Genomic DNA, 107,675 nt, shown 5'->3' with positions numbered 1-107,675 from the left:
CAATGGAATTTATGACCCATCAGAGTGTTTTTTTTAATGTCAAATCATGTCTCCCTGGTGAAATTTGAAATATAAGCCTTAGCTTGTTGCCCCAATCAATACCTCTATTTCCCAGTAATCCTGCTTTCACGTCCCTCTGTAAAATACTCATACCTTTAATAATCCATACAAATCAATGTCTCACACATTCAGCCTGAACCACTTGAGCTCATGGTCACAGAAATCAATTGAGACCACAGTTATTTCTCTAATGATCTACGCCATCACTGTAAACAGCATCCTCTGCGTAGCCTCAAACATACACGTGCTGCTTGAATCAACCGCGACAGTTACCGTTCATTCATTCATTCATCATGCTCGCATTCATTTATCTGTGTACTAATCACCGTGTGTCTTCGTAGCTATAATGCACGTAGTTTAATAAACCAGCTCATAAACTCTTCACTTTGTGATGCAAGCCCTCTACTTGTATTTTCTTCTCTCAGTCCTGTTATTGTAAGCCACTTAGTTCTCTGTCTTCTCTGATGCATGGCTGCCCTTTACACCCTTAGGCCAATTACGGCATAGATGACAGTGGCCAGAGCTCAGTGCCAGGTCTCATTATCGCTTCAGAGCTCTCATGAAGAAGAGAAACGGCGAAACATTTCCTTTTTTACGTAGCAGTAACCGAAGTGATTCATTTCAGTAAGAAAACAAATCTAGTTACTTTATGTAAAATAGTTCTCAACGGCTTTCAACAAAACCGTTATGGATGCAGATTAATACAAATGTTTTGACAAAGTTTGTGGGCACGGACTGATTATGAAACAGCAAAGGGAAAGTTAACTAACGGAAACCCTGTAGAGAAATGTAACTTAAAAAACAAACTCAAACATGTCAAGTTCTCTTATTTGTCAAGGTAACTTAAATTATTGACTGAATCATATTATTCAAGTATTGATTTTCTTTGGACTGAAAACAGCAGGCAGTTTGCCCACTAGGAGATGCTATAAGGCCCAAGGCAAAGCAAACTGAATCCTCACCAGCAGACTTCAGTTAAAAACAGACTTCAGAGTGGTTTAGTGGATGCAGATTATATGTAGGTTATATTATGTAAAACAAATCAACAGCATTTGATGTAAATGGATGTAGATATGTATGGTAAATAAGATGGATTGCGGCCTACATAATTCAAAGAAAGTTACGTTGTAGTTAAAGATGATGCCTGTCGTAGCTCAATATACCCACCCACCTTTGAGCATTGCTCTTTTTGACCTTCATCACATCGTCCGCAGTATCTTTTTGCTCACCTACCGTCCTCCATGTCATGCTTCTGAAGAGAACACTGTTTGAATAACAAGACGATCTCTGTGCGTCAACTCTCCTCTCCTCCGTGCACTGTGGGCAGCAGGGCTACTCTAATAGACACACATGGTAATTACAGCAGTGGGAGGTAGCAGACAGTGGTGGTCCAGGGACAGCACAAAACTATAAATCACAACCCCTGGTTCCGCCCTCCTGAGCATAGCCGATCACGCTCGACCAAAAAAGCAATTCTGCCAACATGTGTTTGCACATTTGTCTTCATCAGCCACCGGCTTGTTTTGAGCCCAAGCCGCAGAATTTCCCTTCAAACGTGGACTGCTCCTCAAGTGTTGCAGTCAAAGTCAGTTTTATCAGGGTCAACAATTAGCTACACTTTCTATGTAAGGAAAAAAAACATCACCACGGAAGAGTTTACTCTGTGTTTACTTTGATCATTGCAATGCAAAATACAACCGTAGTCACCTTCACTTAAGGTAATGCTTTTTGTTTCTAGTGTAGCGTGAGATGCCTTAAGGGGGAGTATCCAAATCATAGAGTTTGCAATGGCAAAGGTGTTAGAAAGGTAGGCAGTGATGGTGATTCAGAGTACAGTGTGTGTCCTCCACCGGCTTTATCCATACGGACAGCTGCCCGTCAGCCAGCCAGGCCCATGCAGGGAGGAGGTGTCTGCGGAGGAGCTGGTGTCACCAAGGTGAGAGCAGAGCCCAGCTGCGCTGAACTGAGCTGAAATGGATGCGGAGGAGAGAGCGTCTCGTTGCCTCTGAGGGACACCGATTTTTCGGCGAGGAAACAGGCGGCCGGAGCAGGAGGCTCAGCCGGACAGAACATGAAAGGCCAGAGCGGCCGTGACACGTGATGGACACAAACGCAGGGAGAGAAGCTGCCTCCTTGCCACCCCCCCCACGACGCGATTCCTTCTCTATGTCAGCGTTGCTGCAACGAAACAGGACCCCTGAAGAAAAGGGGACAGAGGAAAGGAGAGACCATGCTTGAAACACATTGCTTCTCAGCCCGCTTTAATGCGTGGTCTTTAATGTTGCCCAGGATGTTTAGAGAGATGCAGGGATGCTTCAGAGAGAGCTAAAGGCCAATCATCGAATTGTGGCATGAAAGAAAACACGGCAAGCTGCCAGAAAATCCACAGGCACCCTTCAAGGGAGACAGGGGGTCAGGCAAGAAGACAGCTGAAAACAATAGCGAGAAATGAAAGGTGACATGAATTGAGAGGTAGATAAATAGCTGCAGGGGAGGAAGGAGGTTTGTTGTTGGCATAAAAGGATGCGATGTAGGCTTTGGTCTCGGAAAAAGCTGCCTGTTGGTTTAACAAGGCTTGGCAGGCCAGTCAATAGAATGACAGCCATTAACTTCCACATTTCAGTGACATGGGTGCCCAGCATATACGTCTCATTTATTCATCCAGCGATGCTGAGAACCCTTAAAGACAGACGTGCTGCACACCTGGCCGATCAAGAGAGCTAATAAAAGCAAAACAGATGCATGTTTGTCACGTCGATGGCACTAACACAGAATATGTATATGCAAATCACATATCGTTTGCCTCAAAGAATAAAGGGAAACAATATAGAAGTGTTCAAAGGTAAAGGGTTTATCTGAAAAAACATGGAACATCTCAACTTTCTAAGAAGGACCTCTCCTATAATTTCTCCAGACTGTGGTGGGGGAAAGGGCCTTTTAAAAAAGGTAAAGGGGCTTTTCCTTAATTGGATGGTGACGAGACACGGCAATCTAATCGATGTCTCCCCCGTTTCTCCGTCTGCAGAGATTCCCACGTTGTGGCAGTTTGTTATCCAGCTGCCCGAGCAACAAGCAGCATCTGCAGGCACGATGGGTTTTGTCTCGAGGGGCCTCCTTCTCCCGATGCCATTGTGACTCGGCTTCCTAAGTTTCGGCATTTACTACAATCTGACTTGGCAGCTGGGTGGTGTGTCACCATGGACCGGCCCCGGGGCCCTTTCACAAACACAGACCTGAAACAATCGTATACTCGAGGCGCAGATGCTATAGGGTACACGCAGCCTGGCTGAATAACAGATAACCATCTTCAGTAGACAAGGGGAACATGGGAAGGGTGCTTTTTCTCTCTTTGAGACCAGAAGTGGCTTGCAGTGAATGAGATGTAAACAGACCGGATCTGAGGCACAACTGGACATCCCGCAGCTTCACGAATCAATGGAGCCCCACGTTCTCCCTTTAATCTCGACACACATGTGTTTCACAATTGTTCTCGGGCCTGAAAAGAAAGCGGGGAAGTAGAAGGAGATGTAAAGGAGACAGGCACAGTGAAAAAAGGACGACACGTGTGGATTGAGCAAGTCTCCCGTGTGGTAAATGAGCATTTTTCAAATCAGATTAAGGGGCTGAATTTAAGGGATTATTTTACCCCAAAAATAACAAACACATTTTTTCACATTCCTTAATGTTCAGGAGTTTTGTCTCCTTCCAAAAAGTTGAACAATTTATTTGTTTTGTGGTGCTTATACAGTTGGAAAATTACATTGCTAAATTAAATTGATAACTTGTTTTCACCAAGACCTTTTAACATTGTTAAATTCATGATGGACAGTTTTACAAAAAGGATTAAAATGACCCACAATGCAGCTGTATGTGCAACCGTATGTGTTAAGGGCTTTTTCTTCAACGTTGGGTGGTCAGAGAGCACAAACCCTCTGCCGTGTGAAAGGTCCATTATTGCATTAATGCATTATTATAGGCATTCCAATCCCCTTCCACACTGACGCTTTCCAGCTCTTCCTGGGAATCCCAAGGCCTTTTAGGCCTGAAAAACACCCTCTCAAGTGTGTTATACAGAAGGTCTAAGCCAAGGACTCTTATCAGTTGGTCGGAAGCAGAAAACCTCTAATGTGAAACATCCTAATCAGTTGCACAAATCACCTCAGGTGTACCATCCGTTGGTCTGCGATCTGCACTCCAAGGCTGAGCGTAGCCTTAACCCTTAGACTGGTTAAATCCAGAGCCTTGCCATTAGCTTCCAGTACAACACCAGTATCACTGCAATTGCAAACCGCCTGTCCATCTCACAGTCCATTAAACCCTGAGGAGTGAATAAAAACCGTGGATAGTTGACCTCCCTCGGGCAGTGAGTCACTCCCGATACGGAGGATGCGATGCACCATTTACCGGCAAAGAACAGAGCTACTAACTCTCATTGTGATTTTTTTCACATTTAGCTGCAAACCATTTTGTTGCAATGAAGATTACCTCCTTAAGGAGCACACGCTGCCACTCCAACTGCCACAAGCACAAACTAAATTCTTAGGTCCCCAAAACAGACACTTAGCAGACAGGCAGCAGCCTATAAGGACCTGACCCCTACATAGCTCCAATGGCGCTCTGTGAAAATTGTATGACTCGATTCCATGTCGGGAGCCCCCCATTTCAGTCTACAGGGTCTGTTGGGAAGCCTCCCAGACCACCTGATCCAACTCCCCTTCAGCTGGTGATCACATGACTGCCCTCTTCAACCAAGTGCAGATGACATACAGCTGAAGATCTGGCATCATTTCCCACTCTAGCGTTGGGGTCCCCCCTTCAGAGCCCCTGCCCTCATCCCCTTTTATTCATTGCATCAACACCAACCAGAGACTCCAAGAGAGTATGAGCCTCTGCTCGGTGGATGAGCAAAATCGAGAGCCAGAGACTTCTTCTCAGCGACCTGACGGCAGAAAGTTCGCTCCACCTTCCGCTCCAGCTCTGGTTTGTGTCCTTTCCGAGAGTCTACACGTCCCTAAAGCCAGGGACCTGTACGGTGCCCGTCCTTACCTGCCAACCATGCCTATACCTGCCAGTGGTGGGCCCGCAGGCAGGTGGTAGAATTCAATCTATCACTCAAAATTTTACAATATTTGAAATGCTACACCTAAACATTACATTTTATTTTATATTGGCCAATAATTCCTTGATTGAGAGCATTCCAAACAAAAACGAAAGAATTTCTTTGCATCAAATGATTTCCCTCCCCCTTTTTTTGCAGACACCTATCAGCTCATACTTTGTTTAATAGACTCCTTAAAAGACGAGCGAAGAGGCTATTTAACAGACCTGAAGAAACAAAGATTGTGAGAAGACAAAGCAGAGCGAGAGAGGGAGCGGTTCAGAGAGCGAGAGTGAGACAGAAACTGAGAAAGAAAAAGGAAAACGACAGAACGGCAGGAGGAGGTGGAGCCAGAGGTGGACGCTCCACTGCCTGGCTGACAAACAAGGGGTCCCTCCAGAGCAGGGCAGATGAGAAGGAGAGGAGGAGAAAGGGAGAGGGGGTGAGGAAAAAAGGAGGGGAGTTTGATGTGGGCAGTCAACCCCACCACCCTCCAACAGCCATCTCTCTCTCTCTCTCTCTCTCTCTCTCTCTCTCTCTCTCTCTCTCTCTCTCTCTCTCTCTTCCTCTACCCCCCCTTGCGGAAAATCTATGCCGGCTCTCTTAGTATTCCTCCCATCTCTTGTGAAGGCTCTGCGGAGGGGAGAGCAGACAAGTGGATTGCTAGTGAGGCCCTGGCCAGCCGTGTGTGATGCTAGTTGGGAGTTTTTTCTCTTCTTCCTTTTTAGGATGGAGTGTTTGCTCGGGGCCGAAAGACAAAGCTTGCAGCCACTTCAAAAACCTCCACCTCCACTGGACACATCTTCCCTGTGCACCACCAAGTCAGGTTCAAGAAAGGAGCCCGTTGAGCCTGACTTGACGAACACTGCAGGGGATGGGCCATGTGAAAACATAATTTCGTGACTTAACCGATTGGGATTGTGGCAAAATAGAAAAACCTGCGAGTAAATGAAGCAAGGTGTGCTGGAGAAGAACCAGAATGGACACAACGATACCTCTGATAAAAATAATCCCATAGAAATTTAAGCTTGTTTCGTTTATCGAGAAAAAGTCTGAATCATCCCAAAATATTTTTAGAAAATGGTGAGCAAGCAGTATTGTATCATTGTGGGTGTAAACAGGGAAGTTAAAAATGTTTCTGGTTGGAATCAAAATGTAGGTGTTGACAATGTGTGGCAAAACATTCACTCTTAACTGCATTTAAACACATTTAACTACTGTTCTCTAACAAATATTGCATTGCTATTGATCATCGGTGTACCTTTAATCTCAATACCAAAACAAAAATCAAACTGATGCACCGTGACTGCTGAACCACAGACACACAATGCTCCGTTCCAAAAAAAAAATACCTTGAGCCCCGTTCGTCATGCTTGTGTGATCGCTGGAAAGGTCACAGCTTGTAGCTACTGTCATTAGCTGTCACTCTGCCACCCTCCCTACCTCTCCCCCCGCCTCCCCCCTCCTCCAAGTCGCTCTGTCAAGCACTTCCTCCTTCTCTGGAACACAGATCAAAGTGCCATCTTTAGCTGGACTTTGAAGGTTCAGAAAAGTGAGAAGGTACCCCGATGCAGACTGAGCCCGCCGTGTGTCTGTGTGCACGCCCGTTATCTGATGACGGACGTGCTGCCCTGCAGATCTGCACCGAGTAGAGACGAGTTGAACAAGGTTTCCTCATCTGGGACCCCGGTATGTTTTGCTGTTATAGTGTCTCAGACGGAACGCCTGGAGACATTACAGCTTTGCTTGAGACAAAGTGTCTGAGGATCCGCTGCCCAAGGGCAGAGGAAGGCCCTTCGACAGCAGCTGCCCAGGGTTTAATATGTGGAATGGCAGTTAGAACTTAATTGTGTTTTGATCAGGGAAAGAACAGGAGCACGATAACGTTTTTTTTATTCAATCATAATAAATGAACTAAATTCTGCTTGAGCAAGCTGACGCATAGAAGAGGTGATTCAGCTTGATGCTGGAAATCCAACTGACTGAGAAGGCAAAGTTATGCGAGTGTCGTACAGTACATTCCACCGCACGCTGTGGCTGGATGTGCTTAATTAATACACGTTTCAGGGAGAAGGAGGAAAGAAAGATGAGAATAAGTAAAGAGACAGCAAACACAGGTGTGGCGTTTTATCTGTTGGGGGGATGACGGGTAATCACTGCAAATTTTAATCAGTGCAGATCAATTATTCATGGTCAGGGGCCTAGCTAGCTGATTTCCAAAATGCCCCTTGCCTTGCTCTCTTCGACAGCCCTCTATGAATTATTCAGACTGTATTTACACAAAGAACTCCATCTCTGATCGCTGATCAGTCAGTTAGAAACATTATGATACAGGGAATGTCAATTGGACATGATATGTGCACAATAAAAAAGAAAACAAAGCCATTCAAGGAGAAGCAGGAGGATATTACGTAAGTCCTGAAGAACCCCAAATTTCAGGGTCTTGGAAGAATATTACCCTTCAAGATAAAAGATTTAGCTGTAATGGGTTCAACGAAGCCTAAAGTGGTCCACATGTCATGTCTCCGCTATTCATCCACCAGTTTCCTTTTTCCAGGGAACTCCCCAAGAGCGCCACATTGGACTGGGAACTAGATATTGCTCATATTCAGGCTTTAATCATTTACCCTGCAACTCCTCTCTCCTACTGCATTCCAAATCCCTTCCTGCAGCAATCGCTTCTCATTCAGAATGATTTTCAGCCTAATCAAAAAGCCCTTGTCTTTCCGCAGTCCAGTCCTTGGCTGCCGCAGGCTGTTTGTAGTTGGATGAAAAACCCTTTGGCTGGTTTAAAGCCCACACTCCTTTACCTCAAGGCCATACGTGACCACTGCCAGCCAGTTAACTGATCTTTCCCCCCTTTTCCACATGGTCACCACTCTTCTCCCTATTGGCTCCCAGAAGCTGTCGTGAACTTCTCTCTGGTCTGCAAAGTAGAATGTTGTTGCTTTTTTCAGTCCAAATAACTGCTTTTTTATCCCACTTCATAATTGTTTTCTTGTTAAACGATTAAAACTGGAGGCAGCAGGATGAATCCAGGGAATTACAGCTTACAGGCAGAGTACAAATGGTTGGCAGGTAACAGGCAGACAGAACAAAGCGTTTCAAGGGGTTGAGATGCAGGTGAGGAGGTGGGCACGGATGGAGAGTTGATTAAGTGGGAACAGGTATGTGGAGGGGTGTAGCAGGTGATGGAGTAAGAAGGGAACCTGGTGGACGGATGGAAAATGGCAATGGTTTTGTTTGGGGAACTACAGCGTCTAGAGAGATGTGACAGAAAGAGTCATCACAAATAATGACGAAAGATATGACAATCCATCCCATCAAGGAGCAAATAAGTCGAGTTACAAGAAAGAAATAATAAAGTAATTGTCTGTTATTCTCTTGTGGACTTGCCGCCTCGGATCTCACCACCACAAGGACAGAGGCAGTAGAAGGATGAACGTCCGGGAGAGAAGGGGTGTCCAGGCAGAGACAAATACACAGCAGGAAAAATGAGAAAGTGTAATTCCTGCTCAGCACAATTTATCGCGGCGTACCGGACAGCAACCAACCATAAGTCACAACATGATCACTCTCAGTAATTCAGTGGGAAGTCTCGTGTCCACCCTTCCTCTCTCGTTGCCCTTGTAATGCATTCCCAAGACACAAAGTCAAACCGTATGACCATTAACACTCTTTATAAATGCGTTGGGTTTGACTCGACTGACTGTACTGCTGACTACAGGTTAGGAGGAGGGTTAGAAGGGGAAGGCGCCGCATGCTCCTCATTCCTCCCAGTGTTTCTGTGCGATCCTGTGTGTCACAGGCCGGACCATTGACATCTATATCACAATCGACATCTATATCACAATCGACATCTATATCACAATCGACATCTCTGCGGGAACGTCCCACTGCATCCACCAATAAACAATTCACTGCTGTTTCCTCACATTCCAATAATGTCCTTCTGTATTGTGGAGACTCGGGATCAGAGCTGCTAACGGCATTTTGCATTTCATAGAGAGATCACGTCACAGATTGATGCCAATTTTGGAGGTTGATAATTGAGAAGGATGATGTTATCAAAAATATTGGGTAAATTATACATACGTTATACGTTAGAAATGTCAAGTTCTTGATTACAGGATTTCTCGCTAAAAATACATGTGTGAAAGAACTAATTGAATGCGGGAACTGGAGGACTTGATCACGAAAGAAGCTTATGACGCAGATAAATGTACCATTTTCCCAACAGCATTTGTCCAACGGTCCATCCATCCCCGTCAGGTTGCTGTCAAAGCCCCGCTGCATACGAGTGATGACCCCTCTTGTCAAACCAAGCGCTGTCTGTCCCCCTTTGAATGACGGCAATGTAGAGTGTGTCTGTACTGAAGGACGGATCAATTTCTTTCACTCTCTCCTCTGTGTCTCAGTGTTTTCTTTCGTCATACCTTGAAAATCACCATCTTCTACCGTGAAATAGAAGATTTGGATGTTTTTTCCGATCACTATCTAAATCTTAATCCACACCTTTCGTACATGGGCAGGGTTTCGGCTCTGACACCTCTCCCTGCTGTGTGTCACTTGTCGACCTTTTCTCTGCGTATGTGTCCATCATCTCCTTTGTCTGTGACTGCCGGCTTGGGTGATCGTGTGTGTGTGTGTTTGTTTCACGGTGCGGCGCAGGAGGGGATCGCCACCGACTCGGGGACGCTCTGAAAATGTCATTGTTTGGTTGTGCCCCGCTTCCTGACGCAGTTTATACAGCGGCGATGATTTCCCCCCAAACCCTCCCCCCCCCCCCAGCGTGGCCTTCTGCTTTGTCTGCCCCGAGCCGGGAATGGTAAATGAGTGGTAATGGGAGTGAATGGGAGGGAGAGTCAGCCGACGTCTTTTTGTCATCACTTTAGAAGGTTGCGACCCCAAAGCCCCGCGGCACAGAGCTGCTAAATTATTCAGGCTGTGTCTCAAGCCGGGATCTCTGGAGAAGACGGGCCTGTGATTGCTTGGAGCGGACTGACTGACATTTGCACATGAAAATCGCCTCTGTTTCACCTAAACACCCATTCTGCTGAAAGGAGACATTAGAGGGGGCCCGGTGCTGGGGGGGGGGGGGGGGGGGGGGGACTCTGGGTAGTGGGACGGTTGGTGGAGGGGGAAGTGTTGCTTTTAGTTCAGACTCTCTCTACTCCCGAAGAAACAAACTACAGGAAAAGTTCAGCCGTGTGATGAAATGGCAGTTTACCGAATATCCAAAAAGTGTCGATGCCATGAGCATAAATGCAGCTTGAAAGCCCCTGGGGGGCTCGTTGACTCATAAATCATCTCTCCGAGTGGGGTCAAGGGCCATTTGACTGAAACATGAGCAGAAATGTGATTTCACAATACCCCCCAATAATGCACTAATACATTTGGGATATGCCATCACACTTATTGATTAACTGGCAACATGTTGTGACCATAGAAATTTCAGATGCCTGAAATGTATGCAAAAGAAATATAACAATAATAAAAAAGGTAATTGCAAGCCATCTCCTCTCTCTAATGATGCAATACACTACAAAGTGTATTTGTGCTGCGAGGCTGGCAATAAACATTTAGTATAATAGATCTTAAGGAGATTGTTACCAAAAGCTCCAAGTTGTTAACGTTTTTTTTTTCCGGCCAATTAAAGCTGAAAATGAACGAGGCTCCTTCCCGGGTGCCGTTAACGTGAGCACGCAGCACTGCGTGTGCGCGTGTGCGAGGGAAGAGAGTCAGACCCTCCCTCTGTATGCCGCACCACGTTTCTGAGCTGAAGGCAAATGGAGCCGGGGTGAGGGCTGAGGGTGGGAGGGGCAGGGAATAACTCGCCCCGCTGAGAGGGAGGAAAACACAGCTAAGGAGAGTGAGGGTGGGGCATCGGACAGATGACAAATTGTGATTAATAAATGTGGTCCAGGACAGCAGTGTGGAAGGGTTTTATTAATAGAGAGAATTAGAGTGGCTGGGCAACTCAATCTGCACACTGTCACTCTGCATCAGGTCCCATAATCAGAGCTTAATGAAACAGCGCAGCACCGGGATGTAGACACATCTGCCTACAGATCTACTGTACAGTTAGCACACATGGCCGAGTGTGCCGGGCAGGAAATAATGCATTTATGTCAAGGTGAAATAACAATGATAACACATGGACTGGTGACAGATTTCATGTTCATCTTGGAATTATTATTATTAAGTCACGTGATGCATTTTCAGCAGAGACCTGAAATTTATTTCGCTTTCATTCCAGAGCATATTCTTCAGAGCTGTCGAACCAAATACAGCCGTCACATGTACCTTCGTATTGCACTTCATGTCGTCCTCCATTTTCTTTTTTAGCCTTCCCTCAGATCACCTCCCGAAATCTCTAACAACCTCTAAATTTGTTTAAAAGGGCGTAATCTCTGGCAGCAAAAAAGAAAAGGGAGCTCGATAGCCGGGTTCCTGTCCCTGTTAACTGAGGAAGACATGAGCAGAGGCCCCCTGGGAGCGACGGCCCTCCGGCAGCAACGTGCCTCTTGGGGACTATATGTCATTATCCCTGAGGGCTGATGCTCAGTATGTGCTGGTCACACTGCCTGCGCTGGGTTTGGATTGTGTGACGCTGCCACAGTCTCAAAACAAAACGCAATATGTGGTCCACGTACCACTGACGGATTAAGCTGAGATGATTCCACCCATTACCACTCTGCTCGTTTTGTTTTTCCGCCAAATAATCCAGTAGAGTTATTTAAATCTTGAAGTGAATGCCTTTAAAAAAAAAAATATGCACACAAACCATCCACAGCGGAAAAGAAATATAACATGAGTAATGTGGCTATAAATAGGTTCCTGCTTCTCTTACTTGTTTACACAGAACAGAAGAGAGAAAAACTAGAGCTCAAGTTATGCATGTGTGTGCACAAAAGAGAGAGATTTATTCTTGGTGTGTCATTATATATGAAATGAATTATTAAACAAACTGATTATTCAAAAAGCCCAGTACTGATTCCCCAATGGCCCGTTTTCTATTAGTGACAGTGGAGAATGTGTGAGTCAAAAGTTAAGTCAAGTGGCACAATAAACTTAAAAAAGACCTTTCATCAACATAATGTTGAAATTTTGCCGCGTGTGAATACTGAAGGGAACAAATCATGAAGAGAATAGGGAGAAAGGGAGACAGACAGCTGAAAGACATGCACATATTTGAATATTAATCCCCTCAGTAATATTTTAACAGGCTTTAAAAATCCAATCCTGAGCATATTGCCTCTGACTGTTGGCACTGATTATCTCCCCGGCGCTCTGAGCACTGTTCTAGTGGGACCGAATGACCGACACCCCCATCTCAACTCTAACCCCAAAGCACATATCACGGGCCCCAAACTTTCCCTTGCTGGTGGAAAGACTCATGAGAGAAAAGGTTGCTTCTCAGAGTTTTATTCTTGCTAATCTTTTCCTTCGCAGGAGGGGCAGCGATCGATCATCTCGGCATTGTTCAATGTTGTCACCTCAACAATCTTTGTACGCTAAAACCACACGATTGGTAAACGGAGGCGGTGTGCAATTGCCTGACACGAACAACCGATGAGCTATCCGGTGGGATCGGGTCTGTTGATCCTACATGGCCAGACAGCAGTCATCATATCTGAGGAGAGAGAGGTCCAAGAGGTGGTGTTAATAAAAAGTGTCTCATCAAATATGTAGACCCATTCCTCCGGCGCCCCCAGTGCTTCAGTCATCAAACTTTAAAACTCACAGAGCGGCGATTGGGCGAGTCAGACAGGTGACGCAAACCTCTGAGGAATTGGTGATATGAGTCAAAAGTCCACCCAAGATGTAACTGAAATGGAAGGTGATCAGGAGACATTTTAGTTCACATGGCATCACACCATCTCCCTCCGTTCGCTGCGACAGCGAGTGGTTCAACAATACCAAACGAGGTCTTTACTAATGGTGCACAAATGGCTCGTCCATGCCACGTCTCTGTGTGTGTGTGTGTGTGTGTGTGTGTGTGTGTGTGTGTGTGCAGTAGCATTGTGTTTGTGTGTAAGGTTTTTAGGTGAAGGAAAAGGAGCAGCACCGCATGTGGGGCAGGGTGTCTCACTAATGAGGCTTTATAACTGTGGGATCCAAGTCACACACACAGACACACACACAATGGTCTGGGGAACATTTAGTGTCTCCCCCTCCATGCCTCACCCACCCCGCCGAGGCATCTTTTTACTCACCGTGTCCAGTGTACTCCCTCCTCCGCCAGAGGAAAACATCTGCCTGCGTTCCGTGACTCTTCAAACATTCGCTCTTGCTAAGGAGTTTGTCCCCCAACAACAGGTGAATGTCATGGATAACAAGATGCAGACGGGACATCTGTTAAATCCCAATGTGGCAACAAAAAAAGTGTAATGTAAAAGGAGGCGAGAGAGAGAGAGAGAGAGAGAGACAGAGAGAGACAGAGAGAGAGAGAGAGAGAGAGAGAGAGAGAGAGAGAGAGAGAGAGGGAGGGAGGGATGGGGGAGAGCTAACAGGTGTCGACGAGGGCTGCCCATGGAGCTCACCGCGATAAGCGACATTGTCACAGTCACTCTGGATGAGAGCGTCTGCGTGCTGCGGGTCGCGCATTTCGGAATTGCTCCAAAGTGTTCTAACTGGTGTTTTGTATTTTTCTTTGAAGTTGGGGGCATTTTAACTCGCATTCTCTCTCTGCCAGGAAATAAACGAGGGGATTTAGCGGCAGATTAAGAAACTCTCATCACTTTGCTGGCAGCGCCCGTCGGCTCCGCGGCTCCGCGTTGAAAGTGCTGGTGTCGCTTTTGGTGGAACGTGGACTGAACGGATTAACAGAATATATATTTTTTATCTGCTTCAACAGATTTATTTTGCTTCATAATGCAGATGGTGAGTTTTCTGTCTTTTTATTTTACTCTTTTAAAATTCAACCGGAAACATGTTTATGGTGCATTGTCGACCCTCACGTATTTTAAATTTACATGACAAGAAACACAATAAAACTAAATGAAATTATTCTTTTATTTTACCTAGTTAAAGTTAAAAACATGAATAACTTTTTTATTGAAGACATAGCTTTTTAGATTTGTGTCGTCATCATTTGATCTGAAACATTCTTTGAATGATTGCAATTATATCACAGTTAAATAATTACGTATCTAAAATAACATTAAAGCAATTTAAGGAGTCTGTACTGTCTTTGCTCTATTTTTCAGATGCAGATATAGCCAGTGGAGGAATGCATTAAAAAGTGTTATTGGTGTGGACGGTTACATGTGAGTTGTGTCAGGAAGAAATATTTGATCCCTGAACTTGTCCCTGAATTAATCATGGCATTAATTGAAACATTGAAGGGGCCTGAAATATGAATTTTCTTTGATTTTCTTTTAAATTATACCCCGACTCCTAAATACGGTGAATTTGGCACCATCTCCCATTTCAGCATTCTTCTAATAAGCTTGGCTTCTACAACAACCCTCTCAGTGGCAGACATGGTTTCCATCTGATGCTAAGAAATAAACCGGACCGGAGGACAACGAGGGAAGTCAAAGGACATTTGAACAAGACGTTATTTGGTGTGTTTTTTTGTATTGAGTCACCACACATCTGAGAAATACCAATTTTATCAGTGACACAGAGCTTTCCTTCCACTCCCCTCCACATCCTTCTACACCTCTTTACACCAAAGAGGTCCTCGGAGAGGCTTCATCCTGGCCGGCACCATTCCAGCCAAGGGGGAAGAGGACTTCCTGACGCTGGCCGCTTCGCGGCTCAGCCGCAGGAAACGCGTCATTGGAGCTGCTGTAGGTGTGGCCATGGTTCTAATACTGCTGGTGGCCATTCCCCTTCTTGTCCACACAACCAAAGGGGGGAACACCGAAAATGCAGGAAGCCATTTTGAAATGCTTGGCAGCTGCAGGATGGTTTGCGACCCCTACGCCACGTCTCAGCCCGGCCAGGAGCTGACGGCCGTGTCCCCCCCGCCGCAGGACTACTCGGGGAAGAAGCTCAAGTCTGGTTTCCGTGGGCCTCCAGGGATCCCCGGCCCCCAAGGAGCACGTGGACCCCCCGGAGAGCCCGGCAAACCAGGGCCACAGGGGCCTGCGGGTCCAGGTCCCGGTGGCTATTCACCCTCACTCTACACTCCCAAAATTGCCTTTTACGCAGGGCTACGCAAGCAGCACGAGGGAAGTGAAGTGCTGAAGTTTGATGACGTGGTGACCAACGTAGGTAACTACTATGAGCCCAGCACAGGCAAGTTCACCTGCCCCCTGCCGGGCATCTACTTCTTCACCTACCATGTTTTAATGAGAGGGGGTGACGGAACCAGCATGTGGGCAGACCTGAAAAAGAACGGACTGGTAAGTAAATGTGTTTGTGTTTGCCTGCATGCAGACGTGCACGTGTGTGTGTGTGTGTGGACCGTCCTGCGTGACCATTGACTCACGTGCACCTCAGTAACATTGAGCTCCTCATATTCGGAGCACATTCCACTTAGCAGGTGGCAACAGGACGGTCAAAGAAGGACGGAGCAATCTTTTCTCCTCATTAAGGGAAATCCATGCTATACAGTCTAAAAACCCCAGGTAGGGATATTTGCATTCTCATACGCGCTTCGGCTAAATGACAAGCCGCTGCCAAAAGGAACAGTCTAATTAGTGAGTATCATACACAGAGCTTGATTATCGCCTAAACAGAAGTGCAAAAGAGCACAGGAGAAATGTCCGTCAGCATACGAGGTCCAGTCAGTTTACATCCCAGCTAAATAAATAGTTAATGTAAAATTGACAGTCCGCTCATCCACTAGCTCGTTCCCCAGACACTAATTAAAGACACACGGGCTGACGGGGGGGAGAGGAGAGAAGACGTGGGATAAATCACAGGGATTTTATCAGAGGACTCTAAATTCAGGAAACACTCTTCAAGTTGTTTTGTTTTTTTACATTCAGAAATTTATCAAGGACTTCAAATGCAAATACTCTCAAACTGCTCAGACCTTCTTTTCTAGACATGAAATGTTCCCAGAACTCTTTGGCCGTGCACAGGGCCCAATAAAGGCTACTACATACTGTATGCTTTCATCTGACAGTTGTAAATAAGATACATTTAATACATTTCTATCTCATTTGGTGCAACAAAGATGAATATTTGTTTAAGGCTGCCTGCTTAATGTCTTGTATTAATATTCAAGTCTTCCAAACCTGCTCAATAATTTTACATTTTAAATTAGAACCCGCTGTGCTTTCCTTTCCTTATCCCCTCCCAAGCTCGCTCATAGATTCTCCATTAAATACCTTTTCCTTTCAACTCTCAGCGGGTCTATCTGACACCTTTCAGGTGGCTGTCTTAAATATTTCGGTTGTGTAGCTCTCATCTAACAAGGATCTAAACAAACAGAGCCCCCGGCTGATAATATGTGCCATGAAGCGCTTGAGCTATGATACTTTTTCTGCCTGCTGATTTCATTTTTAAACCCAATAAAGAAGGATGGCCATCGCAACTATTTCGCCAAATTCCCTACCCACTCGAGTCATAACTTTTACACCCCAACAGATACGGTGATTTGCAACGTTGGGTTTCTTTCCAGGATTTGTTCAGCGAGAATGAGTGAAACACAAGAGACTTGACATGACATAGAAAAGCATAGGCGTCCGACTCCGCCTGAGACAGTGAATCGCAAAAACAAGACAAGTGAGTTGATGGGAAGATCAGGGGTGGAGCAGAGGAAGATAGATGACTTAATGGAGGTGTGGAGACAGTGGGCTGCTAGACGAGGCATCGGGGAGGCTGCCGGTGAAGGCCGGGATGAGATCAGGCATGATGACCAATGGACACCCACTCAACGCGCCTCGGCTTGACAAGCGATCAAGGTCGACCAGAGAAAGAGAGACGATTGATTTACGAACTGTATTTAAACACCTGTTTGCGGATAGTGTGAAATGTGAAGTGCGATTTAACGAATTCTGGGAAACAATAGCTTTCCTCCAGGAATTATTGCAACTCCTGTATCTTTGCTAATAAATAAACAGGCACACGCCGTGGGTCTTGGACGTGTGCGATATAAGTGTGGTATGACGTAATGTCAGGATGCGCTACGTGTGCCAAGGCTTCGATAGGATATCCAATTCCTATTACCTTTACTAAATCCCTCCTCGCTGAAGCTTACCTGCTCAGACTTCAATCTAACTTCCACAAGACATCATGATAGTGTTTCAGAGTTAGGGATTTGTGATTGAATAGGTTAACGTTTTAGTTGTTTTTTGACGTTCGTAATGCAATAGTAATGGACTTACAGCACAATTCAAATGTATCATGCAGAGGTTTGCTTTCCGTTGTTCCATCCCATTGACACATTTGAAATGTTCAATGCATAGTTAGTGAACAGAAGGCCCAAACTGCCAGATCTGATTACCCAGTTTCTAAAGATGATGCATTCATACATCATTATAATACTGAGTATTTTAATATTCATTTAGCATCACTCTAAACAAATAGTTCCAATCATTCATTTATGATTGGTGCCACTGCTATCATGCATTTGTTCAACCACTATATTCCTAAATCACTGTCAAGGATATACGAGTTATGCTGCCTAGCATTCCAGGTGGGTGGCGAGTGTTATTATGACCGTCTATGCTAATGATAGCATGCTCGATGCTATGAAAGTTGGTAATACGTCATGCGTTCCATCTCAACAATCCCTTCCTTTTTCCTCATTAACTGGTAGGGGAGCTGTTTATATTCCCCTAATGCATCAGTGTAAATCTGTAATACGTGTTCTTATTTCAATGTAACATGCAGACAAATAGATACTGGCTCAGCTCCCATTTAATTTCTCCCTCATTTCTTTTCACCAGAGTCTTTTAATAGCTCAGGCAAAGGTCAAGTTATTTCCCACAGTAGTGTTAAAATGTCATCACTTGCTGTAATGGCCGGTACCTGTATTAACTTTCCCACCACGGAGACATAGATGTGCTGCAGATGAAATATAATTAGCCTCAGCGCTGGGGAAAGTGTTGGATGTATAACAGAGTTTGTTCTGATAAAGATAAATCAGACAAGAAATTGTCTCTCTGTCCATAAGAGATCGGAATAAATATCCAAACGCGCCCCACGTGAAACACGTAATTCAAATAAGTCCACCAATTTCACACTGTCCGAAGGTTTTTACCATCGTGGCGAAGCAGCCTCCAGACTGTAACACTGGCAGGTAATAGCAATCTAAGGTACGCTTCAATGCTACAGTTGCTTGTCGCCGCGTAATCCCCGGCCTCCCAAAGGAGAAGGAAAGCCTCTCCAATAAATATTTCATTCCCACAAACACCCCCCCCCCCCCCCCCCCTACTCCACACACACGTCCTCAGCCCTCCTGCAATGTGCTGGAGTCCCTTAGGTAAGTTTAACAGCTACTTTTCTATTGTCTCCACTCTAAGAGGTCCGTATATCACAGTGAATGCATCTTGTCAGTTTTATTACCAGTGGAGCACAGACCCACGGATAAAAACAAGGCTTCATATACCCCCCCGCCCCCCCCCCTCACATCTCACCGGCCTCACAAAATAGCCTCGCTTGATCAGTCTGTTGCTCTATGCCCCCCTCCCCCCCTCCCCCCCTTCCTGAACCCCTTTGGTCTTTGTTGTTGTTTTTGTTTCTTCCTCTCTTTTTCGTCCATCCAACGACACTGCGGCTGCTGCCCACGCCTCTTGCCCCCCCACCCCTCCCCCCTTATTCCCATCCTCCTTGCCTGTGGCCCCCTCTGCTCCCGGGCGTGTTTACTGTAGGTCCTATAATGAAAGGCAGAGACAGAGACAGCCACAGGCAAACCCCGGGGGCTCCTGCCTCACGGCTCACAGCCCTTCAAGCTCCAGGATCAGCACAGCGTGCCGCCTGGTTCACACGGATCAGGCCGTGTCCTCCAGCCGTATCCGTCTCCTCCGTCGGCTCCCTGTCCTAATCCCACGACGGCTCTGTCGCTCCCGTCCGTCCGTCTGTCTGCATTAATGGACGGCTCGCGCTATTCCTTCACACGCAGGAGCATCGGCTGGAGCACCGATTCGCAGACGGCATATTGGCAAAGTGACATCCATACTGACTGATGTATTTTATTCTCTGGTGTGAGTGTTCAGCAACGCCTTCATGCATTAAGTCAAGAGAATCCGAAAAGACCTGAAGGGGGGTTGGAGGGAGGGGGGGGGGGGGGTATCTCCCTACATCTCCCTGGGTTACACTTTTTGGATAAACTAATGAGCAGGATGACATATGCCTCGTGTCAAGAGGAAGTCACAACAACACCATAGCTGTCAGCGGCAGCCACAGATGCAAATTTGATATTGGCTGTCACTACATATGTCAAGCTGAACCACAATATAACCTTTTCAGATGACAATGGATTGGTGTCGCTTTTTGAGAGATGGTCCACGGGGCCGAAGAAGAGTAGATGTTCATTGTTTGGTTATACTAATTGGGCTCCCCTTTTTAACACAAGGGTAGCCAAAATAAAATAAGAACAATATGGCTCTGATTATATAACTAATTATCAATACTTGATGTTCCTCTATATCTATGAGCCGTTCGGCCCCTCGCACAGATGCTACGCTAACAAAGTGACAAAATGAACTCAAAACCACTTGAGTAGATGACACACATGAGGTGAAAACAATACCATCCACACACTGACATTGATGAGAAGGAAGTCACAGAACACAAATATGTTCATGAAGTGATCAAATCATTTGATTTATTGGTCAACTTGTAGTGTCAATGTGGTGTCCACACACAAGGTCCATTTTGGTCATTTTGTGTCTCTGAACTAAATTACCATCTAGCAAAGAAGAGTAGATTAATGTCTAGGACACAAGTGTGATGAGCATCTCTACATTCCACACATCTCATCGTGATTTGAAACACGGATAACGTGGACTGATAGAGAATCTTAAATCTAACACAACAAGAGTAGTCGTTGTGGTAGTATAACACTCGCTGTGGTCGGTTTGAATGTGCAGTTATTTAGCTGAGACGCCTCAAGAGATCGACTCCTCTGTAATAAATCTGTTTTAGCCTGGACAGGGACACGCTTAACCACTGGTCACCAGCATGCATTCCATCTAAGGAGAGCTCCCATTGGCAACGGCCAAACGGATAGGTGCACAGGGATGAGCGCACACCTTTTCTGTGACAGTAATTCGTGCCGTGTTGCTCGGCGATTGACTGTTTTCAAATTGATGCCTGCTCCGTCGGGGGGAGTGAGGTGATGGGAACGACACCACGGTTGTTGAGCTGCAGATCATATTCTTTGGCTGTCATGAAGACGTGAGTGTCTCGTCTGGCTGCTGACACGAATGGAGCGCTCCCACCGTGGATGGACACGGAGCCGGACACAAGGCCCGCCGCCGGCTGACAAATATCTGGCGATTCGAGCTGCTCCATCAGAGTTATTGATACATAACACATTGGAGGGATTTAGGACAGAAACCCAATGTACAATTACCCTTTTATTTCTTATCTACACACCCTATTTATTAAAAACGCGATATAAATCAGTAATATAATCTTGGTATGTTGCAATCCAAGCATGTGTGCTTAAACGTCCACGATGAGTAAACCTAATTAAATGTGCTAACAAATAAGTAGAGATCCACTGCTGCTGGGTCAATAACAACGAACCCACGCACAGCATGCAAATGTGAAACTGTCTGGCTTCGGCATAGCAACTCAATATCATGCATACTGAACCGGCCGCAGCATCACCAGCAACAGGTCAATAGATAGTGATGCTGTTTCTCGGCTGAGCCAGTTCCCCCCCGTGGACGACCTGTTGCCCCCAATGATTCCGCTTATCTCCACAACCCAATCACATCCCCATCGTCGGCCCAGCTGTGAGCACCGGCTGATCAATAACAGCCAGAGCGGTTGTGTTCTCAGTCCGACCTTTGGGGCGGGGGGGGGGTCACAGGTCACAATCCATGAGTTTATCCAGCATGAATGCAGAGGTGATGTCATATGTACGAGTGTCTCATTTCGAAGGCTGTCAATAATTGATGATGAGCCGGCCTGAGAAGCGCACGTAGTGATAAAGGAATGCTGTTGAGCTGTTGAGTAAGTGACGGTGACCTTTGCGAGTGTTTGTCCGGTTTCCTTCATGTTCTAATTGTCGATGCGTTTGTCCTCCGCGGGCGACAGGTAAGAGCCAGCGCCATCGCTCAGGATGCCGATCAGAATTACGACTACGCCTCCAACAGTGTGATCCTGCATTTGGACGTGGGCGACGAGGTGTGTGTGCAGCTGGACGGAGGGAAGGTCCACGGAGGGAACACAAACAAGTATAGCACCTTCTCCGGTTTCCTCATCTACCCGGACTGAATGGAATCCTTCCTGATGGAGACCGGTTCACCAACACACACTTAAACACAACCGCACTAACACACACGTACGTATGCAAATCAATGCACGATACACAGGTATGCAGACGCTCAGTTCCTACTTGGACAGATGAGAATATGTACACACACACACACACACACACACACACACACACACACAGGCATAGTGAGATTACAACACAAGAGCGTACCGAGTGACAGTCTAAGTCGAGTAGCGTGATTTTGAGCCAGCAACTCTCACTACCGGCACCTTTTGTGCAAATATGAATAGCAGAAGATGTAGAGTATTGGTGCACATAGCATTGCACACTCCGGCTTGGAAATATCTAAAATTATTTTGTGTGTTCCACATTAACTGACATTGTGAGAACTACAATATAACAATAAATCATCAGAATATTATTATTTTCAATGCAATAATAGGCCCCATTGGCAGTATTGCACTTTATCTTACACATTTCGGCTCGTCGTTCCAACGACTTCGGATAAAGTGGCCGACGTTTCGCAACTCGTCATTGTGAAATGTGTTATTCCCTTAAGTGAATTACACCAGTTGAAAGGAAATCCCTGTTGTGCTTCATCCTGCCTCGGGGCCATGCTGATCAAAACTAGGCCATCTGAATAAACACAGAGGTTAGAAGTCTCTCTCTCTTCCCATCGTGATGCAGGATATCACAGCAAGACAAAACAAAACATATTAGAAGACATTTCATGGATGACACTTGTGTGATGAAGTGCCAAGTGCACTACTGACAATAGAAAGTGTGTGTGTGTGTGTGTGTGTGTGTGGTCAGTACTGAGTGGATAGATATTGTTGTATAATGAGGCATTGAAGAGTAACAGCTGTAGTGTTTTAGTTACATTAAATGTTGTACAATATATTACTGGAATCACACTGCCATATTTACTTATTACCTTATTTTTTAGAGACCCTGTCAAATTATCATCATATGTATTGACACAGTAATCCTGGATTGGGCCAACAGGTACGTTGAATAGGCCTGCTATTAAAAATATCTATAACTACCACGTCTGTGTTCTTGGCGTTGTTTTTGGCGGGGTGGTCAGGGCTGAATAAAGACACGTGTTGTCATAATAAATCTTCATAAATAGAAGCAGACCTTTGTTCAGTTTTATTTGGAGTGACCACTTGGGCTAACTGGAGAATTGGATACATGACACATAGTGGACTTACAGCTGAGATCACTACTGTCTGCCCGCAGCCATCTCCGCCTCAACATGGATTTCCAATACGCGTTAAGACACTTAAAACAAACATTAATACTGCTACTTTGATCTTTGCACATAATACACCGTGGGTCTGCAAACTCCTGCCGATGTAAGTTAAACTTGCATATAATCAGTTTTACAAACAAACCAAATAGATTCAGTGTTTGATGGATGACGCTTGACAGAAACGGTTTAGCTCTCGGTGCTCGCTCTCTTTGAATAGATAAAGTATATCTACAAGGCTACGGGAAATTAAAAACAGAACTTTATCAATTACTAAGTTCCATTAATTATTGATTAAAAAGTCTACAAAATGACAACCATGTGATGAACATTTTCCAGAGTGAAAGGTTTCTAACGTCTTGTTTTGTCGCTCAAAGACATGCAGCTTAATGCCTTTAGAAAGATGCAAATCCTTTCATTTGAGCAAGCTGGATCCTGAAAAATATTTGACTTTCTTTATCCATGAGGAGACATTTTGGCAACAGATTTATGATTAATTTTCAATCAACCGTCTGACAGTTAGTCATCATGTTGGTGTGTTTGTCAGTGTGCCAATAGTATTATAGGTGAATTTAAAAACAAATCCCATTAAAAGAAGGTACCGAATATACAAGGTGGATATTTTTTAAACTAACTCACGGTTAGGCCTCTATTTCAATCAAATGGTTTTAATACATTTAGTCCTTAGATTTATAGTACAATTGTAATTTATTACATATGGCATTAAAGAACCGACCCTGTATTGGATCTGCTGTTGATTTTATATTAAACATTCACCGAACACTGCTCGTAAACTACAATTATATGTGGTATAAAATTAAAGGCAGATCTTATAATTTTAATGTGTTTGTTTTCTACTTAATGTCACCGGTTAATTTAAGCAATCCAAATCTCCAATAGAATCACTTCCTTAAAGAGACGTCATCTCCGTGCTAAAGAAAATGATTCTGAAATACCTGTCGGATCTCTGGCAAAAAGCACACCATCTAATTAGAGAGGAGAGCGGACAGCGTTGTAGCCGTGGAGGATTTGGTGGATCTGTTGCTCCTGAGCGGAGGAAGGGGGATGAAGCCCGAGCGCTGCCCGGCTCCGGCCCTGGGCTCCCTCCACTGGCAGATTCCAGTTGAAAGTTAATTGGACGGGGAGAGGTCTGAGACAGGCTGCGCCGAGGCCCATTAGCGATTCCCCCGTCGAATGCAGAGCCACGAGGATCACAGACTCACAAATAGGAGGATTCAAATAATCAATAGCCTTGACTTCCATCGACCACACACACACGCACACAGAGTAATTAGTGGACAAGCTATCCAGCAGTGGACTATGACACCCTCCTGACTCCCCCACACTAATGAGGAAATAGTTGTGGCTGCTTGTGAGGGAAAGAAAAGGTCAGGAAGCCCCCAAACAGCCTACTGCTCATAAATCAGTATTTTGTCATAGAATCATTCCTTAAGAATTAAAAGCACACCAACAGAGAATTACCAAGTGAATATTAATTCGGTTAGTTTTGACTTTGTAATGTCCATAAACAATGGCAACAAATAAGCTATGAAAAGGCCGTAGACAGCCATTAAAAGACTATATTGAGCACCATGGCTTACATTAATTCTATTTAAAATCTGGTACACAGCAAAACAAATGGATTAAGAGCAGATTAAGATACATCTCTTGTATTATGCACTGAATGAAGTGGTCCTTCGGACTGGCTGATTCCAGGAGCAACACTGCCCTCTAGTGTCCATGCAAAAGCATTGTAATAAGACAGACCATAACACGCACATTATTCATTCAAGCTCGACAAATGTCAAAACCATCAAAATGAGTCTTCAGGAAAAAACATTTATTAAATGCAGCAACAAAGGTGGGGTGAATTAAAAACATGGGAATCCATTTGAAATGTTTGCATGATAATATGGTTTTGAATATACCGGAAAAAACCCGCAGGATTGGAGAAACGCATTTCCCAGCCAAATAAATTCTTAGTCAATGATACAGTAAGTTGCTGACAGTTGTATACCGCGGATGTATAATTATATTCATATATATATTAAAGTCCCCTCCTGAATTGACACACTGGTATCAATATTTACAGTATATCATTAGCAATTTATGTCCTTTTTAATGCTGCATCTTGGAATGTTATTGCAAAGGATGCAAGCATCAAGACTCCTGAATGCACACACGTTGGTCACATACATGAATGTCCCTGGCAGCAATAGCCAGGGACATTTGTGGTCTTTGTAGGGAATGTAAAGGCACTTCTTAAATCAAATGAATGTGGAAAACCAATGTATGGAAGAGGTTGGGGGAGGGCAGGGAGCGGTGATGTAGAAGCAAACTGAAAAAAGGGGGTTACATATGACCGGGTAGAAAAAGTTGGTGGCTCTTCGTCTTCACCCGTTCATGACCATCCTGACCAGTTCTGCAAAACAAGACACAAGAGAGACGGGCGTGAGAGTCGTGGTGTGAACCCTGCGTGGCAGATCCCCCGTGCTCTGGTCACCCAGAGGGGAGAAGGGTTGAAGATGGCACTGAGAGAAAGATGTGAGGCATCTCCCATCTCCTATTCAGCCAAAGCACCTGGCCAGGTCTATGATCCAAGAAGAGCTGGTTAGAGAAGCCATCCTCGCTGAATGCTTTCCTCTAGTTGAGAAGCAGAGAAAAAAGGGAAGACGCTCAAGGGAACTAAGTCCAGTCAGACAGCGGCCAGCTACAAATTCAGCTTCCATAAGTGAGGAGGAGAAAATAAAATCAGCACTAGAGCAACTCCTTGCATTTCTTTAGTTAGTAGAAAGGGGACTGGTCCACTCTCCCAAAACTGGTGCCTATATTCAAATGTAAGAAAAATGTCCTCAATGTAATCAACTGTGCACGTTATCTTTTTCATAAGAGCAGCACCTCGAACACTAACAGAGCAAACAGACCATTTCAAATAGTGCAAATGACATGCAAATGAGAGCTGCATCATGACCTCCAAAGCCATCAAATAACGCGACCATTGGCTACCAGGCGGAGGGGCATGCGGCAGCCAGGGGCCAAGACAGGAGGGCTTTATGGGAGACAGGCAGAGCAGCAGGAGGCGACGCATGGGTCCAAGCCTCACAAGGGAATACAAGAGGGAGCACAAGGCTTCCCCAGACACCTACAGGTCAAATGGGATTTTTGACCTACAGGTCAAAATCTACTCTGCAACAGCACATTGTTCCGCGTTTGCAAATGATGAAGCACAACTACAGCCAATAAGTGTTAGGGTGGCCTGATGGGAGGATTATTGAAAAACTAGAAATGAAGGAAAGCCTGCAGATGAGATCTCATGGTATACCGAATGCCCGTACCGGCCCTCAGCCTGACATGATGTGGCGGACAAATGCTGTGGAGGAAGAACATTTAACACACTGTTATACATGAGCTCTTACACCAGTCAATTAGCCACACGAGATAGACTCATAAGAGACAGTGAACAGGATGGATACCCACATCGTAAGACAATTCAGCCATTACCAGGAAAACATTTATGCCTGGTTGACTGTTTAACACCGCCGACATATTTGAGCCTAAACGTTTTTTTTTTCCAGCTTGACATTGAAACACAGCGGCAACAAGTGATTGGATGACCAGTGTTTGAATGGGATCTCCCTGCTTACACATGGAGCGTGCAAAGCCGAGAGAAACCAGCATGACAGCAAACCAAACAAAAGACCAGGATGGAATAAAAGAAGGTCAATAAATCCTGTGAATCAAAAATGTTGTTGTTTTTTTCTTTCCGGGGGCGGGAGGACCCCCTGAGGACAATGGTTGGGCAAACACTGTAGGTATTACAGAAAACAAACTACATTTTAGCACAACCGTATAAAAAGGCCAGTGCTGACAAGCACATTGGCAAATACTGGGTGTGAGGTTTCATTAAGCATAGTGGGTCTGCAGCAACAAATCCTGGCAAGTATCCATCTCTCGTTTATTTCTCTTACCTTCATAATTGATGCAGCCATTGGCATCTTCGTGTCCCGCCAAAAGCGTCTCGACTTCCTCCTCTGACATTTTTTCACCTGAAATAACAAATTGAAAACATTACATGGGTGAGATTATCTTGATCTAAAAAAAATAAAATAAATAAAGTAGGACCAAGGATTTTACAAACGACCAAGTAATAAAAGATAAGCATACTGGTACTTAAGTTAAAAAAGTAAATGGAATGACACTAAAAATAAAAAACTGAAAACCAGATAAATAACGTGCAAAAATAGAACAGTATATTGTATATAAAGTATTTTTAAAAGTGTATAACGTAGATTTAATTTTCAGCAAATACTTTTTTGAAATGACAACATACATTTTGGGGGTAACAGAATTTTTGTGAAAGAAAAAATGGAATTAGAGTATACGTTAAATTCTCATCCAGCTTTCTACTCAAGCGTGATATGATGGCAGCTTGCCTAGCGTGGTGAGGACGTGACGAAGCTCTGCTCCCATTACTGTGCCGTTGCCCTCCTTGTCAAAGACACGCAGTCCCTCCACAAAATCCTCCATGGAGCCCTGATCTTTATTCTTAGCGATGGCCTGGAACATGGGCAGGAACTGCTCGAAGTCCATCATTTTGAGGTTCATCTCTGGAAAAATAAAAACAAACGAGGAATGTCTTAGTTTCCAGCTGCAGTAAAAACTCTGTGGTTACTAAAGAAATAAACAGTGACATTTTTCTTATTTATGTGCATAAAAACAGATAACAGCCATAAAGGTTTTTTCCCTCTCACCCTCAGCCTTGGGGTTTCCCAGGACCTTGAGCACCTCAGCATTGACAGGGTTCTGTCCCAGGGCCCGCATGACGTCCCCACACTGGCTGAAGCTGATCTTGCCATCTCCTGTCCTGTCGAACAGCAAGAATGCCTCCTTGAACTCTGCAGGGTACAGAGACACAAGACAAGTTAGAATATAGATGTGCATTATCTATCTTTTGAATGGAGATAAACAGAAATGTGCAGAGGAATGATTTGGAGACAGTAAGAGACATGGAAACAGCTGAAATCAGAAAAGCCAGTAAATGACAACAGGCAGACAAGAGAAGGAGAGACTGGGACATGACCTGGTCTTATGCTGGTAGGCCTACATTTGTGCAGACAGGACACAGTGCACTACACTGACCATCCAGCACATGCTTCACATACTGCTCAAGGCAAGATAGCTCCTGCAGGTTTCCCCCAGAGAAAAGATGTAATAATAGTTGTAGAAATCTATGGGGAAGCTTAAACTCATTTTCTAGGCTTTCACATATCTCTCACTACCCTGACCGCTACCCAGACTGGTGCAACCACTGCAACAACAGATCGCTCTCTACACTCACACACTGCATTTTGACATCACAAAAAAAACTCATATCCACGTCGGTCATCTGGCTGGGCTGTGACTTACTACAGCTCGACTACTACAGGTGAATCAACTTTGAGTGCAAAACTACACGTTCTGTCATGGTTAGGTCCAACAGTGTAAAGTTAGACTGAATATAATGGAAAAGGCTTAAAATGGTAAGTGTGTAGGATTCATTAAATAAAGAACCAAAAGCAAACATGGATATAGTACATTACATTTTTTTTAAAGTGAAGATAACGGTTAAGGAGAAATTTAGATATTAATCAGAACACAGGTGAAAATGTATTTGATTAAACAATGTGAAAGTTATAATGCAAACAATTAGTTAGACAGGACACTTGATACACAAACTAATACATTGCCCATCTTCTGGTGGCAATCAATAAATTAATGAGTTGGTATTTCTCAGTTTTAGTTAAACGCATATTACCAGATTCATAAAGTGTAATATATGACAGGATGATCTTAAAGGTTGCTTCTTTCCTAAACCTTATGTGGTTTGTTTTTCTACTAAATACTGCTTTACAGTCAATAAGACTGATCACTACCTTCCCTTTCATGAAAGTAGCTACGCATCGAGTGTTTTTGTACACCAGTGTAAACAACAAAGGTTTTATCATCCATCAGCAGTGATTACTGTGACTTTGATCATACATTCTACATCGAGTCAACAGTCAACCAAAAAGCTCAGCTGAAATTTAGTGAGCAGATTACACCATATCCAGACAGTAGTCTGGTCCGAATGTTGCAGACAAGCCATTTCCCAAAAAGCCCAGGCACTGTTGTGTAGCTTTTTTTTCCTGTTCTGAGGAATGTGGCTCTTCCCTTCTGGCATGCGAGCACTTTTCCCAACGCCATATTTGGTAGTAGAGGAGTGGAGCAGAGGGGGGGGGGGGGGGGGGGGGGGGGGGGTGAGAGCAGCTACAGCCAATTATGTCAACTGAGATTAAACAAAGCAGCCGAAGGACAAAAACATGCACCACCGTGTCAAACACCAAAAAAGGGCACGCTGGAAGATGCGTCGCTCTGGAGAGAAGCTTATGGCAAACGGACACGACCAGGACTCACGTATGATAACAAGATACCAACTTCGGCAACATTTGACTTTATACATATGCATTATTGCGCACATACAAAAACACTGCAACACCACGATCAAAGTTATCATTACGTTATATGACACATGACTGACTTGTGACGGACCAAACAACAGTGCAAAGCGACTCCGTGTAACAGTTTAAACAGGTTAACGTTAGGTTTACATGCAGATCACACCCTAAACACGCCGGCCGAGATAGTCATCGGTTACAGCTAAGGCGGTCCCCTCTCACTGACTTACCATGAATCTGATCCGGGTTAAACTCAATCTGGAAAGGACAAGCAGTTGCAAGTGGACAGTGATGAAACAGAACAGAAATCAAGAAGGATATCCTCGCCTAAAGACTCGCGGCTGTGACAGGCGGACAGAGAGCAGGGTGATAGTGGAGATAAGGGGGGGAAAGAGTGTCCCCACTGACCAAGCAAGAATGAAAGCATGCAAAAGAGATCTAAGAGATGTCACGACACAAAATTCATAACTCACCAAGGATTTGATCTTCCGAGAAGTCAGACTGTTCAAAGAGAAATTAGGCTACATGATTACGACTCCCTTTGCTTTGCAATACTCAAGCTAGCTTTGGGTAACTTCGAAAGCGTTTGGACATGTTTTTTCGAATAGTTAGATTGACTCAAACGATACATTCCGTAACAGTAACACATTCAGCAGCGCATAATATACACGCAGGTATTTAGAGGACCTTAATTAGCTCGTCGTGTGAACGTTAACTTTATCTACCGTGCGAGCTAATGTTAGCTTCTCAAAAGTTGCACTTCCGCTAGCCACCCGCGAGCCAATTCACACATTCAAACTCAACTTATCGTATTTAGAAAAGCTAAACCATTGACTTGAGACAATAAGATAATTACACAAGAACACTTGCTATCCTAGTAAAGTCGAAGGGAGCAGAAAAATCCAAAACCCACCATGTCTGTACTGGCTGAGGTGTGTCCGAGAAGTCGGAAAACCAAAGAATGTGTGACGGCTTTTAGAGAAGGGCTGGGTGAGGAGGCGGAAACCCAGCGGACTATGGGGGCACTGCGTCATGACGTAGGACGCACGACGTCCAGGCACGCGGGCGAACCGCTCCGCTCCATATATAGGAATGGAGATAAAGGTATGGCTCGTGGTTTACAGCACCTTAGTTATGTTCCCTAAGGCTGCTTGAACTGCTCTATGATTGAGGTGGCAGCTGGGTTACGTGTATTATACAGCTGTTTAACTATTTCATTTAACAGACAGGAGGCAAAAAGACCTCTGTCTCACCTATTCTGTTCCTCCTGGTTTTACATTTAATGCATGGATTTATAGCCCCTCTCCACTCGCTATTACATGTTCCTTTGCTCGTTGTGCACACCTTAAATTTGATTGCAAGGTAATAAAGTTCTTGTGACATCATAACCATTGTTCAAATTAGATGTCCCCAATGCACGCTTGGAGTGAACTACATGATCAAATGAATGAAGGAGGAGACATTATGTGTCAAGTAGTCTTTCAATAGCGCCAGTGAATTAAGAGTTTTTATCAAGGTTCACTGTCAGTCACGATGTAGTAGATCTCATAGGGTATCTTTAATATATATATATATATATATATATATATATATATATATATATATATATATATATATGTATATATATATATATATTACATTTAAACTGCTTGTCTTTAACCTTACAAAGTAGGCTCAATGAAGCCTATATTAAGTAAAGTGTATTCTACTTAAGACATGTTTTAAAAGATGTACTGTTGAAGAATACTTGGCCTATAGTGTGTGTTTCAGTTTGACTGCACTGAATGACTTTTCAATGAGGATGTGGATGTCTTGCCATGATGGAAGGAAGGATTGCTTTAGGCTTGTGAGATCATGGACTGATGCCATGTGTTTTAAGCACTCCACTCTGGCTAGTTGTCCCATTGTGAGCGGAAGTGAACATTGTATCACGGCCCACATAACTTAGCAGGCTAAATGGGTTCGCTCCATAAAATGGCATAGTAACAGCAACACAATGTAACACGTAAAGCACTAAAGAATGGAAGCAAAGCTGAAGCACAAGCAAAGACACAAGCACATTAGTCCAAGGTCTAATGTGGGCATCAGTGTAGTTTGAGTTTCTTTAACACATCTTCACATTCATGTTTTCTCCAATTGATCTATCCTTTGACCTGAGAATACCAATCACTTGGACTGATGAGATGTTAACAGGCGCTTACTTCATTTACTAACTTCCTAAATCTGTTGATACTTGTTATTCGCTAAATACATGTATCAACTTGATATTGATTTACTTTCCAGGTATTCAAAATAAAAGACATTTTTATATTTGCTCAATGCCTTATGTGTCAGCCAACATGTGTCATTACAAAGACATGTACCTGTAATATATCTGTAAAATGATATATAGACAAAGGGCCTCAAGTTAGTTTTGTACTGTGCCCTACATCTCACAGATGGGGAGGTTCGTTCTCTTTGCAACCCGTCTCTAGCTTTGAAAAATGGGTCAAGCAAAACCTGTCTAAATTATTAATCAAGTGAATAATAAAAATGTCCTCCCTTTGAGGGTAAATGTCATATTTTGCTTCTTTTAAAACATATAACAGCAATAGGTGTGCAGGTCTTATTAATTAGTTGGAATCTCTTGATTACTTGAACCAGCAAACACTGCGGCAGCAGAAATATCCTCTTTCTCCCTGGGGAGGCCACTGACTGACATTCTCACTTTCAGTGCCCCATTTCTTCGCTTATCTTAGATTCAGTCCCATTGCAGATCAATGCTGGCGGTTTATTCAAGTCAGTATCGTAGAAAGCAGCTACGCCGCGAATCATCGCTGAACTCAAACAAATGACAATTGATTTTTGAATTGAAGCTTGACGCTGTACACAAACTCATAGCTGTGATGAATAGTACATGCTTTCTACTCGTAGTCCAAAATGCCCGCATTAGATCAGTCGTGAAAAATCGTACCGTATTGAACTCCACTCACCTCCAAAGCAGTGGGGTCAAACGGGGAATCCGAAGCACGCAGCATCCTGGGTCTCTGTTCAGGTGCTGGTTTTGGATCTGCAGCAGCCACGGGGAGGCAGGGGTAAGGAGGACCCAGCCTGGGCTGAGTCACCGGAGAAGGAGACTTCTTAATGGAGGATTCTCTTTTAGGAGCCATTCCTAACCTCGAGGGCAGCCAAAAAACGTGAAATCTCTGCACCAGCTGCTGGTATGAGAGGCTGAGAGGAGGTGAGCTATAAGTGTGCATGTCCTGTGGAGCTGTGGGGAGGGGGAGGAGGGGGCAGGTTGATGACGCTGATGATGGTCAGGGACCGGCAGCTATGAGGCAGAGGTGGACAGAGTAGCAGAGGAGTAGAGAATGATTTTACCCAGTAGCTTATATATGTTCACACCTGTAATGAAAGGTTATAAGGAGGGACATATTCTGTGTTTTAAATCAGCATGTGGCTAATTAGAAATTGTCCTAGAATGCCAATTATTTATACACAATAAATTGCCAGAGTTGCTGGTCATATTAAATGTCCACATATGGAAGCTTATCTTTTTGCCAAGTTAGAGATTAGCATAGGTGTTTTTTTACTGAATTGGCACGGTTAGCATTTGAATAGATCCAAATGGATCCAAAATATAACAGTTAATCTTTTTTTCTGTTTTTAACCAGAAGGTGATGCTACCGACATATAACAATCTTACAGAACATAATGCATCACTGCAGATGATACACTGCACAGTATACAGTATGAATATAAAGCACAGTATACAGCATGAATATAAAACACAGTATACAGCATGGCAGAGCCAAAAAGGTTACAGTTGTTCATAATAGAGCCACTAGATGGCACCATTATACAACAGGAAGACACAACTAATGCTCTTGGCTTCAACTTGTTCCAAAAAAGCTGTTATTTGTTGAGTGTATAGATGTTGATGTATTGATACAACAGAGGAAAAAAATAAAATGCTAAAAATGATGATGGTGCATCGCACTTCTATCTCCGAGTCTGTCTGCTCCTCCAGTGGTTGAGAGGCAACATTTCAAATAGCCAATATACTTAAGCAGAATTTGGAAGTACTTTTACATTACGCTATTATTTATATTTTCTACGTAGTTTATACTTTATACAAGGAAAATGTTGTTCTTTTTACGCAACTCTGTTCATTTTACAGCTTGAGTTACTTCAATAATACTACAAACCCACACAAATTAGCATGTATCAACCATTATACAATAAAATGATTTATCCTACATAATTAACAATTTCATTAAGTCATTTTGCACAACCCCTTTTCTGTCTTTCCATTTTCTCTTGGTAGGACCACGGGTTGGACTGGGTCTATATTTGGTGGCCTGATACTTTTGTGCTTAAGTTAAATAGAACTTTTAGCGAGGCACTTCTATACTCAATGATTGAATTTAACTTCACTGAGGAGCAAACCAATCGACAACTTCTGGCGTCACTCTACCCTTTCCTCCAATAATCAATGCTGCCGACTCCGCAGTGGATTTGGGAACAATCCATCGTGCGTTCAATGGGCCTTGAAATGACCGTTTATGTGGGTCGAGCGTCAAAACAATAGCGACATAAGACCCTTGCTGCGAGACCAACGGCACTCCTGGTGCTTCAATAATAGATCGAACATGCAAACTGAGAAAAAAGCCCCCCCCTAACAAAATCATCCAGAGTATCTACATAACATGAAGAAAAAGCGACAATATAGCCTTTTATTATTTTATTTTGTTTGTAATGTTAATAGATTCAGTCAGCCTGCAGCCTATTGCCAGCTGATTGCTGATGAGTCTGCCGAGCAGACAGCTCAGTGGCAAACACTTTAAGAAGATTAGCAGTGCCTCACGTTTTCCTCCTCATTTGCAACAATAATCCACCACAAGAGGCTAATAATAGCAATACGAATAACTTGGCTGTCTGCTCTTAAAGTAGTATAGCAAAATGAGCAAATTGAAATATGAATCTACCCCAGGTGTCTGCATAGTTCTTAACTTGTCTGAAATTGATTTAGCGAAATATTAGACACTTAATTGGAAATATTACCATCCCCGTTTTGCCTCTCTGCAATTTTGTCAACGGTGTTGTGAAATTAAATTAAGTTTCTCGAATTTAGAGGAAATGTTTCAAGAGATCCATTGAGGTGCTCAACTGACTGATGAAATTACGGCAGTTCTACCACTTTAATGCCATTCAAAGTCCCCCATGCTACGGCAAATCTCCAAACCACCTGATTTATTTTTAATGATATTACACCCCTCAGTCGGCTGTGTCATGGTAATAATCTGGGCTGCTCCAGCTGCCTCTAGATCACATTAGCCGGGCTTAATATTGACAGTGTTGGTCCTACTAAACAATGAGGCTATGGGAAAAGGCGGCTTAGAGGCTGCCTAGCCAATGGGCATACTGCAGGAGGTAGAGGTGGTGCAGGCCAGGATGCTCCGGTTCCCTATGCCCCGGAGGACTGGCACCATCATTAGGCAGCGTCTTCTATAGTCCTGCGGAGCTTTAAATCCACCACTACCAGATCCAGATACAGACCCCAGACATCAAAACCATACTGACAAGGGACCATGAAACTAGTGGCAACTTGATTCCCTGCTATTCTTTTATCGGACGGATAGACCTGCAAGGACAATAAGCTCAGCAGCTGCACCTTGTGTAGGTTCACGCAATTTCAAACGCTTTGGACGGCTCAGGGAGATCTTTCCTGCAGGGCTCACCTCGAGACAACATGAAATGAGCTGTTGGACCCTCGTGTTCAGGACTACAGACCAGTGGTAGTGATGTCTGAATCCTTTAGGGAAATGACAAATAAATAAATGTTTGAAACTGTGTGAAATAAGTTCTTACATATTTTTTTATTATTTTTAGTTTACATCCCCCAAAATGAGAGAAAACCCTTTTTCCAGTCTGATTTGATTAGAAAAGTGCTTTTTTCCGTTAGACTAATTTATGGTGCGAGCTTGCGTAGTTGTATTTGCATAATGGTCACACTGGGAATCAGAGGCCACTTGTGGGACACTTGCACCTGATCACAGACACGATGGCTCTCTGCCAATCACACCTCCACCGTTGCGTCTCCCAATTAAAAATCACCTGGATTTGTCCTTGGATTTGTCAGGTTGTACGACATCAGTTAAATGCCCCAGTACGCGGAGGCTTTTTTTCTTCTGTCCCAAATTGTTATTTGGATCGGTGGGGATTTTGCACGGGGGCCCACAGATTACCGTCGTTGATTAGTGGTTGGGTGTAATCCTTTCAGCCCCTCTCTCTCCAAAACACCCTTGGGATATGCCCGTCTCCCAGAGGACCGGCTACATGGCAGATGGATCCTCCTCCCCCCCGTCTGCCCCCTCTAACAGCACACCCAAAAACACTGTTGATGTCCTGGGACGGAGGTTGTAAAGTATCCTGAATATGAAACCACAGGCACCTTTGTTTAGTGGCTCTCTCCCCACTTAGTGAGAATTGCCCTCAGGCATGATTCTCATTCTGTAGCTACATTTCTACCCAATTGGAATGTTTTCCAAATCCATTAGCCCAAAGGAAGAGGAATAACTTGCACACAATCTGCTTTTCTGAGATTCTGCTAGATCTTATCAAGACTTTGTAAAGCAAACATCTTTAAGTTGTGGATATCTTTGTTTTATTGATACAGGAAGCCATTTGGAAAAAAGAGCAAATGCCAGCTTCAAGTCAAAACACGGGATTATATTTCTACACAAGGAGATGGAGATCATGGTCCACTCGTCTGTGGGCTATTAATTCAGTGTCTGTCCTTTTTAAAAGCTGTTTCTTTTTGGAATCTGTGATGCATCATGTGTGTTTGCGTGTAAAGCTTTAACATTGGCTGCACACTGGAAACATGCCTCGGCCTCAAATCATATTGTGAGCTTAAAGTATAAATTAGTTTGGAATTCACTAGCAGATAACGTCATATTAAGAAGAATAAAAAAATGGCTTGAGGTTTCACTTTCACTTAGAATGACTCAACATTTAGACTTAAATATGTTGTCTTGTCTCGTCGTCCATTTTCGTACTGTGTGCTGTTAGGCACCGCCAAGTCAAATTCCTTGTATGTCTGACATATGGCAATAAATGTTTCCTGATTCCTGATATGAAATATTGAACAAAAATATTGACATTAACAATAATATCAAAACTGGAATAGTGTAAATATCAAATACCAAGGGATTTGATTGGAGTTAAAACATCTTGATTCACAACTGTGTGTCAGAGCATTGATGTTCCCCTGTGTGCAGCAGTCAGGCTGTCAGTCTCTCCAGCAAAGTCTGCTCCAACAATATTCAGCCTCAGTGAGCAGCAAATGGAGAGAACTGAGCCCTGGGACTGACACACTCTCTCTCAAACACACACACACACACACACACACACACACACACACACACACACACAGCAATAAGCAATAGCAATACAATTGAAAAACTTGCACATGCACAAGAAAATTCTCCCAAAGGTGTTAAAGAAAAAAAACTTGGGAAAATGGTTGACACAACCAACTTTTATTGTTGGTTTGACAACAATACGATGTCATCTCTCACACCATCCCGTGCCACATGACCCCCACCTCTCACCGAGCCAACCCCTCTTGCAAATCCACGCTCCCTCCATCTTTTATGATCACTACAAGGGGCTCAGCTTTCAGAAGCGGTCCAGGGAGCATGTGTGCAGAGCTTTAATTCCTATTGTATTGGTGCACTCTTGGTGTGTGTGAGTGTGTCTGTGTTTTAGCGAAGGAGGGAGAGGGAGATAGAGATGAAGAAAAAGACAGGAACAAGGACCCATCTGTCAGTGCAGCACACAAATCCCTCCCATTCCACGCTGAGTCCCAGGGGACCAGAGCGAGAGACAACTCACTTGTGGCAGCGTTTTTTTTTGGAAGGCGGAGGTTACTCCCATTGATAACAACAACAGCACTAAAATAATGTGAGACTGGTAGATCTTAAGAGTTTGGACAGCTTGTGTCTAAATTGAACAAGCCATTTAACAAGTCTAGCCGTTTTCATAGGAATATTTTCCTATATTGACTACATATATAATTAACCGCATAACTTTGATAAAACTTCTATTTGTTGGATAAATATTTCGGAGGGTTAAAATCCTGCATCCTCCATCAGATGTGTTCACCATGACCTCTTCCAGAAGGCTGCTTATCTATGTTACTACTTAAATGGGAGCAGGACACAATTCCCTGTCTGTTAGTCAGTCAGTCAGTCAGTCATTTGGGAAACCAATGGGGATTGTGGGAGACTGCGAGACTCCAATTCCCCACGCAGGCTGCAGGTGTGGTGGAGGCCGTGCTGCACTCATGGGACAGAAGGGTAGTGCCTGTGTGGTTTGTGTTGGGAGATGCGTATACCTGGGGACCTTCAGACACGTCACATTAAAGTTGTTGCTGTAGGGCATCATGGGGGCAACACTACCCCCCCCACACACACACACATGCACATGCACGCGGCAGGGCGCCGTTTTCTCTCTGTCCACATGCCTGTGTGGCCAGTGCACTGACCAGGAGTGATTAGGGCCGTTGGCGGGGTGGATAAATGCTGTTTCAGCACGAGACATCATCGTGGTTGGGCGGTGACGCGTGAGCATCCAAGCAACAGATGCCCCCTCCCCCCCAACGCTTCCTATATCCAGCCATCTGTTCGGGTCCGTTCAATTAATCGTTGGATAAGTGCCTGTTTTTTTTTTTGTTACTTGCGCGATGTTGCAGATTAGCCACGTGACCACATCTTATGCCTCAGACATGCAAATGCATCGCACGCTCAGAAACACGGGGAACCAACAGTGCAGTTGGCAAAGTTCAGTGCAAGTCTCGGACACAGCTGTGCACCAATGCGCGCACAATGCTATCAATGCGGGGACACGTGCGCCTCGCGAGACCCCGCCTGTCAATGCGGTGGTGACAAAAGACCCCCGCTGAGCTGCGGCTCGCCACGCACCGCGACGCGCGGCCGTTTGTTGTCCCCGTGGTATTTACGGTCGAAGCGCTGTAAATTTAGGAACGATTAGTGTACAAAAACAACACATAGTCGTGTAAGAAATCCGCGCAGGAAAGTGATACTTAACTTTTACAACGTTGCGGACAAATAAAACAACTAGATGTACATTACATTGATAATTAGCTTATCCTGCTAATTTACTTAATTGACTATCAGAAAATAGAATGACTGCGTTTACAGTGCCGCGCGCAGGGGTCACTCGATGAGCCCATGAAGTACCTGTCCGTTACTCACTGCTCCAATCGACCCAACACGCAGATAGCCCCCGGGGACAGAATATGGCGCTAAAAATGGAAGAAAACAATTGAATAAGTGGATGAACAACGCACACACCTGCTCTCTGCACACTAAGCTGTCAACATCACTTACGCGCGCACACATGGAAGCGCGTCTCTTTACTCGGCGAGGAGCAGGCCCACACTGTGTTTAACTAAGTGGAAAATTCCTAATCCAAGCGACTAATGAAGAGATGGACAATCGATTAAAATGGTTTAACACGCGGTTTTAAAACAGAATATATGCGATTTTTTGGGGGGTTGGGTATTTGCAGGGGGGGACTGTGATATGCGAGTGTATTTAAGTTAATATTGTCCCTCGTTCCTGCTTTTTTTGCTATAAATTGCGCCAAAAACACTTTTCCAGTAACTAACCAAAAAAATAACCAGCTTACAAAGAGAAGCCTAAATGTTTAAGGCTGGTTGTTTAGTGTGAAATGAAACTAAGCAAGTTTGCGTTTGTGTGATAATGGACAAAGAATCTGTGGCTAAAAAGTGTCATGAATGTGGATAAAAACTACTTTAAACTTCCCTCAAAGATATACTCATTTACTCATAATGTATAGAGGCCGTAATGAGGATCCAAGTGGTTTCCAATGTGTACGCATTTTCTACACTGACCCGAAACCCTCCCTGTGCCTCACGAACTCATCATTCACGAATGAAACGCGGTCTATACTCGTGCACACGGGCGCGCACCCGTGTCACCTCTGTCCCCCACCGCTCTTTGCTGGATGAAACTTCTGGCCACGAGCCTGCCACGCGCGTCTGGCTGAGTTGGGAGTGGGCAGCGCGCCTGGGGGGGGAGGAGCTTAACCGGCTAAAGGCCCTCATATCAGACCGATCGTGTCAGTTGCAGAAAGAAGTTGGACGCGCCCTCATGCTTATCTGAGGAAGCCTGGCGCATGCGCTCAGAGAGAAACGCACATTTTCTGGGAAAAATCACTCCGCTGCAGATCTTTTTGAATTAGACTGGTGTTCCTTTTATTTTTCACCGACAAGAAATTCCAACAGGTGAGACATTTTTTTTTCATCATCAGTTCAGTATAAAGAAAAAGGTCCCAAATGGATCTCATTGGTGGTCGTAAGTCTTTTAGCACGTCCACTTTATGTTGTCTTTTATGGGGCAGAAAAAAAATATACTACCCTTAATTTTCTAAATTTGATATCCATTTTCAATAAACTGAAATAGAAGTGCCAATTGTTTAAGCCTAATTATGTCCAGTGGAATTTAGGCCAGGTTCAATTGCGTGCTTAAAGTTCTGTCTCATTTTTGTCCCACATAATACGACAATAATTGGGAATAAATGTTTTTCTTTCAAAACAATAGAAAACCATCTGTCAAATAAATAATGAAATGCTTTTAATAGCCCGAATTCTAGTGTTTGGGCTAAATGCATTATTTGCATTATTCTTCAAAAAAACACGTGTGTTGAGTTTTATGTGACCTATTTATGAGCTTTATGGCAAGTAAATCCTTTTGTGTCCCAGATTGACGCACAGAACTGTAGCGACTATAACAACAGAGGGGCATTTATTCTCAATAGGGCCATCAATCCCTGAGTATCACATGTTTTTTGAGTAGATTACGGGTCTTCTTCCAAATAGCTTTGACAATTGCCACCAGTTTTTCAAAAGAGAAGTGAGCTGTTGAAAGCTCAGGACTTATTGGAGTGCTCATTCTGTTATTAATGGGATAAGATTTTCCAGTCACTAAGTCAGGCACTGGTTCAAGTTCCTGTTCTATTACAATACAACATCTTATTATCACATGTACATTTTACGGAGAAGCATCATGCATTTATATTTAGTTCTTAGAGGCTCTAGCTGTTGACACACCTTCTTTCTGCTATTTTTCAGATTAAAATGATGACCAAACAATTTGGAAAGAGTGGGGATGTGAGTGAGCTGGTGAGCTCCCTCGGCTGGCTCGAGGAGGATGACGGCAGCTCACAGGATGGAGAGGAAAGCCAAGGCCTGACTCTGGGTGGACGAATCCGCTCCTGCACAGAACTGGGCAGTGAGGATATGGAGGAAGAAGAGGAGGAGGAGGGCGAAGAGGAGCAAGAGATTGGACCCAATGGAGAACAGGCTCCCAAAAGGAGAGGCCCTAAGAAGAAGAAAATGACCAAAGCAAGACAGGAGAGGTTTCGTACCAGGCGAGTCAAAGCCAACGCCAGAGAGCGGTCACGTATGCACGGGCTCAACGATGCCCTGGAAAGTCTGCGTAGAGTGATGCCCTGTTTCTCCAAGACGCAGAAGCTGTCAAAGATTGAGACTCTGCGGCTGGCACGCAACTACATCTGGGCTCTGTCGGATTCGCTTGAGACCGGCCAGTCCCCCGAGAGCCATGGCTTTGTGGAGATGATGTGTAAAGGTCTGTCTCAGCCCACCAGTAACCTCGTGGCCGGCTGCTTGCAGCTGGGACCAAGTCCCATGATGCACAGCAAGATGGACGATAAGTGTGGAGGCCCGGCGATGGGCGGCGCGGGAGGTCAGGCTACCCATCCCCTCAGCTATCCGTCTCCAGGCCTTCCCAGCCCCCCCTACGGCTCCCTGGAGGCTTCCCACCTCCTCCACATGAAGGGATTCAAGGGGCCATATGACAACCCCTCCCCAAACGAGTGCAGCAGTGGCACTCCACCATACGATGGACCCCTCACTCCCCCCCTGAGCATCAGCGGCAACTTTGCCCTGAAGCAGGAGCCCTCTCCACGCGAGTCGGAGAGGAACTACACATCCCACCTCGGCCACCACGCCCACTACCTCTCGTCCCACCATTACCCCACCTCCGTGAATGGCGGCCTACCAGGAGGGCCTCAGGTCCACCCTCTTTTTCAAGCATCCCGCTATGAGCTGCCCCTGGACGTGGCCTTTGACTCCTTCGCTCCCGCTCACCTGGCCTCTCAGATGGGCAACATCGGGAATGTGACCATGAACAGTTAAGAGGCCCGGTGATTGACTCTGCAATGAAATGAGAAGCACTGCTCTTAAATGAAGTGCAACTGTAAACACGATGGTAGAGATAAATGGTTTGCAGTATGTCGTCTAGTACCCTGCAAGAGCACCAAACACTCCGAGAGAGACTCACCACCTAAACTCAATCTACCTGATACAAACAAGCACCCATAACTGTTATTATTTTATTTATTATTTTTTAGCTATGATTATGTTTAATTTTGATTGTAATTATGTCTGAAGAAGTTGCCCCTTCAGTTGACTGAGTGACTAAAGATCATTTGACCGAATCAGACATCCGCACTGATGCATTACACAGATGTTTCAAGTGTAGAAAATGAACAAAAGAACTTTGCATGCCTGCATAAAGAAGGTCTCACCCTAAACTGGGCACTGAGGACTACAGCAAATGTCCCCCTTGCCACAAGAAACCCCAATGCATTTATTTATATTTAATATTTATTTTGATAATGTCTTGTCCTTTTTATATTTTTTTCCACACTGATTTTGTCTCACTGTTTTCTTGGTTTTGTTGTCTGTCACGAGCAGCTGTACTGTATTTAATTTATTTATTTGAGGTCTTTCAGGTACTGGTTCATTTTGTGTCACGGTTTTTGTCATATTGTACTGTTGTAAATATTTTACTGTTTCGCACTTAATTGAATAAATATTCTTATATTATATGATATTTCCATAGTAACAATACTTGCCGTGTGTTTTCTTATATGGTTTCATCCCGTACCTACATTTCAGTTAAACAGCAAGTGCACATCTTCCAATTTAGTGCAGGGTATCAATTTAAGTGTACACCACAATTAAAACTGTAGTGGGCTATATACATATATATATTTAAATGAACTATAAAGATATCAGAAGAGTCAATTTAATCAATTCTTATTCCAATGCAGTTCACACAGCACACTCTCGATATGAAAGATTCTGTGTCTGGTGTTTTCCTGAATTCACAAAATATGAGAGTGATTAAGTGCAAGTTCCTAATGTTAACATGTACAAGAACATCTCTGACTATTTTGATATGGAGGGATCATGCACACAACAAAAAAAACTACTGAAAATGGCATCTTGGAAGAAATAAAATCACATCTAGGTGGCCCAAATACAAACTAATTAAAAAAAATTAAGACGAGGTTGCAGGAATAAAGGAGATCTTTAGTCAGACAACAAGTCTGTTGTAGGAGGCGTTTGTGTGTGTGTGTGTATGATGTCATTCAGGGGCTTTCTCCGCGGTTCCTATCAGGTCAGGCGGGACACTGTTGTGGGCCATGGGAAAAGAGCTCTGGGGAACAGGTGAATATGTCAGAGGCTTTTTCTAGTCTCGGCCTTTCGGTCTCCCCTACACATGTCCCATTTTCCCATCTAGTTCATGCCAAAACACTTTAGGGCAGAGCTCATTTTCATAGAATCACGTCCATATTAATTCTAAGAAAGAAAAAGTAGCAGCTTTCTGTTCATAGTCACAGCGTATGAATAGGGAGGGTCATAAATCAATTGGTCAGATGTTTTTTTCCCCACTATTATTAGAAGAATGATGTAACCTCAAGAAAGTATATAAGCAGTTTTTTAACGTTGAAAAACTACACAGTATTCTGATGCTTATTTTCTGAACAGCTAAAACTTGTAACATATCACGCAACGACTAATAAAAGAATTTGTTTTGACTCTTAACGATTGCGCTGAAGGAAATTATTGCACTTGAAATAGACAAAGAGCGGGGTGGCAGAGGGTAAAGATGAAGAGGGCTGGTGTGTTCAAGTGCGTTTATCATTGTGGTCCTTTAGGCAATTGTAAAAAAAAAAAAAGCAAAGGTGCCCCGGAGGCAGTTGTCCAAGAGGACTCCCCCCCTCTTCAGCTACCTCTCCAAAGGTTTGTCTTTTTCAGTTCTGGCAACAGGGGAGAAAGGCTGGAGGAGAAAAAGGGAATGATTGTTTTACTGGGCGCCACTGGTCCATTGTGAACGCAGCCTGTTCTTTCTCTTGACCTGTGACCCGTATTGTTGTGGGGCTTCTCGTTCGGGGCGGGCAGACAGCTGGGGGAACTGCGGGGGGGCTGATGGACAGCTGGGCCAATTTAGGGAGAGAGAGAGAGAGAGAGAGAGAGAGAGAGAGAAGAGAGTGAGAGCATGAGGGAGAGAGGGATGAGGGAGGGAACGTGGAATTAGTGTAAGGGGGGAAAAGGAGAAGAGGAGAGGAGGAGAGGGCAGAAGAGGTGACCGAGGTCCTTGCTCTCCATTCACAAGTTTCTCCTCTCTCCTCCTGCGTGTCAGCCTTAGGAGTGACACATAGCTTTGCACGCAGGCAGAGACATTTAGCCTGTGAGAAAGTACTGGTAGTGTTAGCTGGCGTTCCCCCGCTTTGTGTCTTTGCTGTTTTGTTATGGCAAAAAACGGTGGGGGGGTTAGGGGTATGGGGATTATCCTCCTGCGTCCAAATACATGAGTGGGTGGAAATAATCCACATAAATTAACTTTGGATACGAGATTACAAAACACAGAGATGCAGGACAATCTCCGCAGATTAGAGTTTGAAACAATTCAGTGAGAAATAGGTATTTTTACTAGTTTGATAATCTGTGAAAATGATGGAAAATCGGTGGAATACTTGCAACCATTAATCCGGTTTTAGCCCTCAAACACACCTGAGTCTATGAGGTGGTGTCTATCTATGATAAGGGTACGAAGTCGCTTAATGGGAAGGGAACACATACTCTGTCATGCCATCTTGGCCGAGACAGCATGCAGCAAAGTGCAACCTGTGGCTGAATCCCATGAGAGAGTGAGGTCATCACAGATATCAGCCCACAGAGAATGAATGGTTCAGTACTCCAACTCATGATTCATCAATAGACATTAAAAGGTATATCCCAATAAGACGAGCTCTGATGGCAAAATACAATTGTAACGTCAAGGAAATTTCTTTTGGCTGGGGAAGTTAGTTGTCCGGACCATGAAAGAAAGAAATAGTTTTGAGACTACGTTTCTTAAGTGGAGATTGAATCCCTCTCTTTCCCCCGCCTCTCTCTCCCTCTCTCCCTTGTGCTTATATTTGAGTTTCTGTGTGCAGCACATTTAATCCACTGGACAAACAAGAGGGTCTCCCTCTAAAATGAATAGGCTATGATCCGTAGGAGCTAGATGGAGGGTTAAAGCATTGTGATTAGGATTGTATTAATGGGGCCATAGGATGCTGGAAGGCTTTAATCAGTGTCTGTGTGGCAGTAATCCTTCTGCCTTAAAACTGGGGCCGACACAGTGATCCCTCCACCCCCTTCTGGGGCAACAGTGCGCACATATGCACGCACACACACACACACACACGCCTCTGTGGACAGCGTAGGGATACGAGAGCCCAGGTTGAGAGGTGGAGCACCTCTAAACGGAGACGCCCCAGACTTAGAGGAGCAGCTGGTAGAAGAAAGACTGGGGAGATGGATGGAGAGAGAGAGAGAGGGAGAGAGAGAGAGAGATGTGGGAAAAGACTGAATTACACAATAAAAGATGGCAAGGCTGCATTCTGAAGATACGTATATTTGGTTGGACAAAGTTAAGATTGTGCAAGTGATTAAATAAAAATGAATACAACTTTTTTCTGAATTAACGTCCGAGATCTATAAACTGAACTCTAGTGAGATAGAGATTGGATATTTATTCTTTTCCTATCAATAAAATAACACTGCCCCTCTATACACAAATGATGGAAGTTTAAGATCATTCTGTTGTCCTGGTGAGGGAAACAATGCAAATAGAAAAATAGGATAAAGTCACAGCTTGTCCAACCGATGCGAGAGAGAAGCAGGAGTCGCACACAAAAAGGGGCAGTTGCAAACTCATTACCGATGGGAGTGCAAAAGGTGACATCGTGTGCGTGAGGATAAGGGGTGGTCCTTCTCCTCCCAGAGTTCTCTGAGAGCATTAGGGTGTAGGAGTTAAAGAGCTTCTAATGGGATCTGGATGCTGTCGTGTTTACCCTGCCCCCCTCCCCTTCCCGCACGCCCACTGCATTGTGGAAGTTGCTGGGCCTTGGAGCACCACAATGGGCTGAGTGTAGTGACAGATGGAGGTTCCTTTCGAACCGGGCACAAAAAAAAAAACACCCAAAGGTAGGAGGGCCGTGGTATGAGAGAACATTCAGCCGGCATGCCTTACTACCAGAGATGTGAGACAACATTAAGAGATGGAGGAGGGAGAGAAAAAAAACAACTAAAAAAGTGAGAGAAAAGTTCAAGAGAGAAATTCAACCTTGGGTTAAGTCAGACTGGAGGGTAAACGATGTCATTCGTTTAGGGCAGTGCAGTGTATGGAGCATCAGGGGAGAAGGTTTGGTGCTAGATGCTCATGAGATGCATTGGAGGAGGGTAGAGGGAGGTACCAGGCACAGCAGCAACAGATGGGGCTTGATGGAAAGCTCAGGTTGTAAACTTTCTGTTGGGAACATCTGTCTGTTTGTCCATCTGCTACACTCACTGTTTAGTTTGTTTGGCAGAAACTCATTAATTACAAAACTGCATTAGAGGCCCTTGTTGCGCCCTTTGTCACAGTATTAATTAGATCAGAAAACAACCAAATCCATTGTGCAGTGGTGCAATGCAGGTTCCTATTAACTTAATGACTCAAATAAAATGACTTTAAATATATTCTAATTGGGTTTATAATTTTGACTGCTGTAAACCTTGGGTGGGGTAAAACATGACGCCAAACTCCCACCTCAGTTATGGTCCCACAAATCTACAGTTGTACCATTCCCACGGATAAGCCAATCCATCACATCTGTGGAGCTATGGGATAAATGTCCTGCTGTTCATTTTGTGGAGTACACATAAATAAGTGGATTGACATGGGAAGTGGGTATAAACTGTGATTAGAGATACATTAGCAATTACTCTAAACACAGTCCTCATAATCTGTGCATTTATGCAAATACCATCATCCCATCAGGTAACTGCAATTGGTATCTGGCCCATTTGGTGGACGATCCTCTACCTAAGACAACTACATGAATCTAAAACTCAAACCTTTGGATCAAACGTTAAATGGGAAAATTAACAGCATTGATTTAAAACAAAAAAAAAATAAAAGTTGTAAAACAGGACAACAGTTTAAATAGAAATGTTATGCCAATGTGTATTTTACCATTTTGGGGTAAAAATAGTCTTCCATTTGGTCTGTAAGGAACGGATAAAGGAGAATTAAGCAGCTGATCTGAGTGGAGTGGCCAGAGTGTTACTTTAGACAGTAATCCAGAACAGGGACTGATGGGATAGCATCTTTTAATCCTTCACTTCATCCGTCCAAACCTCCAGTCACCCATCAAACTCAGGGAGCGACACAAGAAACTGAGCGCAACAGCTTCTTTCTGCCTCATACAAGATGAAAAATCAAGACTTTAACCAATGTTTTAAGCAAATAGTACATGTTAAATGTTTGTTACAAAATAAGACCAGTGAAGCCTTACAGTGCAAGTGTTTACTGCATGGGCACATTTTCCATCTCCATCCTAAGGGTTTCCTAAATCTTGCTCCTGGTCTCAGGGTTAGGCAAGTGTCCCGGTGAGCGCTCTCAGTGTACACCGTCCCTATATGTAACAGATGTTACTCGGGCAACAGTTGGTATTAAAAGGGAGGGGCTTCAGGCCATCTGTCCAGGGTCAAGGTTTGAAAAGGGGTGGTAGAGATGGTGGCACGTTCAGGAAAATGGTAAGTATTTAGTTGAAAAGAGGGAATATAGCCCACATTGTAATCCTGCTCAATGTGAGCTTTCATTTAAGATCTCCTTTGTGAGGGATTTGAGTGCAAGATGTGAAACTCCAGCGAGCGCCTGACAGGGGAGAAGTGCAGCTTTGATGCAAATGCCCCATCTTCTGGTTAAATACAGTACTACAAACAAAGTGCAATATTCCCCACAACTTTATTGATATTATAAACTGCAATTACGTAAAACTATTGAGTCAAGATCGGTGTGGCAATAACAATATATAAACAAGAAGTTTAATCATGTCAGAGTGTCCAACTGAGATGTAAGGCTCTCCAACATATGGTCAATGCCATCCCGAAAATATGCCATCTTCTTATGACAGACCTTTTTCTGCAGAAAAAAAACCCATAGTGAGAACAACCACTACACAAGCATTTCATCAAAATGTCACTCTATTAAGTACCATCTACACAGGTAGTAGGGTCACTCACAAGGTAGACCTTTAGCCTCTCCTTTTCCATCCGATAGTAGTCAGCCACAGTCAGCTCCGTGAGGTCTTTCTTCATTGTTAAGAATCCACAGTCAGGGGAGCGTTTTGAGTGTTCAGTCCTGGGAAGAGAAATGTATCGGATAAATTAGTGGAAGGCACAACATTGGAATTTGGCATGTAGAGCAATGCTATTTTATCCTTAACCATAATGCAGACCTGAGACGTATACTTTTTGGCCCATCGTTTAGGTATTACGGGAGCCTGGTGTGACGCACCCACTTTTGGCCAAGCAGTCTTAGATATAATTAGACCATCAGACCAAGGTGGCTCTTTCGAGGGAGAAGAGGAGGCTTCTAGAACCGAGAGCAAGGAAATACCGGAGTATTCTTTCTCCAAGTCTTTTTGGCACTTAAGTTCCACACAGTTGGACTCTTTCCTTTTTATCATCTTTGGTGATGTACACAAAATATAAAACACATCTAAAGCTGTACCGTACCAACTCACACTACTGGTATAACATCTTCAGTCTCAAAGATGACATGAAGGTAGCTTTGGTAAAAGCTTGAGGAAGCTGGCATGCTTTATTTACCAAGGATTGTCATCTGGCTCCCAGCCCTCAAGCTCGATCAGACAGAAGAAACAGCAGGCGACATCAGGCTCATTCTCACTAGGGCAGTGGACAAACCCAGCCTTGGCCATCTGCAAGGACAAGCACCAAAATAGGTTTAAAGGCATCCACCATACTGGACAATACTAATAAAAACATTATTTTTCAAAGCTGGAGGGAGATTATAGGGTCAGTGACAACAGAAGCAGCAGCAGATGATCTCCTTTTGGCTCTGGGGTCGGGGGTTAGGAGCCGGTAACATGGCATATAATGTTGCTCATCAAGTGGGGTGTCAGCAGCTCATCCGTCATGACAAGGGTGGGGAAAGCGAAGGGTCAGTTGTGGACACCTGCTTAACGGTTTATCATAAACTGTGACAGCCTTGGACGAAAGGCCGTGGCACGAGGTTACGCAGCTTTAAGTGTAAACATGGTTCAGCTAAATCAATTATTTTCAGCAGCCGTAGTCATGTACCAAGTTAAAACAAAGTTATTGTCATGTTTTCCTTATTTTGAATGTTAAAGAGCTGTTGAGAGGGAAAATCCCTTACGTTTAACCCAGTGTGACCTCCTGTTGGCCCTGTAGTTAGTGTCCAGAGGTAGAAGGAAACAAGGTACATTTACTCAACCATTGAAACGTTACTTCAGGAAAATTTCAATGTACTTTTCTTAAAGCTTATTTGCATGCTACTTTACACTAAGATTTTGCGAGCCAACATTGTAGGCTACTTATATTTTTCCAGTATTTTCATGGATTCAGCTTCCCAACAGTTTATTAGCTCGCTAAATCAGAGCAGTACTTGTAGTGGGATATTTTGTTGCTAGTAGTTTTATGAGGTAAATTTAAATGATCCATCACGTTGTTTCTGAAAGCTTATATTCATAATAATTTACAACAATTATTATAATTTACAACCACTCCTTACCTTCTCAGGTGTGCAGTTACACTCCTCCCTGAACGGCCAGTCTGCAAAGCTCTGTTCACGTGCTTCGTGCATGTACATTTTGTCATAAGTCGCAAACCTGGCGGACAGAACATCGACGCTGGCCATAACCTTCGCTGGAAACAGGCTCGACTCGGTTCACCGTGGTCGCCGATGTGAACACGTGCTGGCGGCGCGCGGACGCTTCACAGGTGTTATCGGTCTCGACTGATTGGAAAAAAAGTGGGCGGGACTCTGTCCGGTACGTATGTTTTCTAATAATCATACAATTTACACGATGAAGCATTCTTATTGTATATTCTTATTCACTTCCGGGCTGGGATTGCAGTCAGCTGCGGATTTTTATAGGATGTAAACATAGACATAAACATTTGTGGAATTTAATGGTTTGCTGTTTTAAACTTTACAAGCCTGTGAGAGACGGGACCGTCCTGGTGAGCAGTGTGTGTATGTAACACTACCCCTCAGGCCACTTGGTGCCGAAATGTGCTTACAACCGTAAACTGATGTCCTTTTCCCCTTCTAACCTTATCTTCCGGCAGAGTGCCTGCAGAGAGCTGAGCTGCAGTGTGCCTGCTTAGGGTGAGAGTGTGTCACTTTTTACTCTTTACCGTGATGCTGTGTAAGTATCTCATTCAGCAGTAGGCCTGTACTAAGTTGGACAATACAATTACTGTAGCTGCAGGTGGATAGTGTCTAGTGTGGCCACCTACTGCAGAATAACATCCAGCTCTGAATTTAATCACGTGTGTGTTACCAAAATCTTGCTTGCTTTGTATTTTTTGCTTTTTCTCTCCACAATGCTGCACCATTAGTGTAAAGTTGACCAGTTTGTCCTCTTTCATTCCCAAACGTTGTTCAGCGAAACGTTTGTATAGTTGAGAGCTTCAGCAGCAATAGCCACACCAAGGTTTTGCATTTGTCCTTGATGCTTTCCCTGTCTGGATGGTCCTTTGTGACAATTTTGCAGCTGTTGGGTAATTTGTGTCATGTGTTATGCAACAATTCCTCCGTGGATATTTCTCTGTTAACTGCATCTCACTTTTGCTACTCGTGCTTTTGATGACGTTTACTTCTTCCCTGTTACTGCCTCTTCCGTTCCTTACCTCTGACACAACGGTCCTCACTTATTAAGGCCTCCCACGATTAGCTTCTTGACCCAAGTTTTGTTTTCACGCGGGGCCGAGAGTGAAAGAGGGGGAGGGAGGAGATGAGATGTCGAGAGGTGGAGGGAAGGTGATAGAAGTGTTTGCAGTCGCTATTTCCACATGTCCTTTACATTGCCAGCCGCTGGGCTAAGCGGTTTGCACACACAGCTCTCGGAATCTTTTCGAAACAGTTGAGGATCCTTCTTGATATTTTTATTCCACCTAACCAGTTTTATGCTGGAAGGGATTTCACAGAGGAAAGAGTAGCTCTCGGTGGGCCTGGATAGGAGATCTGACACTCTTAATAAGGAGCTGCAGGAGGACTGGAGGTGCAATGTGGAGCACAGGTAAGAAAAACGTCCGATGCTTTAATGTCTGTCTGCGTCTGTTACTGTCTCGGTGGGGAAAAATACATTTTTTATACCATTAATGTATAAGAAGCTTCATTGACTTGATTATTGTGTGGATTTTTGGGGGGGGTTAAAAGGTTGGGATGCAGCACAAAAGATTACAGTTGTTTCAATGACGGATGTGACAATTGTGTTAATGTGAGGAATTCATCTTCCCACCAAGTCTCAATCGTTGACTTGGAAATATGAAAAGTCCCCGGGTGGAGCTGACAGCTCCACCCGTCCTCTGCTGCCCCCACACAGACTGAGCGTCCCGCATTAGGGCGAGGCTGGTCCTAACCGGCCTGTATGCGTGCTCAATTTGTAGTTTGTTCCCCCCAAAAAACAAGTGTGAAGGAACAACAGAGAGGATCATTATTTTATATCCTCTGAAAATACACACACGACATGTAAAAACAACTAAGAATGTGTCAGTCAAAAGCATTTAGGCAAGTTGAGGCGACACTTTTATTTAACCATTGCAGCGACGTTCCAACGAGTTCGAACCGCCGTCGTGGCGCCAACGTGTGATCCGAGTGTGGCTGGAAAGAAAGACGTCCTGTCCTGTTGCTGGTGTAAAAGCGTCATGGACGTGTGAGATTGTGGCAGTCAACATCGACATTCTTCATCTCTGCAGGCAGGCGTGGATTCACAAGGCAGTCGCACCCACCTGCGTGCACACTCATCAAAAGGCACGTTGTTAAGAACATAAATCAAAATGGCTGCAACTTATTTTAATATTATTTTTCGCAATCAAGACATTCAGCTCATTCTGCGATGGAGAGACTCAAACGTAAATATGCTGTTTAGCGGCTACTGAGTTATTAAAATAACGCCGTTAGTGTCTGATACCCTTGTTTGAACTATTAGATGCGTGTAGCTGGAAACATTTCATGCACATGTCCACACCTGATGTGAGAGGAGTATCCCTCGCCGCTAAACTGATATGCTCAACTCAAAGGGGAATGCAGAAGTCCTTTGGTTCCTACTAAGCGGGCTCGTTGTGTGTGCTGTGCTTAATGAAGCTATTAAACAGACTGTGGGGCACAACATGCTCATTATTGTGTAGATATTGAGTGGTGGTTCCTTTAACGTGCACTAAGATTTCATGGTCTAATACGCTTTAATTTATAGTCTGGTAGCTTTTTAAATGCTTTGCCACGTTATGAGGGACGTGCAAGTATGCTGGTACCCGGGGCTTGCCTCACCCCCTCACCTTTGACATTCATAGGCAGCCTCTAAATTCACCACCACGGTGCCAGGAGACACCCAAAGCATGATATATGACCAAAGGGGTCTGTACCAACAGAAATCATTTTCATACCACCCTGCAAACAAACTGGAAAAGAAGAGAAAGGATGAACTCAATTTTCTGGAAAGTCCCGGCCTGCCAAGGTTCATAAAATATGACTGGAATTTATGAAGTAAGATTTTGACACTGCTTTTGAGCTTACGAGGAAGTGAGTTACAGTCTGTCTGGCAGATTTCAGGAGTTGTAGATTTACTGTTTTTCCTTTGTTGGAAAGAAGGAGAAAAACGGATCAGAGAGTTACATGAATGAAGGCATTTGACATCACTAGCTCTCAGATTTAATACATCTTTCACAGGCTGCCGCCGCACATCAGCAGAATGATTCCTTCGTGCTTCATGCTTAGCTCTCGCTCCTGTCACATTTCACTGCTACAGTCAGGATCCGTGCACTTTGCCAAATCCAACATTCTTCCCGTGAAACACACTTGCCTCAGCAGCTTCATCTAGTCTGTTTTACAGACGGTGTTTCGGATTCAGTCTGACAGTCCATCAACACCACGAGCTGGGCCTCATGTCTCTTTGGTTCCCCTTATTTAATCGTGTGTGTTCATGTGGCTCGGGAAACATATTATCCTCTCAGTGTACATGGAAAGGTTTTCACACATCCCAACTGCTGTCAGTAAGGTAGCTAAAACTGAAATATTTAGACATGTTACCAGAGCCCCGTATTTACAGATTTACACCTCTGGGGGGCAGCATAGGTAAACACTGCCTCCCTCTCTCTCTCTGCCTCCCTCTCTCTCTCTCTCTCTCTCTCTCTCTCTCTCTCTCTCTGGACCACAGCTGGCACTTAGTATCCAGAGGAGTTTAATCCCACCTTGAAATGTAAATCAATCACCCAAATAACAAAAACAAGTTTTTTCTGTGTGGAGGGTTGATTGAACAGACTTGATTGGAGTGAAAAAAGTAGTGTGTTTTGTTTGAATGCACTGATCTTCCTCACCATCATCTCGAGGGCCCGAGGTTGAAACGGCAAAAATATTAGAAATGTTAACAAACAAAACACAAAAGGAATTAAAACTAAAAGTACTTTTTACTCACAGTTGAAGTTTAGTTCAATGAACAGTTGAACTGTCATTGTTCTTCTATTATTTTAGTCAAAAGCAAAAACACTGCTGGCTTCTTCAATACATTCTCACACAGAAGCAACTCGTGTGTAATGATACCAAATTGACTTGGTTCACACTGGACTCAAAAAGCGGCCTCACGGCTGAATGTTCTGGGTTCGTTAGACCATCGTCTTTTTAACCGGCAGTTCCTTAAACGCTCCTTTCAGTATAATTACCACATTACAAAGAAGTTTATAGGAAATGACAGAGCTGTAAAATTAAGCATCACCATACATTTTACATCACATTTTCACCCAGCAATGAAGTAGATTAACTAACAGTACAGCCTTCATATTGTGTCCCACGGCCCATCCAAAGGTGATGAGGTCATCCTAAGGATGATTGATCCATAGCCAATGGCGAGGAGAAGGACTTAATAGCCCAATTTCCGTCCCTCTCACCTTTCTTTTCTTCCTGTTTCTTGCCACCACTCCTCTGCCCCCAAACCTGCCATCTGTCCCCCCCCCCATGGCCGTCACGCCGCCCCTGTGTCCTCACTCCTCTCCTTTGCCTCTGTCCTCTCTCCTTCTTCTTACCTATGGATGACACAGGAGATCCGTGCTCCAATTTCCCCCTCTCATCATGACATCCATTAAAGTGGCGCTGGGCGCTGGGCCCCGGGCCCCCGTTGGCCCGACGGCACATTAGCACTCGGCCCATTGAACGCCAACAAGGACCGGCTCTGAATTATTGATACCAACACAACTAATGAGGAAACCCGATCTCAGCTATTTTGCTGACACACACACACACACACACACACACACACACACATGAATGCTCATGGAGGGACTTGCTTGCATCTCTGTATTGATGATAACTATTGTTCAGGCTGCTGGTGTCCTATTTTCAAAAAACTAATATCCTCAGCGCTCAGTCCATTTCCTGCGGACACTGTGTGCGTTTGTGCATTTGACCCCGAGCAGCCAAAGGCTCAAAATTCCTTCTCTAACCTTCGTTTGTCCTTTTGGACTCTACAATGTTTGAAAGTCAATTATTATAGCGTATAACTACTTAGCCTCATTACAGCTGGTTGTGATAGTGGGTCTGTTTGGGTGGCCTTTTTCCTTAACCCGCAGTTGGTCGGTGTATTTAACCCAAATTTACAAAAACGTGTAGAGGTCTACCAATGTATACGCGCACAGCGGCTTAGATGCATGCGGTGGAGCTGCTGCGCAGGGAGGTTCTGGAAGTGTCAGCCAGCCTCCTTAGTATTCACTCCAGCACGCTGTGACTCACAGCCTCAGCCTGAGAGCCTGGGAGATAGAAAAGGAAGGGAGAGCAGCACAAGAGGAGGCAATATGAACACCAGGCAGCACTTTCTGTGGCCCCGGGCTCACGGGTTTGTATCTGCGTGTTCGCAAGCATACCCGCCCCGAGGGGATTCATTTTTTTGACAGCTTTGTTAAGCCTTTTCTTAAGCGCCGAGCTTCTCGACAACATCGTGGCTGTGTGATTTTCAAAAGTCTCTTTCTGGCTACCTAGACTCTTCACGGGGTGTAGACACAGAGGGCGGGAATCGTGCTCAGACATGACAGGAGACGTTGTTTGGGTGTTTGGGGGAAGAGGACCGGCGATGCTCCTGCATTGCGGTGGTCCACACACTTTTGACTCTCTGCAGCCGACGTCCTGTGTCCCACTGTCTTTGTGCCGGCATTCCGTCCTCCCGGTCTTCTCCTCTTGTCACTCCACGTCTCTTCATCCCTCTGTCAGTTGCATTTAGTTTAATCTCACTCTGCCCCTCCTTCTCCATGCCTCCTCCGCTCTGTCGCTTTCTATTTCATCTCTCCTTTCTGCTCGCCTCCCTCCTCCTCCCCCCACACACACTCCACTCCCAGTCTAAATTCCATTCCCTTTGACACAAACACAGGGGTTGATGAAATGCGTAACCTTGCCAGGGAAGGTTAGGAGGTGGAAGGAGAAAAAGAGAGAACGGCAGAGCCACAGAGATAAAGGGTTAATCTTTTAACAAGTCCTCAAACGCAGGCAGTCAAAGGACAAACACAATCAACAGCCTGCACGACCATGCGCTGCGTTAGGGGAAGATGGATGATACGGATTTGGGAAATGAAATGGAAAAGGCTGCGGTCGAGGGAGACGGCATTTTCAGCCAAGCTCTCTCTCCCCTTCATGACTTCCACTCTGCATGATGACAAGTGTCTGCCGCTGTCTCCATTGGCGGAGGCTGCCACCAATCAGAGGAGAGGCATGTAAGGTGCCTTTAGGCTCTACCCAACCCCAAAAAAACAAGAAGCAGGGAGAGAAAGCCAGCGTGTGAGAGGGAGTGTGCATTTTACTGGGAGAGACCAAATCAATCGCAGACTTCACGGAGCGTTGAAGTCCTTCCCTCCGAAGCTCCCCGTGAGATGACACCGTTCACAAGCAGTAGCGTGGCAGCTTTTTGTTGGAGACCACTACAATTCCTCCTGGCTGCGGTGGAGAAGAAGATCTTTGCCCTGTAGCCTCCCCCCTTTATGATTGCCTGTCACAATTTAGGCTCCCCCTCCTCTGTTTGACTCCCTCCCCTTCTCTCTCTGCTACTTACCTCTTCCATACAGTCCTCAGGCTTACCTGAGCCACAACTGCAGAAACGCTGGACCCTCTCCACCACATGCACACACACACATACACACACACTCTCTCCCTCCCTCCCCCCCTCTCTCTCTCACACATACTCACACTCAGCATTTCACCTGGAGAGGGCAGGCGCAAGGGACGGCATGTGCACAGCGGCAGCTGTCTCTCCTCGCGTCTAGCGTTGCCCATCTGAGTTGGCTCTTTCTGGAGAGTGGAAAGGAACTCTGAAAAGAGATTTTTTTTTTTTTCATTTTCATTGTCCCTTGGTCGACAGCAGGCAAGACGGGGGGAGCTGTGAGGGAGCACAACCCAGGGACACCAAAGGCAACGCACATCATGATTTTGGGTGAGTTGTGGCTCATTTGGTGCACAGGATTTTGGAGGGGTCAGTCGTGTTGTTGAATCACTAATTCCTACTTAAACCAGGCTGCCAGCGGCTCTTTATTTAATAGTGTGCTCTGCCTGGTTTCCACTCCACGCAGACATCTGTCATCCCTGACCACCGGGATGAACCTCTAAACAGGGGTTAGCGCCTGTAATTACGCTGATAGGGTGCCGTTTAATACGGCAGGTGTGAACGGTGACGGGGAAGGTCAAAGTGTTGTGGAGCTGGACTGTATCATCATGGTTTGTTTGGTCACGTGACCAGGCTCCACCATGTCCTGGCAGAAGAGGGGAAGTCACAGGGGTTGGTTCCGTACCAACCTACAGATAACTGATGGAATGACAGAATTCTCTCAGGTATTTGTTACACGGCCTGCGGTAGTTTCTACATGGAACGTCCTTTTATAACTCCGCTTGAACAATGATCAGCAAAGCATTTCAACCATGAAGCACTGATTCCTCAGTAGCTTTTAGTTATCATACAGGGCTGTTGTTTTCTGAGTCAGCCAGTACTTTCTTCTTTAGTATTCAGGTCTCATGGTGGCACGTGTGAGGGGGTTCTGTGTGGTCTCTGTGCTCTTCGTAGTCTGCGTGCACACAGATACAGAAGGTGGGAGCCCTGCGACTGTAAGTCCAGTGATGTGACCGGACCGCGTGCGCTGCTGTGGGACTGAGTGAGGCTTTTGGGTGTCCAATTGTTTTAAGCGCTTGTGTGTGTGTGTGAGTTGCTGTGCTCTTTGCCGGAGAGGCCGCTTTGTTTTACGCATGCTTGGGCTGATCCAGGCGCAGCTCTGCTCGTCTCCCGGCAGGCATGTTTTTCCAGCAGACGTCTCTAATGATTATAGGGAGTCGTGTAGTCTGAGCTGTGCACTTCGGGGGACGTGTATTCCTGCGAGCTAAACGGTAAAAGTCCTGTTTGCGAGAATGAACGTTAAATTGGGAACTTTCTCACTCCCAACTTTTTCTCCTCCTTTCTATTTTTCATGGTCATTTTGTGACTGTCAACATTTCCACTTTTATGCTCCGGTCAACCAGGAGCAATTACCAGACTTAATTTAACAGTTAGACATGCATTGTCTTGCAGCCCCAGTAAATGATATTTTTCCAGAGCCATAACTCACATGTTTCTAACCCCTAACAGCAGGTAGACTATAAAGGGGATGGTTTGGGCTTAGGGTAGTTATTACAGTGCGTCCACATCAACTGTTTAACACTACAGTTGCAAGTAAAATAACATGGAATGTGGCTTCTGCAGATTCATGAATGATGAATTCTGCAGTTGCAGAATTTTTCATGGAGGACTAAATAGTGTTCAAACAGTAATGATGTTCTGTGGCTCAGATATACAAACTGGTTGTGTTTTTCAGCACATTATAGTGTATAGAATCTTCCTCCCTTTTAACTAACAAAAACCCACCTTACCCAGACCCCTCCTCGTCAAGTTGTCTCTCAGATAGGTTTCTTCCGTTATTCCCCTCTGATCATTCATATTTTCCAATGCCTAACATTCTGCTCCATTTGCGTTGTGATGTGACCGCTGAGCGATTTGACATTTCTGGCTTTCCTGCTCTGAAAAGGGTAATGTCATTGTAGTGACCTTTACAATTACTGAGGCCGGCTGATCTGGACGTCAAATCAGTAAATGTTCTGATTCAGCTGACTGACCAAAATCTGCAAGGTTGCAATAATCTCCAACAAATCGCATTATGCAATATATATCAATATATATCAATAATAGAATTTGATATGTGTACGGTGTGAGTATGCCTCTATAAACCATATTTCCAGCTCTGTCTGTGTGGCTATTAGCCTTTTTCCATCCTCTGTTCTGTATGACCTTGAGCCAGCGACCGTTCACAGTGTGGCTCTGTCCTTGATGCTGTATTCACAAGTCCATGGTGACTGGCTACGTAGGCAATCCGGGCACCTGGCACAGGTCTTTGGCCGCTGTGATAGCGATGACAGCCCTGATGCTGATAATGGCAATGGATGTGTGGTTGAGCTGTACAGTGAGCTACGAAGCCCGCGGGCGGCCAGCTCAGCTCTCTGACATGGGCTCTGCACCAAGTTAGGTGGTACGGGGCTGCCGCTGATGTTTGTATTCTCTGGGCAGAAAAACGGAGCCAAGCAGCTGGAGAACAATGGCTAGCTAGTAGAGAACATGAATTTTATTGTGATCAGCCACAATGTTAAAAAAAGAGAAAAGAAACGAAAACAGACGTGCTTTGTGATGCCCGGAGGAAGCTCCTGGTACAGAATTTGCTTTTAGATATAAGCGGTCCTTACCGACACTCTCACCAAAAATGCTGCATGATGACGATGTAAGAAGCCTTCCTGGGACATTCCACCTTGTTAGCTTCATCTCAAAGTGCTTTAGGGGGGCGACTCAATCATGATCAGTTCATGTTTGCGTGTTAGTCTCCTCTGTCGCGTCTGTTTGAGTCAAAGCTGACTTCCTGAGTGCAGGGCCATGCTGTCCATCTGCCTGTTTGTCTTTGTCTCTGTGTGGCCACGCCGGCCTCATCTGTCTTCATGAACTCTGTCTCTATATGTTGAGACGTCTGCATAGCTATGGCTCATTCCATTCAGAGCGTCCCCCAACCCCCCTTCCTCTAACAGCCTGCACACACTCACCTGGTTCCACAGGTCCGCTCAAAGAAACACAGAGGAATGCGTCTTTGAACACATCAGCAGTTCCCCCGCCCCATTTTCTCCATGACCGCTCTGCTCCATGTTTATGTCAAATTGACACAGTAATTATAACTCTGCAATACATGGCACAGTTGGTTCCAGTTATTAGATTTTTTTTTTGCACATCTAAGGTAAAACTGGAATGCTTTAATGCTGAACAAAACTGAGCTTTGGCAATAAGATATACCGTTTCATAAGAGATGATGAAGACCTGTGACAACACATGAAGACTAAATGTAGCTAATCATCCAGCAAACTCAGACAATGAATTGGATGTTTATAGTTAAAACTCCATATGCACCCCAGTCACTGGGACATTGGCTTCAGATTTCATCAAGTTGTTTTGCAGAATATTCTTCTCTGGCAAGTGTGAGAGCGGCTAGGGGGGGGCATGACATGGTGACACCTGACCCAGTTAACCTTTCAAAAGCTCCTCTACATGGCCCTGCAATCATTGAGAAAGACCTATTCGCTTTATTGTCATTATAACAAACCACATGTTTTAGGAGTGAGCCAGGATGCAAAATTGATGTGACTCTCATTAGAAGGGAGAACCTACTGTATGTGTGTCTGTGAGCCAGAGAGAGAGACAGATGATGATGCTGGTCCATGCGTGTGTGGACTCTCCTGGTTTGTGGAGTGGACTCCTTAATCAAAAAGCCACTATAACAGGTCTCTTCCCCTCCCTTGCTCTTCTCCGCTGCCCCATTTGTTTATGCTGGAGTGACTGTGTGTCAGTAGGCTGTCAATACCGTCTGTAAGAGGCTATAATGAATAGGCCTGTTATTGGACTGGTGGGAAGGCAACGTATTGTGTCTTTGAGTGCATCTGTGTGTGTGTGTGTGTGTGTGTGTGTATGGCCCATCAGCGTGTGTGTGTGTAACACTGCAGAGCAGAGGGAGGTGGAGGTGTCTGTTCTGCTTGACTCCCACTGCTTCATTGGCCTCACTGCAGTGCCTCTCTGTCAAAGACCATGCACTAAAGGCCAGAATGGTGCAGGAGCGCACACGGTTTCATTTTGTGAATCAGGGATGAGGTCTTTTCTTACTCAAAACACACACTAAACATATAGGTGATGCAACACTTGTATAAACACATATAAAACCCCACAGTTTATGCGACACACAACAGTGCCGGCAGCCCGCTGCTGTTGCTCCGCGAAGCGAAATAATACACCTGTCTGTAATTATGGTTTTAACATTAGTGCATTCGCCGTGGCAGCCTGGCTGAACACTTACTGGGGATCCTACGGCTACAAGGCACCTGGGAGATAAAGCCTGGAAAAGGTTCTGTATGCTTCAACGGTCACTGTGGTCACCAAGTGGAAAGAGGAACAGATGATTCTTCACACTGCAGCTCTCTGGTGTTGTGCAGTGACATAACTGATTCTAAAATATGGGCACTGGCTTCAAAGCACCCATTCTTGATCATGTTTTGATGATTATTGAATGCAAAAATCTGCTGCTGGGCTTAAAATGGCAAAGTTTTATAGCATGCTACATTTGTCAGGTACATATCCTTCCAATGTCTTATAAAGTTATGTCTGTCCGTCTCATCAAATAAAACAATTCTAACCGTTTTATTGATCAATTAGTGTGATAATTCAGTAGCAGCGTTTGAAGAGCATGAATAATAAAACAGCAATGCAGCATAAAGAGGTTCAGCAAAAGCTAACGTTTGCCGTTGATAGTTGCATTAATCATGCTCGCTCTATTTCTGTGCGCTCAGAAGAGAAGAGGGGTAGACTATGGGGGGGGAGGCAGACAGATAAAATGGAGTCAAAAGTGGCCTCATGAACGAGAATTAGCTCCATCCACCTCTGGGAGGAAGAAGAAATTCCTCTGAGTACTGTTGAGCTATAGGTTTCCACAAAGACCAGAGAAAAATCAATTCTCCTTGAGATGCAGCAAGGTCAATTCGTATGGGCACGAATAGAGGGGAGGAAGCTAAAGGAGGAGGAGGAAGTTGATGAAGCAACCTAAAAATGGGAGAGCGGAACGTGTAGCAGAAGAGCAACTTAAGGAAGCATTGAAGGGATAAAGGCAGAGAGGAAATTAGCAAACAGGGTGTAATTCTTTCCTTTAAAGATAGCCGGCGGGGAGGAATAGATGCTTCTATCTATCAGCAATCCATGAAACCCTGTTCTCTATCATCTGACTCAGGCAAAGGGGAAATGTGAGCAGTATATCTGAGAAACTGTTGGGAATGTCATGCATGAACTTTACATAATGCCACAAGGACATCTCAGTCTGTGACCTCATCCATCCAAACAGCTCTCACCTTACAACCACGGGGTCGCCGGCACACAGGCAGAATGAGTAGTACCAGCCTTTGCTTCCAAGAAGCCTTGAGCTAGCTTCTAATCCTTTATGTTACATGAACAGCTCGAAATAGCCTAAATCTCCACCCTAAACGCCTTCCCCTGTCAACTAAATCTGTCTCAATGTGTTTAAACGGTGAGTGTATCGTGGCTGAGTGGATGCAGACAAGCTTGGTGGCGTAAAGGTTGAAGTAGGTTGAGCTCAGACCTGCCCTTCGTGGCATCTTTTCCACTGATATTAACCCCCAGTAGATGGGGTTTTGTTCAACGTTGGATGAGAGTTGGGGAAACCTTGCCAGCAGGTAGTTATAGGATCTGCGTGGCGCGGGGCTTAATGCGGACGTCTGGTATGCACACCTGTCCCCACACAAGTTATTCCTTGAACAAGCAGCACTACCCCCCACGGAGAGAGAGGAGAAAGAGAGAGAAACCAGAGACGGGGCTCTGCCGGGACCTGCACCAAAGCTCCCTGCACCTGCCCGAGGGGAGTGGGGGAGGAAGAAGGGTGAGGTGCCAGAGGTGTGGATTAGCAGGCTGGAAGGGACATAGCGGTGATGTGGTGTCTGTGATCATCCGTCAACATTATGTTCCTGTTTGTATCTTGTTGCTTGTTTATCACATGTTGTATTTTGTGATTGTTGGTTTCCTTCAAGCTCAATTCTTACGTTCATATTGCGGAGCAATTATTATGCTTGTGATATCTAGAAAATCCAAGTTTTGAGTTTAAATCCCCCACGGTCAATGTCTCCTAATGCAGTAGCAGTCTGCGGAAAGGTTTAATCCCGGCTTCAACAGATCTCTTAGCTAACACTGGATCTCAGACAACGGCTGTGGTTCAAAAGAGCACTGATGAAATGTAACAAATCTAACTCAGTCTCACAGCAAAACGTGTAACAGCTACGTTAAGGAACGTGGGATTCTCACGCTTTTGGGGAGAAAGCGTGAGAATACAACGTTTTAGCGTTGGCAACTAGGTCACGTGACTATCAACTTCCCCCCAGCTGAAAAAAGAAAATGGCGGACTGTCGGTCTATTATCTGTTAAAAACACAATATTTTTAAGAAAGCATCAGCATTTGTATGCATTTCGATGGCATTTCTAGCGAGAAGTACGCGTTATATTTTCATAATCAGAAAATGTAGAAGACCTTCCGTTTATTAGTTTCTTGTGACGTAGTTGCAAGGCAATGTAAATGAACGGGCCGAAATAAAACGTGAGAATACAACATTCCACAACATTGCTATTACACGTTTTGCTGTGAGACTGGGTTGAACAAATCAGACAAGCATTTCCGTAACATTAGTCCAGTCGGTATTTGTGTAATTGTCCCCAAAAAACTGCTCAAACATGAGGAATTTCACATTGAATTCTTCAGATCTTGCTAATACTCGGGCTCGTAGTGGGAGTGCTTATAGCATCAGGAGTATGAGAACGTGTAGAGCACAGCGGTAACCCTGTAGAACGTCACAGCAGTGTTTCTCCCTCCGACCTAAATGTTCTCATTTGCGCCAGTGATGGCTTGGGTAAATGTGAGAGATTGTATTTACATTAGCGCTGAAGATGTTTTTCTTTTTTTCTTCTCTGTGCTGGGTTAATAATCACCAGCCGACCGTCGCCACAAATCTTCATTAGAGGATTAGCGGGCAGGGAGACAGCTTGTGTTCTTTTGCTCTCATTGGAGGCGAACAGTCCTCTCAGCGTCTCCGCTCCCGGTCGCCTCTGCTTTACGCTGCAGCTCACACCCAATGCACACTTTTTCTGCGTCTCAGTCTTTACCCTCCTCTTTCTATCTCATTCAACCTCGGCCTTTCTCTCACGTATGCTTAAACCCACATGTCCCCAACGCTCAGACGTACTGTCAAATGGTTCCCCGAGGGTGCATCGGCTGCCCGGCAGGTGAACATATTCAAGACAGAACAAATTAAGGTCACCGCCAGAAAGCCGAGCCAGCAGAGGACGACGGGATCTGCCCAGTGTATCTGTGCGTGAATCTGCGTTGTTTTGTCTCTCCTGACCCCCAAACAGTGGCAGGACTCCAGAGAGAGCTGTTGTCAAACGGCTCATGTCACACTCAAAGAAAAAGTGACCCTCATTGCACCAGTTTGGAGGAAAAGAGGTGTCATCCCCTCCCTTTGATTTCGGGCTAGAAACCGGTGGAAGAAGGCTCTTTTGGAGGCTCTTTGATATCACCTGATGAAAACTACAGGATTAGATTCCCTCTTGTGTCTGCTGGGAGTGTTGTTGGCCCATCAAGGCTGCTGTGATGTCTGAAGGTTTCTTTCTTTTCATAGACTTTGGTGGTGCAGCCACGGACACTGAGACGGAACACAATGGTGTGTGTTTTTCTTTTCAGCTACACAATGATAGACATATAGAACGATAGAAGGATACAAACCAACAGATAAAAACATAATTACATTAACCCCTCCAACTTTCATCACTTGACGGTAGCTACGTCATCGCACTGGCTGGTCCCTGTGGGGTCCAGAAGTTCCAGAGGATTCGTCTCTTCCAGTCTGGGCCTCAGACCTCCCCTCAAGGGCGATATCGTATTCTGCCTGACTGTGCTCGCCTGTGTAATCCATAGCTGCAGGGAGGGTGACCTTCACAGCAGGCAGCCACACAGCAGGCTGCGACAAAGAGGCACTCAGGGAAAAGGACAGTTTTGGGCCAAACGGCCGCTGTGGGCAGGACGCGGCAGTTCTTAGACAATTACCCACTCAGGGTACATCCTTTACATGTGGTTGCTCAGCCTCTGCATCTATTTGATATCTTTATTGTGAATTATATTTTTAGACGTAAGATCGAATAAGGTATAATAGTACCTTAATCAGTCCAGCAGTGGGATTCACAGCAGCGTAGTTTGCAAACAAGAGACATAGTAAAATATATAGAATATCAAAAACGATTGAACAGCATTATAAGCATTATTAAAAATAAAGAAAAAATAAAAACAAGAATCCACTACAACTGAGGTATAATATACAGACTGGGACTAAATAATGTTCTTGCACAGTGTGCTTTATATTGCACAGGATTCAAGGGTTTTGTTGTGCAGCCTGACAGCAGCAGAAATGAAGGGTCTGCGGTACCTCTCCTTCACGAGAGACCCACCCCGTGGAGGACGCCGGGGCTGAAGCGGCAACCAGGGTGTCCTGCATGGGGTGGGACATGTGTTCCATCATCCTCCTGGCTTCCTCCACTTCAGAACTGCACTTCTTGAGTGGACACCTCAAGAGACTTTCAGTCCGCTGTCGAGATGCTGCTGCTCAAGTAGACCACTCCATACGTCTGTATGATCAGTGCAGTCCAGTTTATTCTTCAAGGGAACACCAATTTATTGTACTTGTACTGACAATTTTACTTGTTTTCCAACCTTTTATAAAGTTTTCTATAGCTAGTTATTATCAAATTTTAAGCTTAATCTTGAACTTGTCTCGTTCGTCCCCATCCACTCTGTTAAAGCAGTGTTCTGCGGTCGTCTCTATGTTGGGGGAAAAAGAGCTATGCATCATTAAACATGCAACGTGCATCCAGTTTGTCCTGCTGCCCGAGTAAAGGAGAAGTCAGAAAAAAGAAAGTTATTGACAGTTGCGTGATTAGATGACGCAGCCAAATAAGTCCCTGCTCATGAATGATGCATCCACCTTCCCTGATGGAGAAAGACAGGAAGGTGGGATGACAGCTGGGGTGCTGTGTGTGTGTGTGTGTGTGTGTGTGTGTGTGTGTGTGTGTGCATGGTGCAGAACAAGGTGAGACTCTTTATCACAGAGCCGGCTCGTGCGCTCTCCTTCCTCTCCTTCCCTCTTTCGCTCCTCTCGTTTCTCTTACCCTCTCACGCAGAAATGTACACACAATCAGGAGTTCTCAGCAGAGTTGTTACTCCCCCTGAGCCCGTGTAACCTTTGGAAATGGTTTACTCTAACGTCTTTCCTCCCTCCACCTTTCTTCTGTTGACTCAGTCTTCTATTGAATTCGTCTTACTTTTCGCATCTCCTTCTCACTTGAGCCGCCCTGTTTTTCGTCAGAAACAATCCCGTTTGTTTTCCGTCCTGGACGCCCTGGACTGCCGCAGTCTGAGACTCACAGCAGGACGCAGAGAGAGAAGGAGGGAGGTGAGAGTAAACGGGGTGGGCGTTGGACATGTGCAGAACGGAGGGGCAGGAACAGGAAAGGCTGTATGGTTCGTTGTCTTCGTCACTGTAGCGTCGCATCTGTCTGTCCTTTGTAGCAGCAGTGGAGTAGCAGCTGACGCACACTGTCGGGCATCAGGCTTTACAAGACAGTGCATGTGCGTCCACATGCACAGTGACAAAAGCGTGCACACTGAATGCTATGCTGCCATAGTGCCTTTGTTTTTTTATTGCTACAAATAGGACTACGAAAATCTAGAGGAAGCCCAAAGATATGAACAAACCAAATATTGAACTTTGGTGCAGTGGCTCCACAGACATGGTCACATCTAGAATCCCTCCAGGAACTACTTTTGCAGCCTTTGATATAGTATGAGAATGACATTTAAGCACGGTGCACATTTTCTAAATTGTGGCAACCGGGTAAAAACCAGGGAGAAATGGAAATGCTCGTTCCTGCGGCTGTTTACATCATGGCAGATACAAATCCGTCTTGCAGCTTTGTCCTCTTCCTCGGGCACTTTGCACAAACATACACAAGTACGTGACATTAATGGCTCAAGGCGCTGCGTCAATATTCATTGAATCTGAAACTCTGACTTGTCCAGTTTTGCGAGGGTACATGACTTGAAGAATAATTGCTGGTGATAAACTCCGACGCAGCTACATTGATTTGGATAGGGCATTTGTGTAAAGGAAAGTAACAGTGATAGATCTCAACACTTTACCCACGGATCCAGCAAGAATTTAAATAAAACATTGTGCATGGAAACTACATCGTTGGGGAAAGTTATTAATCTCAGATTAAGTGGCAAATGCAGTCAGTCTGTGTGTAAAGCCGTGTAGCTCTGCACCAATCAAACAAACCCATCAATGTGCCTTGTGAGTCAACATGCTGCACGATCCCAGAGCAACACATGGGAAACCACAGGAGATCATTTCAATGTGATGAGGGGAGTTGACTATAATCTCAACTCAAATGTAGAATTTATTCACTCACACTCATTAATATTGGCCGTTTTAATTGGCCATTGGCACAATGGGGACAATCACCACAATGTAAACGGATGATGAAACTCCTGGTTCTATTCAGGCACCAATTGTAGCACTTCATCGTTAATGTCATGTAAATGTGTGAGATTTCATGGTGTGTTAGAAGAGGAGGGGGCGCCTGCGGGGTTAAGAGAAGGACCAGTGTGTGCTCACATGTGTGCATGGATCTTTTTTAAAGTAGTGTGTGCTCCTACATTCTTCTTTTGTGTGACTAGAATTGAAATAGACTTGATTTTCCTCCAGTGTTAGCACCATAAGTTCATTAGTGATGGAATGAGATGGGTAAGGTGGAGTGTGATGTGGTTCAAATACCTGCGAGAATGCCGGTGGCTGTTTGATTACAGAAATACGCTGGCATACTTTATAGGTTTAATAATAACATAATTAATCTATCAAATTTCAAACTGGATTTTTCTTTTTTCTTTTTGCATAACTATATGGAGTCCCTATTTCTCCCACAAGCTGCTCTGCTGTGCTTCAAAGGATATCTGGATTGGTCATGGAGCACCTAACATGAACATCCCTTTTGCACACAAGCCCCCCACACACACACACACACCAAGATACCATTCGGTCGTCTTCCAATATTAGTACACAAGGCTGAGGAGCAGAGCAGAGGAGGACAGAGTGGGGGTGAGGGGGAGAGGGAGGAGGGCTAATTTTGGATGCATGGGATGTGGAGTTAGGATAACCATCTTTTCTGCAGCTCTCCTCAACCACACAATTACCATTTACTGCAGGAAGAGAGAGAGAGGGGCACAAAGAAAAAAGAGGCAGATAGATAATAGGAGGAGCAATGGTGACGGGTGGGGGGGGGGGGGGGGGTTCAGTGATGCAGGGATGAAGAGTTGGAGTAAAGCGAAAAAAGACAGAAAAAACCTGTGTGGGGTAAAGAACATGGGGAGGGGGGGGATGTGCAGAGCTGACAACAAGCGCAAAATCCCTCATAAAGTGACAAAGTGACATAAAAACAGTGTTGCATTGTTACCGTTTTATCTATTGTGTATTTTACGTAGACAAAAACATTAATGTGATAAATTAAATCTGTGCATTATAATTTCCTTTCGTAACAGTTACATGCAGGTTTTCTGTCATAAAACAACCACTGTTTTTGCTTTGATAAGTAATGGCATAATGGGCTTTTGTCAATATATTCAAACAGTCCATTCCCAAATCCTATCTGTTCTTAATTGAGATATAGAGATAGCTCGGTTCCTGCACCCCCTAAAAACATGGGAATCCTAATCCCTCCCCCCCTATCTTCTCTCAACTCCCCCCTCCCTCTCCAGTGTGTGTGTGTGTCTCTCTCTCTCTCTCTCTGGTTGACTCTGGCTTGAGTGTACCAAGCAATTACAGAGATGATATCCACTGTCAGTCAGCAGCTCACAGATGAAGCTGGGCCTCTTTAACATTCTAATGGAACGCCAGATTCAATCAGGCCTTTGTGTGGTAGAGGGGAGGGCAGCGCGGCTCATTAAAAAATAAATCATAATAACAATGAGGCCCGGGCAGCAAACGCGCGCAGCACCTAAGCCACGGCATTGAACCCCTCCTCTCTCCCCCTCTCTGGAAACACTCCCGGTCCTTCGTCCCTTTGTCCCCTCTTTACATTTACATTTGTAAATCTGCTCTCCGATTATCAGGAAAACTACACTAATCTAAGCCACCAAATATTGACATTGACTGCTGTGGCGGATGGAGGAGGAGAACTGGCAGGGTGATGTCATGACGGTGCTGCCCGCCCTGAATCTTCTGACTAACAAATAGAGATTATTTCTACTCAACGCTCTGTCCTGTCCACCTTCCGCAATCTTTCCCCCTCTGTGTCCTCCTCCGCACAGGCCGACACGCACACCCATTCTACAACGCTAATTTGTATTTTTTAAATTCTGCCTTTAGAGCTCAAGGGCATCTACAGTTTTACACAAGGTCAAACTACTACATTTGCATTCCTGCATATGAACTTTAAGGATTTACCATCAGAAACTGAATGTTTGTAGGAGATTCATCCTGACTTTTATTCCTAATTGTCGGTCCAAAAAATATTTCTCCCATAATGCAACTTAATCACCCTATAATTAGACCTTTACGGCCTGGTATGAAACAATATCTTACAAACCCGTGAAACAATATCTTACAAACTCATGCTCCAGTCTCTTCTCTCTCCAAACCTCAAAGGAGATCTCAGGCTCTGCACAGCAAAACAGAAAACATAATTCACCTGTATGCACAGACTGAGTCCTACTCCGGACAAGTCAACTTATTTGAATATGAATTAGGGGAATTACCCTTCAACTCTTTTGCAGTTTTGTGATGCCGCTAAAGCCAGATGGGTCTGCTTCAGTTTGACCACTTGTATGACGTTGATGATGTTTCCTTAAACATTAGGTTTGGCCATGGGACAGTATATTTGCTTCGGCTGCGTTTTTTCTTCACAGGGGTGAACCTCTGATCAGAAGCCCTGAGCGCCTTTCATCCATGGGACGCTTTGTTAAAGGTCCCCTGGTGTGATGGATGCACACTTCCTTTTTAGTTTAACATGAATCAATACATGAATGCAAGTTTGTGTGTGTACAAGTTTATGTCTATGTGTCTATAGAGAGCGCGCATTTGTTGCACCCAAGATCAACCAGAGCTCACTGAATAATGCATCAACTGCTATGATAGAAATATATGCTGAATATGCTTCGAGCGTGTTCTAGACTTAGCTTCTACGTATGAGAGAAGAGAGCGAAAACACCACTCTCTACTTTGACAAATGAGCTCAGGTCTGGTTCAAGGAGGCTTCCCTCTTTCGTTTAATGAGCTGTACCCGGGGAATTGGCATCTTTGGGGGGAACTTTGTGTTTGTGCTTCACTTACAAAGTCTTGATTACAAAACGTCTGCGAACAATCTCAACGCAGCGTTTTGCATTTCCACATATTTTCTTTAACATTTCAAAATTCTCCGTGGCTTGCCTTGATTCACAACACCTCCCCAGCGCCAGAGGTTATTTGCAGGGGAAGGTGAGGTGATTTAAGCAAAAGTGTCACACCAATGACACGTGACATTACAGAAGCGACCCCCAGGCACTTAAAGCGATTGGGCGGTCGGTTGGCGGTGGTTGGATGGCTCAGGGATGAACAGTCCTCTTAGAGGACATGCGCATTTCTCATGTTGCTCCATATTCATAGACACTGAAATGAAAGCAGCACTCTATTAGGCCGATTGCCCTCTACCCTCCTTGAAAAATGGAAGTCAATGAAATGTACTTTCAAAACGTCGACCGACTCCTGCCTCCTCCTTTTCTCTCTCCCGCAGGGGGGTGTAATCTCAAAGGGGATCTGGTGCCTTTGTTGGCATCCACCAAAATACTTTTGGGTTGATCCGCCTGATTGTTGCCAAGTGATAAAATTCCATACCTGAGGGCAGAGGTCTCTGGGAGGTGCATGGGAATGGAGTTGCTGGCTATTGTTTCACCTGGGTGTGACCACTGCCTTGAACAAGGGAGAAAGAGAGGACAGGGAAATAATAGGGGGGGGGGGGTTGGGAGGGGGCTGGGAGGTAAGGGCACAAGTGGGAGTGGATTTGAACCGGCTGCAGGAGAGGAAAACAATGGACGCCAGAGGACAGGTGGAGAGAAGCAGGGAGGTTACAGGCTGTGCTTGCTGCCTCCTCAGGTCGAGAATGTCACCTTGTCCTTTTTCTTTTCCCCTCTCGTTCTCTCTAGCTTTTGTCCCTCCACCTCTGTATCCCTTTGCTCCCGGCTGCAGCGCACTTATATATAAGACGACAATTTTCCCTCTTCTCTCTACCAATTCTTTAAGTCAGATGTCCCCATGCTGCAATGGATCACTGTCTTTGAGCAAACACAACAAAGCAATGCTTTGGTTCCTGCTCATCCAACAGTCCATCCATCAGTGGCTCAGACATTGCGTGAAGCCAGAGGCAATCAGACACATTTGCACCGGACGATTTTGTGATCATCTTACACACCCCTACAAAAGAGGTTATAAGAAAAGATTGAAACCTGAGAAAAAGAAAAAAGACAGCTATAGTTTAAAGGAAGACTGGGGAGAAGGAGTTGAAGCGGTTAATGAAACCATTTGCTTAAACGTTACTACAAGAAAAAGAATACACAATGTGTGAATATATATTTCTGTCTTTGTGTGTAGACTCCACCTCAGCTAGACGTTTTCAAATTTTCATATCAAGGATGGCGGCTTAAATTCACACCGGCTACGATGTACTCCAACAGTGAGTCACAGCAAAGAGTAGCAACTGTCCATAGAAATGCCTCCTATCACTCAGCAACACAACAAGATCCATTTTCCTTCCTCCTACAGCCGCGGCTACAAGGCTACAATCTTTTCAGGGCTACCTTTCAAACCTTCAGGCAGTATTTATACAAGAGAGTTGTATTTTTTTTGTAGGATAATTATATTTAAGGTTACATAAAATAGGGTTAGAGAATGACTGCGGGTGCCCACACAGGGGTGTGTGTGTTTGCTTTCTGTCGCCATGTGACCCTCACTGGGTGAACACTGTAACAGCGCTTTCTCCACAGTCGGACTGTGTTGAGCTGCGCTGTTCTCTGTGTAGCCGTCATCCCCGGCTGTCCCCTCCCATTAGCCCCGACAGCTATTTGTCTGTCATTACTGACCTCAAAACGGCGCAAACACTCTCCGTCACAACACACACACACACACACACACACACACGCACACACAGGCTGCACACCAGTTGAGCCTTGCAGTGCAAAATCATTTTTTGCTTGTGCTGCAGTGCAAATTACATGTTGTGGTTTTATCACGTCAGGTGCTACGGAGATAAATATCACGTTGGAATGTGATGAGTCCTGACGCCAATTCAGACGTATTTCATTAAGTCGATGAATCCTGTCCTGAATGGGCTGGGGCAAGTCGTAACACGCAGCCCAGCACGCGTCCACTCTCCCAAACTATCATCATGATCAGAGTCCTACAGGAGATCAGTCGTGTGTGTGTGTGTGTGTGTGTGTGTGTGTGTGTGTGTGTGAATAGATCTGCATCATTTCACAAGCCCACATTCTCTCTCCTCGGATGGATACCTGATATGGATTCATTGTAAACAGAAAGAGGAAAAATCAGCCGCAGGATTTGGCTTTGCTGATCACGGCGCTGCAACATTATCTACGGCATGAGCAAAGTCACTAGGAGCGCTCAGCCCACTAGATCTGCCTGCCTGTGCGTGCTTGTCTCTGCGCTTGTGTTTCTGCCCGCACACACGTCACCACTTCACAAGGAACAAAAGCCAACAGCCTCCGGAAGGTAATTCGCTACCAAACTAGATGCCACGAGGCGATTTAATCTGAAGGATTAAAAGGGAGCGTCTGCTTCTGTAACTCAAACACGCGCAGTGGCCCTGGTCTGCATTCTGGACACTGTCTATTGTGGAGTGGATGGTTGATAAGGTAAGACGGGGGGGGGTTGGAGACAGGCAGTCTTCACCCTCATACCTTCTCCCCTGCAGCTCCCATCTTTCTTTTCCCCGTCCCTCTTGAAATCTACCGAAGAGACCGACTGGCAATTAAATCCCCCCAGCCTTGATTTGGCTACTTAGCTGAGATCAAGATAGGATCTTTTGGGGGGCTTTTTTGGGGCCTACCACTGTCATATTATCTCCCTAGGGTGTTATTACCACCTCATCCACTCTGTCATTATTCCCTTTGGAATAGACAGGAAGTTTACCTTGTCTTATCTGTGCAGCGTGTATAACAATAGCCGGTTCATGTCTGGTGATGTTTGTTTTTTGGAGGAAAAGCTGTTCCCCGATCAGCAAAAGGGCAATAGATTGAGTTTCTGGTGTGGAGGTGTGACGTGGAAAGATGGGGATGATGAACTCACACTTGGGACTTTAATATACCTGATTTGTGTTTGCCAGCCAAACAGTTCGTATTGTACCGTACAGTGAAATAACATTTTTTTAATTGTTCTCCTATTCGGTAGGTTGGGTTGACGCTAAAGGACCTGCAAATAGAGGGGGAAGTTGAAGACCCCTCCCTCTGATGCAGAACCACGTAGACAGACACAATCATGTTGCCTGTGCAGTTATGCTACACTGACACAAATACATTCAGAAACTGGAAAAGCACTTTACAGTTCATGGTAATTTGCATTTTTTGTGAGTGTGTTCATAAATTTCATTGCAGTGCATATTTGGTTCAAGGGCCAAGACATGTTCTGACTAATAACTCTTCAGCCGCAAATGCTGTTCTACTTCACTGTAACTAAGCTGTCGTAACCTTTTTACACTCCCTGACACACACACACACACACACACACACACTCACCTACTGACACACACACACACATACCTGACATGCTACATGAATGAAGACAGAGAAGCCAATTGGCATTTGAAGCAAGGAGAGAAGTTTCAGCTTTCCCCACTAACCCTACATAATCCTCCCATTAGAGAGTAAATTCAGCAGTAGCAGGCAGAAAATCAAACAGATCATTATCTGCATCCACCGTGTGCACGTATTAACCTTCATAGGAAGCAAATAATGAACAGACCATGATTAAAAAGATGCGCTCACTGAAGTTTGATAGGAATAGTTTTTTTTTTATATGTCTTATTTATTTTGTCGCTCCAAAAAACATCGGTAAGTGATGCCTATGATGTTTACAGTGGGGGGAGCGGGGGGGGGGGGGGGGGGGGGGTCTCACCAGCACACTCTTGTGGACACTAAGAGTCACACTTACTCAGGTTTTGGCTCTTTTTGCATGCACGTGTACCCGTGTTGCCTTGTTGTACTCCGTGCTTTCTCTGGTGAAGCCCCTCGTTACCTGTGAGTCAGAGGCCATCAGATGATAATTCACTCCTAGCAGGGGCGAGACAGCTGTCTGTAAAGGGACCATCCAGGGAGGTGAGCAGCTGAAGACAAAGATTCAGGGCTTATGACCTGCATATTGTTCTGTTCTGCAGGACCTCGAGGTGACGGGTGAGGCAGAAGGCTGCTCTGTGCGAGTGTGTATTTGGGGAGGCCGGACTGCTTCATGGTGGAGGCCGGTACGAAGGCAGAGATCCCTGTCTGAGGAATCTTGCCTTTCATTGGCCCGGCTGGATAATCCCCTGTGTGTGGAAAAGTGGATGCATTGAGGAGAAAAAGTGTTCGAGAAAAAGTAAATTAAATCTTTTGGAAAACTGTGCAGGTGTGTGGGTGTACTTGTGTGACTGCTTTTCCCTTTGGGCTTTGTGCACGGCTTTTGGTTGTGCTTTTGATCCTGTTGATTGCACTTGTGAAAGGGAGGCACACGGTCCTGCTGAGACCAAAGCCGGTTAGGGAATACCGAATGACTACATTTTTATTCTGGGTTTCCCTCTTGTTCCGTGCGCCCAAATGCTGCTGCAACCGCTGAAATAAATTGGCTATTCCTGTAGCCCCGGGCACAGCTGTGTTCAATGCGAAATACACACAGCGCCAATCACGAGGGAGACGAGGAGCAAATGAGAGAGAGAGAGATGGTTGGAGAAATGCAGACAGTCAGTGGTGACACAGTTCAACCCATAAGAAACAGCAGAGACAAAGAAGTCTGACAGCTTCATAACATAATATAATATTAATAGCATGTAGATTACAGGAAGGCTCATCCTCAGTGGTTAAGGTGCATGGAAAAGAGAGAGAGAGGTAAAAAGAGGTGATGAGGGAGTCTACTGTATGTTGGGGCTAAATCTTGAGGAAGGAACCTGTGCACTCCGAGGGCTCTTTAAATCCACTCACCGATTCAGAGTTCCCTCAATAATGGATGCATAAGCCGAGGTCCGGCTTTCTTGAAGTCTAAAGTCAACCTCAATGCACCTCAGTCCATAAAGTAAATTATGAACACTGCACAGATTATCACCAAAGCCGCTGTGTGGCAAAACAACTTTGAGCTGGACAAAAATATATAAAACATTAATTATGTTTATCTTCGTCAGATCCTTTCTCATTTAATGTATTCAATCTTCTCTCCGTAATATTCCCATACCAAACATACCAGCTGATGTCACCCTGCGCTGTGGCCAAGTGGAAGACAGGTGCCTGCTTCACGGCGCGACCCAAAAGCAAGTTGGCCGCCTGCCTGTTACCTCCTCTCCTCCTCCTCCTCCTCCTCCTCCTCCTCTCTGCCTCCGCTGCCAACAACCCTGGCACATCTGTGCTTGTCCGGCGTGCTTGGTGCCAAGTACCCTGGTGCCATTGTTCTCCCCTGAATGCACCCAATGCCCATGGGAAAGAAGTCTGAACACAGTGTGGCACAATTTACACGGCCTGTTAGATAATCTCAAGACATGAAAAGATTCTCTCAGCCTAGATTCAAGGAACTGCTTTTTGTTCTGCACCGTAAACAAGAAAAACACCCAATGGAGACTTTTACAGCTTTAGTTTTCAGAATTAGACATTCACTGAGGAGAACACATCCCTGAAATTGAAAGAACAGCTTTATAGTTTATCAATATCATATTTTATAATATGCAGGTTTTGCCAATTTTGAGCAAGCGTTAGTGCTTATACACATAGATGTGTACATACTTCTATACTTGAGATTGACCTGTCTGTCAATCTGTGGCACTCACACAAATGTGGCTTCGGGAAGCGTTGCAGGGTTTCCGGGTCCAGGCCTTTTGAATTCAGCCACTCCACCAAGTCTGAGTGTAACAAGCTGAAAATTCTGTCTAAAATCAGGTGCAGGAGACCCGAGAGATTAGAGCAAAGACACCGTCATGTAGCAGCTCATTTCTATGTGACAGTAATACAACTCTTTAATTGTTTCAGTCAGCGTTAATCAGATAATAGAGAGAAGTGTCCATCACAGTGTCCTCAAGGACTTTGTTCTGTTTGAATTACAATTATTAGAAGAGAGAAATCTTCACATTACAGTATTATACATTATCATACAGTAATATACATTATTTCTGCTTGTTGGCTTTAGTTAATTATCGGTGGATGACTTAAAGAATGAGTTGAGCATTAGTGTTACGGGTGTGCACGGTAGCAATAGTGGGAACTTGGACAGCGGTTTCATCGCACCCCCGGGGTCAACTTCAGTTCTAATACCACAAAACACTTTCAGCTCACCATTTTATTAACTCTGGCTCAAATGCAAGATTGTGTTTGATGTGCAGAGTCCGGTGGGACTCACACACACACACACACACACACACACACACACTGCTCCCAATACACATGTGCACAGAAAACGGTCACACAGGCAAAGCCGTGCTCCATACAGCCATTTGTTTGATATACAGTGTGGGAAGGTCCCCAAAGAGAGGTTCAAATTAATGGGGTAATTATACACTGGAGGAAAAAAAAAAGCAGTCACACTCAGATTTATGCCTCTAAGAGCACGCGCACACACACACACACACACACACACACACACACACACACACACACACACACACACACACACACACACACACACACACACACACAGTGTTCCTGATGGGACAGATTGTGTCTTTGATCCAAGGTCGACCACTCCTCTCTCTCTGGTCACCAGCTCCATTCACTTCCTCAGACCTCCTCCTGCTGCTGCTGCACAGGCTCTCTCTCTCTCTCTCTCTCTCTCTCTCTCTCTCTCTCTCTCTCTCTCTCTCTCTCTCTCTCTCTATTGTGTGCATGCCAGAGGCCGGCTGACCCAGTGCCAGCATCAGTCTCCATAGTTAAGTGCAGACTCGCTGGGGAGCTGCAAACATTACAACTGTTCAACAGAGGCGCTTCCAAACAAAACGCACACACACACACATTCCTGCACAAAGTGCCAGGGAAACAAACAAAGCCCATGTATCAACATGTGGTATAGTGCCATGATGAATGCAGTCAAAAGGAAGCGTATTAGTCATGTTGTTAGTGGTACAGCCCGAGAGGAGGAGCTGCCTTCATCAGTCATGGAGGTAGAGGAGGAGAGAGCAGCTACTGTAACCGCCGTCCTCCCTCATTACAGGCCAGCTTAAAAAAAAAAACACCTTTTGAAACTGCTGTTGTTTGTAATTCTGACTTTCTTTTTGTGATTATACATGCAGAGCAACACTCGAAGACTGAGTCAGCCTGAGATTGTGAGACGAGTACAATCCAACAGCTGGAAAACCATTAGGCACTTGTTAGTTGAGGAGAGGTCGTGCTTGTGAGCATTGTTTTCTTCATTCACACGTTCATTTGTATATTTGTGTTTCGTCGAGTGGAAAAAATGTGATGCCCAACTAGAGGTGATAATGCAGTACTCTTCAGCCCGAGGCAGCCGGGCTTCAGCTGAGACAGCACTTTCTCTTAGTCTGACAAAGTCAATCTCTTTACTTTTCGCTCTCTCTCTAATCAAAACTTTACACCACGCTGCTCTTTGCAGAAGTCACATTATTATCTCTGATCAAATTCAGTTGACATGAAGCTCGGTGAGAATGCACTGGTGTCAAATAATGCTCACGTTACCGTGTGACAGTGTGGAAGCAGGTAGGAACGAGTTGGAGCAGGAAGCGGCGAGGGGGAACGGCGGTTAATGGAGCGAGAGAGAGAGTAGCTTAGAGCGATCCCAAAAAGGAGAACGGCAAAGCCTTAAGTCTCGGGGGAATTTGAAAGCCACAGAAATCCAGTTGCGGATATTAAGAGGCTTAATCTAAGAGCCTGGTGAGTTTTTGCTGTGTGGGCCCCGTCACTATCATCCTTGACAGAGGTTAAAGAGGAGACGAGGAGGGATGAGGAAGGGAGCGAGCCACTGCAGATTGGAGCAATGACGAGAATAGCCCGCGCATCCTTGCACGCTTTCATACGAGAATTAAACGGTGACATTGCGGCGCGGCTGTTTGTGTCTGCGTGCAGATGGTGGGACACCACAACAGTGACTGAGGTTTTTAACTCTTGTAGAAAAACCTGCTCAAACAGCGTGCAGTCAAAGCCCGGAGCATGAGTAAGATGTGAGGGGGGGGGGGAGGGGGGGGGATCAGAGTCCATGATTCACTCACTCCATATTTGGAGATCACTAAGTAATCCAACTGCGGCGCACGAGGCAGGATGACATAAAGCAACACGCGCTGAGATGAAAGTCATTATCATCAAGCTGCAGATGTCTCCCTGGAGAGGAGAGGGAAGGAGCGAGGCAGGTGGATAAGAGAAATCCCTTCAGCCTCTGTGCCATTCCTGCTTCATTTGATGTGGCGGCTTTAGCATAATGAAATGCTTCGTTGATGTAAATTTTACAAAGCCCAGAAAGCCCTTCAGCATGGCAGCACTTGTACACAGCAGGGCCGCTGCACTTTGGCGCTCCAGTCTTGGCTAACCTGTTAGGAAAAAACATAATGTGTGTCAACAGCAATCGTTCAGATGTCCTCGACTGCCCAGATGATGCTTTTTCTCTCAGTTTTAGAGACCACATGTTCCACTCGGGGTCCCACATAGTTTTTGCTTTGCATACAAAGAAAGGGTTGCTTTGCAGGGAAATTACGGCTGATTGTTGTTTCTCAAATTCCGCGGCAGACTCCAGGAAACAAGTTGTAAGCTGCAATAAGCTGTCCAAGTCATTTAATTATCTCGATCCGTCTTTTTTTTTTTATGGAGGCGCTTTTAATACGGTTTTACACATGACAGCATGTATATTAATCCACCACTGTCTCTGTGTGCAGGAGGCATAAACCGGGCCGGGCCGGCGGTGCCAACATTCTTGCGGACCCCCACCATGATCCAGCCCCACTTGGACATGAAACACTTCCTGCAATTCCCCATGGACACCACCCCTCCTCCGCACAGCATGAGCCTCTTCCACAGCTTCAACACGGTGAGAGTTGATGGTCGACACACAGGCAGAAATACACAGAGAGAGAGTTTACCAGTTTTAAAAAAACTGGCAAACACCTGAGAGCGGCCACTTTGTCCAAACGATCTGGGAATCCAGGAGACATGCAGGAGAAGGTAACGTCAGCCAACGACATTACAAATGTCTGCTGTAATAGGCAGGCCTCAGTAAAACAAATCAGCGTCTTCCCATAACTGAATTATTTCATGAAAACACTCCTTTCCTTTCCTTATTTGAAAAGCACAGAATGAGAATGAGCAGTTCGAAGGCCGTCCCGACAGCTGGGTACTTCAAACCCCACAGTTTGTTTGATGTGGTGTTTATTTCAACGGAGAGGGATCTTCCTGTTCCCCCAGGCCCCCGACTAACATCTTAACATTTAGATTAGACCATAGAGACACTTTGCATTCCACCAGCTCAGCACAACGTGCCGCCTGTTCCATCCGCACTCCATCAGGGAACGTCAACACATTTCTTGTCAGCAATACGTAAAATCTGTGAACTTGGCACGTACTGCAATGCTTTTTTTGTCTGTTATTCTCTGCATGTGTAATCCAGTATTTTTGGGCTGAGGTTAGCGAAGGTGCGACAGCGATCCACTATTACTAATTGGAAATAACTGGCGAGGGCTTTCACTACGTATAATATTGGGATAGTTACAGGAGTCCAGACACCGCTAAGCACATTTTAGCGATGCAGTCATTTCTAATAGGCCTCCACGGGCCGTGACATGAGTGGAAGAATTCGCACTGATGTTAAAACTGCAGCGTACCCAGCAGGCATGGATTAATAAGGATACTGAAATTACGCCGGCACTCAGTTTCCACTCTTGCTCTTTCCTCTGAAGGATTCCCTCTGAACGTCTCTCCCTCCCTCATTCTGTAACATCCCCCTGCTCCCTATCGTCCTTATCAGAACGTTAGCAATATCTCAAAGTCCACAGGGATGCTGTGAATATTAAAAGCTGTTGGTGCTGATGACTGCAAGTGGAGTTTTACAGCCCCGCGGCGGCCAGGAGATGGGGCCATAGGAGAGGCTTGAAGGGCAGTCTGACCTTATAGCTCCACTGCGCATAGGCACGTACACATCGCATCGGCAGTACGTTTAGGCTTTTACTGCATTGCAATAAAAACAATTGACGAGGAGAAGCGCACGTGATGCCTGGAGTGTCACGCACGGTTGTTTTACATGTGACATGAACAGAATGCATCTGTGATCTGTAAAGTGCAAAACAACTGAGGGCTCGGCCTCGAGGCCCTTCTTTGGATAGCTCTCTCTCACTTGTGAAGCTTTTAGGCAGAAGATCAGAGTATTACCGATGACGCTTTCATTCAACTACATGAATAGAGGGTGAACTAAGATTATATAACATTTAAAGGTACCATTTCCAGTGCATTAGTTGCTTCCTGGGGCCTTTTCGCTGTAACCCAATGGGATAAATGTATAATTTGGACACTATGTCAATGGAGACACAGGCATTGCAGCAGTAACACTGCGATGCGTCCCTGCGAGAAGATAACAGCAATCCTAGTTATTAAGTGATGTGTGCAGAGTTTGTCCCGTCTTAATGGGACTCACGTTAATGGTTATTAGCCTCATAGCAGACGAATGGCCTCTCTTAAAGCTGTATACACTTTTAATGGCTAGCCGATGTGATTTGTCCTCTACCTGCCTGTCCCGCTCAGTGCGCCTCTAGACAGTGACAAGGCCAAATTATTTATTTGCGGCAGCTGGTCCTTATGCAGACACCCCCGCATACGTCTCTGAGGCGAGATGCGTGTCCCGAACGGGCTGCAAAGTCAGGAATTCCCAATGAAACTGGCCTGTTGAAGCTCACAAACTGTCCCGGCCTTTTTTCTTTTCTCATTCTCCTCCTAAACAACTCTCGCCGCGTGTCTTATTGCTGCATCAATGTCCCCCCAGAACAACTGATGAACAACCCCTGCACGTTTTAGACAAATCTAAATTGTGATCCCATAGAGCCCGTTTTAGGGCTTCCTCGGACCTTCTGCGCTTCAATGTCTGGCTGTAGGGCGTCACATGTACCTTGAAAGCAGAGTTGTAGTCTATGTGGGCGTGTGCGGGTGAAGTCATATGTGGTTTGGTTGAGGGTTGATGGGGCGGGCAAAAGCTCCAGAGGCTGATGATGGCATTTGGTAAACGGTGTGAAGAGAGAGGGGAGTCGAGCGGGAGGAGGGTGGGTCACCCAATCTTGGCTACATCTGGAGAAATCTAGTATGCATGAAGAAGGGGCCGCTTGGGTGGAGGAGGCGGGGGGGGGGGGGGGGGGCAGAGAGAGAGAGAGAGAGAGACTGTAAGCGAGCGAGGGAAGGGGAGGAGAAAACTGAAAAGCAAACTGAGGGAAATGCACTGTAGGGAAGCGTAAGACAGAAAGAGTGAAAGAGAGGAGAAGGAATACGATCAAAGGGGACTCGCACTTGTTAGGTGATGTTTGAGTGGAAAAAGAGAATAAGGCATCGATTTGAGAAGAAATCCTTACAGCACCTTCTTCTTCTCTGTCAGCGTTTTAAAGGGAAGCAGAGTGAGCCGAAAGGGCAAAAACAAAAAGATGGCATTATGAGGAAAAAGTGAGATTTTTTTCTTCTTCTTCTTGAGTTGTTGTATTCAGTATTGACAAGCAACCAGAGGGCTGAATGAGTGAGGAAGGTGCGACACGTACTCTTAATCTTACACATGCTGAGGCTCAAACACACACCTTGGCCATCAGCGCACACACAGGAGGACCAATGCAGCTCCCTGCTTCATCAGACACAGAGGAGAAGAAGGTGAGTACCTAAATGCTCGCTGGAGTTCTTTTATTTTTTCTAATCTGGACCCAACTTAAAAGTACTGTAGAGCTTAGAGTCTCAACGGCTGTTCTTATCTGGCACAGCGCAGACTCTTGTGGGAGTGCCAGAGCGGTCCCACTGAGAGTCACAGGCCAGTGTAATTCCTCATTGCTGGAATTCCATCCTTCCAAATACGTTGTTGCTGAGGACAGATCGAACGCACAGAGGACAGCAAACAGAAACGAAGGAAGGAGGAAGGACTGAGGAATAAACATGAGAGTGAAGTGAGAGTTGAAGAAAACGCCTGTAAAAGTATGAGGATGTGATGAGTTTAGCTGCATGTTGCGTTGAGAGAAGCTTGGTTGCTCTTTGGTCTGTGTCTCATCAGAAGAAACTGTAAACAAAAGGCTTTAAGGAGTGGAGGTCGTAAGGATGCGAGCGCTGAGTGATACTTAAGTCAATGAACTGTGAGCTTTACTAACATCCATTTCACCGCATTCAAACAGCTTATACTCATTTTTTTACTGGGCAGATTAAATACATTAAAGGGATATAAATCACCCACTACTGATGCAGAAAACACTGCCAAGTTAAAAGACATTTGGTGATTTTCTCAAAATTGGTCAAGGCAACTTGATTGAGTTTTTGAAAATCCCACTCCACTTACATCACAAGGCTCAGCTCCTATTTCATGAGGTCTTGTTTTGGAGAAGAAATGGGTTGAGGCCAAGTGAGCTCCCCTCCAAAAAGGCTTATTGGCAGCTGGGCGTTGTTTTTAACAGCTGAATATACTGGATGGATCACAGCGGTCCCACACACAGAGCACTGTAGGCCCGGATGGGGAGAAGCTCATGATTTATGTGTACAATTACACCACCGAGGCCTTATTAAACTTCATCGGTCACTGTAATGTACATTGTATATAACTCTTATAGTTATGCTTGCTTGTGATGTGGGAGTTGGGTTTATTTTGGTTCTCTTCGGCCTGCCTCTTGCAAAGCAGCTGAGGTATTCATGCAGTTGTATTCATCCACCATTGCTCAGTGGGCCCATCCCATTCGATCCCTTTGAATTCACAGCGGCAGTAGAGGCTACTTTAGGCCATTTCTGGGAACAGAAATAGAGGGTTTCATGGAACGTGGACTATGGGGGAGAAAACCAAATTAGATAAGAATGTGCAGTGATAGGATGTCCGGCCTAGGCCTCTTTTTCTCCCTCTATTTCTGGGTTATTTTGCATTCCTCCCTCCCTTTCTCCCTCTATCTGTCCCAATCCATCTTCCTCTCCCAGTACCCCAGATGGTGTGTTTCTGTATCGTCATGCCACCCAGCTAAATGTCTCGGGCCTCCTCCCCTTTTCATTCTCTCTCTCTGTTTACCCTGTTTCCTTGGAGTCACTGAGTAACATCCAATGTGCAGAATTCTAAATGGAGGGTGCATGAGTTGTAACAATATTCATTTTAGCCGCCCTTTTCGTCTCCGTCCCTTCATGTGGCTTCTAGGTGAGACTACGGTTCGAGGTGCAAAATAGCTTCAGAGACAGTTTGGCATTCACCTAATTGCACATACAGATGAGCCAAATTGAGTAATTTACAGTCTGTAGCTCTCTCCAAAACAAAAAAAACAGGCTTGCATCAGACTTGGAGGACTGTCTGGAACATTTGTTGAGTGAGTTCTGAATTCAAAACACACATAGGGTCATATCCATTGTGTTCCTCAGGCAAGGAATATTTATTCATTTTACATTGCCCCAACGTCTTAAACGTTGAACGCTTGGCCTTCTCAGTGCCAGACAATTGTTTATGGTGGAAATCCTCACCAGCCGCACACTCCAGACTAATGCAAGGGCCAATTAACAGTGATCAGTAGATAAATGCAGCTTCAAACAGATACATAATTAGAATGAAGCCCTTCCAGATCCATACAAGCAGGGTCTCTAGTGTCCGGGACAGAGTTTTAAGTCGGCAGCTTAGCCGCCGACTCCTTGTAGAGTTAAATGTGCGCGAGGTGCTTTAAACAATGCAGATGATGGACGTCTCAGCTGAAACAAGTGGCACAGGGAACAGAATGAACCACAACCTGGTCAGTAGACAGACGTACAGCACTGCGTTGCACTATAAATACCTGCTTTATCCACGCAGTCAGTTTGACTTTCAAATTCAGTCTCTTGGGCAAAAAGCGCTTGGAGCTCGCCCTTCTACCCTCTGAGGTAAAGGGCACGGACCAACCCGTCGACTTTTACCACCGACAGCTCAGGACGGCAGTAAAAGAGTATGAATTATAGCTCACAGATGCCTCTCTTTCTTTGTCTCTTCCCTCGTCAGATGGACCCGGTGCAGAAGGCTGTGATTAACCACACCTTTGGAGTTCCACTGGTGAAGACCAAGCGGCCAGTCATCTCCTGTAACGTTTGCCAGATCCGCTTCAACTCAGAGGTACAGAAATATAGAGCGAATCCATCTCTCGTGATGGGTGCATTCTCCGCCTTTTATGCGCCGTTCACTTTAGACACCTTTCTGTGTGAATATTTATCAGCTGTCCGGAACGCGTGTATTGACTTTGTGGTGCATTTGGCCTGCGTTTTGGCAGTTGCGACCTTGTTGGAATTTAATTTATTTTAAGAAGGATTGGAGTTCGAGGCAATAATCACTGCAGCACAAAGCTGAGAGAGAAATAAGATGTTAGCCTGTGATTTCAAATAGATATTCTCTTTCAATGTTGACAGAATTTGAGTAAGATCTTTATTATGTTTAAACTTGATTTCACTCAAGTATGCCATGTAGTGAAAATCTCTTTAGAATTAACAACAACACGTTTTTCATGATCCAGTTTTAGTCAATCCATGATTTAAAACACATTTTCATCTGCACATATGGTGTAGTTTCTATCCAAACTTTTAATTGGAGTTTAACGACACGCTAAACCCCACGGCAACTGGCATACACAACTGACCATAAATTAAAGGAAACAAAAATCAAGAAAGTATTCAGTTTGTTGGCAACTAATTTTCAGTATTTTCTTCTTGCTGTGGACAAATAGGATCCAACAGAACACATGACAACAACAGCTCCAAATGGCATGTGTGCAGTGTGTCATTTGGCAGTGATGCTCCCTTTTCAGTGGTGCAGACTTCGGGGCCAGGGCGTACATGCACCCACAATACACAGCATTAAGGAGTGGACTGGTTCTATATATACTCCTCAGGTCTACAATTAGGTCTCCATGTGGTCAGGGAGCTGCAGGGCTGTAATCGTAAGCTTACTCTTTGCAGATGTCTCCACTGGAGGAGGAAACAAAGATGTTCATTTAATGAAATACTTTCAGCCCCACAGCTAGTGGCTAACAACACGTCCTAAGTTAGGATGTACAGGACATCTGTGAAGAATTGTAAATGTTAACGTAGGGTTAAACTGTTGTTTTAATGACAGCTGACTCCAGACTCTACTGTATTTTCTTTCACATCAGCCCTAGAATATAGATGAAATACAAATGTGGGGAAGCAGGTGCAGAGTGGGGTGGTGAATGCTGTTAATAGCAGTAGGCTGAGAGTACCTCTCAAATATTTGTTGTTTTCTGAAATGAACAAGAGATAATTGGCCAGTCTTCCCACGTCATGCACAGATCGCTCTTCCTCACTGTGCTACAAACACTGATGGCTTAATATACAATTGTTTTCAATTTCAAGAGAGACCTGGGTGCCATCATTATATTGCCACAACATACAAAGAACGCTGCCCCCCCAAAAACAGGGATGCTTTCCCAAAACCATCTAAATAATGAAAGAAAAATAAATGTTAGCGCATATTGTTAATGTTTAATAAGAAGTGTTCCCCTTGTTCTCCTCACTGAAGCTCGTGTTTATTTGTGAACATATGGAACCGGAAATAGCGGCACGCAGCGGAGTCTTTTCTTCTAGCTCAAGACATCCCGTGTATCCACACGTGAGTCCTCAGCACTCTGATATGCAGGATAACAGCACCTCTCCGCTGTCGTCCACTTTAGCTTCCAGCGTGCAGACAAACACGTGCACTGCAATAAACCAGCAATGTCAAACTTGAAGCAGGCGTGTGTGTAATTTGTGCTGCGCTACTAAGCTACACTGGAGAAAAAGTTGTCCTTTTTTCATCACCATGACTTCCCCCCCTCCCCCCCCCCCACTGTTCTTTTACATAATGTCAAGGCAGGATAAATATTTCATGACCGAAAATAATACAGCGGGAAACACTTCAGTAGAATCTTGTGCTGCAGTCCTCACCTCGTCTTCTAGTTCTGGACTCTGAGAAGACAATCATGTTGGCCCACATTTCTCCGTCTTCATTTGCCACCTGTGCGTTGATGGGTAGTTCAGGTGTTTTGTGTAGCTGAGACGGTGTCTACCGTTAGTTATGACCAATGTATTTGTCTCCAGAAGGATCCGGTTCTGCCTTGCTGCTCGCGCCCTTTGCTCCCCTCATTTCACGCATCATTTTTCCATCATCCACGTGTCCCCATTTGATCTTTCTCTCTCCGCCTCTCTCTCTCTCTCTCTCTCTCAGTAATTTCTCCCACTCTTTCTCTCCGTCTCCCTCTCTTGTGCTACGTTATTTACAGTGTGGAAATGCCTGAAATTGCCTGCCACTACTTATTATAAGATGCATTTGTCAAGGGCATGGATTAGTGTCTGGCTCTGACAGCCCCGGTGCATCTTGGGAAAGTGGGAGCGAGGAGAAATGGAGGGGAAGGAGAGGAGAAGAGGAACGGATGAGGGGGGGGGCTTGTGCCCCGCTTTCCCTCCGTCGCGTGGTGGTGTGAGGTGTTTAACGGTGGTTTATAACGACCTTGGTGGTGTGCTGCATTAGTGACATCATCGGCTCTGTTCCGCTGCATTGACCAGCGTCACAGCTGTTTGCAGCAATACTATTGGCTGATGTACATCCCTTATTATCTTCTACAGCATATGCCCCTCCCCTTTAATTCCTGCTTGTTTATCTATCAGTTCTTCTTTTTCACTTTTAACTCTCATCTGGAGCTGCAACTCTAGCAGCACTGCCTCCTTCCTTAGAACGACTGGCTCCGTTTGAACCGACTGCGTAATGAAGAACAGGCTTCACAGGCTGATGTGATGCAGTTTTTCCTCTCTCTGACTTTTTTTGTCTCTTTTATATCACTCCAATTCTCTGTCCGGGTCTTGACACAACCTTCCTTGTCATGTAGTTCCCTGGCCGTCCATCATATCCCCGCCGTCTTGCCTTCACGCTCTCCCTCTCCTCTTCATCCAGGATCTCACACTGATGCTCACCAGCTCGGCAGATGACACACTTTGCTTATGGGAGCCTCTGTGGCGGCTCCACCGGGGCCCCACCATGTACTTTTTCATCCCTTTCTTTCATCTGAAAGATCTATTCTCTGTCAGCAGCCCCGCCCCCCACCACCACCCAACACCACCCAACCCACACGCCTTTTGCGGCCCACATCTCTCCCGCCCTTGATCTACAGGCTTTGTTGCAAGTGGGCTGCTATATCTAGAGCCCAGCTTGTCATCATGATTTACAAGAAATGCGATATTGTAAATGACTTCAGCCGCTGGTTCACCCTGATAGCTCACGTCTCAGATGAACATCAGAAACACACGTCCAACAGACACACAACCGGGCTTACAGACATTTGCCCCCCTGTCAGTCTATCCTCACTCCTAGGCCTGTGGTCAGGGTGATGTCCTAAGTTCTTCAAGCCTTTCAGCACCGATGGCAGCTGCCAGCCTCTCTTCAGGACCATGCCTCTCCCTGGAAACTAGCTACTTGATTATCATCTTTACAACTGGAGGATTATTTAGCAACGTGACAGCATACATCTGCTCAGAGGAAATGCACGTAAGCAGCCTGTTTGTATTGCTATTTAAATTGAGGGACGCTTAAATCATGACGGAGGGGAAGTTAAGAGTGAGCGAACAGATGGCAAATGGAATTCATTCAGTACATTATGTACCCCCCCTCCCCCCCCCACACGAATGTATCTGTGTATGCTTTGTGTTTTGTTCCACTTGTCCCCATACCGCTAAGCTGCCATAGTAACCCTGCACCTGATAGGCCATGTTGTTCCAGGCGCACATACCTCCGTGCAGGAACACAAACATACACCAACGAGAGTCAGACTTTGCTGTTCTCCCTCCTGACAAACGAGCACTTGTTTACCCTCCGAACAAACACATTAGCTAGCAGTTAGTCTTTCATCGTGCGATTAGCCACACACCAGCTTCTGTAAAAGATATCTGCAACATTTTTTTTATTCTGTGCGGGAATATCCGGCCCCCCTGTAAACCTCCAGCCTCCCACTGGTAATGTGTCATTTAATAGTGCGTAGATAGTGTGGCATCTCGCTGACGACCTTTGACTGTCTGTCAGCGTGGCTGCAGCGACGAAAAGGAACGGTCAGGATGTGTGTAGAGCTCTGGAATGCAGATTCTGTTCAAACTTTGAGTACAGAAATGGGTGATCCACAGATGCACGTGCTGTTAGACTCCGCAGTAATACACCGCAGTATAAGGTACAAGTCATTTTAAAACCTGACCGTGAGGGGACTAAGAGACAACGGGGGGGGGCGAGGGAGGTCTAGGTCTCAAACGTTTCCATCACCGTGTCTTTTTGTTATTCATTCATCCTTCCACTGTAAACCTGCCTGCAGGCCGTGGCTCAGAGGGCCTGTTGAATAACACGCTATCATACTAACAAGCGCATGCGTGTGCTGTTGTCACAATGTGTCTGATTAAGTCTGCAATGTGTTTTTCCTCTGTTGGCGTTGTTGTCCACTTACATCATGAACTTGTCTTTTCTTTTTGTCCGTCTCCTTCTACAGAGTCAGGCAGAAGCCCATTACAAAGGAAACCGGCATGCCAGGAGGGTGAAAGGCATTGAGACCTCCAAGACTCGCCCTCAGGACGGGGACAAGCCTCATTCTGCGCCCAACACCTCCTCCCCGTCTCCGGCCGATGCCCCCGGCACTGCTCTGGACAGCGGGCCGAACCAAGCGGGTGAGACGGCGGAAAATGATACTAGAAAGAGGAAAAAAAAGGGCTTATATGAGATTTGAGATAATGATTTCCATCCAAGCGAGATGTTAGGAGGCTTATTGTTTTGTTAAAATAGGAACAAACAGTCATTTTGCAGCAGCATCTGTATTTCACATATTCATCAAAGTTTACTCATTTATAATGATAGTCAGTGTATTTTAAATCAGAATTATAAGAGCGGTACTGCAGTCAGACACATGAAGACATGAACTAGAAAGCAGTTGCTCAGTTTAGTGCAAATATAGTTCATGCTTAATTAATGAAAACAGCCTCTGATTAGATACCTGAAGGGAAACAGGTTTACAGGGAGATCAAACTATATAATATGGCTTTATTAGTTCACATCACAGGCTTTTTGTTTTCATTCCGCACAAAGGTGATGCCTCTGATGGTTCTCGTCTGACTGACTGCTGAGTAGCACAGAGAGGAGTAGACTAAAAACAGCTTCATGAGTGACAGGTGTATAGAGAAATCATTACAGTAACACACGAAAGACCCTGTATTTAGTCGAGTCCGACCACAACAATGATTTGCTCAGCTGGCCGATGTTAAACTGGTTGGGTGCCTTTCTGTGAGCGGTGAGGGTTGGCATACGGTCACATGGCAGTTTCCCGGCATTCGCACCATTTGCCAGAGAGTGAAAATAGACCCTATTGCCTGAGCTCGGGGTGCTGGTAATCAGTGCTAAGACTTATTGAGGAAAATAAAGATGACACCACTGAGGAAGAGCTCGTCCACAATCAAAGCCGGCATCGGAAAGGACACAGACAGCAGCTGATCTGGCTTTAATGAGGAGTCGTTTATTTTTGGAAGACTTTATGCCGTCGGTAAGGACGGAGGGCATGGCAGAGGAGCTGCGAGCTCTTTCTTTAGCAGCACCTTTTTAGCCCCGACTCTCCTGTCTCAAGTTCTGTCTCCCCGACTTCCTCATCTTCCTATTTGAAGCCACAATCCAGAGACTGGGTCACCTGTGTGTTTGCCCTTCTCCTTTCTCCACCCTGTTTTTTTCCATTCCCTCAGTGTACTCTGTCCTTGGATCAAACACAGAGCACTGAATAGTCCGGCCATGTTTTGATGACATTTACAAAGGTGTCTGTAGCTGTTTACAAGACATTTCCACCTCATGGACCGAGAGGCAAAAAGCAAATACGAAGAATGCAGAGACAAAACCAAGGTCAACTTAAGTTTGCAAGAAAACAACACACCAGAAGAAGAGGGCCAGCGCCAGGCCTGTCACCATTAGTAAGAATCCCCGGGGCGAGCTCCAATAGTCTTAAGAGCCAAAACAAGCCTGCCATGACCGAAATCTGAAAGTAGCAACATGAGAAAGAATGCCTTTTTCCATCCCGGCCTCTTTCTCGTGACCCTGGAAGCTCGTCCTTTCCTGCCCTGCCTGCGTGTCCGCTTGCTTGAGAGTGTGCACTGTTTGTGTGGATGCATGTCCTCTAGGGGACCCTGTCCCTCTACTATATAGGAGGGGGACGGATCAAAGGCGGCTGCGTGTAGCCTCTACTGGAAGCAGCACCTGGAGGACGGACACAGTGGTTTGGCCTGTGGACACTAACATGGGTCACTACGGGGCAGATGCTTAGATGCAACAGAATGCATAATGCATCCGAACACGTGTACTGTACCATGTACTGGTAATGAGAAGGTGGGGGCAGTGAGGGGCTGACCAATGCAAGCGCACCAATGGAAGGACAAGGGGAAGATTTCCCACGGTGCAAATCTCCCACACAGCAGAAAAACATTTGTACTTGATGCTGAAACGCTGGTTTCTTTATCGATACTAGAAAACATAACTTAGTTCAGGCGAGCTCTGGTATGACGGCCTTATAGAGCGCCGCTTCTTATTAGCATTTCAAACGCACTCAGCAGAGATGGCTTTAATCAGAGACCTGGCTGCAGGCTGAAGCAGTGCAAGGTCCTTTATGGCAGTGCTGTTAGCATATGGCTATCAGAACAGGTCACGAGTCTTATACCCTTCAAAGCGTTTGCGTTCAAAACTGCCCCCAGAGGAGGCCTGTGGCTTTGCGGGATTAGACTTGGTGAGCTAACGGTTTGGCTGAGCGATGGGGAGACAGCTGTTTGCTCCGTCCCTCATTCCCATCCTCTTTACCGCTGTGCTGTCCGACACTCCCAATCCGATGAAGAGTTAAAAATCACACTGCTATTACGCCACTCTGGAGGCCACACCGACGCTCGCACACACACAACCGAGGTGAATCAGATGGATGACTTTCATGTGGGGGCTTCGGTTGCATGCCTGTGAGCTGACTGTTGTGTCGGGTTACACAGAGCTGATCTGCGTTTCATGCTCTTTATTCTTTTTTGTTGTTAGTTTGCGGGATCTCAAGGGATTCACCAGTTAAAGCTTTTTCTCTTTGGAGTGCTATTTGTTTAAATCAACCTAAAATAGTGAACATAAGCATCTAAAACACAGTTGCATGTTTAGATGTGTGTGTGTGTGTGTGAGAGTGGCAGCGACTCAGAGTTCGGATGGAGGCCAGACTGGGAAAAAGACACCCAACTGCATTATGAATGAGGCTCGGCTGTTGTCGGGCCAGCATTGAGTTTCTTGGTGCATTAATCATTGAGAATTGTCAGACAGAAACATTCCAGCCTACAAACGATGTTGCCAAGACGGAACCAAGTTAATGTTAAACCTCCTGGTGAAAATAGCTTGACCAGTATCTCCCGAGCCTCTGAGTTTGCCTTGGTTTTAAATGTCAACACTTTCCTTTAACATTTGAAACAAAGTGTTTATATTACTGGCCCACATCCAGAGACCCGGTTGAGCACGGCAGTAAATGTTTTGTTCTGCCTTCAACTTTACATTTGAGATCATAAAAAAATGCTTATTCATTGCCGGGTTTGCGACTAAATGTGACCACTTACATTCTTTGTAACAATAAGGAACATTTGCTTACATGGGTCCTCCTTATTATGGCGCTTTCCACACCAATTCCACCATCACATTTTTTATTTACATTGACTCTTGCAGTAAACAAAGGAAGTTGTTTTGTCTGAATTGGACTTAGTCTGCACTGAATCCCACGGCTTCATCAACAAAACCTCTCCCCATGGATTGCAATCTATACATAGCCTTCATTTCCTGAGGTGGATTAAGGCAAAGCAGACACCCGACTGTGGAGTAAAGCATCTGGACATAGTTATCTCTCTCTGCTGACCTCTCCCAGTGAAAAATGCCTTCTTCTGTTTGGCTATGAAGGAGGAAGGTCAGTAACCACCTTATCAATGTTTAGTTGGGCTGCAAGAATATAGTTTCTGCAGTTTCAGCTAAAAAAAACAAATACATCGGTTATTTCTCAGCACCTTGGATGGAATAGAAAATCTCAAATTAATGCTTTTAATCAGTCAGGAAACATAACCAAAAAATATTTTGCTGTTGAGTGAGATTTGTAATTTGGGGTTGCTGAGTTATTATGGACAAGAAGGTCCTGAGGAGGATGAACTCAAGCTGAACTTGTGCTAAAGGGGGGTGAGTGTAGAAGACGCTGGGTGTGGTATGAGGTGAAACAGTGACTGGATGTGACGGTTTGGAAAGGTCGACCTCCATCCATCCAGGATCACAAAATGCCTTATTACTGTTTGGCCAACCGTCTCCATCCCTCCCCACGTCATATTAACTCAGACCACATGTCATGGCCGCTGGGGATTCTGGGTTGGTTTCTTTTGCATAGCAATGAAGTCCCGTGTTCACGTATGTGCCTGTGTGTGGCAAAAATGAATGAACTACTGAGAGAACCATCAGCTCCTCTTGTCATTTTGCCTTCTGCACTTAAATGCGAGCTCCGCAATTAACGCCGGCGTGTGGCAAAGTAAACACATGATGAGTGACCAAACCCTCCAAAGATCGCTTGACCTCCAACTGCACCCGGTTCATGGACTCCCTCATGTTCTCTTTTTTTCCTTCGTAAGAAAACATGTGTTTGAAGCTCTGTGTTCAGGGTAGCGGCTCTGCCGCTGGAAACTTCCAATATGTAAAAAGGGGAAGTTTTGATCTTGGATATCAGTGAAATGGAAAGCAATCACAATGGGATTCATCACAGATGATGCAATGGAGTAGCCAGAGCAACTAAACATCACACACATGGACACAAAATATGTATGTCACAACCCTTATGGATTCTGCCATGTTAGAAAATGACAAAGCACATGGGAATCATCAGTCATTATTTAGTTTTCTTCCCAGAAATACTCAACGTTATCCCTTAATCCAGGGGAGTTTCCACGGCCTGCGCTGGGCGCTACAGCTAGTCGCCTCTAATCGGGGGAGTTCTCAACACGCCACCCAAATTTAGGGGTTTCTTTTTTCAGTCAACACCCATCGCTTAAAGAATAAGAAAGGGGCTGCTTATGGGAGGGGCTGACCAGAAACATGTGTCTGGCAATGTAGAAATGAGAGTGTTCTATTATTTAAAAGGGGGAAGGAAGAGTAGGTGTCAAGCTTGCAAACACGTGCAATAATAAGAAATTAAAACTACAGAGAGCGAGCGGGAGGAGAGATGACAGAGAAAGTGCTATTTGGCTACAAACTTTGCCAAAAACAACAGGTGTTTTGGAAAGAGTCAAAAAGCGCGTACGTTGTGGTACCCGTTTCCTTTTTCTCACTTTGGAAATATTTTAATAAGACGAGACCACATCAGTGAAAGACTCGCTTGTGCCTTGACACATATGAGACGTTTTTTTCTCCTCTGATCTACTTTATATGTGCCTTTAATTAAAAGGATCTTTTTTTGAACCATTATGCCCTATATACATTACAGGAAATTAAAATAACTGCTCCGTCTCATCTGAGCAGCAGACTGTGGCTTCCGATTTCAGCTGTGTGGAAGTGCTGTGGTTTAACTTAACAGAAATGGGCTCTTTGCTTCATTGCTGAGTTCATAGACAATGAAGTCAATAGTTAAGCACTTGTTTTGAATTATGTGCTCTGTGGAACACAAAATCCGTTCTGTTATTTGCCTTTGCACTGCATTTGACACGTGTTCTGTTTCTTCCTCTGTCTGTGTCTCTCTGTTGTTTTGCAGACGAAACACAACCCCTGTCGCAATTAAACGTGGCCCTGCTGGCCCCGGGGCCCCTCCCCGCTCTCACCACCCCACCCACCCCGCCCGTGGACTCCCCCATGCCCTTGGCGTGCCCGCTCCTGCCCGGCCCCATGCCCCTCCTGAACCCCGCCGTTTCATCCTCCCCAGGCTGCGGCCCTGGCAGTGCCCCCTCAGAGCAGCCGGGGTCTGGACCCCCTGTTCCAGGAGCCGGCGGCATCGCTGCTTCCAGCGCGTCCAACCCGGAGACAGAGGAGGACAAGGCCAAGAAGCTGCTGTACTGTTCACTGTGCAAGGTGGCGGTTAACTCCTTGTCACAGCTGGAGGCCCACAACAAAGGTGGGTTCGTCCGATTGCACGTTGCAGAAAGTCACTGGCAATGAAAATGTGTGGAATTAACAAGGTATTTTACAACGAAAGATCACTGTGGCAACTTGAATATATTAAATTAATTAATATTTGTTAATTTGATACATTATTGGACTCACAGACAACACCAAACTGATCAATGTAGGAGAAGAAACTCGTTAAAATAACGCATGAGAGAGTGCCTCACTCGGTCATGATTAGTCTTTTATATAAAAACTATTCTCCATAGTCTGAAGAGTTCTCTTGACAAAGGAAGGAGAAAACAAGAAAAAAAATCAGTTTTGTTGCTTAGCTCCGCACAATCCCAGCTTCAACATTCAGTCAGACAACTTTCACACCCAACAGGCCCCTGAGGGCCTCGCCGCCTGCTTTTATCAATTATGAGCCGGTGTTCCTGTAAGCACAGTTTGTGTCCGCTGACCTCCACTGTTCAACACGGATACACTCTCCTAAAACATGAGAGAAACTACTGTCTGTAACCGTGTGCGCTTTGCTTTGAGTTATGTTCTGGTGCAGCCAGCTCAGACAGACAAGAACGCAGCCAACAAATACCTCCTAAGCTTGGGTGAAAATTACACAAATCAACCTTTTATGGTTGAATAAACTAATGCTTTTGTGCTTTATCACTGATTAGTATCAGTCTAACAGCGCAACAATACGTGTGTGTTACTGTACATTGGTCTTCCAGCATGTTACATATGTAAGTATAACCAGACACCAGTCTAACGTCACCCGGGGGCCACAGCTCCCAAATGTAATGCCTGAATGCCAAATTGAGTAGAAACAAAGTAAGCAATCTGGAAACGATCACCCTCACTGATTCTGAAAATGAAAACTATGCATGTTAGCGGGGTTCAATTATCAAAGCATATGTCATGCAGACTTGGGCAGCATGCGTGGCCTTTTGTGTGATAATGAACAGCAGAAATCACAAAAAAAAAGCCATTGCCTGTTCAAATGCGCCTTGTATGCTCGGCGTTCTACACAATGAGTCAACCACACGAAGACAAACTCCACGGGCCATCTAGTTTCAGACTAAAATAGAACAAAGGCACAAACAGAGAGCTTAAGAGCACATTTCCTGGCCGAGAGCGAAATCTGTCATTCCAGCCTCCCGCTCCCCCCAGCGGAGCCCCCCAGTCTCCACGTCTGACCATTTCCCTCTCTTGTGTAACGTTAACTCTGTTCAGAGGGAGAGTGACTCAAAGACGGTGGGGGGCTTTGCTGCGTCATCGGGGTCGATCGGGGGGCATAGCTAATTATTTTTAGCCAAAAGCAAAATGTGTGATTGTTTTTTTCTAATTAAGAAAACACTGCATAAAGACATTCCTCATGTTATGAAACAACAACGTATGAAACATGCATTAGTTTGGAATCTCTTGTAATTTCCTTTTTACGGGCAATTGGACCTCTTTTATTGAAGATCTGACTAAATGTATTTTTTTAATTGCTGAAATAAAAAACAGAAGGTTAGAATCCTGTCTGGACTAATAGCAGGCATTGGGTGGATTCTGACGTTACAATGTCTCAGGTCACATGTAACTGTAGTACTTGGTATTGCCAGGAGACAGTATCTAGTGAATAGAAATGTCTATTTCATCATGGGACCAGGGCGGTAAATGTCTGACATCAAATCTAACCTCAGACTAGACAGACGCGCTTCTCTTAATAACTTTCCATATTTAAACATTTACAGTCTAAATGACAGAGGGTTCAGTAGTCCAGAGCCTTTATTGATGTTGGCACAAGTGGTAATACACTTCAGTACAGTGCAAACCGCTCGCCTGATCAAACATGATCCACCGTTTTACTGGAATATAAACATTGGAGAAGTTTTATCTTCCCACTGCACAGCTGTTTGTGTGCAGCCCTCTAGTGGTAGACACATACCACTACAACCTCACACAGCGATATGATGCATGTGGTCAATTATTGGAGAATTAAGCCAGTGTTACAAATCTTTTCTTCTATAATGCCCTTCTATTTGTCACTGTCATTGTTCCTCGATCACTTTGATTAGTTACAGAAAAAAGGCTGTCGGGATTAATTCGATATTAGAAGGGTAGCAGAGGCATGGCTCATTTGGCATAAATGATGATGCATCTCCACTGTATTATTTAATTATATTGTATTAGCTTCTAATTATGTAATTTCATCTCGGGCCTGTGCCGTTCCTGACCTTTTTGTTTTCCCCCCCGTGTGTCGGTCTGCAGGTACCAAACACAAAACTATCCTGGAAGCGCGGAGCGGGCTGGGCCCCATCAAGGCGTATCCTCGCCTGGGCCCCAAGCCCATCGGAGAGCAGGGAGGGGGGCCGGTGGACCCCAACACTCAGGAACGAACCTTCCACTGTGAGATCTGCAATGTACGGGTCAACTCTGAACTGCAACTCAAACAGGTAACAGCAAGAAATTATACTTTGTACCTTGTCACAATGTAAAACCCAGGGTCAAAATAATAGGCTGTTAGATATGGCATATTATTTCGTTGGGAAAATTACAATAAGTCTTGTTCCTGTCTTTTAGCACATATCAAGTCGAAGGCACCGGGACGGCATGGCGGGCAAACCCAACCCCCTACTCAGCCGACACAAGAAGAACCGGGGAGCTGATCTTACGGTAAGTCTCCCTGTTGAATACGGACTCAATTGAACGGACTGAATTGAATCGGGATTGCATTAGGATGTATGATACATCTGGACTATGTTTTCCCACCACGTGTTCTTTCATCTGGAAACCAATCATTTCATGTATCTCTCTCTCTCTTTCTTTCATTCTCTTGTCTTTTGACCCCCCTTCGGTTTGCAGTCTTCACTGAGCTTCTCCAAGGATCTTACCAAAGCGCTGGGTGCAAGGCTCCTGCACAACCCCTTGGCCGTCGCCGCAGCGATGGCCGCTGCAGCTTCCTCAAATCAGATGGCTCTCCGTGCGGCGGCGGCGGCGGCAGCTCCTGGACACCACCCGCACCTACCGCACCTACCCCACCACCCGCACCATCACCTATTGCAAGGCCCTCATCTCAGCCACGCCATTCTGAGACCCGCCCCCGGGCCCATGCGCACCACCCACGGGCCAATCCTTTTCTCCCCTTACTGACACATCACCCTCTGACCTCGGCCGGTCAGGAGCAGTCACTCTAAAAGCACACTGTGAAGATACAAACATGATCAACTACGAGGAATTGTTAAAGGGGTGTAAAATCCAACCATTTAAATACTGAACTGAAAGAAATGCAAGGGAAAGGAGCACCAGAAAGTAGTAGACATCTTTCCTCCCTTTACCTGACCCTCCATTTCAAAGACTTCGTAATCATCCACATATGGAAGGAGCCGAGGCTTCATTATGCATTGAACTTCCCTGTACACCCCCCCACCCCCCCACACACACACACACACACACATGCACATCTTCCTAGGAACATTAAACCACAATTAGTGTTGGATAATTAGGCCAGGTTTGTTTTCTCCCGTCATCACGGCTCAACTGGTTCCACTCATTCTATGCACCTCAAAAACAAAGACAGTGATGTAACATCAGCAGGGCAGCTGCTTCCATCGGCCTTCGCTGGCCGCGTACAATGCCACCCTCAGCGGCGGAGGACAGCAACGCTTCAGTTTGTGACACTAGGTCCTCGCTAGATACGACATGACTTGTGCTGACAGGAGCGGGGGGGGGGGGGGTTGGTAACAGCCTCTGAAGAGAGCAGAAAAGTGACTGTGGGGGGAAATGCACTCTGCTGTCATTTCCTGAGTCGGTGAGGTGGGAGGAGGGTCGGAACGGGGGCAGCGGTTGAATTCACCCCAGGCGGCGCGCAGACACACACTGGTCCAAACAAATCTGTGTTTTAATATAGATTGCACCGCAGGGCACATCTGCCAACCTCTGTATCAATCAGAGGTCGGCCTCACTGAAGGCGAGAGAACACGCGAGAAAGAGCAGAAGCTGCACGTACTGTACGGCGCCACATGATCCCTGACTTTAGCTCAGGTTCCGTTAGACGGCAATAATCAGTTATTTTATTTACAGTAATCAGAAGTACTGGAGCCTTTAGTTCATGGGCATTGGGTCAGACATTTGTTCACATTAAGCCATCAAAAAGAAATTGATGGACATCTTAACAACTCACTGGTCTTTGTTTGCAAGCGTATTCACTGTGTGGGTGGGGAGGAAGGAATTAGGTGTGACCCTGTGTTTGTGTTGTTTCTGCTCGCGTTCTCTGGATAAGATCAGGATGGATCAGGCCTCTGCGTCATTGGGTTGAACTCCTCCGTTGCTGTCCCTAACCTCCTCCTCCTCACGTCCCCCATCTGCGGAGGTTCATGTGAGTCTATAGCAGAGGGCAAATAAACACTGGCAGACATAATGCTCATGGAGAACTAATTAAAGACAGGATGGTGAAAGCCAAATGCATTCTCGGGAGAAACGATCTTGAGCTGGAGTGACAACTGAGGCGGAAGCCCAGCGAGGCGCTGAGAGGTCCAGCTCAAGGCCTTGATCAATAGTTTCCATCTTACACCTGAAAGCCATTAAATGTACCATGACTTGTTTTCTTTTACAAAGACTGGTGAGCACTTTGTTTCTTCGTTTGGTTTGGACTTTTGGTTTGCATTTAGAACTAAGGAAGAGCAAAATAGGAGACACAATAGTGATATCTTTGTAGGCAGTAAATATGAACTGCTTTCATGGAGAAGTAGGACTTATTAAATGATGTTGAAACACTAGCTAAGCAGCTGCGGACTCATCGCCACAGCTTGAAAACTTCCCCCCTTTTCTGAACCAGATGTACACTGTGCCCTTTCATTGAGAAGCAATGAACTCTAATGTCTTACCTTTGTCTGCACATTGCAATGCAGTTTTATGAGTGACTTGTCGTCATTGTGACACGTTGTCTGGAGTCCTGCGTAAACTGGGAGCACGCCAGCTGACCGACTTTTCCGTTCTCGAGAAGACCACAAGCCCTTGAAGAAATTTACAGAGACAGAGATGTTGGTGGGTTTAGGGACCGCCCTTCATATTAAAGGGCCTTTTTACTTTGGTAACCTCTGCTTGGGGAACAGGGTACAACGGCAGGTAACAAGGGATAAAAGCTACAGCTGTTCAACGGGCATTTTTATTTCGACTCCCATATATTTGTTTTCTTTGTGTGTCTGTGTGCGTGAGAAATGTGTTTAAGTGAAAAATCCCGAGGAACAATATTAATGCCATTACTTACAGAAGAAGCTGGCTAGGCGTCAGCTCCCACCGTCGTGCTCTTTTTGTTGATGAACGAAAACCTCCTTTGCGGAGTTCATTTTGTAAGTGAGATACTATTCCAGGACCCTTCCTCTCCTTCCCGTCGGTGTGTGTTCCATGTATTCTAGTGTGTGTGTGTGTGTGTGTGTGTTGGGACCTGCTCGCTCCCTAATTCCCACCACTCACAGACGGAACCAACCCGGAGCTAAAAAAAGTGGCCTAACAAAATAATGGAGACAGAAAACTGCACGTTTGATTGCGGATAATATTGATCAGTCATTCTGGATTCTGGATCAATGACCCAATCAAAGCAGTGTGGTGATCTTGTCCTTGGCAGGTCGGTCATGTAGCAGCCCAGCAGCTGTGATCATAACAGTGGTAATTCCCACTTATTCATCGTCATGATTCACACATGGGAAGTAAATGTTAGATGCCCATTTTCTGGGCAGGTATTTCATGTTAGCTGTGTTTAGGCTAATAGCCTTATTCTGCCTCTCAGAGCAGAGCGAGAGGGACTATGGTGTAATTTTGTCTTGCCAATAAAGTTATTTTTGAATTTCAATGTCAGAGGGGGACAAAGAGTTTGTATGGCAAACCATAGCAATACCTGACTCATTCTGGCTACTGTTTATTGCAATAAGAAAATGAAACAATAAATGTATGTGAGTAAATCATTATCAATGTAATTTAAATGAAAAAAACTTTATGGTAAATGGTATTGGTATCAAGAGAAACCATGGTGGGGGAAAAAAAAGTACATGTCAATAAATCATGAAACAAATGTCTCCTTAGTTGTTATGAACCAGTCATTGTGTGGTCCACCTTCTATCAATGGTCATAATAATATATGTAATGCATCGTCATCACAGTCCTAGTTAACAGCACGTCACATGTTTCATGATCAAATTAAAATAAAAAGATTTTACAACATAAAACAACAAATTATATCATTTGCAAAGCCTTGCATTCAGTCTGTTGACAGGGAATAAATTATACTGTTTTTGGAATACAGTGTAATACTGTAATTACAGAGAACCCTATAACAAATGTAAAAGAAAATATGTAGAATGTGTCATTTAAACAACAAATAATTCAGCATCACATAAATGCACCAAAAGGCACTCGCAGCTGCACGAGTAGAATAAAAGGCTGAAAGTCGTAGGCGACACAGAATTTGATAATGGCAGAACGTTTTTTCAAAAAAGCTTGATACTGAGTATTTAGTATCAATGGGAAAAAGTTTTTGAACAAAAGATTTTTGGATACCCATACATGCAACATAATCCTAATGCTTCTGGCAGAAACATCCATTTAAACACCAATATGAAGTCTGCTGCAATCAGCCTTGGTGTTTGTGAGCAGCCAGCTGGAGCAGCTGACTGCTGCATTGTACCGTCGGATGAAGAGCAGCATTGTACTGTCTGGAGAGCGTGGCTAATTTCCCAATGGTTTTCATGTTGTTTCCCCAGGGTTTTTTTTTTTTTTAGCGAAGCATTTCCACAGCTTGCCGAGGGTCCTCTGCATCCTGTATCATTGCAGAACTCGGCCACTAGATGGTCCTGCTGTCGTAACTAGGAAGTAGAGCCACTTGAAACAATGCAGAATTGCTCATTCAGCAAAGAATAAGCAGTAAATGGATTCAATCATCAAAACAATGTACATTTACAGTAATTTAGCTCATAAAGGTGCAGTAGGCCAAATGATATGAACTCCATGCAGAAGCACCAATTGTTCTGAATATATATAATATACATTAAAATCCATTATGTATTGAAAGCTGCCCTGAAACCGAACAATGCATTGTGTGTTAGAGAAAAGGCCATAAAAACTGGACAAAGGGCATCTGGGCTACACTTTCTCCCCCACTGGTCAGACATTTTAAAACAACCTGATCTGTGGGAAATCTGAAAACTCATATGCACTTTTTACTTAGTAATCGTTTTTGTTTTCCCATTTCCAGGACATTTGATAATCATATGATACATATGTTTAACCATGGCTGGATAGATAACTATCACACGTGTTCTTATACAATCATAGTATTGTACAAGGTTATATGCGTAATTCTTTTATCTTTTAGTTTATACCATTGGACTGAATTAGTTTGCTTCAGATCATGATGAAAAGATGACAGCACATCTTTGTCATCAATCACGACTCCCTGAAAGCAAACGCATAATGGCATGGACCCAGTTTTGTACTAAAAGCCGGCTCTTGTCTGGTCGGTTCCGAGCATTGAGATGCGGCAATAACAGCGTGAGATGGTGAAATGGAATCTGAAGGGGTAGAGATACGTACCAGCACTTTTCTTTAAATGGATGTCTGAACCCGAGAGAAGAGGGCATGTTCTAGTGTCCCTTTCCATCTCCCCCACTGGCTCTTTAGACTCGCTTTACCCTTTGTGCATCACTCATCCAAAGAGATGAGACTTGCTTTGAAAGCAAGAATGTATTTTTCTGCTCAGTAAAGCGTTCTAAATATTTTATATGCAATGATATATTAATGTTATCAAAATTGATTGAGACCAACAATAAAAAAAACCTTATCTGCAATAAGAAGAGTTGTGTGCAGGATATTGGTCTATAATCTGAATTCAGAACATCACAGGTGTTCATTTTTTTGTGATGGTTTTACTTCTATGTCTCTAAACATTTACAAAAGCGCTCAACTGGAATAGACCGAACAAACCTGAGAGAGGATTGGAGGCAGAGACTGCTTCATTTTAAAGGGGTCACCAACCCAAAATGTATATACGTATATATATATATATATATAAAAAGAGGAAAGTTGTACTTACTGCATAAATTAAAAAAAAAATCCAAAAGCTTTTATGACTAATGGGGAAAAAAAAGAATAGCAATTACTGTTGATGAGATATGGTATGAGCAAATAGATGTCACCGAGTGAAAGTTTGTACAAAAACTGTGTTGCATTTCAATGATGCAGCGGCAGAGAAGACGCAGCGGCGCAAAAGGGCCTCTAGATTAATTTACTCGTCGTGCTGAGAACTGCAGCGCTTCCTCTTCTCGTTGGGGCTTATAGGATGTGGTCATGAATATCTGGGCAGCTGCATGGGGTGTTGCACCTGTGTATAATCTCCAAAATCACACAACGGTGTATGCTGACGTCTCAGAAGAAAACAGCTGCTTGTTATTAGCACCTCAGACTTAACCTCCCACTGTCAGTCTTTCCAACATCTGTAGAATTTACCATCAATTCTGATGTTTCTCTATACTTTTACTATTACGGATTAATGGCAGCATGCGGTCTTGACACAAATACAGCAATGCTGCCTTGATAGTTCAATCTAATATAGAGGGATGAGTCCTCCAACTAATGTCTTGTCCTCTTCAGGGAAATAAAGTCAATCCAGGCAATAAGCCAACTCGCACTCAAGGGTCACATGAAATAACCGCGTAACCTTGGCTAATCTCTAAATTCATGGGGGCAAACGTCTGACAACATGCTTTTAGCTGGACAGCAGTAAAATCGGACAATGCTATGCGCTTCATTAAAGGCTCCAAATTGGCAGTTTCCCCAGAAGGTTGATCTCACAAGGCATTTCAGATGGTTCGGCCTGCTAGGTGGCTCAGTTGTGTTGCCATGGCAGCAGTCCAAGACAATGGGCTCGATTGTGAGCGAAGGAGGGTGTGCAGTCCGTCATGCAGTGGTAGGCGGTCAAGGAAAACTGCCCTTCTGCACCGATGAGGCGAAGGCCACGGCTGCACTGAATCTGATCAGTGAACGGATAAACACCAAGAAGCTCCAATGAAGCAAACATGTACACGTTGTGTTCGTACCATTTGGTGTCCTTGAGCTAGAACATCACTTAAAAAAATAAATAAATGTATGGCCTTTGTTTGTTTCAACATACTTCATGTTAAGAGTGGAAGTTGTCCTGAAATTTTATTTATGAATACGGTCTGGTTGATAGAAAAACGGTTACCTGAATGTGGTTCATGAGACTGTTAAAAGTTAACTAGCATATTAGAACGAACGCCAGAGAGTGGCATTTACAAACTGGCACTCATGATTATACGTATTCAAAATGACTGAAGTTTCAAACAGGCCATATCAGACGCTTGAATTCCAGGTGCAGCAGTCAAAATACCGCAACATGGGGAGAACGGTTTATGACACTGACGACCAATTTTTCCAAACGCATCAACAAAGGGGACGAGCATCCAGAAACTGGCATTTTTTTTTAACACGGTTAACATGTAATTTTTAAATCTTCGTCCAATTTAGTTTTATCATTACCCAGACAACCACAGCTATCAAGATTTAAAGTCAATTCTAAAAGTAACAAAGAACATTTTAGCCTAGTTTTAGTTATGCCAATGGAGAGGTTTTTCTACGAAGGACACACAAGAAAGGCGATCAGATGTAAACATCTGCAAACTTTTGCTTCAGGTGGTGGTCCTATGATTTATAAATTTGAAAGCTACCACAAATTAGTGGTAATAGGCTACTGTTGTGTTCAAAAATGAAGAAACGCCGGACGGACAGAGGTCATCGCTGATCAAAAGGTTCAAATCAAATGTATTTAATAAAAGAGATGGCGTTGCGGTAAAAAGAACATCTCAGCTGAGGAGCCGCTGGTCTCAGCGCCCAACAGGCCCCAGGTCAGTCCTTTGACCATCCCTAGTGCCCGTCTGTCGCCTCCACCAGTGAACTCGAGAACAATGGTTCCTACAGGTATTTATAACAATGCTTAAAGGTGTGAAAGTCAGTGTCCACACCTCTGGGAGTGGTCTTCTGGTGAGTTCAGTGTAACTCGGATTTCGAATGATCCTTAGTCAATATCAGTGGTTGTGCAAGTATTAAATGCATGCATTCCAGTTGATTACATTACATCAAATACAATCATAACTGCATCAATATTATTCTATTACAGTTGCAGATTTACAGTGGTTTTACAATATTGTCATTACTTTATGGATTACACAGTTTCAGAATCATGGCTGTATTCTGGTGTACACTATATGCATTTTTATTAATTTTATGAACCGGATCGTCAATTTGTTTCTAATATCCTACACTACCTAAATGCATTTTCCTTACAAGACAAACAGAAAAAAAAATACCCTGACTCAATGGTGAGCACTGGTGCTTAACATTTACACATTGGCAGTATCATGAAGCCAAAAGAGGATATCCAACAAAAACACTTATTCATAGAACAAATTTTTTTTATTAAACTCACGCAAAATGAACAAACGCTTAGTCAGCGTTGATGGCAATGCAGGGAAGACGGGTCAACGCACTACACAGGTGAGTGAGGCAGCTTGTTGCAGCAGTAAAGGAGGGAGAAAAGGCAGAAACGGGTTTCTTGGCATACGGGTCCAGGTGGATTTAATCAGCTGACGGACTTGGCTGCTGAGGTTCTCCAGGACAGCGTCCAAGGCAGAACAGTTCACACATCTGATTTAGCTATTAATGCATCCTTATTACACTGTTCACTTGTGGTGGGGGGATTACTAAAATTAGTTAGCTTGGTTTTCTCTCTTGTGAACAAGACATTTTGTCTTTCTCAAACAGCGCATGCTTAAAGACTGATGATACTGTATTGTAAGTAACTTCATTTGAACTTTGGTGAACTATTTGGTGGTGTGGTGGTGTTGGTGATGGTGGTGGTGTGGTGGTGTGGTGATGGTGCGGTGGTGATGGTAGTGTGGTGGTGTGGTGGTGGTGCGGTGGTGATGGTGGTGTGGTGGTGGTGTGGTGGTGGTGCGGTGGTGATGGTAGTGTGGTGGTGGTGTGGTGGTGGTGCGGTGGTGATGGTGGTGTGGTGGTGGTGTGGTGGTGGTGCGGTGGTGGTGGTGCGGTGGTGGTGTGCTGGTGCGGTGGTGGTGCGGTGGTAGTGTGGTGGTGGTGTGGTGGTGCGGTGGTGGTGCGGTGGTGGTGCAGTGGTGTGGTGGTGGTGCAGTGGTGATGGTGGTGTGGTGGTGCGGTGGTGGTGTGGTGGTGTGGCGGTGGTGGTGTGGTGGTGGTGCGTTGGTGGTGGTGTGGTGGTGGTGGTGGTGGTGGTGTGGTGGTGTAGTGGTGCGGTGGCGGTGCGGTGGTGATGGTGGTGTGGTGGTGCGGTGGTGGTGTGGTGGTGTGGCGGTGGTGGTGTGGTGGTGGTGCGTTGGTGGTGGTGTGGTGGTGGTGGTGGTGGTGGTGTGGTGGTGTAGTGGTGCGGTGGCGGTGCGGTGGTGGTGGTGCGGTGGTGGTGTGGTTGGTGGTGAGGTGGTTAGCACTGTCGCCTCACAGCGACTCCACCCAGCGGCCTTTCTGCGTGGAGTCTGTGAATGCAGTGAATGCAAAACCTTGGAGTTCAGTTCAGAAAATGATGGTGACGAAAACGTTGGTGGGGCGAGTGGGAGAAACTACATCGTCAGACACTGGACGTCACGTGAAAGCTCGGCCTCGGGTGCCATTTCAATTAGATGATGAGTTACTGGCGGAAAGAAAAAAATATTGTTGTCGTCAACAGTATCCTGTTGTGGCAGCCGCTCACTAATTATCTTTCTGTCTCGACGCCGGAGTCTCACTTTATGCTCCAAGGCAACATTTGACTTTTACACGCTGTTAAATACACTAACTATAATAATTACGTTAATGAATTGAATTTTACCTGACTGAAGATACGGACCTTTATGAACAAGTGATAAACTGCCAAATGCAATGCGAAAATCAAAAATCATGAATAATTTTCCTAATTTTACTCGTATTATTAGACATATTTCTCCTAGCTAATACAAATTTGACCTAATCTGTTCTTAAACTAATTGAGTGTAAAACAGACTTTAAAAAATTAACAAATACAAAAATCGTCTTGGATAACACGCGGTTTTCTTCTTGTTTCTCTGACTCAAATGTTGCCCGAAAAACAACCACCGACATCAAAAAGGCTGCTATCAGCTATTAGGATTTCTACTGCACGAGTGACTAAGACAGAAAGGAAGCACACATTACTGATGTTTAAAACAGTACAAATTTGAACAGTGCCAACCTTTCTGAGAAATTTAAGCTTTCTTACTGTTATTGCTAATGTTGCCAATATAACTGTGTTTTTTAGACAACGCAATATAATAAACAAATCCATGTTCATTTTCTATCATCAGGACGTGGCAGCATCAGATAAGACCCTCATTATAGAGTTATGTCAGATTGATAATGAATTATACTGCATGTAATTATCAGAGAGTGATGTATAATGAGTTTATAATGTGCTCCCTGTGCTAACAATAGACTATAAGTGTCCTCCTCCTATCTTATCATTTTCTATCATACTTGGCCGTCTCTGACATCAAACAGTTGCGTTTTCTACCGTAAGTGAGGAGGAGTAAAAGGTGTAGGTCAGCTGTCTCCCATGACGACGACAAACCTAAAACACCACCCGTCATTTGGCATCGTCGACTGAGCGATTGTCCTTTCTGTCTGGCGGGACAGACGCGGGTGCCAGCTGTGTTTACCAAGTCACTGTGTGCTATGGACGTAATCACTTTACCAGCCCCGGCCTGCCTGTTATGGATGGCACTTGTCATCTACAGAGGAGAGCCCAGGGCCATCAGTCATCAGTGCGGAGTGGGTTTCATCATGTGTGTGTGCGTGCGTGTGTGTGTGTTTATTGAGGGGCGGGGCTGGTGGCTCCACGGAAGACAACACAGTAAGTGCACAGTAACATACACATCTCTCATCGTTGTCATTGCAATTTGAACGCACAAGTCGGAAATCCTGGCTCACAGCATCACTGGCATCGATGTGACATTTCTGAGGATTTGGGTTCTGTGACAACAGACTTTTTGGGTTACAAAAGCATATTTATTTAACTTCAAATTTGTCGTAATTTCATTGATTTTGAAGCTTTTTATTGTTATGACTCCACATTGCGTTATAGAATAACTGAGATTCTTGTTCTTGGTCTGTGAGCGGTGTAATCTCATTTAAAGGAACGAGGGGGCCATCAGAATGAAACCCTGCTGCTCATCTACTCAATACTGTGTTTGCGTCTGTGGGTCAGAGCATGTCTTTCCCATCTGACTAATAGATTATCATAGACAACCATACCAAAGCGGGTGATGATTCTTTTCTCAAGTGACGTCTCTGACTCGAAATCATTCGTGCCGTTGCTGATATTGAAGACATTGCTCGATGCAGTTATTACGCCTCGTTGTTATGAGCTCCTTTTTATTTAAATCTACCTCGAATAAAGACTTGAAACTATTCTAAAGTCACCTTTGTTAGTGCATTATGAGGTCATGCTGTCGAACGCCGCAGCAGCTTTAACACAAGTGTCGTTATATGACGTGTCAGAGTCGATCAACAGCCGATCCCTCATACGATGAAGGCAATAACTGCTTTTTCCTTGAAGGTAGATCAGGTGAGTGCTCCATGAAAAATGTGTTTCATTGGCTTGCTCTCTTGTGACAAGAGACAAAGAAGAGCACAAGCATGCCAGCAGTCATTCAAAGGCAGCTTTTTTTATTGACTCTGAAATAACTTTTATGCAGGACTCGTCTTTATAAAGGCTCTTTTATAAATGGTTGTAATCTCCGATACGTGATCTCTTCTGAAATACAGCAGTCACGAGTACCCAAGGGGGCATTAGCCAGTGGTTGTTAATATTGACAAACCCTGTTGAGCTGATTGTATTTCATTAAACCTTCGGACAACAACAGCAAATGAAGACCAGAGGACCGATACCTCCCCCTCAGGACGTGACCGACGTTATTGAAATAGAAAATAACCAAGATCAGTGTGGTGGCCCATAGCATTCCCAGTACTGCCATGGCAAATGTTCTAGTGTCCAGCTGAATAAAACAAGCACATTTGTACGAGTGTCTGTATGTTTATGTGTTTCTGTGCCTTCTCTGGAAAGTGTAGCATATCAACATGGACGCTCACACAGCAGGAAGGGACGACTCACAAAATTCAAAAAATGTTTCCAATTCAACCAGACCATGAATAATGTGCCCGTAAAGGGTTTCATGGTTTCCAATATCCGTGCCTGTCCCTATGGTGCACATTTTGA

General features: G+C 44.9%; 5 protein-coding genes across 15 annotated transcripts; 3 read left to right on the top strand and 2 right to left on the bottom strand.

Moving 5' to 3' along the window:
• Positions 1–13,717: 13,717 nt before the first annotated feature.
• On the top strand, positions 13,718–22,563 carry c1ql4a (complement component 1, q subcomponent-like 4). 3 transcript variants are annotated; one of them, XM_078092025.1, is made up of 5 exons: positions 13,718–14,044; positions 14,371–14,430; positions 14,598–14,730; positions 14,846–15,516; positions 21,335–22,563. In XM_078092025.1, the coding sequence occupies exons 3-5, from the start codon at positions 14,661–14,663 to the stop codon at positions 21,512–21,514; spliced, it is 921 nt and encodes a 306-aa protein (XP_077948151.1). In that variant the 5' UTR covers positions 13,718–14,044; positions 14,371–14,430; positions 14,598–14,660; the 3' UTR covers positions 21,515–22,563. The 3 variants fall into 3 exon arrangements, with proteins under 3 accessions (XP_077948151.1, XP_077948156.1, XP_077948160.1); XM_078092030.1 differs by lacking the exons at positions 13,718–14,044; positions 14,371–14,430 and having other exon boundaries at positions 14,527–14,730; XM_078092034.1 differs by lacking the exons at positions 13,718–14,044; positions 14,371–14,430; positions 14,598–14,730 and having other exon boundaries at positions 14,838–15,516.
• A 2,027-nt stretch (positions 22,564–24,590) lies between these two features.
• LOC120829123 (myosin light polypeptide 6) lies at positions 24,591–30,405 on the bottom strand. Of its 3 annotated transcripts, none has more exons than XM_040192969.2 (7): positions 30,154–30,281; positions 29,714–29,741; positions 27,519–27,662; positions 27,201–27,374; positions 26,736–26,813; positions 26,090–26,137; positions 24,591–25,189 (listed from the first exon to the last, which is right to left on the bottom strand). In XM_040192969.2, exons 1-6 carry the CDS (start codon positions 30,154–30,156, stop codon positions 26,109–26,111), a joined length of 456 nt encoding a protein of 151 aa, XP_040048903.1. In that variant the 5' UTR covers positions 30,157–30,281; the 3' UTR covers positions 24,591–25,189; positions 26,090–26,108. The 3 variants fall into 3 exon arrangements, with proteins under 3 accessions (XP_040048903.1, XP_077948168.1, XP_040048902.1); XM_078092042.1 differs by having other exon boundaries at positions 26,103–26,137; XM_040192968.2 differs by lacking the exon at positions 26,090–26,137 and having other exon boundaries at positions 30,154–30,405.
• Positions 30,406–39,252: 8,847 nt separating this feature from the next.
• Positions 39,253–42,204, top strand: neurod4 (neuronal differentiation 4). Its single transcript, XM_040192957.2, has 2 exons — positions 39,253–39,555; positions 40,402–42,204. Exon 2 carries the CDS (start codon positions 40,408–40,410, stop codon positions 41,485–41,487), a length of 1,080 nt encoding a protein of 359 aa, XP_040048891.1. The 5' UTR covers positions 39,253–39,555; positions 40,402–40,407; the 3' UTR covers positions 41,488–42,204.
• A 5,196-nt stretch (positions 42,205–47,400) lies between these two features.
• Positions 47,401–49,563, bottom strand: birc5b (baculoviral IAP repeat containing 5b). Its single transcript, XM_040192984.2, has 4 exons — positions 49,229–49,563; positions 48,286–48,395; positions 47,698–47,815; positions 47,401–47,596 (listed from the first exon to the last, which is right to left on the bottom strand). The coding sequence occupies exons 1-4, from the start codon at positions 49,352–49,354 to the stop codon at positions 47,504–47,506; spliced, it is 447 nt and encodes a 148-aa protein (XP_040048918.1). The 5' UTR covers positions 49,355–49,563; the 3' UTR covers positions 47,401–47,503.
• An 839-nt stretch (positions 49,564–50,402) lies between these two features.
• On the top strand, positions 50,403–99,441 carry znf385a (zinc finger protein 385A). 7 transcript variants are annotated; one of them, XM_040192935.2, is made up of 8 exons: positions 50,403–50,741; positions 77,982–78,133; positions 83,264–83,374; positions 87,771–87,945; positions 93,039–93,395; positions 95,639–95,823; positions 95,951–96,043; positions 96,233–99,441. In XM_040192935.2, the coding sequence occupies exons 1-8, from the start codon at positions 50,729–50,731 to the stop codon at positions 96,518–96,520; spliced, it is 1,374 nt and encodes a 457-aa protein (XP_040048869.2). In that variant the 5' UTR covers positions 50,403–50,728; the 3' UTR covers positions 96,521–99,441. The 7 variants fall into 7 exon arrangements, with proteins under 7 accessions (XP_040048869.2, XP_040048870.2, XP_077948141.1 ...); XM_040192936.2 differs by lacking the exon at positions 50,403–50,741 and adding an exon at positions 55,452–56,126; XM_078092015.1 differs by lacking the exon at positions 50,403–50,741 and adding an exon at positions 61,339–61,680.
• Positions 99,442–107,675: the final 8,234 nt, after the last annotated feature.

This window comes from Gasterosteus aculeatus, chromosome 2, assembly GCF_964276395.1.
Source record: "Gasterosteus aculeatus chromosome 2, fGasAcu3.hap1.1, whole genome shotgun sequence".
In the NCBI taxonomy this organism is placed as follows: domain Eukaryota; kingdom Metazoa; phylum Chordata; class Actinopteri; order Perciformes; family Gasterosteidae; genus Gasterosteus; species Gasterosteus aculeatus.
Note: the sequence above shows the minus strand (reverse complement) of the source record. Positions and strands in the feature narration are given on the sequence as shown.

What these genes read in the sequence shown, in the direction of transcription:
- c1ql4a (XM_078092025.1), top strand. Translation starts at nt 14,661, where the DNA reads ATGCTAAGAAATAAACCGGACCGGAGGACAACGAGGGAAGTCAAAGGA. An exon ending in TTTGAACAAGACGTTATTTG is followed by an intron (nt 14,731 to 14,845) that starts GTGTGTTTTTTT and finishes TACACCAAAGAG; the next exon opens with GTCCTCGGAGAGGCTTCATC. An exon ending in ACCTGAAAAAGAACGGACTG is followed by an intron (nt 15,517 to 21,334) that starts GTAAGTAAATGT and finishes CGCGGGCGACAG; the next exon opens with GTAAGAGCCAGCGCCATCGC.
- znf385a (XM_040192935.2), top strand. An exon ending in AGATCCGCTTCAACTCAGAG is followed by an intron (nt 83,375 to 87,770) that starts GTACAGAAATAT and finishes CTCCTTCTACAG; the next exon opens with AGTCAGGCAGAAGCCCATTA. An exon ending in ACCGGGGAGCTGATCTTACG is followed by an intron (nt 96,044 to 96,232) that starts GTAAGTCTCCCT and finishes TTCGGTTTGCAG; the next exon opens with TCTTCACTGAGCTTCTCCAA.
- birc5b (XM_040192984.2), bottom strand. Translation starts at nt 49,354, where the DNA reads ATGGCCAGCGTCGATGTTCTGTCCGCCAGGTTTGCGACTTATGACAAA. An exon ending in GTAACTGCACACCTGAGAAG is followed by an intron (nt 48,396 to 49,228) that starts GTAAGGAGTGGT and finishes TTGTCCTTGCAG; the next exon opens with ATGGCCAAGGCTGGGTTTGT. An exon ending in GAGCCAGATGACAATCCTTG is followed by an intron (nt 47,816 to 48,285) that starts GTAAATAAAGCA and finishes TTCTCTTCCCAG; the next exon opens with GACTGAACACTCAAAACGCT.
- neurod4 (XM_040192957.2), top strand. Translation starts at nt 40,408, where the DNA reads ATGATGACCAAACAATTTGGAAAGAGTGGGGATGTGAGTGAGCTGGTG.
- LOC120829123 (XM_040192968.2), bottom strand. An exon ending in GGGAAACCCCAAGGCTGAGG is followed by an intron (nt 27,375 to 27,518) that starts GTGAGAGGGAAA and finishes TTATTTTTCCAG; the next exon opens with AGATGAACCTCAAAATGATG. An exon ending in TGGCTGCATCAATTATGAAG is followed by an intron (nt 25,190 to 26,735) that starts GTAAGAGAAATA and finishes CTTGTTTTGCAG; the next exon opens with AACTGGTCAGGATGGTCATG.